A 144,179-nucleotide genomic window follows, 5' to 3' on the forward strand; every position below is an offset into this window, starting at 1 on the left:
AGGCATTATATGAGGTTTGACATGTCAGTGCTGCACACCATTGGAACTGGGAAACATGTTGAATCCCAGTAACATACCATCCCAACAAATCGGGATGTCGGTGGGAGGTGACGGGAACAGGTCCGTGATGCGATCAGGCCGGCCCACTGAGTGCAGGACATATAGAGAACACGGTTTCATTACTTCCTGCAGGGTCTTAGTACCCTGAAAATAGCGTCAGCGGGTCTTATGATGTGCACGTTCCATCATTGTAGGAGACAGTTCCCTGGTGTTCCCAAAAACAGGATACCAGGGACACCCAACAATAACATCAAGTCCTCATAGATAGTAAGCTCATTTGATCAGGGTCTTCTTATTCCCTTCCTATAATCATAAAGTACTGGGGAGTATGTTGAAACTATATCAATGCATAAAAAGAAACACATCTATTACTTTTGCAAAACTCATGAGTGGCCATAGCATCTACAGTGCAAATTAATTGAAACTACGTGTAGAGCACATTAGCAAGAAATTCATTAAAATTTATATTTCGCAGAAATGTTCCATATATATTTATTTTTTTAATATATACACACTAGCATGTACACTCATTTTTATTAGTCTAGTACCACGTACCCTTTAAGAAATGAATAAACTGCTTTCTCCTTTGATAGAGAGACCTTTACTAAAGTGCAGTATACAGTACAATCCATTTAAAATTAGAGAGGAGAGGAGTGGGGGGGAAGAAAAAAAAAGAAAGACAAGTGGATTGCAGGTGGATTGTCCAATGTCATAATATAAAACACTATACAACTGTGTGAAGATTCACGTACACTCCTGTATTTGAGACAGTCCATTTGCATACTGGAAATCACTGCTGTTCTCATAGGCATACATATCCAGCGCCACTTCGCAGCTCTCTCTGACCACAGGCTCGACATCTTTCACATGGGCCTGTAATGTCTTCAGGCAATCCTCCTGTGCAATAGAGCCCAAAGCCTCAGCACACTCATGTCGCACCATCGGGTTCTCCTCAAATCGCTCTAGAGCTGCTGCCAGTCCTGGGATTGCAGCCTCATGCTGCATTTGGCCTAGAACGTAACCAATTTCATGGCGGAAAAGGGAACTGCCACACTGTAAGCCTATTGAATGAAAACGCGAGCAAGTGAATAAATATAAAAATCATGCATAGAAACTCCTTAACCCTACACTCTCGACAATGTGTATATGAGCACTCTATGCTCTGTACAATTTCAATTTGGTGTTTTAACAATATGTCTACAAAAGGCAAGATGTTTATATTATGTTTCTGAATCTGTATTCTCAAATAACCAGGAGAATGTTAATAAATAATAATAATGAAACATAGTTGTTTCCCTAGCACTATAGTGACCTATAAAAATTGTGAACCAAGCCCTGCATAGATCATATATCAGTATTTATCATACTAGTGTTTAACAAAGCAAATTGTTTAGGAAATTAGGATGATTTCAGTCTCTGTATATTCTTACATAAAAAAAAACATAAAAGAGGGGGGATTATTCTTTTTAGGCAGTTTTACAGCATAGTATACATGTAATTATGTATTTGTCACAACTAACTATAAGTACACACACACACACAATTTTGAGCAAATGATGCCAATTTTACCGTCTGCCAGAGCTAGGACAGCTTCTCTTCCTCCAATGTTGCGAAGGGCAAACATGGCACGATAACGTTCAAAAAGGGGACACTTGTCATCCAGTAGGGTGTCCCGCAGGGCTGGGATATTACGCTCCTCAGCAGGAGGAGCAGGATCCACTGAGAGAAAAGGGTTATCATCAGGGGCATCTGGGTTCTGCTGAATCCATTCAATGCGACGAACAGCTAGCTGGCATGTCTCTGCCACCTAAAGAGGGGGGAGACAGCCACGAAATTATGTCATTATACACATACAGTACATAAGAAAGAGAGCTCAAAGATCCATGTTTAGGGCATTCCTTAGTGGAATTACAACTGAAGACAAAAAAAAAAAAAAAACCATATGCCCTGAATTAACCTATATTTGAACATAGAGGATGTACACCCATCAAAAAATAAAATAAAAATATCCAAAACTTAACATTTATTAAAGTTATCAATAAAAGTGCATGAGAGATAAAATATATATATATATATATATATATATATATATATATATATATATATATATATATATATATATATATACACATATATATATATATATACATACATACACACACACACACACACAGTGTTGAAGTAAAGTTTGTAGCCGTATTAGTTCAGTGATGTAGATGTAAAAAACAGATAAAATTCGTATCTTGTAATACTTTTTTTTATTGGACTAACAGAATTTTTTAATGACACGCTTTCGGGAGAACCTCCCTTTCTCAAGTCTGAAGCATTTCTGAGCAAGACGACACATAGAATTCAAAGTTGAGTTGTGATACAAGGGTTAAAGCGACATGAGTGCAGATAAGACACAGGCTTGATAGAAAATAGACACCATTCTTGCAGAGGGTCATAAATATCTTATGTGAAGATCACAGAGTAAGGGAAAAAAAAAAAGAAGAAGCGAGCAGTGCAGAAGATGGTGTTAGAAGGGGGGAGTGTTAATATAAAGAATGCATACATCGTATATGTTCAAATATAGGTTAATTCATGTTAATTATCTTGTCTTCAGTTGTTATACACATGCAGCTTTCATCCACATATTAATAGCAAACACAACTTAAAAAGCAGTTAAGAAATATAAAAACATGTATCCCAAGGAAATATATACATTCCAGTTTTGTGTGTTGCACACAGAGATTACATTTTATGTAATAAATGCAAAGAAAGAACATAAAGAGTTACTCCAAGCATAGCCTGCTGTAGTGGTTATGATGCCAGGAATACCCTAGTATAGTTACCTGGTAATGGGGCAGAAGCGGTTTGCCCCTTACCTAGGTCCACACCGGGCTTCAATGCTCCCTGGAGGTCCAGTGATGCACATTCAGCTTCGGCACAAAGCCATCAAACATTGGCTGAGAGTCTTAGCTGACCGCTCTCAGCCAATGAATGCAATTCTGTGCAAAAAAAAAAGTTGCACAGAACAGACATTTACCAGCTCGGACCTCTGGTTCCAGGCTGGCTCAGGACACCCCAATGATGCTGCCTGATGTAGAGTAACGTGTGTCAGCAGAGGGTTTAAACACTATATGTGCAGCATTTTCAAAGTGAAATACTGCACATGCCGACTCCAGACATGTACTGTAGAATTACTGAACTCTGTGTCCATTAGTGATGCCTGCAATGCAGGGTTTCGAAGTGGTCAGTATTCATGGTGCTAGGAGTAACCCTTTAATCACATTCATAAGAAGGAGCATCACTTATACTGACAACATTGCAGGCATCACTAAAAGACACAGAGTTTAGTTATTCTACAGTACATGCATGAGTCAATAGCATGAAATGCCAGATGGTTGTTAAGGGACAACTGAATTCACCAAACCTTTCAAGCTGTCACAAAATACAACAATAAGTCTTTACCTCGATCACTGGGTCCTGGGAATATTCCTTCAGCAGATCCAGCACCTCAGGGTCTCCAATGGCTCCAAGAGCCTCTCCTAGAGTGAGAGAATGGTCAAATGAAATGAACATATCAATACCTTCCAGCATTTCACATAAACATAGAAAAACTGTTTAATTCTAGGGCTGACAGTCAGGGTATGACCAGGAGCACAAATACAAAAAGAAAAGTCCTGCGCTCACTCCCATCACTCCTGGGCGGCAGAAATGACCACAGTACACATCAGCTAATACATATAGCAAAAACCAAAAGGAAAAAAAGGCAGACCCCCCCCTAGACGGGTCAGAGTAGGGTCTGCCTTGACGTTGGCAGGCGGGCATTCCATCCAGTGGCCATTGGAGTAAGTAAATGACCTCCATTTGTTTAAATATGCATAGGGATTAAGGAGAGAGCGCAGGTAATTTTTTTTTTTTTTTCCTTCAGTTATGACCAGGAGCGGGCTGTTCTGAAGAAGTTTCGGGGCCATTAGCTGCAATTAATGCTACTAAAATGTCATTTAAAATAAGAACAGTGTATCCTATTTACACACAGTGATTTCTAAATACAGTTATTGTAATTTGAAGACTCATTGCTGTGAAGCTCTGTTAGACACACAGGCATACCTACCATATGGAGCTCCTAGAAAAGAGGGATAGAGGGACTAAGAAGAGGGATTTGGGCCTAATATAGGGACTGTGTCTGCTGAATAGGGACACTTGGTAGCTGTATCAGGCTGACCTCACACCCTGACCTGTAGCCAATTCTCCAAACCCCCTGGGGCCGCCATGTTGTGTCCCCATCTCACCTGCTTCATGGCGGACCATGGGCTCCTGGGCCCGGTCCCGCAGGACCTGCTTTAGCACAGGTATGGCCGCGCGGTCCCCCATCTGGCCCAGGCAGTAGGCCAGCTCGTGCTTCAGCAGGGCGGACTCGTCGCCAAAGGCCCGGCCGATCAGCTCCACGGCCTCGGCGCCTCCCAGGCTCCTCAACGTGAAGAGCGCCCGGAACCGCGCGGGGAGAGGGCGGCCGGGGTCCAGCAGGATGCTCCCCACACTCTGCACGCTGCCAGAGTGAGCCGCCATCTTGGGATGTGACGTCACCCAGACCTCACCAACCGATCCCGGAAAGCAGACCTAACGCAACGATCTCAGAGTAGGTGGATTCATGTTGAAAACATGCTGAAATGTCATCCATACAAATGGAAATTTAAAAATAATGGGGAAGCTCTGATTGTAGCTGAGTTAGGGGCTTTATTTTTATCTATTTGTTTTTTTGGGTCAGTTATCTGCTCCTACATATTACAGTTTGGTGAATTTAACTGGGCTAGGGAGGGTTGCAGGGAATTCAAAGTGAATTTTCAAATTTAAGGCCAAAGTAGTTAAACTGGAAAAATTCTCCCAGTCGGCTGCACTTTCTGTTCGGCTACTTTGGCCTTAAATGTGAAATTCGCTTTGAATTCCCTCCAACCCTCACTTCAGCGAATAACCCTCGAATTGTTAGTCCAATATAGCCGAATTAGAAAAATAATCTCCCAAATGTTTAATGAAGTGTGGGGAACGGAAGGGAGGAGTGCACGTTTTATGTTTAAATGACTGATATTGTAAAAATGTCCAACTCTGCTGAAATATATCTCCAAATGCTATGCTGGGTAGTGGCCTCGATGAAAGGGCTGGTCAGCCTGTCAAGGCACATTGCCCAATGACTAAATGCCCGTAGGCGACAGCCACTAGAGGTGGAGTTAACCATGCAATGTAATTAGTGCAGCTTCCCAATAACTGCAATAATTACAGTTGCAGGGTTAAACTGACAGGGACACTGCACCCAGTCCACGTCAATGAGCTGAAGTGGTGTTGGTGCTTATGGTGTCCCTTTAATTGGACATGATGCTTGCAGTCTGTATGTGCAGTGTTTCAGTATGAAAAGCTGCACATACAGAGAAAAAGCACATTGCTGTCAAAGGCGTAATTCCACGTGAGTTCTGGGCTGGCTTGGTGAATTCTGTAACTATAGAGAGCGTGCTGCTAGTGACAGACAGACAACCAATGGCAGCTCCATAGGCATGCGCAGCCTATTGCATTAGGGTGTGCACCCTAAAGCACAAACACACGCCGCGTGTATATGTATGTATATATAAATATACACGCACTGCTGTGTGTGAGGGTGCTGTTAGTGTGATGTGTGAGTGTGTGTGTGAGGGTGCTGGTAGAGTGCTATGTGTGTGCTGTGTGAGGGTGCTGTTTGTGTGTGGGTTCTGTTTGTGTTTTGTGTGTGTGAGGGTGCTGTATGTTTGGAGGGATTGTGGGGGTGGGAGAAGATTAGTAAATATTTCCCCTCCCTTCTTACCTTATGTAGGGAGGGGAGATCCTTGTGGCCATATGCCACCCCTGGTGGTCAAGTGGAGAGTGAACTCTAGCCTGCGGGGCTAGAGTTCACTCTTGCGAGATCGGAGTGTTGCCGCAGCAACGCTCAGATCTCACAAGAGGAACCCGGCGGAGCTGCTGGCTAGAGCTCCCCGGGTCCTCTCCTGCATCCCTCCATGCTGCTGTAGGCCGGTGAAGTAGATCTTTGATCTTCCCACCTGCCCATGGAGGCTTAGAGCAGAGGCGGTGCTCGGCTAGTGCCGGCTCTGCATGAGCCGACAGGAGAGATCCTGATATCTCCCCTGCCGGTCTCAATCCATAGGCGTGCCGCGGGGATTAGGGTGTGTCCAGGCACACCCCGTGCGCACGCCTATGGGCAGCTTAAGTAACCCAATTCCTCCGCTCAGCCCGTCCTCCAGGAAATCCCTTCCCTCCTACAAGCTTCTTGGTGCTTGTGTATGTATGGAGCAAATGAAGGAGTGTGTGAGCTTGCATAAGCTCCTATACCATTTCTGCACATCTCCCAAGTGTCCATATTTAGGATGGATAGTCCCTATTATGGGCCCAAATCACTCTGTCCCTCTTTTCTCAGAGCTCCATATTGTTGGTGTAGCTGAGTGTATAACAGAGCTCCACAGCAATAATACTCACAGTAATGTGTCTTTAAACTACAATAAATATGTTAAGTCACCTAACTGATTACCAGTTGGGGCTTGCACTATCACAACTCCAGCCAGCATTTTCTTGCATCCACATGTCTTAATTTATGCAGTGCAGCACCATGATTTCTACATAATTTGCCTTGCACTCTATGACCCCAGTGCCACAAGCTACAGCTCAATCAGCTTGCCTAGCACAGTTTATTTACTGTCACTAATACTAGCACATTGTCAGTATGTTTACTCAGAATTAATTTAGGTCTTGTCACCAGTCTGACAGGTTATTTATACCCTTTATTTAATTCCCTTAGTGACCAGACCGTTTTTCAATTTTCTTACCGTTAAGGACCAGGGCTGTTTTTACATTTCTGCGGTGTTTGTGTTTAGCTGTAATTTTCCTCTTACTCATTTACTGTACCCACACATATGATATACCGTTTTTACATATAATATACTCACCATTAAACAGTCTTTTTAAAGATATTATTTTCATCATATAATATAATTTACTAGAATTTTTTTTTTAATAAAATATGATGAAAATATTTTAAAAAACACACCTTTTCTAACTTTGACTGTTACGCATCTACAACCGCTAAAAAACACCCGTGCTAAATAGTTTCTAAATTTTGTCCTGAGTTTAGAAATACCCAATGTTAACATGTTCTTGGCTTTTTTTTTTTTTTTTTTTGCAAGTTATAGGGCTAGAAGTACAAGTACATTGCTGTTTCAAAATATATATTTTTAAAATGTATCAATAGTGACATTGTAACACTGTTATCTGTCATAAATCTCTGTATTATACCTTACATGTACATTACTTTTTTTTAAAGTAGACAACGGTACAATGGTATTCAATATGGGGTAGGTCCAGTCTTTTTTAGTAGCCACTTAGTCACAAACACTGGTCAAAGTTAGCATTATATTTGTTTGTGTGTTAAAAATGCAAAAAAAATTATGAACGCTAATTTTGGCCAGTGTTTGTGACTAAGTGGCTACTAAAAAAGACTGAACATATCCTATTTTCAATACCTTGGCTTGTCTTCTTTTGCAAATGGTATGCAATCATGGGGGTAATTCTCATTCCTGGGCTACCATACACTCTCAAAGGCAACATACCGTATATACTCGAGTATAAGCCGAGTTTTTCAGCCCATTTTTTGGGCTGAAAAACCCCAACTCGGCTTATACTCGAGTCAAGGTCTGTATTATGGCAATTTGCATTGCCATAATACAGACCGGGGGAGAGGGGGGCTGGCAGAGCTGTACTTACCTGTTCTGCAGCTCCTGTCAGCTCTCTCCTCCTCCGCGCCGTCCGTTCAGCACCTCGGTCAGCTCCCAGTGTAAGTCTCGCGAGAGCCGCGGCTCTCGCGAGACTTACAGTGTGAGCTGACAGAGGGAGCTGCACGGACGGCGCAGAGGAGGAGAGAGCTGACAGGAGCTGCAGAACAGGTAAGTACAGCTCTGCCAGCCCCCCTCTCCCCCCCACTGAACTGCCACTGGACCACCAGGGAAGGAGAGCCCCCCTCCCTGCCATGTATCAAGCAGGGAGGGGGGACGAAAAATAAATAAAATAAGAAATAATAATAATAAAAAAAAATAATAATAAAAAAAAAAAAAAAAAAAAAAGGGGGTATAAGGACCACTGTGGGAGGGGGGGGGGGTATAAGGGCCACTATGGGAGGGAGGGGGTGGGATAAGGACCACTATGGGAGGGAGGGGGGGTATAAGGACAGCTATGGGAGGGAGGGGGTGGGATAAGGACCACTATTGGAGGGAGGGGGTGGGATAAGGACCACTATGGGAGGGAGGGGGGTATAAGGACCGCTATGGGAGGGAGGGGGGGGATAAGGACCACTATGGGAGGGAGGGGGGGGATAAGGACCACTATGGGAGGGAGGGGGGGGATAAGGACCACTATGGGAGGGAAGGGGGGGATAAGGACCACTATGGGAGGGAGGGGGGGGATAAGGACCACTATGGGAGGGAGGGGGGGGGATAAGGACCACTATACCACTATGGAAGGGAGGGGGGGATAAGGACCACTATCGGAGGGAGGGGGGTGGGATAAGGACCACTATGGGAGGGAGGGGGGGAGAAAAGGAACACTATGGGAGGGAGGGGGGGATAAGGACCACTATGGGAGGAAGGGAGGGGGGGATAAGGACCACTATGGGAGGAAGGGAGGGGGGGATAAGGACCACTATGGGAGGGAGGGGGATAAGGACCACTATGGGAGGGAGGGGGGGGGGATAAGGACCACTAGGGGAGGGAGGGGGGGATAAGGACCACTAGGGGAGGGGAGGGGGAAGTAAGGACCACTAGGGGAGGGGTGAGTCAGGACCACTGGGGGAGGGGGGTGAAGGAACACGGGGGTGGGGAGGTAAGGACCACTGAGGGAGGAGGAGGGGAGGTCAGGACATATGGGGGGGGCAAATATCCTTGCACCGGCCCTGCACACACTGCATTCATACACACACTGCATTCATACACACACACACTGCATTCATACACACACACACTGCACTCATACACACACACACTGCACTCATACACACGCTGCACTCATACACACACGCTGCACTCATACACACACGCTGCACTCATACACACACGCTGCACTCATACGCACACACTGCATTCATTATACACACACTGTAAATAAATATTCAATTAATATATTTTTTTTAGGATCTAATTTTATTTAGAAATTTACCAGTAGCTGCTGCATTTCCCACCCTAGTCTTATACTCGAGTCAATACGTTTTCCCAGTTTTTTGGGGAAAAATTAGGGGCCTCGGCTTATATTCGGGTCGGCTTATACTCGAGTATATACGGTAACCAATCTGGCGAATTTCAATGTGAAAAAAATGAAAAATCAGCCTTATATTTGACCCTGTGACTTTCAAAAACACTATAAAACCTGTACATAGGGGGTACTGTTATACTAGGGAGACTTTGCTGAACACAAATAATAGTGTTTCAAAACAGTAAAACATATCACAACAACGATACCATTTGCTGTGTGTGAAAAATGCAAAAAACGTCACTTTCAATATCATCGATGTGATATGTTTTACTGTGTTGAAACACTTGGCAGACATTTTAATTAAAAAAGTTTTTTTTTTTTAAATGTTAACAGATGCAGGAAGACTGCATATTAGTTTAGGCAGCACTATGGACGCCTATTGCGGCCACATGACCGCCTCTTTCAGAGGGTTCACATGGCCCGCAAGGGCCTAATTTGCTGTCAGGCCTTCCCCCCCAGACCGGGAGCAACACAGATCGCCAGCGGGGGAATGGGGGCAATCGGGTAAGTAATATATTTGCCGATGACGTACTAAGTACGTCCGCGGTCCTTAAGGAGTTTCAAAAAAAATAAAAAGTTCTCTGTCATGCCAATGTTACCATGTTATATTTTGCCTTGCATGCAGTAGTTGTCGTAACTCTGCACACTCATGTGTATTCTCCTGCATATACAAAATAAAGATTGAATTTTTTTTTATTTTTTAAAAAGTCACCTAAAATTTCTCAGAACAGGCCTGTTCATGGCCACACCCCTAAAATTAAAAAGTGTTTCTCTTTGTCCATTTGAAATGTTGGAAGGAATGATTGTAGAAGCCAGAATGAACATGCCTGTATCTTACTCAATGTTTAGGTCACATTGCAAATTGTTTGATTTGTGTTGTATACCAGTTGTACTGCGCTGAGGAATATTAATTTTATAACGCATAATACCTTATTTTTGAACAAGTCACCATCTGTCTGAATGAAAACTCTTCCTCTTTTCTCTCTGTGCTACCTTTTGTAGCTAACCTATATATCGTGAGAAACCACTGGCTCATGAAATTGCAAGCTTGACCATTGGAGGGAGGGCTAAGGTTAATCACAACACACTTGTAGCATGATTTTTATTTTTTATCCTAACCATTCTTGAAAGAGGTTTTTTTCCATGTTACCGAGCATTGAAGGTGGATGCAGTTTGGTTTATTAGACTATAATTTCCCTATTTCTCTTTAAAAAGAGTAAGTGGTTATGGTGTATCAATTTACAAGTCCGTTGAGTATGTTGTGCTATTTTGGGCAGCAGAAAAAAATAAATAAAAAAAAAAAAAACAGTGGTGGTCTATAAAACATTATACATATAATTAACATGGAATTCAGTGTCTACAAAGGTTGCGCAATCAAACATTATAGATGCCTTTGAAAAGGAAGTAATGCATTTTTAATGCACAGTTGTAATAATGAATATAGAATTGTAATTCATTCTTAGTCCAGGAGGTAATCAGATTGCGACATTGAAGTCAAGTATAATCCGCCCGCTTTTTTTCTATTAAACTTGCAATTTAGATGGAGATAGGTCTTTTTTTTTTCAGACTAGATTACTGTTACCTTCATTTTCAAAGTAGCCACAGATGGCATTTCGTAGCCGTTCTGCATGTTTGTCTGCAGAAGTAGTGGAACAGACAGGGGAGGTGGAGATCGGAGAACCTCCAGTTTCAACTCCTTCCAACCAATGTGCATCAAAACTTTGCCCATGAGTCTCACACATGTTGTGAAGCACACAGCATGCCAATGCCAATGTGGGCAGAAAAGTGCAATCTGGAGGAGCCAAAAGGTACTGCCACCTGGCACGTAGACGCAAAAGAGCAATTTCTGCCACACTTCGTGCCCGCTCCAGTCGGAGGTTAAACCTGACCTGGCTCTGTCTGCTACTCTGAGGATATGGCGTGAGCAACCAGTCCTGAAGTGGGTAAGAAGCATCTCCTAATAAGAAGTAATTGCGAGCTTCACTCAAGAACGTGTCCTCTGGTGCTCTCCGAAGCCTTCCCTCTTGTGCCAGCTCCCAAACGACAGAATTTTCCAAGATGGAAGCACTGCTCATGCTCTTGGGAAAGATAGCACAAGCATCCCACAACAGGCCTTGCCCGTCCACCACTGTGTGCAGCACAAGAGAGCCTTCACCGTCCCTCTCTGACTGAGTAGGTAGGGGTATGTGAAGTGTACCTATTGCTCCTACACAGTGTGGAAAACCCCAGCGTGCGTTGAAGATCCGTGCTTTTTCACGCAGTGCACAATGGTCAGGGGGGAGCAGGTACATAGGTTTAAGAACAGTCACCACAGCCTGGCATACCTAGAAAAAAAAATATCAAAAAAATCATTGTATTGCACAAATAGATTACATATAACCATATACTTACTATATTACATTATTATATATTTAGCAACTACTATATACAGTAGTGTTTGTTCACTTAACTGAGATTTTGTAGACTTGACAAGGAAATTAGCAATTTGGCGCCTTTTTTTTTGTTAACCCTCTTCATAAATGGTGTCAAACTAACACGGGGTAATAGTATAGCATTATACCATTAAACAAATAAATATGCAGTTCATATGTAAATCACATACAGACAGTGTACCTACATATCTGGAAAATTACCTGATAACATGTTGGTATATGAGGGGCTGTTTGTAGCTTTTGTCCTTAGTCTAGCTTGACGTAACTGGCAAATAAATACGATCAGGGCTCAATATTTTTATTTGAGACTATCCAATAAAATTCACCATTGGTAAATATGCCATGAACTCTGCAGGCTTGCAGTGGCAAGTAACGATTACCTGTTTACTCACTTATTCTTTACATTTTTATTTTAACTTACATTTTGGTTATTTTTGATTCTTTTAATATATAGATGACCCTTTTATGGCTGTATAATGAGCCTCCAATAGAATTTCTTCATTATTTTTCAAATGCTACTACAACTATTGGCTTTTCCTTGTTCCAATATGGCCACCGCGGTGAGTCACATGGCTCACTTCGCCTTTCTGGTCTGGAACACAAAGATTATCCTCGCAATCCATTCATTCATTTTTACATTTTGATTATGCTGGGGTGATTTTTTGTTTGCTTTTTCTCTAGAATCGGCCTTCGGAGTCTGGTCATCTCATGCACCTTTTCTATCCGCGTCACGTGACCACAAACAGTATCTTCTCGAACTCATTTTAATAATGGTTTGCCATAAGTTTTTTTTTTTGGTTTAGTTTTTTTATTATGTTTATTCTTTGAATCTATAGGTAATTGTTCATATTGATTACATACATTAAAATAGGCTCTTTTCAAATTTGGGCTTCCCCTAAGAAATCCCCAAATAAAAAAAAAAAATTAAAAAAACCCAAGCCAGTTCTCCCCATATCCTACTTGATAAAGCATCTCATATAGGCGAAATGCGTTGCGCATTATATTATTCTCTTTTCACTGTACTTTGAACAATAATTTCTGATTCACTATTATTGAACCTGTTGAGTTTTTTTCGTTTTTTTTTTTATTATTATTATTATTTTATTTTTGTTCTTGGTACATCTTATAAAGTACTATTTCCTGGAACGCCTGATGCTGGGGAAAGTACCATCTAGGCTGACTATACTGAGCAACTTTATTTCTCTAGGAAATATATATGAGTACATTTTTCATTCCAGTGTATACGGTTACAGAGAGCACCATATACTGTCCTTCCTCTTTTACGTACATGTATGCCGCTGAAGAAAGTGCGGAGCAGATATATCCTTAGGTGGGGATTGTACCACTTGAAAATGTGAAGCTTTAAACAAAGGCTCTCTGCTACACTATTTGATTTTATCTTGTAAATTCATATACCATACGTGAAAATCACTGAAATCACCAAACCAAAGATCATATCTACTAGTGGGGGTTATACCGCTACATTTGTCCACTTTAATAAATAAGTCTGTTAATGTGAGGTTTTGTATATTAGATAAAAGGTCTTTCATTACCTCTTTCAAACACTTGTACATGACCTTGCGTCGCATTCCAAACCTTGCATACAGTAGGGAGCTCTGATTGGGGCATGCCAGCATACACAATGCAATGCCCACTTTCTCTTCAGGAGCCAATCCTGGCCGATGAAGGCGACTTCTTAGTTGGTCACACAAGTAAACAAAAGTATCTTTTGACATCCGAAACCGATCAAGCCAATCACAGGTCCCAAAATCCTTCAGAAACGACCAGTGCTGGTGAACGGTGAATGATTCTAGTGGGGGGCGTCTGAACTCTCTTGCTCTCAACAGTAGCAGCTGATAATATAAAAATACAAAACAAGTTATTTGGGGGGGGGGGGAGGGGGGGGGAGTTAGGACAGGCACTAGAAGTGGACTTAACACTACAATGTTACATTGCAGGGTTAAAGGGACACCCCAGGCACAAAAACAACTTAATCTAAATTAAATTGTTATGGTGCCAGAAGGGCCCCCAAAGGCTTTCTTGCCTCAAGGGGTTAAACAGTTAGAGTGGTTTAACCCCAAAGTTGCCTCCAGCGAGGGCCTCACCTTCACTGGGCGGCCCCTGACGTCTGAATTTTAATATTCAGGAAGTACCACCGGTCAGGGGTGTCGCTGATTAGCTTAGAGCGTCAGCTGAACGCTCTCAGCCCATCAGCAGCACCCCTGCCCGGAAGGCACTTGGCGCTTTCTGAATCTGAAAATTCAGAAGCCGGATGCCGCCTGAGAGAAAGATTAAGTAAAACATTAAAGGACCACTATAATGCCAGGAAACCAAACTATAGTGTTAATAGGTCCCCCCACCCTCATGGCCCCCCTCCCGCCGGGCTCTAGGGGTAGGAAGGGGTTAAACACTTACCATTCTCCAGCGCTGGGCTCCCTCAGCGCTGGAGACTCTCCTTCCGACGTCATTGGCTGAATGTGCATGCGCGGCAAGATTCTCAATGCTTTCCTATGGACGCTGGCGTCTTCTCACTGTAAAAATCACAGTGAGAAGCGCGGAAGCGCCTCTAGCGGCTGTCAATGAGACAGCCACTAGAGGCTGGATTAACCCATATGTAAACATAGCAGTTTCATATTACAGCAGGCAGGGTTAACCCTTCATTAAGCTGAAGTGGTCTGGGTGCCTATAGTGGTCCTTTAATTTAGATAAAGTTGTTTTGGTGCATGGAGTGTCCCTTCAGGAGAACAGGGACACTGCTCCTGGACCACTTCATTGAGAATAAATGGTCTGGGTGCCTATGGTGTCCCTTTAACTTTAAAACTATTATCTATTGTGTTAATGCATTAGCTATATAATGAACTGAAAAGGCAGTTCATTTCAGGACAATAAACAGTTTAGTGCGTGAACCCCATATAAACCAACAAGATTTTTCATTAAATTGGGAGTCCGCCAGGGAATGTCATTTATTAGTTGTCGAATTTTTCCAATTCGGATATTCCGACCTAAAATAGGACAATCCCTGGACAACACTTACAATTCTTGGTTTAGTGAATAACTTCAGACATGCCGAAGTGAAAACTGAATAGTAAAACAGCTTTGGGCTGAATTTTGTAACCCTGTTTTCAATTCACTGATTAATTAATAAATCCTGAGATTTAGCACACATTGCTAACCCTATCCCAAGCATAGTGACTGCTTTTAAACCAGACAGTTATTAGAATGGTTTCTTTATTTCTCTGTTGATCATTTACCATTAGAATCTGCTGTTGACTCTTTTGCTGGTACATCCTGAGCCTGCTTTTTCTTCTCCTCCTCCTCCGAGCCTCGGCCTCTCTCCTCGCCCAGGCTTCCTCTAACCCTGTATTCCTTCTCCTCTTCATCAGCAGAGACATCAGCAGTAGCAGCTGGGACTCTGCGTTTATAGGCCTTTGAGATGTATTTGTATTTTCTGCCATACTGCTCAATTCAGGACAGGATCTGTTGAAGTCTCTCCCCCACCCTCCCCTTTTTCATTTGTTCTCCTCCCCTTCCTCCATTGACTCTTGCCTCAATACACAGAGTTTTATTCACTAAACAGTGATTTGTAGTGGATTGAAAAATACATACACAAACACACATGGACACATACACACAGGCTCATAAACACAAACACACATTCACATACACAAACACAGAGAGTCACACATACCCATTCTTATATACATACATTCTTGTGTTTTATTTCACAACCTTCCCCACCCCGTCACTTGGTTTCTATGCCCAACGCTGCACTTTCTATTGTCTTTTTATACCCCACCTCTTTTTTCGAGCAGGGTCCTCGTCCACCTATTGCTCCTGTAACATTTTGTAATTGTCTCATTTATTGCTACACTGTCAGTTTTTACCTTGGCAAGGAGAGCTGAAGTGAAACCTCCTCCGTTGGGTCCCGAGTTTGTTGAAGACCCTTGGGGTGCCGCTCATATTTTGTTTAAATTGAGATGTGTATGTTCCCGTATTCTGCTTGTGTTATTTATAGGTGCCCCAGTTGCTTTGTAGTGTTGCATTTGTGAGTATGTTGGCTATGTGGGTTATATTATGTATGTTCATGAGTAGCTTGTGGTATGGTGTATGATAAATAAATATGGGTTATGCATGACATGCGCATAGTATTCTTTTCGGCATGTGCCTTAAGTTATCTGAACTTACCCCTTACCCAGAAAGACACGGACACTAAATTAAAGTGGGTAAATGTCGGCTTTAAAAATTTATAGATATATATATTTAACACAATGGGTCATTGACAGACCAAACTCTGTACATATGCCATTAAATACATCCAAAACCATTATACCCCTGACAATGACCCATAACATAACATACATAATCAATGACCGTATTAAAATGACATAATACAACACACACAGCCACAACAGGCAACATAATATAACAGTTTTAACATTGTAGCGGTATATGTCACATTGGGTGATATGTCACATTGTGTATTTGTGTATGTTCGTGTATGTGGAATGTCGTGGTGTTGTGTTTGTGGGGACTGTGTATGTGTGTGTGCTGTTTGTATTATTTGTATGAGGAGGAGGAGGCTTCTGCATATCTAGCAGTGTTAGTAGGTTCCCTGTGGTCCAGTGTGGACCGGGCTAGCCAGGTACTGGACAGGAGCCGTAATAGCTGCTGCAGGTTGCTCAACTCCAGTGCAGATTACTGCAAGCACTGCTTGGTTTGCATTAGCAGATATCGGAAGTTCCACTGGGACTCCTGATAGGCCAGAGCCCATTTGTCTCTGGCAGCCTCAAGTGCCGTAGGTTGCTGACCGCTGATATAGGGTGTGAAGGGTAGGGAATCAGTGCAGAAAGAGTCCAGCAGCCCCCTTGCTGTCCGTTACCCAGCCATTCACTAGCGTTTACCAGGCACAGAGCAGGCATAGCCGGATTTTCCATAAGGCCACCAAGGCAACAGCTTTAGGACAGCAGGCAGGAGAGAAGTGGCGTGGCCGGTGGGCCCTCGCCGTCTAGTCCATTTCACTGCAGTGGGACCAAACCGACATGGAGATCGCCGGAGAAAAAGCCCTACTTGATCTCCCTCGCCAACTCTGATACTTCTATTGCTTTAAAGCATTCCTTTGGCAATGCTCTGCTATGTTCCCCTGACCCCACATGGGGTGAAGACACAACATCTCCCACCAGACGACTAGGGATCAAGATCCCCCTGGTTCAAAGCAAGTCTCAGGGAAGGGGGAAGAAATTTCAGCAAAGGTTTTCTTTTTTAATTAAAATACAGCCATTACCCCCCACTATCGACCCTATACCTCACAATCACCCTTATACCCCATTACTGTCACTAACCCCCCACGTGCTCCTCGCCATAAGGTGTCAGGATCTGAAGAAAGAAGATGGTGCTTGCGAGGGAGAGCTTCAGGTAAGTATAACTCGTCTCTGCTTGCCCCTAGGACCACCGCAACCTGAGAGAAAATGTAATCTACAAGGTATTTGAAAAATACGAGTTGCTTTAATTACAATTTGCTCCCAGATCAAATGTCAGAACAGTGATGAGTGAGTGTTTGCTGAGCACTCTGTATTTATGTAGAGCTGATTGACAGCAAATTTCAGCTCTGTGTAGCTGCGTATCTATACCGAATTGACCTTCCCTAAAAATCCTGCTTTCGATAGGTAATGGTGCTAACTGACTGCCATAAAACTATAATTGAAGCCATCAATAAAAGGGACGTGTGTAGCGTAAATGCAAATTAGCATATTTGATATTTCGCACCTTGTCAGCCACCCAATGCAGCATTCACAGAACTCTGCGGACACACTCTTGTACTGGCTCAGATTTCCAACTCCACAAATTGAAAAGAAAATCAGGGTTATTTATTGGGCAGGCTATATTTGCCAAACGGTTCTTATCTGCCGTTACATTCTATGCTTCTATTCGCTAAAGCGAGAATTGTAGGGAATCCAACGTGAATTTCAAATTAAAAACACCCAGACTGGAAACATTCTCCAAGTACGCTATGCTTCCATTTTGACTATTGTGGGCCTTAAATTCATTTTGAATTGCCTACAATTCTCACTTTACTGAATAACCATCAAAAAGTGTAAAACGTCACCAGCTGTAGTAAATGGAGAAATGGGTAAACTAGGAAAGTATTGCTGGGTTGGAGAATTTTATTTCAATTCTCTTTTAAAATTTCCCCATAATTCTCCCTTTAAGTGAATAAACCCAAATATTATTATTTTTTTTGCCAATTTTTAGCTATGCTGCATAGCAGAAAGTCCTGATTTTGGAGCTATGCCCCACCATCCCACATTAGTACTTTGTCATTTGTTGTGTTGTGTATTAAAGAAGTGACACATATATAGTGTTTATGGACTGTGTGTTAGGGAAGCCTGTTGTGGTCACCATGGACCTAGCCTAGCGCATCACTCCTGGCTGTTGCCATGGAGACGAGTTGGTGGACTCGGCTTCCTGTATTGATTCGAAAGAGGTGACGTCGAATGCACCTCCCGTCATGCCATGCGAGGCCCTAGAGTGAAGTGGGAGGAGGGGGATCGGAGAGACACACACAGCATCTCCGCCATATTGGGACTGTGGGAGAGATCCAGGACTGGGGAGACCGGACCAGGCAAGTGGGGACCGAGCCTGGAGCTGGAATTATATACAGCTACACAGCAGCCTGTCAGCTCTACCGGGGGGGGACATCTTCCTCCACCCACTGCCATCCTGTCCCAGGCCCCCCACATAGATCAATACAGACATATCTATATATACTGCCAGCACCCCATTCAGATTCCTCCACCCACTGCCAGCCTGTCCAGGCCCCCCACATAGACATATCTATATATACTGCCACCACCCCGATTCAGATTCCTCCTCCATTGCCTGAGACACCCACAGAGTACACTGTCAGCCTGTCCCAGCCCCCCCCCACCTAGACCAATACAGACATATCTATATATACTGCCATCACCCCCATTCATATTCCTACTCCATTGCCTGAGACATCCACAGGGTACACTGCCAGCCTGTCCCAGCCCCCCCACCTAGACCAATACAGACATATCTATATATACTGCCATCACCCCCATTCATATTCCTACTCCATTGCCTGAGACATCCACAGGGTACACTGCCAGCCTGTCCCAGCCCCCCCACCTAGACCAATACAGACATATCTATATATACTGCCATCACCCCCATTCATATTCCTACTCCATTGCCTGAGACATCCACAGGGTACACTGCCAGCCTGTCCCAGCCCCCCCCCCCCATAGATCAATACAGACATATCTTATATACTGCCATCACCCCCCATTCAGATTCCTGCTCCATTGCCTGAGACATCCACAGGGCACACTGTCAGCCTGAGACATCGACAGGGCACAGTGTCAGCCCTGCTGATTTGTCAGAAGCTCCTGATCAGCCTTTATGTGGATGGAGCCCATTGCCAAATACTGCTGCATCCAAATCAAATGTTAACCACCTCTCCGTCTCCTTGTAAGATCACAAATAGATCTTTGAGCTAAATATGCCCCCTCACAAAACCCAAGGAATCCTGTAGTGAAACCATATACTCTGCCAGAAATGGCAAATAAACCCCCTTATTAAAAACCAAACATGCAATGGCTAGTGTTCAGGTCATTTATGTTATGTGGAAATCTGTCACAGCTCATGTTATCCTGAAGACAGACTAAATAAATTTAGCTGCTAGCTTTGCACTTTATATAATGTATATAATCCTTGACATGTTCTGGTAGAGCTGCCACGGATTGTTGTCATTGTGTAGCGGAGGTTACACACACAACAAATCTCACTCAGGATGTACATACAGTTGTATAGGAGGATTCTGTCTGGAGACTTTGCAAAGAAACACAAGCTTTGAAATATCTGAAAATTGCAGATTTGTGGCTAAAATCATGTATACATCTGTCTGAACAATGTATAAAGATGTTACATAGAAGATTACTAGACACAGAATATTTTGAGACATTAATAATGTTTTTAGGCTGTCAGATGCATACTTAGTTTTACATTTTACAATTGAAAAATAAATCTGGAACATTAATATTGTAACAGTACATTTCTAATGTAGCATATTTGGTATTAAGAATTTGCTCTTTTTTTTTTTTTTTTTCCCCAGTACCAATGTAATAAATAATACTAAAATAATTGTACCATGCATACATTGAAAACAGATATATCTATGGTTGGTAATATCCGTGCTTAAATGCTAGGATTTTGGTCAAAGTGTTATATTGCAAATGGAATGCAGAAGGAACAATAGAGAATAGCTTATGCCTCGATATTATAATTAGTTGCAGATATAGTAGCATATGTGTGGGATAATATTGAGCAGCTGCAGAATCAGGGGAAAAAATGATGGTGCTACGCAGAATGGAGATGATGTGCAGGCTGCATTTTCTCAGCTGATAAACTATTTGATTTTCATGTCTTGCATCTCCTAGCCTGGCATGTCCATTCTTGTGTCGTCTCACCATCTCTCTCTCTCTCTCCCCAGCTCTGCACCATCTGGGTGTATGCCCAGTGAAAGTGTTAATCGTCCTCCCTCTGCCTGCTCCACACACATCTTCCATCCACCATGGACCAGGATTATGAGAGGCGCCTGCTGCGACAAATTAATCTCCAGAATGAGAACACCATGCCTTGCGTAGGTGCAACTTTTGTAATATTGGGTTTAATTACTTTAAATGACTCAAGGAACCACAATGGTATAAATCAGTTTTATCAATTAAAACTTTCAGTGTCCTGTACAAAAATTAAGTTTCCTTTGCATTTAGGGACAGCAAAATCTGCATAGAGATGCTGATACTAACAAAAAAAAGTAGAACATTCTTTGTTGACATGTAGGTTTATAGGTTTATTAAAGGAACACGCTAGCGTTACAAATACAAATTTGCAGCTGTCCATAGAATATATTTGAGTGCCATGCATGCCTTGCTGTGTCTCTTGTCAGCCTCTGTAGTAAAGTTCTGGAGATCGGGAGTCGTTTACCAAACCTTAGTAATGAGGCTTGCTGGTACACACAGCGCTGGGAAACAACCTACATTGAGAGCTCGTTCATTCTATAGGTGCTATGGGGAGCATACTTAATCTTTATGTGTAGCTGTATATGTGTATACAGTTTGCTTACATTGGGAGGTGGGGGTTCTTGGAGTGTTCCTTTAACATTGAGTGACAGAAACTAATATGAAGATATGTTGATGAAGCCTGGCAGGTATAGGAAACCTTCGGCACTCCAGATGTTGTGGACAACATCTCCCATAATGCTCTTACACCCATAAAACTGGCAAAGCATCATGGGAGGTGTAGTCGAAAACATCTGGAGTGCCGAAGGTTGGCTATGCCTGAATAGCGTATTGTTAAATCTAGTCACCTGAAGTTATATTTTTTTCTGGAGGCTGTTCAGTGTTAGTCTATGTTAAAGAAGCAGAATTAAAAAAAAAATTATTCCAGGAATAGGACAGTCTCTGTGCATCAGCTGATTCTCCTCCAATGAAGTCATCAGTTCTCATGATTTTTTTTTTTTTAATCCAATCGATGCTTTTTATAGAGAAACATTGAGAACACATGGATCATGCATGGCAGTTGCCACAAGCATAGTGAAGCATTGAATAAAGTGCTGAGAATCATTAGCTGTGTTTATACTCCATCACATTGTGCGTGATGATGCCAGATGTTAGAAAATCAAAGCTCTTAAAGGCATAATGTAGGCACTTTAACTGCTTGATCTCATTTAAGTAGTTATAGTGTCAAGAGTGCCCTGGTGCCACCCTTCCATTCAGCATTTAATCGATTTTAATGCTAAATGACAATCCTCAGCAGTCCATCCCCTCTGTGCTGTTTGGGCCAATGAGGAGACATTAGCCTGAACAACATCAGTCAACTGTGAGTGGCTGAGAGTGCCAGCTGACTGCTTCTGCCTGTCAGTGCCCATTGCAGGTATGGCAAGAAAGCACTGCTTAATCCCAAAGTTGGCTCTCCAACGCCGTTCCTTGCTGTCCCTATCCACGTCTTGTTTCAGAAAATAGACGTGAGCAAGCACAGACTGCAGCTGGACAGTTGCGCCACTGATTTTCTTAGAGCAGTATGTACATTTTATTTTTATTTTTTAGAATAAGAAGCTACTTATTTATTTAGACCATCAGCTGCCAATCAGCGGCAGTCGGAGCTTCCTCAAACTGATTTTCTGAAACCCAGATATGGACAGGGACAGAGAGAGTCTACTTTGGGGTTTAACCCCTAATGGTAAGGAAGTTCCAGGGACCTCCTGGCCATGTTCCTTTAACACTGAATATAGGGACAGTGAAATGGTTATAGTGCCTACAGTGTCTCTTTAAGGAGGTAGAGGATTTAGTGGCCGACAACCTCAAGAGGTGTGTTATTGGATAAATATAAACACTGCCGTTTTATGTTGTCCATGAAAATGGACCACTTCTACGCAGTACATTAATATGTAGTGGGTTTGGTGCTTACTTTCCCTATAAAAAGGTGTTTGTTTTTTTTGTTTTTTTTTATTCTTTATTTTCTGTTGTGCATGGCATAACAATAGGCTTACTCAGCCACGATAGCAGTCGTAAGCGATAACAGACAATAATCAAAACATGGCATGTGAAGAGACGGCACAATTTTTAAGTTTTGTTGAGAGAAAAACGTAGACAGTAGATTGACATATCAATTAACATGTGAGCTTTCCTGTCTGACATGCACAATTTTAAGGAGTTAGTCTATGTTAAAGACAAGAGTTAAAGACAAGAGTTAACCGTTGCTAGGGTTAAGTTAAGTGGGTACTAGCTAGGGAGGCTATACATATTAAGCTTTGATATAGCAATATCTAGTAGTACGGTTTGCAGTAGCTTAAAAGGAAAAAAATAAAAGCACACTATGTATGCTGGTCAGTGAGACTAATAGTAAGTTTACAGAATAGGTAGACTTAGTGAGTTGTCATTAAAGCTTTGAGAGTAAACATGCAAAAAAAATAAATAATAAAAAGGTGTTTTGACAAGAATAAAAAAAAAATAAGCTAATATTATCTTGTCTTCAATAATGTCCTGATATACACATATACAATATAATACTGGTGCAAGCTTATGTATTTAAACATAGACAGATTTATTAATTAAGAATTTAAATGGGAATGGCAGATTACAGGGCAAAATAGGTAAGTTGGAGATGTTTTTGTTTAGTATTGGTTTTTTTTCTCTCTCTTTCATCTGATATTTTTCCAGTATGGCATTATTGGCCCAAATTTGGAATTTCCTTATAAATGATTCTTTATTACATCTTTTTGTGAATTAACCCTGAAAGAAAACCAGTAGTTAATTATTAGTGGTTGTTACAGGCATGGTTTTATTGGACATGCATTAAAACAGCGTTTTAGTTAGATTTCCCTATTTCTACTACTTTTATTATGTTGAAATGGGTAGCGCAAAAGGCCTTGTTGATTTTGTTCATTAAAGGTTTCTGAATGCCTTCATTGAGTGACTGATAGCAGATCTTTCAGCAGACCTAACAGAAACAGCTGCCCCTTTATTTTAGGAAATTATTTGCGCCCCCTCCCCCCTATTCCCTCCTTTTTTGACATTCTCCCTCCACCAGGACACAACCAAATGCACAGTCACCTCCCCCGGTTATCAATAGGTTAACATTTGAGTTTCCCACCCTCCTTTGTTAATCCAACCTGAGCTTCATCTAGTGCTTTAAATGCTGGGAGTCCACTGGAAAGTCAGCTTGCAGACACACATGGTCATAGTGTGGGAAACTTTGCATTAGCAGAATGAAGAGACGAGCTAGCAGGCCGTTTAGTGTCATCCAGGAGTGCAATATAAGGGTAACTATTTGCGTTTGCCAGCAGATCTAATGGATATTTTTGCATTAAATCCTCTGGTTGTGGTTATTGTATGATGTTTGTTATAGTCTACTTTTAGTTTACTTTGTGATTTTGTAGCCTTTCTAGAACATTATATATATATATAATGTGTATTTTGGAATGATGCCAGTTTTGAGGTGTCTATAAAAGTTAGATATTGGTAGCATCACCTCTGAAGTTGCATCATAAAAATAAAGCCAAACCTATTTTTTTAAACAAAACTGTTACTCCCAAAGTAATGAGAAGTTAAAAAAAAAAAAGTAAATCTTTTAATGTTGGTTTTTCTGTTTTTGAGAACTTTTATAGTGTTCAGGTGAATCAATCACTGTCTGCCATTCTGATTGAAAAGTCTGTGATTGAATGTGGGATTGCTTTAAATGCCTGATTAAGGACACATATGTTGCCTATTATTCAAACTTCTCAGTTTTTGATGGGAACACTTGTGGGGTAGATTTTCTGTAGGGCTAGATTGACCTCTTTGTTTTCCTGCAAAATGCATCTGTTTTATCAATTAAATGTCATGAGAATTGCATATTTGCTGAACACTACATAGAAGTGATTCATATAAGAACAGTTTATATATATATATATATATATATATATATATAATTTTAAAAACACACTTTTTTTTTTTTCCTTGCATTTTTGGTATATACTTTTAGTAGGGTAACTTATGTAAAACCTATATAATGAACCTAACAAGTTAACTATTACTGCATTTTAATATTGGCAGGGTTATTTACCAATGGGAGAATTGTTGTGAATCCATACAGGGTTATTCACTTAAGTATGAATTCAAAGTGAATTTCAAGTTTAAGATCAAAATAGCCAAGCCAGGGAAATTCTCTAAGCCAGCTATGCTTCCACCTTGGCTACTTTGGCCATAAATTTTAAATTGCCTTTGACGTCTCACTTTAGTGAATCTCAAATTTAAGGCCAAAACAGCAAAACCTGTTCTTCCAGTTCGACTATTTTGGTCTTTCATGGGGACATTCACTTCAAACTCCTGACAATTCCTACTTTAGCAAATAACTCTGTGGGTGTTTAGTGTATAATAGGCACGTCTGCTTGTTAGTCATCACTCTGAGTACCATAATCACTGTATTTCCTTATGTTGATTACATATAGTTGCTCTTTACTCCTTTTGCAGGTAGCTGAGATTAGACGAACGCTTACCCCATCAAACTCTCCAATATCTTCTCCAAGTAAACATGGAGATAGATTTATACCATCCAGAGCTGGCGCCAACTGGAGTATCAATTTCCATCGGATAAATGTAAGTAACGCTTAAGGAGAGCTGTTTGGAAGGTTGCTGGGTTTGATTAGCTTTGTGTAATAATCCAAAGTTTCTAAAATGCTCTGTGTGTGTGTGTGTGTATATTTAAGGGACAATAGAAAGGTTTTTGTTTTTTGGCAGAGGGGTTCCCCTCCCCCATGGTTGCACAAAACATTTTTTATTAATATGTATATTGCTCTGTGACGACGTAATCGGAGGGATGGAGTCTAGTACTTCTCTACACACCCTACTGTGATGCAGCACCACAACTTGTCTAGCAGGCTTCCATCAAATGATTAACTCTGCCACCATTCTGATTGCGTTGGAAGTGAATATTCACTGCATGAGCTGTCTGTACCTAGGGTGTACATCAGTGAAACACTGCCCTGAATTGCTCCTTTATCAATGAAGAAATAATCATTTGGACATCATACTCTGGGTGCAAGGTCCCTCAGGTTTTAACCCTTCAGATGCAAACATAGCAGTTTAAGAGAAACTGCTATGTTTACATTTGGGGTTAAGCCAGCCTCTAGTGGCTGTCTTCCGGACAGCCACTAGAGGCGCGTATTAGGCCTCCATCGTGCAGAGCGTCCATAGGAAAGCATTGAGAAATGCTTTTCTATGGACACTTTGAATGCGCGTGGCACTTGCAGCGCATGCGCGTTCAGCTCCGCTGATGTCAATGGGGGAGGAGAGGTCACCAGCACCGAGGGAGCCTGGCGCTGGATTAAGGTAAACTGGTGAAGGGGTTTTAACCCCTTCAGCGCCACGGGAGGGGGAACCGCTTTGTTTCCTGACACTATAGTGATCCTTTAAGATTACATGTCCACGTGGAAATTTAACTGCCAAGTCTGTCCCCTGAAAGATACTGGTAAACTTGTTTTAACAAAAGTGTGTATTTGTTACGTTTTTGTGTCTTCTAAGTGTTTAAATTGAATTTTAAATGGATACTTAAAGGGACACTATAGCTAATCAATATTGGAGTGTTTCTTGTCACATCTCTGAAGCATCAAGGAAACTGTTTTTTATTTGCATTTACTTATAAATAGAACTGCTGTTGAGTCTGTAGTTGCATATCTCATAAAACCTGCTGAGCAGGGATATATGTGATATGATCATCTCTCTTACTGAAATATCTGGGGAGGGTAGAATTGGATACAGATGTCAAATGGACACTATAGGCATCAAAAAAACTTTAGCTTAATGAAGGTGTTTTGGTGTATAGATCATTCCTCTGAAGTTTCACTGCTCAATTCTGTCACTTAGGCGTTAAATCACACGTTCCCTGGCTGTGACTTGACACCGCCTGCATTTTAAAAAAAGGTTTCATTTTCAATCAAATGTAAACTGGCTTTAGGAGTGGTGTGGGTTTTTATTATATGAATGTGGAGCTGCTTATTCCTCATCTTGCCAATCGGCTGCGCCCCTGCCTTGGGGACCTGGAGATCATCGGTTTAATCCTTTTTAAAGGGACACTATAGTCACTAGAACAACTACAGCTTCATGTAGTTGTTCTGGTGTCTATAGCCTGTCCCTGCAAGCCTTTTGCTGTAAACACTGCCTTTTTTCGGAAAAGGCAATGTTTACATTAGTGAGTACTTTCCCCATAGAGATGCATTGTTTCAAGTTTTTTATTCTTTATTTTTGAGAGCATAGGAGATATAGAACATCACAGACGTGCTTTTGGTAAGGGCGTCCTGTCACAGATTAAATAAACCATCAAAGTATGGCATATTCAATAGTACATAATACAGTGGTATGCTTGATACAAGCCATGTTTATAATGTTACGGGCGGGACAGGAATACACGTTTGTATTCCCTGACTCTATAGTGTTCCTTTGAGGTAAGCATGCACCTGAGGGCCTCCTGGCACCATAACAACTTAGTTTAGACACTTTTTATGGGGCCAGGATTGTTTCCTTTAATATAGTGGGATGGAATCCTATGTTTACTACGGTTGGCCTGCTTATTGTAGTAGTGTTCTGAGCACAGCTAAGCCTGGCATTCTCTGGGTTAACAGGATTAAACAGATTTGCAGAGGCTGTGTTTAAAGAAATAAATATACATTTTAGAAGATTTTTGTACAAAGTTGTTTTAACCCTGGCCAACACGCCTTGCTTAAAGGTGACCTGTCACTATGTATACTTTTGCACAATCTAATAGACAAGTTGTGTTTTTGTATATTTTTATTTTGGCATGTCTAGTTGACCAGACCTAGCTAGGGAATACCACTTAAACTCTTCAAGTGTCTATGCATGGGTACATCAACATTTACAGCGCTATGCAAGGTCTTTTGAGTATGTACCTTTTCCTTGTGCAGCATGGGGTAACTATTTCGCCATGAACATGGAATTGACAGAGGCAAGTATTTTTACTTGTTTCCTTTGCCCCACTAAACACTACTGAATTGGGACAAGGAAAAGTCTCTACCAAAGAGCTGACCGTTAACTTTTAATAAGTTGAGTTTTTGCTCATAAAAGTACCTTGGTATGTTTCCATAGGAAATCATTGAAATAAATGAGTCTTTGCTCGGGATGTTGTTTCTGCACATGCTGTCTTTGCTACTCCTGGCATTAGCAGACTAATCGTTGGTGCTGAATGTGCTCAATTTTGTCTTTCTGCATTGTGCAGTGTTAAAATAACTCTTTAAGTGTGCGTCCTCCCCTCTGTGCAGTAGAATATGTAAACTCCCCGCCATAGCCAATCATGATGTTAACTAAGCGTTCTAAAGCACTTCTTCTTTTATGTGTATTGCAGTTAGTTGTTTCTCATACAAAGTCAATATCTGAATGACCACTCACAGGAAGCATTCATGACACAAAGTACAGAAAAAGGGTAACCATGCAGATTGGAAAAGGGTCAGAAAAGATTTGTTTATGGCGCAAAGAATGTTAGAGAAACTGCAGTATTAATCTTCGTAGGGCTAAGAATACTGTCCATATAAAAACACACTGAAAACCCTCCATTAAATCATTTTTGTAACAAATTGAGTTGCAAACTATTTTCATGTAGAGCATCAGAATTATTCATGCCTAACATATTGACTGTAAATTATTTTACCCATTACAATGTGGCTCTACTTTGTAGGTAAGGATTTGTGATTCACTACGATGGGAGTGATTTTTTTTTTTTTTTTTTATCGAACCATGTTTTCAGTGAAGTTGTCTATTACTGGATGTAGTGTCTAGGAACTCATATATGTGACTGCCTGTTAGAGATTGGGATGGTATGTTATGTCATGAAATCTTAGTAGTTCTTTAGTCTTTTTCCAGGTTGATTTATTGTAACCACTTTTGTGCAGCATCCAAGATCAGAATGGTGTTTTATACAATGCACAAATGAAACTCTCTAAACACCCATTTCATTCTCGCTTGCTGAAGTGCTTTGTGTCACAGAAAGTCTGGACTGGGGCAGAAGGGGAGGGCTTTCAAAGGCAGCAGACAAAGTGTGTGTGTGTTGGGGTTTTATTCCCCGTGGGGCAGAAAACTTGTAAGTGAATGCATGGTTACCTTGTGGTTATCCTCTAAATCTTTTAAAGAAAAATCAAATAATGTGCTGTTTTTTTTTTTTTCGTTTCATTAGAGATCACTACTGTAGAGTAGGTCATTTTGCATGGTTAAAAAGGAATTTATTAAAATATACTGGGCACAAGAGGCTCTCTCTTCCCAAAGAAAGGTATTAAGTAAAACGGTAGAATATATAACTAATCTATATGGATTCTGGAGGGGAGGGAGGTCACAGGGAGCACATTTAAGATTGCAAGAGATATTTATGATGAATAAAGTACCATGGCCTGAATTACAGAAACCCTAACAAAACCACACAAGGCAGGTACATGTGTGAAATACAAAAAGGAAAATTTTTTATTTAATTTCTCCCCCATCCTGTAGGAAAATGAAAAGTCTCCTAGTCAGAACCGAAAAGCCAAAGATGCTACTTCAGATAGTGGAAAAGGTATGTGACTCAAATGTGTAAGCTTGTTTACGTTCTAATATTTTGAATCTAAGATTTTACCATTTTGTTACTATTTCATTCAATAAAGCTGTTCAGTGGTGTCAATAGATTAAAACTGCAGAATGCAGTGTGCACTTTCCTCCACATGGGGGCGCAGAGTACCTGGAATTTTGATTGAATTGAAAACCAAGTAAAGTGAACCTTTCATTCACAATATGTACATATAAGTGTAATGGTGTCTGGAAATTGAAAGCGCTACATTTTCATGTGACCACCCTTATCAATATGATTGAGGGAAGCCAGATCTCACGGACGCAGTGCAGCTGTTCCAAACCTCCGTGTTTTTTGTCTTTACATCTGTACCAAGAAGTATAGGACTGCACGTTCTTTCTTATAACTCCTGTGGTTCCCTTGATCTGCATACTGATCACTTTGTGATCCATTTCCTTCTCCCAGATGGATTGGCATATTCTGCACTTCTTAAGAATGAGTTGTTGGGGGCTGGAATAGAAAAGGTGCAAGACCCCCAGACAGAGGATCGTCGTCTTCAGCCTTCCACACCAGAGAAAAAGAGTTTGTTTACGGTAATTCTTTAGTGTTTCCTGTGTTAAAAGGGATAATATGGGGGGGGGGGGGGGGGGAGAATACTGTGTTTTTTTTTTTTTTTTTTTTTTTTTGTTTTTTTTTGGAGAAAGATTAGTTCAGAATATAGGAGGGTTAGGGGCAATAATGTCTGCATTGTAATGAAAGACTGACACCATTATTGCTACCACGGTTATTTTCATGTGTAAGGTCGTGAATTTTTTACCGTGTGTGACACTAGATGACTGAGCAAGATAGGGGTGTTTGGTAATTGTCAAACGTAAAGTTTCTGTTAAGTCTTCACGTAACCATTACATGCTGTGGTACTTTATGGTGTCGTCCCTTTTGTGCGTCTGACAGTTTCTGGGAGTTTTCACCAAAACCATGGTTTACCAAGGCACCCCGGCCACCTGCTCATCTGTCACAAATACAAAAGTTCCACTTCCACACAAGAATGGTCTTTTATCCATGTTTTTAAAGCCATCTCTTGACCTTTCAGCTGACATTGAGAATGCTCAGCAGTAAAGCATTCTCAATAGATGAGAAGACCAGGCTACCTCTACCCATGAAGTGAGGTCACCAGGTTCAAATATACACCAGAACAAAAAGGGATGAGGGGGTGTGGATAATTTTAAATGGTTATACAAGTTAATGAAGTATATTGTTTATATTTTTTTTTCCCCCCACATCGTAGTATTCTCTAAGTTCAAAGCGATCAAGCCCAGATGATGGTAATGAAGTATCTCCATATTCCCTGTCACCAGTGAGTAACAAAAGGTGAATATGGAGTGTGTTTTCAGTATTATTCCAATGCCATGATTACCTGTTTCCGCCACTAACCTGAATCGTCTCTTGCCTTTTTAGTCAGAAACTTCTACGTTCTCCACGAAAACCTACACGCAAAATTTCCAAGATACCTTTTAAAGTTCTGGATGCACCTGAATTGCAAGATGACTTTTACCTTAACTTGGTGGACTGGTCATCCCTTAATGTGTTGAGTGTTGGCCTAGGAACCTGTGTATATTTGTGGAGTGCATGTACTAGCCAGGTGAGTAAGCTTGTTTGGAAGTGCATGCGTAACACTTGTGAGAGAAGTTCTGTGTCTTGTTGCTCTCATGAGCCAGGGATTCCATATCGTACACTCAAAAACTAAATCTATATGTATCTTCTGTTTCTCTAGGTGACCAGGCTCTGTGACCTTTCTGTAGAAGGTGATTCTGTTACCTCGGTGGGGTGGTCTGAGAGGGTAAGTGAGAGCAATGCATAGCTTTAGTATTTTTGCTTAAATGTACAGTCAGGGCCAATGTGCAGTGACCACTAACTTGTACTGAGAAGTGTAGATCCACTTTCACTGTGCAATTTGCATCCAGTGCATCTGTCCAAAAATACATTTTAACAAAACCTTTTAGAGGGGGTAACAAGTCTTGGTTATTGCTAAACGTTGTCTGCTGCTATATAAATTAGTTTTTTGTGTGTGTGTAAGGAACACTAGCGTTTGGAATACAAACTATACTCCAAACATTTTGGTGCCCTGATCACACATGCACCTTGTCTGTGGCTGTTCCAGGATCGATGATCCCAGCCAATCCAATGCCTTCGCATTGGAATGCCAATATGCATGCACAACAAACTGCCATGCTGTGCCAATTAGATGCTCTCTCTGAAACACTTCAATGAAAATATTCCTGTTCCTGGGTGTTTATAGTGTTCCGTTAAAAGGACACACTAGGCACCAAAACAACTGTCTTAATAAAGAAGTTTTGGTGTATAGATCCTGACCTTGCAATCTGTCCTCCATTTATGAGTTAAATTACCCATTTCTTATGCAGCCCTAGCCACACCTGCCCTGGCTGTGACTTGCCCAGTCTGCACAAAGAGAAAATACCGTATTTATCGGCGTATAACACGCACTTTTTTCCCCTGAAAATAGGGGAAAAATTGTGGGTGCGTGTTATACGCCGATATCCCATAATTACTTACCTGTCCTGAAGCGTGGGCCGGCTTCACAACGCGCACCGCGGTACAGGAACTTTAATTTCAGGTTCCGGTTTCCGGCGGGACTGAAAGGAAGTGTGCACAATAGTGTGCACACTTCCTTTCAGTCCCGCCAGAAACCGGAACCTGAAATTAAAGTTCCTGTACCGCGGTGCGCGCTGTGAAGCCGGCCCACGCTTCAGGACAGGTAAGTAATTATAAGAAGGGGAGGAAAGTACACTATGGGAGGGGAAGGGGAGGAAAGTACACTATGGGAGGGGAGGGGGAGGAAAGTAGACTATGGGAGGGGAGGGGGAGGAAAGTAGACTATGGGAGGGGAGGGGGAGGAAAGTAGACTATGGGAGGGGAGGGGGAGGAAAGTAGACTATGGGAGGGGAGGGGGAGGAAAGTAGACTATGGGAGGGGAGGGGGAGGAAAGTAGACTATGGGAGGGGAGGGGGAGGAAAGTAGACTATGGGAGGGGAGGGGGAGGAAAGTAGACTATGGGAGGGGAGGGGGAGGAAAGTAGACTATGGGAGGGGAGGGGGAGGAAAGTAGACTATGGGAGGGGAGGGGGAGGAAAGTAGACTATGGGAGGGGAGGGGGAGGAAAGTAGACTATGGGAGGGGAGGGGGAGGAAAGTAGACTATGGGAGGGGAGGGGGAGGAAAGTAGACTATGGGAGGGGAGGGGGAGGAAAGTAGACTATGGGAGGGGAGGGGGAGGAAAGTAGACTATGGGAGGGGAGGGGGAGGAAAGTAGACTATGGGAGGGGAGGGGGAGGAAAGTAGACTATGGGAGGGGAGGGGGAGGAAAGTAGACTATGGGAGGGGAGGGGGAGGAAAGTAGACTATGGGAGGGGAGGGGGAGGAAAGTAGACTATGGGAGGGGAGGGGGAGGAAAGTAGACTATGGGAGGGGAGGGGGAGGAAAGTAGACTATGGGAGGGGAGGGGGAGGAAAGTAGACTATGGGAGGGGAGGGGGAGGAAAGTAGACTATGGGAGGGGAGGGGGAGGAAAGTAGACTATGGGAGGGGAGGGGGAGGAAAATACTATGGGAGGGGAGGGGGGAATACTATGGGAGGGGGGAAATTTCCCCCCTAAAAATGAGGTGCGTGTTATACGCCGGTGCGTGTTATACGCCGATAAATACGGTAATTTCATTTTCAATCAGACCATTTGCTTTCGAAGTTTGTCTCCTGCTCTGTAAATTGAACTTTAATCGCACACACTGAAAACTTCTACAGTATCTAGAAGGCTCTTAACCGTGCAGGAGATGAGAAATTCTAAATTAAACAGACTGTTTGTTATAAAGGAAGTTTTAACATAAGATGTTTAGGAAGGCTGTGCAAGTGACATGCAGCGAGGTGTGACTAGGGCCGTATAAACCATGATTTAACGTTTAAATGGCAGATAACTGACTGCAGGGGCATGATCTGTACATCAAAACTGCTTCATTAAACTAAAGTTGTTATGGTGCCTATACTGTCCCTTTAATCTAAATTTTACGATTTGGTTTCCAAGTTGTAACTATAGCCAAGTTAGTAATTTTGCAACATTTCACAATTTGGTTTTCAGTTCACTGCAATTTAGTGTCTTTTAATGACGGCAATCATATTCACTTTACATTAATGACTAGCTGCAACACAAATAGCTAAAGAAATAATGCCCACTTAGCATGGCTTTATGGTAAGGTCTCCCAGGTCCCCAAAGCAAATGGTAATATACATACAGTTCAAACATTTTCAAAAACAAAACCTATTATGCTAGAAACACCCCCCCCTCCAGCTAGATATTGAGATGTTCCTAGCTAATTGGGGAAACTAAGACAAAGTAGAATCAGATGGGGTTCCCAGGACTTCAGCACCAATCTGTTTGTATCAGTTATTTAACATTAGAAAAGCTGCACAATCCTCTTGATTGTGTTCAGCAGTTAATGGTTCTGCGAGTTTTCTAGTTCAGTTTAGCCTTCTGGGAAACTGGCTGCTGTGAGTTTGCATAACTGTAGCTGACAAATCACATTTGAGATGGCTGCTTTATCAGTTTCCCTTCTGTCATTAGGTTTGGTAGGTTTCCTGGAAAAACCCACAGGATTTAGTGCATCTCCACCATTCTCCTGTGGGTTGGCCCGAGTTTGTGCTTAATATGCAGTTTCATGACAATAGAACCTAGCTTTGTGTGTGGAATTGGACTGATCCATGGAATAAAGACTCCCTCTCCCTCTCCCTCTCCCTCTCCCTCTCCCTCTCCCTCTCCCTCTCCCTCTCCCTCTCCCTCTCCCTCGAGCAGGCATGGATGTTTCTTAAATACGTTATCCTTCGGCTGGGTCTTAGGGGCCACAGCAACTTGTCTAGTGCTTAACTACTGTCACATCTAATTGGATAAATTCACAGTGTATCTAAACCAGGGGTTTTAGATACTTTGCAAACCTCTACAGCTACCAGTTTGCTATAGAAAGGCTTGTTGGAGAAGTAAACATTGCCCACCGAAGTAGTTCTCTGGAACATTTAAAATGTTAAATGCACATGCCGTGGTGGTCAAAAATCAGACAGATGTCTGTCACGGAGGCTCTAAAGTTCTTGTTGGAAGCACTTTAGGTTTTTACAAACCCTACCATCTCTTTTCCTGCCTAGCCTGTGTATTTGGCTGATATTTGGTCATATTTTGACACCACAGAACACCTGATGTTAAAGTGTCTGTCACCTCAAACTTGCCTTTCTCCTAGATTTTCTCTTCCTCTTTCAGAATCTGTTCTTTTCTTAATTTCTGATCTATTTCTCTTTAAAACATTAGACAAAGGAGGGATATGATGTCTTCTGTTTTCCTCCTTTTGACAATCCTTGTCAAGAGTAGGAACATACATAAGCAGTCCATACTTTCTCTTGTTTTAAAGAGAAATAGATCAGATATTGAAAGTAGAGAGATCTATACACACAGGAGAAAGGTAAGTTTGAGGTGACAAAGCTGCTTTTATTTCACTTTGGTGTGTTTATCTCGATTCTAATGGTACAGTGACCTCCAATTCTCATTGTCTCCAAGAACACCATAGACGCTCAGTTTTTTCATTAAGACACTTTTTTTTTTTTTATGTTCTCAAAGAAATCTCAAAACCCAAACCTTACAATACAATGCTTACATTTTAGCTTTACCCAGTTATATATTTAAAATCATTACTGATTACTGGGAATAAGTGGGATAAAAAGCCATGGCTGGATTAGGATTAATAGATTTTATCCAATATGACAGTTGCAAATATCTAAAGCTATGTCTCCATTCCAAACGAGTATTCCTATAGATAATGCCTGTGATTTGGATACACTTATTTTGTGATATTGCACATTACCAAAGTTTCTTTGAGAGCTGGAAGAATGGAAATGGGGTCTGATAATGCCACCTTTATGTCATCCACAAAACGACCAAAGGTGCTGAATATGGTGGAGATATAGGATATTTGGATTATTACGAAGGCTATCCCAAAGGGCTCCAAAGCTAAATCGTATAATACAGGGGAAAGTGGACAGCCTTATCGGGAGTCATTGGAGATGACAAAGGGATTAAACTTGCTTGGTTTTGTTTTTTGTTTTTTTTTTATTACAGAGGAACATTCGTATAACAATTTAACTATCTAAGAAACCTGGCAGGAATCCAGAGTTACCAAAACTTCTCGAATATACCCACAATGTACTCTATCAAAGCTGGATTACATTATTTATTTTGCGTGTTGGTACAAAATCCACTTGGGTCAGGGTGTTTCGGGATAGTAATATGTGCATGCATGAATTCTTTAGGGATTGAACATTCAGTAATGTTGAAATTAAAGTGATGCCGAATATGGTGAAAGAATAGCTGAAAATGTTTTGTAGTAAAGGCCATACAGGTTGTCTGGCCCTCAAAGTTTATGCGGTTTCAGTGGCGCAAGAGTGTGACCACATTGAGGTCTATGGAGAAGACCGTAGGATCTCCATAGACCGAGCCAGTTCCCTGTAGCCATCACGAGTCAGTTTCCTGTAGCCATCACGATTGACACTTGGACTCCACCATGAGTCGAACGTCAGGTGAAGGAGAAATACAGAGACCACGTTCCTACTTTGTCTCTGTAGATCTCTTACCTGGGTTGGAGTTTAGTGAAATTCAAACCCTGTCAAAATGAGTATTTGACAAAGATAGGCATGCGTTCCCTGATTTTGCTGCCGGCATATTGGGTCCCTGTGTTTGTCTTGTGGGAACGCTGTAATGTGTGTCAGCGCCAAGTCTGGAAGTTGCGGAGCACGTCCGTCATTGACCTCCCAGTTGATAGACGCTTGATCTTTGGGATTTACGATGAGGCATTGTGCAAGATTTTTATAGTGTCCATCAACTTATTTCAACATGAACTGGAAGCTAGAGTTGTTTCTGATGGTTGACTGGCTTTTCTTAGATTTCTGCTTAAAACTGAGAAATCCTGTATTTATCCATCTACACAGGGAAATTTAGTGGCTGTGGGCACGCATAAAGGCTTTGTTCAGATCTGGGATGCGTCAGCTGGGAAGAAGTTGTCTACGCTAGAGGGACACACAGCTCGAGTGGGTAAGGAATTTTTCAAAAATATTTTTAAGTAAAACATCTTCTTGTCAATGATATTCTTGTTTGTTTAAATGTAGTTTTGTTGTCTACCCTGCCCATGTAAAATGCACCCGAGATAAAACCATACAATCCTAACTGTTCTTGGATTTCACTACTATAGGAGCTTTGGCTTGGAATGCTGATCAGCTATCTTCTGGGAGCAGAGACAGGATGATCCTGCAACGAGACATCCGTACCCCACCTATCCAGTCTGAAAGGAGGCTGCAAGGTCACAGGCAAGAAGTGTGTGGGCTGAAGTGGTCCACAGATCATCAACTCTTGGCTTCTGGAGGGAATGACAACAAGGTACAAGCTTGTACCACTAATACATAGTGCTTGATCAGGTCTTTAATTGCTTACCGTTTTGTTTCCGGGATTGATTAATGTACATACGTTTCTTGTAATCTGCTTTAGCTCCTGGTTTGGAATCACTCTAGCCTGAGCCCCGTCCAGCAGTATACAGAACATCTAGCTGCAGTGAAGGCTATAGCATGGTCCCCACATCAACACGGTCTGCTTGCCTCAGGTGGGGGCACTGCTGATCGCTGTATCCGCTTCTGGAACACACTTACTGGCCAGCCCCTGCAGTGTATAGATACTGGCTCACAGGTCTGCAACTTAGCCTGGTCTAAACATGCCAATGAGCTGGTGAGTGTTGGTTCACTACTGAAGAGCATATTCCTTACTAATGAACTAATATCTAGAAATTTAAACCATTTCTGTTTTGTCTCTTTCTCCTTTTAACAGGTAAGCACGCACGGTTACTCTCAGAACCAGATCCTAGTGTGGAAGTATCCATCACTCACACAGGTGGCAAAGCTTACCGGACATTCCTATAGAGTTCTTTATCTGGTAAGTTACTCTCCTAAAATCTCCCTGTCCGTACAGTATTCCTGAAGGGGTAACGGTCTCTTCCCAGGAATTAGAACATTTACTCATGATGTAATTTAAGTCTTTTTAATACAAGGTTAAAAGAATACTGAGCATTTCATGGGGATTCAGTGATGTACATTCCAGAGAAGTGAATTAATTATTATTTTTTTTTTTTTTATTATTATATTTATATAAAAAAAAAAAAATCTGACTCCATTGCAATGATTAAGATTATAACCTAGACTTGGAATTCCCCTTAAAGGAAAACTCCAGTGCCAGGAAAACAGTTTTCCTGGCTCTGGAGGTACCCTCTCCATCCCACCCCCCAAACCTCAGTTGCTGAAGGGGTGATAACCCCTTCAGTCACTTACCTGAGGCAGCGACGATGTCCCTCGTTGCTGTCTCCTCCTCCGCGCCGCTCCTCCTATTGTCTCCGTCGGCCGGTGGACGAGACTGATCCCGCCCACTGGCCGGGGAGAACTAATGCGCAGCAATGCCGCGCATGCGCAGCAATGCCGCACATGCGCATTAGTACTCCCCATAGGAAAGCATTGAAAAAGATTTTCAATGCTTTCCTATGAGGAAATGAGCGACGCTGGAGGTCCTCACACAGCGTGAGGACGTCCAGCGACGCTCTAGCACAGATAATCTGTGCTATGTGTCAGGAAGTGACCTCTAGTGGCTGTCTAGTAGACAGCCACTAGAGGTGGAGTTAACCCTGCAATGTAATTATTGCAGTTTATAAAAAAAACTGCAATAATTACACTTGCATAGTTAAGAGTAGTGGGAGTTGGCACCCAGACCACTCCAATGGGCAGAAGTGGTCTGGGTGCCTGGAGTGTCCCTTTAAGTTAGCTTTTTAAAAGTATGGCAGGTGCATGCCTGCACTAATATAGTTTGTCAAACTGCATTCCTAAATGGCTCCAAGCAAGCAACGTCTTTCCAAGATTGTTTGGTAACGCTGTGTATTAAATCTGCTGCTGGACTTTTAACCCCTTTCCTGTAGAAGGCCGTGTGTGAGATGCTGAAAGTACTTTTGCTGCACATATAAGTGTTTTTAGCTTTAATTTACACTTACTCTAAATGTCAACTTCAAAGCTCAGAGTATTTTATCTAACGAAACCTAGAAAAATTTGGCATTGTGGCAGGCTTTTGCAATGAACCCCATTTTTTTGCAGATTGTATCCTAGCAACCCAATGCTTGCTCTTTTGAGCTTAACCCACTTACTTAAGAAATCCTTCCTCTTAAAGCTCTGCAGTGCAAGGTTAAATAGGGCCATGGAATGAGGCACCTGTGACAGGGAGGGGTGCGAAGCAACAGGAATTGGTCTGGACTCTCAAATATATTTACATATGAAACCAAGACCTGCTCACATTAAGGAAGCTGCAGGGGCAGCACAGAATAAAAAGAATATATAGAGAGGATTTTTCTTTTTATAAATTTTTTGTTTAAAAATCTTAAGCCAAAGTTAAACTTTTCATGCTGTATACTCTGAAAACCAGCCACTGTAATAGACCACGATATCCACATAGGACTAGGCAGCTCTGTACATTCTGTATATGCCAAGAGCAAATCAACGTTAATCTTCTGTTTCTTCCCATAGGCCATGTCTCCTGATGGGGAAGCCATTGTTACAGGAGCTGGTGATGAAACATTACGATTCTGGAATGTTTTTAGTAAAACTCGGTCAACAAAGGTTGGTTGCTTTGTTAAATGGATTTGGTTTTGGGTTGGTGTGTGTTTTTTGTTTTAAGGTTAACTTTAAGTGGTGGGAGAATCCAACATAATGGTGTGCTTTTAGGGGAGATTATCTGTTAAACTGAAATCCTTCGTCTAAGTATCACTACAGTTCAATCAACAAGTGCTGAAAGGATTCCTTTTGGGTATTTAAAAGGGAACGTGTAGTTAGAAATTGACATTCCAATTGTATGTGCGTTAATAGCGATAAAGATACGTTGCATATCAGAGTAATGCACACACGTATATTTCATCTTTTTAAAATGTTACTAATTTTTTTTCCCTTTCTTCTCTTCTCTCTTAGGAATCCGTCTCTGTTCTTAACCTCTTCACGCGAATACGATAACTTCACTTCCTTTTTCCTCCCTGGACTGTTTCCATTCTTGATAACCAGCTTTCTTCCTGTTCTGGAGTCAATACAGGAGGATTAAAGACTTTATAGAAAATGGAGGCATTAAATAATAATTAAAAAATAAATAAATATCCGCATATATATTTTGGGGGGAGAGAGAAGGGACCACTCTTTACCGTGGGCTGTGGGGAGGGTTGGATGGATCGATCATGGCACAACCGCTGGTTATATAGCTGTTTGTAAGTGTGTGTATAAAAATGCTGATGTATATCTTATCTTTTGATATTTCCCCCTAGTGTGATGTTGTGTAGCCCTCTCCAGCTGTCAAAAAAATATCATTCAGTCCTCCTCCTATACAGTGACATTGCTGTCTCTTTTAAGTGGTACTGAGGGTTACTTGTGAAACTTGCATGCAAAAGTGGGCCCGAAGGCTCTTACCACAAAGTACAATTTGCAGTCTTCTAAAAAAAAAAAAAATCAAACCAAAAAACAAACCTTTTACCATTTTCTCCTATGATCTCGGTTGGGGAGGGCAGTAGTGTGTGCAGAGGGGCTTATTTTATGAATGTTTGATTGAAAGTCAGCAATTCCTATGTTGCTTGTTAATATTAGTGCAATTTGTTTCATTTTACAGATATTCTGTATTTTTAATGTTAATTTAATGCTCGATTTCAGATCAGTCTCTAATGATCGGCTCCCTGTGTTTAAATTTGTTTTTTTACATTTGTGCGTTTTTTGGAGGTGGGAAGAGCAAGATGTCCTTCAGTTTGTTCAAGGAAAGCACTTAACCTTTAGTTGATATGTCCACCTCTAATTATACAGCATTGTAACCTCCGCGACGAGGTTTGAGCAGCAGCCAATTGGACAGTTTGTGTGTGCTCTCAAGTTGGTTTTGTATTATTACCCCCAGAATGGGGGGAAAAGGTCCTACTCTTTATTCTTTGTTTTTAAAGAAGAAAAAAAAATCCCATGCTTGGTGTTGAAAATGTGAGTTATTTATTGTTTCAGTTCGTGTGCATGTGACTGTTTGTATAATACCTTCTGTGTGATCTGTGACATTGCATTGAGCACTTTGAAGAGTGAATTTCTTGTCTATCTTTTTCTGCATTCTAAAGATCGATCATAGGATTCAAGAGACAAGATTTGTTTTGTTTTCTATAATTTCTTTTGTAATGTTCCCACTTGGAGCCTGACTTCCTGATCCTACATCAAGTGCTGTGTTTTTTGTTTTTTGAAAAACCAAGTTAGTTTTTTCAGGACCCATCATTTAGAAAACAAAGTATGGAAAAGTATATTTCAATTTCAGCCCTTTTCATGTAGTTATTTATTTTTAGCCATATCTATGGTATTAGCAAAACATCTACCCCATTGCTGTCCAAGGAAGCGTGAGAAGCAACGCTATTTTAACGTTGATTAGTGGTTCTCGTTCTATCACACCCCCCATCATTCTTTGCCCAAAAGCTGTCAGAGGTTACCTCTTTAAATGTCCATGCAACTCTATGGATTTGTGGAGCACAAACTACCCTTAATCCTGCTGTATTTGTGTACAGCATAGGTAGTGGGATGTATATTTCCTGGAAGAATTATTTTTTTTTTAACAATTTCATTATTGTGCCCCTTTTTTGTTTTAGAAATACTAGCATACTGTTGGAAACACAACACATGACTAGCAATAGAAGATAATAGAGCATGTATCTTTTATATAGGTGCTGTAATGAAATAAAGTTCTATACCTTGTATTTTCTACCTTAAATGAACACTATAGGGTCAGGAACACAAACATCAATTTTTTATTTTTTTTTTAGTTAAAACCACCCTAAATATAGTAAAGTCTCGCTTTTATTCAAGCCTGCAGCTGCTCCCTCTGCCCCTGTTTGACTGTGTCTGCTGATATCATCAGAAGTCTGAGAAAATCACGTTTCCTCATAGGATTGACTGAGACTGTCAAGGAGGCAGATTAGGGGCAGAGCCAGCACAAGTCAAGCACAGCCCTGTCCAATCAGCATCTCCTCAGAAAGCCACTGAATCAATGCATCTTTATGAGGAAAGTTCAGTGTCTGCAGGCAGAGGGTGGAAACACTGAATGGCAGTGCTGCACATTTGGCAGCACTGCCCCAGGAAGCACCTCTAGTAGCCATCTGAGGAGTGGCCAGTGGAGGTATCCCTAGGCTGTAATGTATACACTGCATTTTCTCTGAAAAATTCTACTCAGAACAAATGCAATAAGCTGTAGTTGTTCTGGTGACTATAGTGTCCCTTTTAAATTGCCATATTTCACAGGCTGGAATATTTGCTAAGTATTAAAACTGCACTCTATTGCAATATGAACAATACAACTTTATAAAAAAAAAAAATACAAATAGAATGTAAAATGTCTGTATTTGCTTAAAGGGACTCTCCAGTGCCAGGAAAACAATCCGTTTTCCTGGCACTGCATGTCCCCCTCTCCCTCCCATCCCCAGTTGCTGAAGGGGTGAAAACCCTTTCAGTTACTAATCAAAAGCAGCAACGATGTCCTCCCCTTCATCACGTCAGCCAGTGGGGGAGACTGATCACGTGCATTAGACCTCTCCATAGGAAAGCATTGAAAATGCTTTCCTATGGGGATTTTAGCGACGCTGGAGGTCCTCACACAGCGTGAGGACGTCCAGCGACGCTCTAGCACAGAAAACCTGTGCTAGAATCCCGGAAGTGCCCTCTAGTAGACCTCCACTAGAGGAGGAGTTAACCCTGCAATGTAATTATTGCAGTTTATGAAAGCGAATAATTACAGGTGCAGGGTTATAGGTAGTGGGAGTTGGCACCCAGACCACTCAAATGGGCAGAAGTGGTCTGGGTGCCTGGAGTGTCCCTCTAAATTCTGGAATAACTGCTTAATCATCTTTGTACATTCAAGGTACTTGCACAGGGTTAATGATGTATTTTGTTGATCTCTCTCTTGCACCAAGTAACATGTACCTTCATCTACCTTTACGGGGGTGGTAGTGATTTACATTTTTAATATACTCTCGTTCCCACTGGGTCTTCATACACAATGTCCCCATCTTGCAAATATACTCACCGGAAGTCTTAAGTGCCCTTCATAGGGTGTGTGCATCATAACACGTATATGTTTGGTACATTGTTCAGGTGTTGCGGGGAGGGGGTGTATTGCCTTTGCTGTTGGGTACCAATGCGTCAGTGCGGGAAGGAAGGAAGAACTTAGCCAATGACAAAGTTGACAGGTGCCATAGAACTTTGCTAAAGCTCTACGCCAGGGGTGCCCAAAACATAGTTGTAGAACTGCACCTCCCATAATGCTTTCGGAATGCTTTAAAATGACACAGTGTTCTCATGAGGGGCTTCCTGGATATGGTCCTGCAATGTTCCACATCTCGCTCTGCATGAAGACGCTGAACAGTCTCTGTAGAGATGCAATAAGTCTAAATGACAGCGGATTATGCAGCAAGACTGCAGGGGCAAGAACTATACCAGGGGTGCCCAGAAAGTAGATCACCAGATGAACTACAACTTGTCATGGAATCTGTAGTTTTTAAATACCTGGGGCTCTACCTTTTTGTCACCCCTGCTCTACGCTTTGTCAACCTGTGATCTTTACATTAAAAAAAGAATGCCAAAGATGCGATGCTGTCCTGCGAGCTGTTATCATACACAACCCCGATTTGCTAGAATTAAAAATTAACAGGTTTCTGCTTAAAAAGAAAAAATCTTAAAGGATCACTGTAGGGTCAGGAACACAAACATGTATTCCTGACCCTATAGTGTTAACACCACCATCTAGCCACCCTGGGCCCCTCATGCCTCCATAAATATAGTAAAAATCTTACTGTATTCAAACCTGAAGCTGTAACTCTGCATGCTGTTAGACTCAGAAAAAACAAGCAGTCTGCTGACATGTGGTAGCCTGATCCAATCACAGTGCTTCCCCATAGGATTGGCTGAGACTGACAAGGAGGCAGATCAGGGGCAGAGCCAGCATGATTCAAACACAGCTCTGGCCAATCAGCATTTCCTCATAGAGATCAATTGAATCAATGAGTCTCTATGAGGAAAGTTCAGTGTCTGCATGCAGAGGGAGGAGATACTGAATCACAGGATGCTGTGCACAGTGCTGCCCTGTGCTCTGCTGACAGCAGATCTGAGTGGATGGAGGCATATTATGCCTCCATCAACTCCGAAGTCCCTCTGGTTCACTCTGAGTGACTGCAACTGGAGGTGTTCCTAGCTTTCAATGTAAACACTGTATTATCTCAGAGAATACAGTGTTTACATGAGAAAGGCTGCAGGGAGCTAAAGTTCTCACCTGAACAACCTCATTTAGCTGAAGTTGTTCAGGTGACTATAGTGTCCCTTTAACTAGTTTTGTTCCTGGAGGCTTTTATGCTGGTAAACAAGACAATGTCTTATTTTACGTAATTGCACAAGCATGAAATGTAACCTACAGTAAGACCTATTGTATTTATTGGAGAAGTATGCCTATATTGACCAAGCAACCGTATTAAAAATTGTAAGGACATTTGTAAACACATCACCTGTCCACAACACAGCTTGTGTGCTTCAACATTTAAAGGCATCTCAAACATCTAAAGGTTTTCTGTAACCCCTCCACAGCGCTTGGCAACAGCCACTGGTGGATCAGGTGATGGGGGGGCAACAGGCAATTGCCTCCCCCCGAGACTCTCCCCTGCCTGCTAATGCAGGGCTGACACTGTCCAAGCACCAGCCCTGCAATGTGCTTTCAAGAACCGGAGGGGAGTACTGTACTGGCAGCGGATAGAGGACACGGGGGCTCAGCCTGCAGCTCCTCCGGGTCCTTTTCTCGCGAGCAAGCAGCGTTGTTGCGGTTGCCACGGCAACGCTCCAGACGCGAGAGTGAACTCTAGCCCTGGAGCTGCAGGCTAGAGTTCACTCTCACCACTGGGACCACCAGGGATCAAGAAATGTCCTCCCTCAGTAAAATTATTTATTTTTATTAAGTAAAAAATAAAATAAACACATTATAAAAAAGCCTCCCTACGTTCCTCTCCACACATTCATACACTGCCCCCCTACACAAATACCCCCACACACACATTGCCCTCCATACACACACATTGCCCGACACATACTGTCCCCCCACACACACTGCCCTCCATACACACACTGCCCCCCCATATACACACTAACACACACACACATACACTGCCCACCATGCACACACTGCCTCTTATACACACATTGCCCCACACACACATACACAGCCCCCATACACACATTGCCCCACACACACACAAACTGCCCCCCATACACACATTGACCCACACACCCTACACATTCACACACTACACCTCACACAAACATTGAACCTTTCACACACACTGCACCACTCACACACACCACTGCTCCTATGCCCTACTACTGTCCCATATCCCAGCAGACCCGAGGTAAGTTGTCAAACTGTTCTTAAACGGTTTGACTACTTACTCTGGGAGGGGGTCCCGGCACCATAACCACTACACAGAGCAGTAGTGGTTATTGTGCATGGGTTATTTCTTTAAATAATCTACAAGTGCCCCTCCCGAGATAAAGCTCTGGATCCGCCACTGGCCACTGCGTTGCTGCCTTTCCCACTTGTCAATAAACTGCACCAGGGTTCAACTTTTCCAATAGCCATTGGCAAGTGAAATGTTACCACTACCAAGAAGAAATGTATGCCTGGAGTGTATTCTATGGCTTGCATTGGTGAATAACTTTCTCGGCGTGGCTAGTAGAATAAGACTTCAAATTTAAGCCCTCTCGATACTACAGCTCAAAGATTCCCCCAAAAAACCTGAAGAACAGACTGCATGCATGTTTTCTGGGGGTACATCTACTATGGGTGATCAGAATGTATATATGTACAGACCTATTCACTAAATTTAGAAGTTGAAGTGAATTTGAAATTTGAGGCCAAAGTAAACTAGAAGCATAGCTGACTGGTACTGACTATTTTTACTGTGAATTTGAAATTCACTTTGAATAACACTGCTAATATTTGAAATAAAAATTGTCTGTCTGTCTATTCCATGCTCTGTTAACGTGGCTAAAAGAACTGCAGTTTGTTACTATCTGAGTGCACATAATCATTAAATGTCCCCTCCCCTGCTCCTCTTACCTCCCTTTGACAGATCAGCTGTTGCTATGACACACAGTATAGACAAAACAATCAAACAATCGCTTTATCTTACACGCTGCTAGACATTGGTCTGCATTTGCCCCCTTCCCAAAGTTTACAGCCTTCAGCATGGAGCACCCTGAGGTCATTGAGTATATTCCACGACGGACATTGGAGGCAGAGTTCCCCTCTACCAACAACAGGTGCGCAAGGAGTGAGATGTATATTAATAACGGTGTTTGCATGTACCTCTATTTGATAATATATAGTTATTGGTCAAATTACTGTAAGAAATATTTTAAACGAAATGCAATTAATACCGCAGGGGACATTATTATCTAGATTTATTATTATTTATTTTACCAAACTAGTAAATCGACACCAGCGACAGGTCCAGACTGATATTATATCAAATTGGACATTGGCCCTTTAAGGGTTAATTGTATAACAATGTAGTTCATTGATGTCTCCTCTTTCAAATACAAAAATAGAGTTCTATTTCTCTGGATACTAGTTCAGACATTAGTGTGCAACTATGCAATGCATGAGAAGCAGCACAACCCAAATACATTGACCTGTGTAAATGTGAATTCCAGGCTGACAATGCTTCAAAATAAACTAATGTAAACATAACTGCTAGAGATTGCTGTAAAAATCCAATCCCAATGAATCTTTCTTCACTGATCATTATTCAGACTAGGAAGTAGTGGATACCTGTCTAGTCTTACTGTGGATTTAGGTAAGAGCGTACCTCCCAAGTGTCTCTATTTACTAGGGACAGTCCCTCTTTTAGGCCCAAATCCCCCTGTCCCTCTTTTCTAGGAGCTTTATATTGTTTGTGTGTCTTGAGTGTATAACAGAGCTCCACAGCAATAATACTCCCAGTAACGTGTCTTTATACAGCAATAAATGTGTTTGGAAATCAGTCTGTGTCAAAAGGTACATTGTTCCTGTTCTAAATTACATTTTAGTTGGAAAAATCTTTATTAGTAACTCACCTACAATTTCCTAGAACAACCTCGCCCCTAGTCACACCCTTAAAATTAAAGTGTCCCTATTTGTCCAATTGAAACGTTGGGCGGTGTAAGAAATAATGCTGATCATATCCAGTAAATACCGGCCATACAGCATGTTTTGTGATGAGATAAGCAGACTTAAAGGGACACTCCAATGCAAACGAAATGACTGTTTAGTAGATATGCCCAAATAAAAACATGCATATATTTAATCATGTGTTTTTTCAATGGGGGTATATCTAAACACAGGTTGCAAAGCCTGCAGTTCTCGTGTCTGATGCCTATTCAAACCCCTAATCACAGACTTCCCAATGCAGCTCAGTTAGAAGTCTTTGCAAGGCAGGTTCTCTGGGCAATTGCTGCCTCTTGAGTTTAGCTCAACAGAGCTAACCAAACCAGGCAGTAACAGGATGTGTAACCAGCTTAATTTATAAAAGTGTCAATTTCTACTAAAAATCTGCACTTTTTGCAAAATGAAAAAAATAGGACACACTCTTCACACATAAAGCTTTTTAGCAAGCTAAAGTTGTTTAGGGATCTGGAGTGTCCCTTTAAGACTAGGGGTTTAATATGTGAGTAAGGGTTAGAAAGCAGGTTAGGATATGATATGGGTTGAATGGAAGGTTAGTGTCCAGCTTCTCTTAAGAAGATGGGTTATGTCTATATCAGAGTATAAATTTAATAAATATGTGCTTTCTTTCTTTTTTTTTTTTTAATGCATAATCTAATGGGGGAACACTGGTCAAGGAGCTAATGCTTTTTGTAATTATACTGTATTCTATGTGGAGTGATTGTAGCAGCACCTTTTTCTCCAATAGTTAACACCAGGTTTGCACTTTTTGAGACTTCCTGGACACCGTGGTAACAGGGACGCAGGGCGGCCGACAGCTCGCATTGAATTGGGTGTTTTTCCACTCTATCTTTACTTTATTCTTGTCTGTCTGTTACTCCTCAAATCAGTGAGCACTGCAGCCACATGTCCTGTCTGGTTACTATCCAGAGCTCCCACCAAGTTCTACCTCTGCCTCGAAGTGGAATTTGGTGGGAGCTCTGGAGAGGGGTCTGCATGTAGCAATGTTTCCTCAGTAGCCCAAGCAGCACAGAGGGCAAGGGCTGCTGGTGATGTTTAGCACTAAAAACTTTAAAAAACGGTTTAATGCAGAATTAAAAGATGGCATCAGGGAACTCCAGACACTATAACCACTTCAATAAGATGAAGCAGTTACAGTGCCTACAATTGCCATTTAATCGGAATATGGTCCCCATCCCCTCTCAAACTGTTTGATTAAGGGGACACTATGGTCACCAAAACAACTTTGACTTAATAAAGCAGTTTTTATGTATAGATCATGCTCCTGTAGTGCTCAATTCTCATTTAAGAGTTAAATCACTTTGTTTATGCAGCCCTAGGCACACCTCCCTGCGTGTGACTTGCACATCCTTCCTAAACACTTCCTGTAAAGAGTCATCTAATGTTTACATTTCCTTTATTGCAAATTCTGTTTAATTTAGAATGTATTATCTCCTGCTCTGTTAATAACTTGCCAGACCCTGCAGGAGTCTCCTATATGTAATTAAAGTTCAATTTACAGAGCAAGAGATAAAACCATCTAAAGTATGTTACATGTGATTGAAAATTAAACCATTTTGTTTTCATGCAGGCTGTGTCAGTCACAGCTAGAGGAGGTGTGGTAAGTGCCAGGGCCGTCTTTAACGAGAGGAAAACAGGGCAGCTGCCCCGGGCCCAGTTACTTCTGGGGGGCCCGAGGCAGCTGCCCCAGGCCCCCTGCCCACAAACAGGATACTAACAAGCCCACCAGGATCCTGAGAAATGTCCCAGTGGGCAGCCACACCTGAAGTAATCAGGGTCCCAGCCCTTTACTAGTGCTCTGGACAGGGCCCCTATCATTCTGTTTGTTCCCGCGGTCTGCTGGGAGGAAGTGAAGTGAAGTCACATCACTTCCTCCCAAGTAACAGAGAGCCTCGTGGGAAGGAGGAGGTATACACAGGAAGAGAAGGTGGAGAGGGCCGTGTATCTGACTTTTGAGTGTGAGGCACACACAGAGGAGGAAGAAGTGGAGAGGGACTGAGGAAGCCTAATGGTCTTGGCCATCCAGCTCCCACTGGACCCCAGGGAAGCCACTCTTCTGTACCCAAAAGGTAAGGAGACGGGAGGGTGGATCTAATATGTAAATTGATTCTTATATATCTTGTGTACCTGGGTCTGTGTCAGCGTGTATACCTGGCTGTGTGTGTGTCTGGCTTGTATGTCAGTCTGTATATCTGGCTGTGTGTGTATCTGACTGAGTTTGTGTCAGTGTGTGTATCTGACTGAGTTTGTGTCAGTGTGTGTATCTGGCTGTGTGTGTGTCAGTGTGTGTATCTGGCTGTGTATGTCAGTCTGTATATCTGTCTGTGTGTGTGTATCTGTCTGAGTTTGTGTCAGTGTGTGTATCTGGCTGTGTGTGTGTGTGTGTGTCTGGCTGTATGTGTTTGTGTGTGTTTGGCTTGCATGTCAGTCTGTATATCTGGCTGTGTGTGTATCTGACTGAGTTTGTGTCAGTGTGTGTACAGTATATGACTTTATGTGTATCTGGCTGTGTTTGTGTTTGTGTCAGTGTGTGTATCTGGCTGTGTATGTCAGTCTGTATATCTGTCAGCGTGTGTATCTGGCTGAGTTTGTGTCAGTGTGTGTATCTGGCTGAGTTTGTGTCAGTGTGTACCTGGCTGTGTATGTCTGGCTGTATGTGTTTGTGTGTGTCTGGCTTGCATGTCAGTCTGTATATCTGGCTGTGTGTGTATCTGACTGAGTTTGTGTCAGTGTGTGTACAGTATATGACTTTATGTGTATCTGGCTGTGTTTGTGTTTGTATCAGTGTGTGTATCTGGCTGTGTATGTCAGTCTTTATATCTGTCAGCGTGTGTATCTGGCTGAGTTTGTGTCAGTGTGTGTATCTGGCTGAGTTTGTGTCAGTGTGTACCTGGCTGTGTATGTCTGTCTGTATGTGTTTGTGTGTGTCTGGCTTGCATGTCAGTCTGTATATCTGGCTGTGTGTGTATCTGACTGAGTTTGTGTCAGTGTGTGTACAGTATATGACTTTATGTGTATCTGGCTGTGTGTGTCAGTCTGTATATATGTCTGTGGGTGTATCTGGCTGAGTTTGTGTCAGCGTGTGTTTATGACTTTATGTGTATCTAGCTGTGTGTGTGTGTGTGTGTATGTATCTGGCTGTATGTGTGTCAATGTGTATGTGTAGCTGCATGTCTGTGTATCTGTACGTGTGTGTGAGTGTATTTGTGTCAGTGTGTATCTATGCATGTGGCGATACGTACATCACCGCATTATAATGCCAACACTGCACATAAATATACCACTGCACACAAATACATCACTGTATGAGTAACTGTGTTCCTGTGTGTATCTCAGTGTTTGCCTAAGTGGGCATCTGTGTGTATGTGGCAATGCATACATCTCAACATTCTAGCACTGCACACAGATACACCCCTGTGTGTATCTGAATTGTATGTATCTGTGTCAGTGTGTATTTCTGTGTGTGGATGTGCTAGTGTTTGTATGCGTGTATCTGAGTGTGTATATGCCAGTGTGTTTGTGTCGGTGTGTATCTGTGTGTCAAGGTGTGTGCATGCATCATAGTGATTATGTGTGTATATCTGCGTGTTAATGTGTATGTATATCTGTGTTAGTATGTATGTGCATACATCCCAGCAATCAAACACAACATGCAAACACACCCCTGCAAACACAAACATTTCATACAAAGACAACCCTGAATTTGAACTCCAAAATCATATAATAATACTACACAGAAATGTACATCTGCATTTAAAACACAACACTACATCCAAACACATCCCTGCATGCAAATACAAACATTGCATACAAACAGACCCCTTTAGTAAAACACTAACATTATGGGGTTCAGGGGGGCCCAAAGCAATTGTTTGGGTCAAATCAATATTAAAGACAGCCCTGGTTAGTGCAGCATAAACTGGGAAAAAAAAAAAAAAAAGTCACAACTCCTAAATGACAGTGAGACTTTAAAGGCATGATCTATACACCAAAACTGCTTCATTAAGCTAAAGTTCTTTTAGTGTTAATATAATTTATACGTGTCTACATAATCTGACGATGCTTGTTTTATTAGGTAAGAGAGAAAAGATCTGCGTGAGAGAATATTTTATATAATATAATGTCTGGCTTTCTGCTAACTGTAGAGATTGCAGGAAGTACACGTACCCCCATAGTAGCCTTATGATTTTTTAATTTTGTTTTCCATCTGGTTGCAGTAGAGATCTTCCATTTCTTCATGGCTACTCTTGCCCCACCTTGCATCAAGCAGTCCGGACTCATTCTGGACCAATGGGCGTGGATGTTAAAACACAAACATTGTACGCAGGAAAGAACCGGGAGATTTATGACAAGTGGAAACAGGGACACAGTCAGAGAGAACGGGAGGCTCTACCCCATGGTAAGTAAATATTATTTCAAAATAATATTTCAAATGGCCAACAAAGAGAAATGTTTGCTCTAGCTGGAATGCAGATAGGAGGGGCTTTAGTGAAGGTACTAGGTCAATAGTGGGCCAATAGGAGGCGTGTAAATGGTGCCACGGTGTGTTGTCCTGCACCCAAAATGGAACTAGTCAACATTTACGCCAGGCTGACTAATAGCGGCACTTCCTGCCGTACTGAGGATTCTCCATACACATTGCAAATACGTCTAGTGACGTGCTCAAGCTGAGTTTATTGGGGACTTGTTTCTGGTGTCGCCAGAATCAGGACACCAAAAATGAAACCCAGGACAGGAGTCCCAAATTGGCCAAATCCAGGCCTATCGGGGGGAGAAGGAGGTAGGCCTAGCTAATATGTACATAGTTCACAGCTGGTGAATAAGTATCAATTTTATTAAAGATGGGATTTATTCTTGGTATTTCATAGCATTAACTGTGAAACAAGTGGTTAGAAGGACGGGGGAGGGGTTTCCACAAAACTCAAAATTTAGAATTATTCCAAATTAGCTATTGTTGCCTATGTTTGGCAATTCTGATTTTATTTAGCTACAAATTGGAGTTTAGTGGATAAACTGCAAAGATTTTTATGACCAAAGCGTCTGGCCGGATTTTTGTGATCATACAGAATTATATTCTGCAGTACTTGAGGTGTAGCTACCCAGTTGATGTTTTTCATAGAAGAATGTCAAGTCAGACAAGATTATGCATATGGTTTAAGGCCAAAGGCCTGTATTTGTAGGGAGGAGTTTGTCCTATAAAAACCCTATCCCCCCTTTGACCTGGGCCGTTCCGTTTCAGGACCACAAGTGTAAAATGTCAGGAATTCAGACTCAATTTCAAATTTTTAAGCTGAAATAACTGCATTTTAACCTAAAATTTGAAATTCACTTTAAATTTACTCTACGTTATGAACAACTCCTAGCTTTGTGAATGTCCCTGGCAGAATATCCAAACAGGGTACTTTAAATCTCTGCTCAGTTTTTTATTTTTTCCCCTTAAAATTAAAGCTGCTCTGTCACCTTCTGAGGTTTTTGCATATTCTCCAAAGGCGACATCGTGACATCGCCGGGACCCGGGGGTGCCGCAGAGAGTAGACATGCTGACCTCTGCGGACGCCACCATCTTCTTTCAGCTCCCGATGCTTCATCTCCAGGAGTCCACATCAGTGCAGTAATCTCACGCTTGCGCAAGAGTACAGCACTAATTTCTATGGAGGATCTATGGGTATTGTTTTGTGATTAGCAAAATAATGTATTTATCCCCCAGCCATTGCTAGCGATAAAACTTGACAGAGGTAGCTTGCCTTTTGTCAAGATTTGTCAAGCAGAGAAAAATACATAAGGGAAAGCAGTCCCTACATTGCCTTATGTATGTTAATAGAAAATTATCAAAAAAGAAGAAAGGAAAAACAGATTAGGAGTAATTAAGAGAAAAGGAACAGATTGAAGGTTAGTTTAGCATTCAGACAGCGCTGCTTTAATGTAAACATAGTCTCTTTATGTTATATTTGTTATGCGCACAATGAGCTAATATTTTCAAATATCAAACATTTAACATTCAAATACAGTGGAACCTCGGAACTCGAATGTTCCTGTTCACAAACAATTTGGTATTCGAACTAAAATTTAGAGTATAAAATGTCTCGATACCCAAACATCAAAGAGCTGCTCACTGGGGCCATGTGACCCCTCCAGCCAGCTCTCTCATGGAGTTAAGATGTGGCTGAAAAGTAAGTTTGGAAGTTTCTCTCGCCCAGCTGTTACAGGATAAGTGTGTGCTACTGACCTTGTCCTAGCATGGACTCTCCTCCGATGGTTCCTCCAAAATATACTCTGGAACAAGTATAACACGCCAATGGAACAGCCAAACACAGTAAAATAATCCAGGAATCTCCCACCTCATCCCCAGCAACTGGAGGCCACACTGCTCTGGGGGTATAACTGGTTTAATGGAGCCACACACAGCCTTTTAGCTGAATCCCCATGCAAGGGGTTGCCTGAAACATATTTCAGGTGCATTCCCCACTGGACCTAAGAGTAGATTGAGACAAAATGCACAACATAATTATATTAACTCTTAGGTCCAGGACATATACAGTAATAACACCCCAAAACACACAGTTAACAACAAGGTACCCCCTCAAGTACTATATGCCCGGATAGCCTACATCTGAGCACCCAGCATATCCAAAAAGCGCTCAGATCCTACAAACGCAGCCAAAACGCAACCCGGGTATAGTTTAGACCGACCGCACACAAGGCGCCTGCCCAAAAGGGTTCCATAAAATCAGACTGTGCAGTCGGTCTCTTTCGGGAGTACAAAACATACTAAAACTAACAAATGAACTGTTAGCATAAGCTCATCTAATGTATCTTGTTCGGGAGTATGCTCCTCCCGAACGCCACTTTGTTTGTATGGATTCCGACGAACATAAATGGAGGTGGAAGTCCCAGCGGTGTTTGTGCCGCCGAGTGTCCGATTTTAGTTCCATACACTTGACGACCAAACACCGCTGTCTCTGCTCATGGTTAAAGATGGCCTCCGCCACGTGTTCGCACATACGAAGAGCGGCCACCCAGCTGACTGCTTAGAATGTTAGTGTTATTGCGGTTTATGGAGGTGTTAATCGTTTGTTTATGTGACTCTTACAGCCAGCTCTCAACATCTACGGGAAACAGTCTGGTATGACCCTTGCCTTACAGCTCAATATCTACAAAGTTCTCCACGTTGGGGAACTTTCCAGTGGAGAGAGAGACCTATTCCTGGCAAAGAATTTGGTATGTAGTATGTAGAATGTCGTATGCATGGTTTTACCATTGTGATCATGAGACAAGGAAAAGGTATAACACAGCACACTAGTGCAAAAATAACAGGGTAAAAATGGGCCCAAATAAGGTAAAGGAATGCCAGTGGGTACCATGAGACCATTGACCACGCTTACTGTAAACCCTTATTTCTTTCAGTTTTGAACAGACACAAGTTTGGAGTCCAGAAGTAAGAGCAAAGATCACAGAATAAGTCGTAAAGCACATCAGCCAGAGGAACGCAAGTTAGAAGGACAATATCATTGACTCATGTAGTTGGCACCACCTGCTCTAATTATGTGTATTCCATGCATGTGTACAGAAAGATAATCGTCTTGTGAAAAAATTCAAATGCAAAGTGCATTCTTTGCAGAATAAAAACGTGCATTTCCTTCTGAAATGTTCATTCTTCCTTGAAGCACATATACCTTGTCCTGTTGTGTATGATCATGCCTCCTCATTCAATCGCTACAACATTTTAAAAATAGCTTATTTATTTATTTATTTTTTTGACAATATTTTTATTGTCATGAATCACGGGTACAATTCACATTTTGTAGAATACAAGTTAGAAAATTACGTACTTTGCGTCTTGCATGCCAATCATAAAAAGAGAAACAACAAAATAAACACAATGTAAGTAAATATGCTCTTCTCATAGTGTTTTGGATGGTTAAGCTTGTGAGTTGCTTTTACTGTGAAGGATGGTTGTTTTAAGATTCTTCTATCTAATGTGTTATATATGTTTGTTTTTGTTTTTTTTGTAAAGCACTTTTATTTGACAATGTTTCACCAAGTCTATATGAAATAAAAAGGATAGTAGCTTTTATTCCTTTATGGAGGCAAAACATATTTATACAAGCATTCTTTTCCTAGCACACATCGATCTATATTACAGATTTTTCCATCACTGAAAACCCAGGACCACTATACTCGTTTTCCTGGCACTATAGTGCCCTGAGGGTGCCTCCAGGAGTTCATGGTCCTGGAGTGTCCCGGTGTAGCTGGAGCACCTGATATCGGGAGGTTCTGGGTCCTGGTGAGATGCTCTGGGACTTGAGAGACTGAGGCCTACACGGGAGGGGAATGGGGCGGCCCAAACAAAATGGCCGACAGCGACGCAACTAACTCGCGGGCTGGGGGTGAGCCCATTGGGGTGCCATGTAACAGAACATATACATCACACAGCCAGAGCCATGATCAACCCTGTAACACAAATGCGGGCAAGAAGGGAAGAAGGCAGCCTACATTTTAACAGTCCACTAATGCTGCAGCGGCAATCCTCAGAAGAAGGCTCAGTGCCTGCCCCAACCGAGCACGCCTAATCAGCACTTCCTATAACCGAATCCACGGACAAACACTGAGGGAGTAACCAGAGAGGTCATCCTCACACATCAACCTCGGCATACCGCTACCCGCACCTAGACACTGTGGCCTGTAAAGCATCGCACTCACCTCACGACCGGGTGCTGTGGCCGCGGCGATCCACAGACGCTCTGACCGATAACGGGTCTGCGGGACTCAGTGGGACTCTCTGGTGCCCTGAGGGAGATATCCCCTAGCCTGGACACAGGATGCCTCTCCCGATGCCAGAACCAACGGCCACCCCAGCTTCTCACGATGGAAGGCATCTGCACACCGCGGAACTCACCACCGACATCCTCATCAGCTGATTCCCTGGCGGTGCTTACCGATACACGGACATCTTTGCTGTTATTGTCACATCTAATGTTACAGTAAATATCTGTTTTATGGTCTTAATGATTGCGGAAGACGACCCAATAAGCCACAATCTGCCTGGTGGCACCTTATTTAAATATTCATCTTAGATAAGCTAGCATTGCATAAAAGCGCCTGTGCATACATCTGTCTTTTATATAATATATATATAACCACGCACGCAGTTTCAGGTTCCAAGCAAACCACTTCACGTTTGCAACACGATTCAACATGGTTATAAGCATAATGTTTAGCATGTGTTGGAGGTTACCGTGACACTATGTTTAAAATTGACTAGCATAATATAAAGTACTAACACTAGCAAGCCTCTAGCCCCTTCAGCATACTAACATCTGGTTATAAAACCTCTAAGGTAGTCAGTGTGTATACCCGAATATGAAAACGCTTATGAAAATGAGCTTCCCCCACTGATATACCTGCAGAGTCTGTCAACCAATTTACAAATGTGCAGTAATACATGTTTTGCTATTGATACTCGTATTAACCAATCTTCTGACTCACTCAGCAATACTCTAACTAAAAAAAAAAGTGCAGCTTTACTGTTACGTCACAGATTGTCAGTTTTAAAAAAAGTCTGTAAACGCTATTGTGGCATTGCAGATATGTTTGTACCTCCTTTTTGTACAATGAAAATAAAGATTTTTTTAAAAAAAAAAATGAAATAAAGCCAAAGCTTTAAATGTTTTTTTCAAAAATACAATACGTAAAAATACAGAATATATCTCTCTAAATAAAGTCTCTTAGATGACGTCTCTTAAATAAAGTTCACAATACATGTAGCAATAACTGAGTGCTGGTGCAGCAGCAAAGCAACTTAGGTGAACTTATTGCTATAACAGACTTTTCTGTCTAACTATCTAACCCCTGATCAATTAGGCTTTCATCCAAATCACTTAACTACAACTGTCCTCTTAAAAGTTTGCAATGACGGGGGGCGGAGCCTGACCGTCGAACTAAGCAGAAGCAGGGGACACGAGCTCCTGCTTGACAAGCAGGAAAAAAGGCACTATCGAGGGCTAAACTGCCCAAGGACCCACCAGGGTGCATCACCCACGTCGGGGGTGCACCCATGAACAAATCGAGACCTTTTTGAAGCCCGTGGGAGCTAGGAAAGCGGGATACCAAGCGCGGCCTACAGAAGCCGGAGCCGGGGAGAGGCGGCCGCTCTCTCAGACACCGGACCCCATAAGCGCCTAAGCAGGTCTCCAAACCCCCCCTTTGGACTGGTGGGGGATATCCCAGTCCCCTCTGGACAGACAGACCTGGCAAACTGATCAGTCCTCTGGCTAAGGTACCCGAAATCGGCAGAAACACGAGGCAGGCGGAGCGCGTCCAAGATGGCCGCTCGTCGCAGTCCACAGAGGGGAGCCATGAGCAACCATACTCAGCCTTCCTCCCTAGAGGTCCTCGACAGGCTCTGCACAGCCTTCTACGAGCTGCAGTGCAGCAGGGGTATGCCAAACCTTACAGCGGCACGGGCGGTGACCATGTGGATCCGGCCGAAGACCCGCCGAAGCCATTATAGTGCCCCACTGCAGGCATTCCAAGTGGGCACCCATACAAACAAGCACCGACAAGCACACAAGGCGGCTGTGATGAAGCCGCGAAAGACGCAGCCGACATACCTAAAGCCACAGAGCAACTCGAGTCACCAAACCTCCCTGAGCAGCACCAGAACACAGCGGGCGGGACTCCGGCAGGACACTAAGAACAGACCTCAGCCAGATCGCTCCCCAGCATATTATCACTCACAAGAGCAGCGGGGACTGTCTTCAAGCTCCACAATGCCACAAATCCTGTCTCTACCTGGGCATTTGAACCCGATGACTGTCCAGCTGCATCAACGCTCAGTGGAACCACTGAGAGGCATAGGCTGAATGGGGGCCTGGATCCTCTACCGGCTGAGTGCTACACAATGCCTGATTTATGTCCCTTTATAACTACTGTATATCACATTTTCTATGCTAACACTATGCTTCTTCTAGTCACCTCTAGTTAGATTAATTAACCTGTAGGACTTACTAACTGATTATTCAAATCTGGCGAGAAATGCTAACACGATGTTCACGTATGTGTTTAACCCCCTCTACTACCGCTCCAACATAGCAGGAGACACCCAGAGGTGATGCACCTTTAATTAATAGACCAGTGCACCCTGAGACTCTAACTACCCCATCTCCAGCTACCGTTATAAGTTAATTTTATAAGATGCAATGACCTAGTCTGCCATACCACTGACCCATGTTACATGCTTGCATAATCTGCCTTTTACTATCGTAGGGTCACTAGCCTGTAATTTTTCTAAGTTTTCTAAGTCTTACAATACCAGCTACAATTCAGCCTGTTTCTTTCAACTTAAAACAGCGGAGTACACATTACATATCCCAATTTTAAATTCCATGCTTTTACTTTACCATAGGTTAACACTATAAGCAATTATAATGCACCTGTGGTTTCATTTAATAGAGCTTTGTAACCAACGTATATGAACCTGTCTTAATTCAAGAAGCGCTAGCTACTGTTGCATTGTTTTATTACATTGCTTTATACATACTGAATTTAGGACATATGACTAAACTTAATGATGCCCACCAGGTTTTATTTTCTAGTTTTAATATAATACTTATTGTTTCTATATTACCTTTCACTCACTCTCAAAGTAGAGGCATTAATGGCAGTTTTATGACTGGTGAGGCAAAGTTGAATAGCCTGTAATTGCTATATATAAATGCTAGAACCAACATATGTTTATGCATGTCATGTCTACAGAGAATTAATGCTACTATACGAACGACATTGCAGCGAGGATACTACATATTATAAACTACTGTCACTAAACGACGACTTAATCCACTATGACAAGTGTAGTTACCCAGCCTGTACTTAGCGTGTATTGTTAATTGAAAAAATTTGTGCGTTTAAGCTAAATGCTGTATAGCAGTCGATGAAAATGTGTTTTTTACAAGTGTTTGTAAATGTTGCTGTGGCATTATCGATGTGCGATTGTTCTTTCAAGCACAACAAAAATAAAGAATTAAAAAAAAAAAAAGTTTGCAATGATATCCAAACTGGCATGGAACACTAGACCTAACTGGAGCTATTTTCCTTGATTTTGCCAAGGCTTTTGACACAGTGGACCACGACATTCTATTGCCAAATCATGAAAACTCTGGTATTGGTGATCATCCGCTAACTTGGTTTCAGTCATATGTATTGGATTGATCACAATATGTGTCCATTTCTGACCGTGCCTGCCTCCCTCTCCCGGTCACATGTGGTGTACACACAACATAAGATTGACACACACATGCTTACATTCAAACACACAAGAACTGACCACAAATAAAATCCTGCAAGGATGGTCAAATTGTATATTCTGTGTTACATGTACGATAGATGGGAATCCACATTTTGACCAACCTTGCGCAGGTAAGGGTGCAAAAACAATTCTTACACCAGGGCCCTCTCTACATTAGTTTTGCCACTGCTGGGAGGTTTAACACTTAATACTGCAAGTAATGAGCGGTGCTCCTTGAAAAACGTCTGGCTGCAAGGAGACGCTGGACATAATGTACAAAAAGTGTCTGTTCGGAAACCTGCCGGTTCCTCTGGTTTCTATAGTGATTCTATGGCGACACTAGCAGTTCGACCACTTTTCAGGGCAATAGACTTTTTATACATTACCCTGCTGTCTCTGCCTTTCTGTTGATCACTGCAGTGATATGCAAAAATTGCTACAGATATATGCCCACAAATTGCTCAAAACCTTACAGGTATATGTTGTACTCACTGTGCTTTCCCAAATACTATTTGGGAACACACACAATTTACAAGTCTGCATTTTACCAGAATCCTTCATATATATGTGTCAGTGTACATGTGCCAGTGTCACCATGAGCTAGCTACATTGAGGATAAAAAAAAAAATTAAAAAAAAAAAAATGAATGAGAATTATACAGAAAGTGCTCTAAATCGCAATTCTGTTGGCTTGTTTTGCATTTTCATCCAAGCCTTTTTTTTTTTTTAATTCTTTATTTTTGGTATGCAGGTATGTACAATAATGCCTGTGTCGCCACAACAGCATTAGCAGGCTCAAGTTACATAAACATATGGTAACAGTATTGTGGCACGATAAGTATGCATACATTTTTAGTATAAAAGGTTAAACAGTAATGATATACTAAGTCATGGTAAAGCAAACAGCACGTTGAGTTTTTAAGTATATCAAGTTAAGTACACGTTAATAAAACTGTATGGCTGAGCTATACATGCTTATTTGAATGAGTAAGATACAGTTTTTAAGTTTCAGGCTTATGTGACAGAGTATCAGGTGCAGATTTCTCCACACTGCTTAATATTGGCCACCAGAGGGCAGCAAGTCACCGAGCTAGCTAGTTTAAGCTTTCATGTTAACCTAGGCGATTTTAGCTGCTATCTATGCCAGTTATTAAATAGTACAACAAAATAGCACGTAATTAAAAGTCAAAGCTAAACAATTATGCAGTGTATGTTGAACATTATGCGCTTATTTAAGGTAAACGAAACTGCTAGCATTAATCAACAGCCAAAGGGTAGCCTAAGTATCAATTACAAGCATGTATATTTTCAAAGTGAAAGAATAAGAATGAAATTAAAATCATAAGCAAAAGCAACACCACCGGCGGTAGACCTGTCCATATGTATGTCCCTGGCCCCCGAGTGCTGCGGTGCAACGTGGGGGGGGCACTGGGTGACCGGCACGTCCGAGGCTGGGCTCAGCCATCTTCTTTAGGCGATGAGGTATGGAGGTCAGCACGTGAGTTTCCTGATGTGGGCGAGCCGCTCGTTAGGTGATGGCATGTGCGAGTAGGGAGGGCAGCCGATGGGCTCTGTCGCTTTGTTGGCAGCCTAGATTGCCTTTGATGCCGCTAATGAGTCGTTCCAGTCGACATTGTTTCCCAGGCCCAGCCTCCGGGGTACCAGGTAAGTGGCGGTGTTGTGGGCTCCGGTCGCCGACGCTGTCCTCCATCTCCTGCCCCAGCTTATTCTCCGTGTAGTCGGAAGGCATGGTCCCATGCGGGCTTATACAGTGAGGGTGATGACGCTTTCGCCTGAAGGCATGCGAGGTTGTATTGTATCGCGGCGCCGCCATTTTAGAGGCCTGGCCCGTGGTGCGCTCCTTCAGGTAGGTCCGATGCTGGGCTATAGATGGTGAGGTTCCCCTCCGGTGGGGACCGGGATGACCCCCCCGGTCCATGGGGGGGGAAGCAAGGCCTGTGAGGTGCGTCCCTAGGCTGTTGCATGGCGGCCAGGTTCACAAGCAGGACGGCGGCCGTCCGTCCCGCTCTCCACCCTCATAGGCCGCAGACCCCGAAGTCCCATAGTGCCCGCTGGGGGCTCTGGCACTCCCGATCTCAGGGTCCGCGGTGGCTCCAGCTTCTGCCCGGGTGCTTGATTCAACTGCAGGTCACTCAGTTTACGTTTTCGTGTGTTTTTTTAACCATATTGGACCAAGTTTATCAGGAGCCTCCGTGGCCTGCGACCGGTCAGCATGGCGGTCAGGCCCCGCCCCCCATCCAAGCCTTTTTTAATGAATGAAACTATTGCAGGAATACACATCTCATTAACCCCTCCAGACATAGGGTAGACAACATGGGATGCACATTTGTATGCCTGTGTCCTAGCCTTCAAAGGCCTAGATCCCATTTTTTTCCCTAGGGCCCAGATTGCTTTCAGTCCATCCCTATTATATAATGGGTTGGTTTTTTGTTTGTGTGTTTGTTTTTTTTAACTGATCCATGCTTTTAGCAGAGGTCAGAAATCAGACTGTTTTTGCAAGCATCCGTGGCCTCTGTTTTGTTATTTATTTAGAGTTTTAAATACCAACTTCAGATTTATATCATTTTTATTTTTTTTGTAAGTTGCCATGAGTAGACCTCCATAAATAGTCTCCCTGATCCCTCCCGTTTCCAGTAAGAGGCATGCCTGGTCCTTTACTTAGAGTGTGAATTTCCTGCAGACGTCAGTGCTCGCAGAGGATTTTAAAGATCTATGTCTAGCCAGCAGCTTAAACAGGGGAGTCTGTGTGGACACAGTATTCTCTTTGTACGATTTGTGGGAGATTAATATGTTATGTCTGTCTGCGTATGCATATACCCGTTTGTACCAGTGTTCGTGTTTGTGCCTGACTGTGTCTGCATGTGCACCTGTCCATGAGTTCCTATGTGCATACCTCCGAACTCCGGCATCTTGACAAACAGGACGCCGGTGGAGGGAGGTAAAGCAGCAGTAGGGAACCAAGGCAGGATGGCAGGATAGTACCTCAATATTGGGATGGTTGGGAGACATGTATGTGTTTGTGCGTATCCGCCCATCTGTGTCTATGTGTGCGCATGTATAAAGTAACTGAGGGACACAGCCTGAATGAAAACAAAATCGTTTAGTTTTCAATCAGATATTCATTTGCTTTAGACATTTCTGTCTCCTGCTCAGTAAATTGAACTGTAATCACACAGAAAGCTTCTACGGGGTCTAGCAAGCTATTAACAGAGCAGGAGATCAGAAATCCTAAATTAAACAGAATTTGCAATACAGGAAAATAAAATATCTAGATTACTTTACAGGAAGTGTTTAGGAAGGCTGTGCAAGTCACATGCAGGAAGGTGTGGCTTGGGCTGTATAAACAAAGTGATTTAACTCCTAAATGGCAGAGAATTGATCAGTGAGACGGCAGGGACTTGATCTATACAATAAAAAAAAAAATCTTAATTAAGCTAAAGTTTTTGGGTGCTTAAAGTGTCCTTTTAAATCTCACCCTAGTGTCGAACACGAGAAAACAGATCTATACCCACATATCCCTCTAGCCTCACTCTCTAGTATAGTCGCATGATGGTGCTGCAATTGCTAAGAAGACCTTTTGTACAATTACCTTTTTTTTTTCATATAATTTGAGTTTTTTTTGCCTCTGGTCAACATAAAAATTTTACGTATTTAACCTGATTTTGTAGTGTCATGTCTATACTAGAAACATCAATATAAAGCTATTCATGCTAAAATGCATTTCTTTGTTTGTAATTTAACGTGATTGAACCAAGATGATCCTAACACAGTAAATATCCATCCATGGTCATACATGGTGTATGACTGCTTTTGAATCATATCTTTTGTTTTTCTAAAATCATGACGTTATTCGTCTAGTTTAGATAAAATGATTCTTTAGTGAATGTTGAACTTCAAAAAGGTTTCTGGAATGCCAACTGCCAAATGTCATTCCTTTCCTCGCCGTTAAGAATATTACAAGATCCGATCTCAGCAAACGCATTTCAAGACAACAGGGCGGTTTATGCAACTCAAACACAAATATAAAAATATCCAGAAAAATCCAGTTTTATAGAAAATAATACACCACAACATACATAAATAATCTGTGTAAAAATCTGTTTCTTACATATATGTATAAATCAATTTCTATTAAAAAGCACAATAAACCTTTGATTGCCTGCATATCAGTCCCGATAAATACTAAATGAGAAATTTGCTGGATCAAAAAAAGAGATGCATTTCTGTGGCTGAGTGAAGTGTTTGAAGTCTTTGAGGTATGAAACGGGCAAACAGGCTCGTTTGTCATTTTCTCTCTCATTTTCAGACCAGCTGGAATATCCCTTATTCAATGTCATTTTTTTCGGCCCATTCTTTTCATAAAGGTCTCTTTGTTCATTCTCATACCCCATCTTTATCGCCACATATTGAAAGTTAAGGAAACTTGTTTTTTTTTTAAAGCAGCATTATTACTGACAACACTCTCAATGACAACGATCTCCCAATAATGTCAATTTACTAGCGGTCAAAACTGTAGAGAACTGTCTATTTAGCAAAGTTCCGATTATCTTCTTTACTGGAGGCCGAATGTCTTCCAACAGATCATTTGAACGAAATTACTCCTGCCGTCTTTCCATCACATTCAGGATCCTGCTTTGGATTCTCTTTATTTTCGATCCTGAGAGTAAATCTATTCCATGGACAGTAAGCTTCGGGAGGCAAACTGGCTCTTGGTACTCTGCATCACATCGCTTTTAACTCCACATGAGCTGGTCCTCGATTCAGAAACCCCCGTTCTGATTATTTTGGCGCCATAGAATATAAAGTGCAAAGTTTTTCGGAGTCTCTTGAATTCAGCAAAGCATTTTTTTTGTCCTGATGGAGTATTCCTGTAAACTGGAGAACTAAAGGGGCCACTGTAGTTCTCCTCTCGATGTGGTAAGTCACCATTTTTTTCCCCCACTACTTATTTCCATATAAGTGTGACAAGCTACGGTTTCTGCGTTTGCTTCAAGTGTCCTGAGACCTGTGGATTGGAGAATAGTTTAAACAAAAATACAATGTAATAAAGAAATATATAATGTATCCAAATAACGCGTACACTAGTCTATATATGAAAAGTGCCCACCCTGTCATTATCTACAAGTACTGGGCTGCATTCTCTGAGGGTTTGTTTCCCTCTGCATACATCTAGGACAACCTTTGACGCTGTGGAATTTTCACTATGTGGAAAAACAGGAATGTTAAGTGAGCCACCTGACTCATGATCACGGTGTATATTCCAGTTAGCCTATAACCAAAAGGGATGTGACTCACTGAATAGTTACAAATAAAAATAAAAATAAAAGTTAAGTGAATATTAATAAAATTTATACAAAATCACTAAAATCGTGAATTTATATCCAGCCAGTGAATAGGCACATATTTTTGTAATTACAGACACAAAATGGGAACAGTAAAATAAATAAAAAATTTAAATGTGGAACAGAGCAATAAGCTGTGGTAGCTTTCTGACTGCCTTTTGTATTATTTATTATTGCCATTTATATAGCGCCAACAGATTCCGTAGCGCTTTACAATATTATGAGAGGGGATTTAACTATAAATAGGGCAATTACAAATAAACTTACAGGAACAATAGGTTGAAGAGGACCCTGCTCAAACGAGCTTACATTCTAGTTAGTGTAGTTAAAGTAAACATATAAGGTACCACATTTAGCGGTACCACATATGGGGGTGGTGGAGTGCGTAGACATCTAAATTTAATATATATACACAAATATATTACAGTGTCCCTGAAATTGTGTCTTTTTATTTCTCCATTACCAGTTTGATGTCAAGTACCTTGGGTATGTTGGCAAATATTACACACACACACACACACACACACAAACTTGCACTACAGTAAATAGCCACTCAGCCACATACACTCTCACACTACCTCTGTTCTTGTCCTTTTGGCCAGGCTCCCATGATGCTCAGCTGATTTTCCAGCTCCAGAATCCGTAATCCTATATAACCTGATGAGACCAGCAGTACGACGACCCTAATAGGGGAGAATGTTGACAAATTAAGGCCTATTTCAGGGTGAGAACAGAAAAATAGGAAAGACGTGTTTTAGGTTTTTAAAAGGGAAGAAGTGTTAATTGTGATGGTATAGGAACAATCCTTGGAGTAGAACAGTCCCATGGACATAACTTGTTCCTCCGCTCTTTACTCTAAAGTGAGCGTTAGTCTATTATTTCTGTAACCCGCATTCTTCTTATAAGTCATTTCTAAGTTTCCATAGTGGATTGACCACCTTACACAAAATATTACCTAGCCTTGCCCTTTCTATGACATCATACACCCCCGGTGATGGAAACAAAATGAGAAGTGACTTACAGCAGCATGTAAATAATAAGCAGAAAGTTGACAGTGCCTGGTTCCGTCCACCGTCTGCGATTAGATGAGTCTAGAGTTGGCTTCTCCTTACAAATGTCTCCTGAGAGCAAAAAGTACATCAACATTCCTGTATGCATATTTGCTACGCTTAAGCGTATCTAGTGTATATGTCCTGTGCCTAAATTCCATTCTAGAATATTACAATGTTCAAAAATTCTATGCTTACTTTTAAATAGAATAAATGTCATATCGACATACTTATTGTTGATGAGGTGCCATGAACTCTATTGGGGGCATAGAGGGGCAGCACATAAATCTGGACCACCCAATGAGATTTTTTTTTTTTTTAATTTAAATTTTTGTATTTTATTTATTTTTTAAATTGGACCGCATAGCTCAAACATATACACAAAAAAATAGAAAACGGACTGAATTCTACCCAAGCCTAAGAAATCATTGATGCATGTGCTACAAAGGAAACACAACACATGGCATCGTTATCAAATATGTGGTAAAGGACAGGTGTGTTCACTGACCATCGTTCCAGTGATTCAGGGCTACCCCATCCACCTCGCTAGATGGAGTCCTTATCCGACTCTGTACCTGGAAAGGGACCGCTGTAAAAACAGAATATCTGTAAGTTAACATCCATGTCTACGATGTTCTAACAATGAATGAATCGGTATCCTCAAAACGATGACAACCGCCATTTTGTGTGTTTTAACATGTGAAACTGACAAAATGTATCTGTGGGATGCAGTTCTATAGAATTTTTTTTTTTAAAAAGTCAATAAAATAAAACAAATGGGCCTCAGATTGTTTTGTTTTTCGTTTGATTAAAAATATATGATAAATCATCAGCTGCATTTATTTGCGGCAATGTACTTTTAGAATAATACAATTCATGCTGAAATGTTTTTGCAGTGTATAAAAAAGAATTTCAAATTTAAAAAATAAAAATAAAAACCCACAATGGTTTTCTTTCAGTGGTTATAGTTTGAGCATATGTCTACTACTCACCAATGCCATTATTAGGGAATTCTGTGCTGTCCAAATCCGGATGTTGCTGCTCCAGATCAGAATGGCTGGAATTCTGTAAGAAAAAGCAAAGTAAACATGTTCAGTTAAGGGTAAGTTCAATGGGTCGGAACAATTCACAAACGCATTACAACAAGGCAAACAGAGTTTTATTACAAATTCTTACCAAGACCTTTTTGCTTTGTTCAGGGCTCGGCTCTGTAGAGAACAGTGGCGTGTTTTGAGCACTTACATCCTAGTGAAGGGAATAGAATAGTGGCAAGTTCGAATATAAAACAAGGGAGACGTTTCGTAATTTCATAGATTTACAAAATAAGTGAAATGAAACCGCTAAACTTATACTAGCTGACACCGTTCGAAAGGGAAAACCAACAAACTAAAATTATACCATGCATAAGCATTCTCGAACGATTGCTCAGGAAGCAAATCGTATTATTACATTCGTAGCCTTCGCAAACGTGAGTCTGGTTAATTATTGTTAGAGGTTAAAAAATTATGTAAAACATTTACTGTATTTTGAGTCATTCATATTTAAAACTAATAATATTTCACCCTTTTTTTTTATAGGAGCATAAAACAGAAATAGATTATGTATTATCTTAAAATATATTACAAAACAGAATTAACCGAGCGTGTTGAATATATATATATATATATATATATATATATATATATATATATATATATATATATATATATATATATATATATATATATATATATACACATATATATATATTCAACACGCTCGGTTAATTTTTATATTTTATTTTTATTGTTTTAACAAATAAAAGTTGGAGAAGGCTCTGCAGTTTTATTTTACATGGATATAGGCGATGATAAACGGTGACAATATACCAAAAAAATGTGCTTATTAAGGTTAGGACAAAAACATTTGTAGATAGTATTGATTTGATCTATGTAATGATACACTATGGAAGAACAAATTGCTGTATCTAAGCTGATGTCTAAGTGAGGTGGTAGGCAAAAAAAAAAAAAAAAATGGCTTACCTTAAGGTTGGGGCACACGGAGCGCACTACCTGGTAGCAAATTTCTCTGTTCCGTAGCGACCCAAAGAGATACTGAAATAATAAATGTCAAATTAACAAAAAAAGAGTTAATAAATGAGCTCTTGAGGTGTTTGCAATGGTTATTTGAATATAACAACAGATAAGTGGGATATTAAAACTCCAGGTTTGTGCGTTCGGTTTCAAACAAATTCTGTTTCGTCCAAATTTTTGAGCGATCAGTGGGTTGTATGAATTCTGTAACACCAGTTACAGAAGTTCTATATTACCGAATCACGAAACAAATGCAACAAGGCATGAAAGAGCGGTTTTGTTTGATACGTGATTCGGAGTTCTGACTGTGGCGCCAAATAGTATATAATAATACATATATATATATATATATATATATATATATATATATATATATATATATATATATATATATATATATATATATATATATATATATATATATATATATATATATATATATAAATATATATACACACACACACACACACATTATATATACTATGGATATATTTTGAGGTATACGGATTGCTCCGTCCTCATGCCATTTAGGTTTTTCCTGAAATGATTGCATGGTTGAAATTTGTCTGGACCAAAACGTCCAATGAAGCAATTTCGGATCACTCAACCCTTTTTCAGACAAATCGATTTGGCCAAACCAAATTTTGTGTGCGTGCAGAAATCTAATAAACTCCATTTCACTGCTGTGCTAATGCATACCAAATGCTATGCTGTGAAAAATCCATCTAAATAATTCCGTTTTGTGTGATGGTATGAACACTTGAAAGACCAGCCCCAACCCTCTATTCAAACTCACCTTGTCTCCCTCAGTGGTTTTCACACTCAAGGCATTGGGCACTAGTAGAGCTGTATTTGCTTTCTTAACAAGAATCACAGAGATCACAGGTATCAAGACCTACAGGAGACAATATGATAACTTAGAAAGGGTAATGGACATATAGTAGCGAAAAAGCTGGATCATGCCTCAGATAACCACCCAAGAGAAACCCACTGAAACAGAATGGGGAAATCGATCTTTGGTCCCAACCCCAAGGATTCACCTTGATCTCTTTGCGTAGCATGCTGCAGTAGAACCCCAAGTAGTTGGAAGAGATGTAAAGCCGGCCCTGGTATAAGACTTCCCTCTGAAGGGCACAGGTAAAACCTAAAATGTAAGGGAAGATCAAGATCACCATGTGAAAGTGAGATTTGCGCAATAAAAGGTTTCAGCCTGAATACGAATGGTGGCAATGTGCATGGCGGGGAAATAAAAAGTCACAAAAATTTAATGGCAACAGTATCAAAATTGTACTTTTTTTATTTAAAAAACAAAATGGAAATTAACCCCATCAGGACAGTCGTGATGATATAATATGCACAACTTTAAGCCCGAGGGGGTTAACTTCTGCAAGGCAGTAAAAGTCTACAAACAAACTGGTTGGATGCGCTTTAGGAAGGAGAATAGAAGTGATTAAACATTTTATTCAAACAAACCTTGTTTGCACAGGTAAAAATCTATTTACTAACCTTATGACAGTGCAAATCACAAATGGGTTACTTACTGTCTTTTAGTTCCTCATCCTCCGATACATCCCGAAACAACTTGTGGAAAGCGAGATTGTGCTTTGGTAACTGTAGAAGGGACAATGGGAGAGTTATTTTAGTAGCTTTCTTTAAGCAGGATTGCACAACTTATGAATAATTCTCACTGGTTAATTGATTTCTTAAAAAAAAATTGAGAAATATTTTTGGTGAAACCAAGTAAAAGAGTAGGATTAACTTTGGCCTCTGATCACATATTCACATGTCCTTACATTGGTAGTGATCGATCGACGACGTTCTGTTGAGATATCTTGATCAGTCGTTTTCGAGGATGGTGGTTGGTCATATGTTTTTGACCTGTAACCAAATTATAGAACATCTCTGTTAAGGATATAAACAGACGTACTAGTCCTTCCATGACTTCTGGTCTTAATAAAACCTAGAATAACTGTAATACTATTCATCATGCTGCAAGACGCCTGTTCGCTGAAATATTAACCCAACCTATTATAGAAATCGTAAATACTTTTTCAAGTGGTTTTACCCAAAAACTCTGAATGTGTGTCTTTTTCCCCAAATTGTCATCTTCAAACAGATTAATCAAGTAAATTTCTTAAAGGAACACTATAGTGCCAGGAAAACAAACTTGTTTTCCTGGCACTATTGTGCCGTGAGGGTGCCCCCACCCTCAGGGTCCCACTCTCGCCGGGCTGAAGTTGGAGGAAGGGGTTAAAAACTTGCCTTTCTCCAGCGCCGGGCTCCTTCAGCGCTGGGGATTCTCCTCCTCCTTCGGTCGTCATCGGTTGAATGCGCGGCAAGAGCCGCACGGCCGGGCAGTCAGTCCATAGGAAAGCATTCTCAATGCTTTCCTATGGATGCTGGCGTCTTCTCACTGTGAAAAATCACAGTGAGAAGCGCGGAAGCGCCTCTAGCGGCTGTCAATGAGACAGCCACTAGAGGCTGGATTAACCCATATGTAAACATAGCAGTTTCTCTGAAACTGCTATGTTTACAGCAGGCAGGGTTGACCCTAGAGGGACCTGGCACCCAGACCACTTCATTGTGCTGAAGTGGTCTGGGTGCCTATAGTGGTCCTTTAAATTTGATAAACATAAAAAAAATGTTGTTTTTTTTAAATGCAATATTTAGCAGGTGAACAAAACTAACTGTATTACGGTCACTAAACCAAGCATCCATACAGCATGTACTGACCATTAGTATTATATAAAAACATACAATGGGGGAGATTTGTCAAAGGGTACTTTTCTAACAAGTGATTCAAAGTACTAACAAGTGGGGTGATCACCACGGAAACCTGTGAACCAGCAGGCACATTCTATTGGGGACTCCTCCTGTTTTACAATTTTTTTTTCTTCAGAAACTAATACTTTGATAAACCTCCTCTATGTCCAGAAAACAGAACAACACAATAGTTTTTTTGTTTTATTTTTTTAAACGGCTAATAATTATTCTTACACAACATGTCAACTTCTGGAACTTCCACTTGGCTTTTACCACTTTTAATGATGGGGTAGAGTCTTCAAAACAATATACCCTGAGCAGACCTTTCTTTACCAGCCTTTGTTATTTTTAAATAACAGAGTGAAAATGTTGAGTTTGTTCCTTGTCGGTGGAAAATACAACATGTAACCGGAGAACGTTTCTAGCAAGTGTTGGAGGAAAAACGAGTTCTGTGATAAAGTACTAATTGTGCAATTAAATGGAGACTGATGGATTTTACGTTGTGTCATATTACTATAACAAGGTAATAAGAGTATTATATTGGCAATTTTGTGTAATTTACCCTCTTATTTACTAAGCACCAGTCTGTAATTCGTTCAGAATTTTGTCTCCTATCACACGTGTGAGTTACTTGATTATGCAAAAAAAAAAAATCTACATGCAATAGTTTCCCTTTAATGGCATGCTAACTAGAGTTGGCTATGGATTTTCTATTCTTTCTAATTCAAATGTTTTTTGCTTTATTTCAGTTTAATCAAATGTGAGAATGTCAAGGCACAGCCAGGCAGACGTCGTGCAAGCAGGCCTGTGAGGCCTACAGGCCCAATGTAGAATAGCAAGATGTTAGCGATAGTACCCAGATCCAGTTGCATTTATTGGGGTGAAGGAGAAAAGGATTTGTGACAAAATAAAATAACAATTCCACCTTAATTCATACATCAAAACAGAAAAGTACAATAGTCTATAGACTTCACTGACCTTGATAATTTGTACATTTAAATATGGCTTTCACTACTGGTAGATGCACACTTTCTGGCTCATACTTGCCTTGTTGTGCATACCCTCTCTACATTTTAACCCATGTCTTACAAGTTTCTGTTTGCAAACTTCACTAATAAAAGTTATTTTAAAAAAAAAAAAAAAAGCACAAATGCATTAAACTTTATTTTGCAATCCATCTCTTCATTTATCCCTAATGCACAAGGCTATCACGTGGTGTTAAAATTTTAAACCAGCTGTTCTTAGCCCTAGAGCCGGTTTAGCTTCCTGACATTAGCAACCGAAGACCACAGCAAGCTTTTAAGAATGTATAATTTGCCTAACCAGTGACTACAGCAACACAGTCATTAGACATGTCCATTGTCCTTTTCTCCTGGCTGTTTTGATAGGGGGAAACATTCTGCTGGTCATGACTGATTCCAATGGATGCTTTTTCCTCATTTACAAGTATTGGACCAAAGGTTTTAACTCTCATGTCTTAATGTATTATTTATATAGCGCCATCAGATTCTGTAGCGCTGTACAATGGGACCCACACATTCTTCTTGCTTATAGCTTCTTCCCAAAGGATACTTCTATGTGCAGAATGGATGAGAACTCAACTAATGGAGGCATGTGAGTCTATGTATGCCTCCCACATTGATGCAAAACATGTTGAAACTGACTGGACAGTAAAGGTTTTCTTACTTAAAGGGACGCAAAAGTGTCTGCTTTTACAAGGTACAGATACATCGACTCAGACTTACAATCCAAAATGGTGGTAGTAAGTTCAAACATACTCCACTAGTGGTACTGTTCTGGGTGTTGGACGCTGAAGATGGTCGATGCAAAAGCTCTCTATACTCTCTTAGTTTTATCTTACAGAACAATGCATTCAGCAAGTCAGATACTGGATTAGGCAAACCATGGAATGTTTCATATTCCTTCCATAATACCATCTTAAGAGGAGATGTTTCAACCCTTGCACAACACAATCTGGCAGGCTGGCCAGGACCTCTAGGAGCTCAAAACTAAGTAATACGTGAAAATGGTGCTTTAACTAAATAAAGAGGTGCTTGCCTGTGAAGTTTGAAAATAGATTTTAACATTCTAAATATGTCACTTGCGGGGGGGGCGGAGCCTAACTGCCGAAGCAAACGGACGCACAACTCTGGAGCTCCGGGCCAAAACCAGAGATAATAAGCCTAAACACTGAAAATATTACCCCCACTAACCGTGGACCACACGCAAGAACCCCTACAGCTCCATGGGACGAAAAAAAAAAAATCAAAAGCCGGGCAAACCTGCCCCAGGGCTCACAATTGGGGAGATGTGGCGGCAAGCATGTGGCCCGAGTGAATCCAATATGGCGGCGCTCCACGGAGGCTGCTCGGATTTTTCGGAAGACTACTCAGAGGGAGCCGATGAGGACTAGCCCCGAGCACCGGACCCAAAGCCGAAGACGAAACCGAACAAACCGAAGAATACCCCTGATGCCGATCTGGTAACCACTGGAGTGCTTAAAACCCTGTTAGCGGATTTACAAAAAAACATCCTTGCGGATGTCACCGCTCTAAGGGGAGAGCTGCAGGGCCTGACAGGCCGTATTACGGCACTTGAAAACGTCTCGCATGAACACCAGCACACTATCGCCACGCTGCAGAAGGACATGCGCGACCTGACCCACAAAAACAGGCAGCTTGAACGGCGCTTAGATGCCGAGGAGGACGCGAGGAGGAGGTGCAACATAAAGGTTAGAGGGATACTGGAGGGGCTGCCGGAGGCAGAGCTGCAGGCGCCTGCTGGCAACCATACTGCCCCCAGGCCAACCTAAACCTGTTACACTTGCAGATCTTTTCAGGATCCCGAATCCCCAGACACGGCCACAAGGGACACTATACTCACCTTCAAAAATGGGTCAGACAAAGCAGCGGTCCTCACCGCCCTCAGGGGAAAACTCCCCATACAATTCGAAAACGCAAAGTTAACCTTCTACAATGACTTGTCTAGCGGGACTTTGGCATGGCGCACTCCGGACACTCACAGCCACACTCCAGCGATACAACGTACAATACCGCTGGCGGTCCTCCCATACACTCCTCGTGCAGCAGGGCGAGACAACTCACCAGATCCAGGGTCTGCGAGACGCAGCAGCCCTTTTGCAGACCTTGGGACTCGCTCACACAAGCGGAACCCCGAGCCCCCACCAACCCGACCTACAACTGGGACCCGGAGAAGAGCGCTCCATTTATACCACGGAACACCACGCCAGTTACCTACGCCTCAGTCACGACTTAGACGGAGCTTCCACTCCGACCCCAGCCGCACCACAATCTACTCGCACCTCACTATCGCACCTGCCCTCTTTGGGGAACTTGCTCCCCCCGGGAACCCGACCAATGCTACTTCTCGGACCGAGATAACGCCTTTCCCAAGTGACTGGGCGACACCCGGGACATTTGCATCATGGACGCACGTAAGCCGCTACTTTTGCTGGTGACTGCACTGAGACTACGAGCCGGCACAACCTATGTTCAGCTGGAAGCGCTACGGCCTGGAAGGAGTACGGACCGTCCACATGCCAGAACCCCGCACCCTCAGATGAGGGAATCCCAGGGATCACGCGGTCATACCAAGCCGGAGCATTGGCGGGCAGTGCCACTTGCCTCCGAGTGCGGTACCCGTAAATGCATCCCAGGACTCGAGCCGCCCAACAAATGGCTACAAGGTGCCAAGATACCGTTAAATTGATGTTATATTATGTTTTGTTTTTGTTCAGTTACAACCTCATACCGTTACCAGCCTACACAATTGTTAACATTAGATACACAGACAGGGCAAAGTACCCAGGAATAGTCAACATCCAGCCAGATTACGATACGCCCACGACGGGCGACCATACCTCCAACTATGTAGACGCACCATGCGGACCACACCAGAACGCCTCACAAGCTAGGCACACCTGTACACGGGATCCACCCTGACACACATACGACACACTAGAATGGAAGTCAAAGGGGGCCCGAGGGTCAGCTACACCACCATCACCAACCCAGACACACTCCACTTACAGGCTCGGTAGTCTGCTCAGAAATAGCCTCTCAGGCGCGCCCCAACCCAAAGACGACAATTTAGGCCTTAACACGTAAGATATGCCTTGTTCTTTCTGTATAAGCCCATATCCTAACGACGAATAGACTGAGTAAAGCAGAAGCACACCGTAATTAGCCCTACAATCTACCATGCATACCAATATGCTCGGGGGGCATGTAGGTCGCTTTATATCTAATCACAGACACAATTAGAACTGGTAGTCAATTGACGCGCTGCCTCCTATATCCACGATGCATTTAAGTTCAAATGTATACACAAATTGACCCCCAAAAGTACATACGCAGCGGTATAGCCTATAGGTCTTTCCTGTTCAACTGAGAGTTGGATGACAAGTCACAGCCTGAACTAATTACCCCAAAACCCATGTCGTAACATACTTGTGCTAGACTACCATTAAAACTATGTTTTGAACAAATTTGTTGATTGCTAAGCTGCAGTGAAATGCTGTACTAATATAAACAGCTGAACCTGTAATTATACCCCAGATACATAAAGCATGTAACTTTCAACAGTACCCAACCGACCAATCATTCTGCGATACACACTCCTAGGCTACAGAATGCAACTCACCAACACACATACGTCAGTAATGAGTACTGTTATCCGGAGGATTTTATTTTATTAGTACTTATGTTATGTTACCATATTCAATTCCCAACGTGAACCTAAACTATTGTTCTAGAGATTATATCATCATTATTATAAAAAAGTGCTTGTCTATCAAATGCCATACCATGTAAAACCAATGTTCACCTATTCTACCGGATGTCGCTGTTGTGGCACACACCGGCTACCTGTTCATTCTGTGCACAACCAAAATAAAGAATAATAAAAAAAAAAAAAATAATAATAAGTCACTTTGCTTGCATAAGCAGAGCTAAAAAAAAAAAAATTATATGTCTTCTAAAAATCTCATATGTTCAGATGTTCATATCTGCAGTAATTTGCAAGAGCCAGTGAGGCTATAAGTACATGTCCATATAAGTGAACGCAGCCTTCTGGCCATTCAAGTGCCTGAGCAGTGTATGCACTTATCATAAACAATGGTATAGTTCAGATCAGTCTGGCAAAAGAAGTTGCAAAATCAGGGAATTTAAAGGAGAGTTTTTACATATCCAATTATTTTCACAAGATCAGGCAAAGATATTTTTTTTAAAAATCCACTATAACCTTGAGAGTTTTTCTAAGTGTGACTGCCTACAGAGAATGCAAATGTTCTAATATTTCACTGTCGTAGGATTAAAATGTATTAATTTTTATACATTATTGATCTTAACCTGTTTTACAGCGAAAACTAGACAAGAGAAAAATGCCTACGAATGCAGATTTCTCCGCTTGTTAGCTGGAGAACAGCACCCAATACTAGCTCAGAGTCACGGTGGACGAGAAAATGCTGTCTAACACGTAGTGCAAAGAGGTTTGGTCAAAATACCAAGCAGACCATTTATAATACGTAGGGTCTCTTGTTACTGGATCCCATATCTCTCCGCTTTTCTCAATATCTAATAAACTGCTCCATCTCTTCTTTTACCTGAACAAGGTCGCAGATCTTTCCACCGCATCTCCTTGCAGAGGTTCCTCCAAACTGAAGGACTTTAGATCCCCAAGACGCTTCTTGTTTTTCTTTGATTTGGTAGATGTCACAGCAGACTCTGGAGAAATGCTATGGAGGATAACAGGCGAAAATTAATATTTCTCCAAAGCGATAATGACATTAAAGCAAACACACGTCAAAGAAAATAACTAATTTAGCACTTTTTTTTATTTTTTTTTAATTCTTTATTTTTGAAAGTGCATTGATTACATACATTAGAAATGTCAAAAATAGTACAGTAGTAGATAAATGGTGACATATTGATAACAGGTTCAAGATATGTTGCACTTTTTTTTTTGTATGGAAATTCAAGAGTAAACAGACAGGCTTAACAAATTAAAGGAAACTGATAGGCTATACATGCTGCCTACAACATTTTAGTTTAAGATTATGCTACTAAGTCTGGTCATATAATGCAAATGGTCAATATAGCATTTTTATATTTTTGTTGCTAAACTTTAGGTGAGAATACAAGCTATGGATCATAAGATCCGGTTGGTAACATACTAAGTTATGATAGACAGACATCTAGTGACACATGAGTATATAGCAAGCTAACAGTTTAAGGAAACACAAGAGTCAAGAAACGAGAAAAGCGTTAGGCCAGTGCATCAGGCTAATAGTGGTTAGTGCTGAGCTCGACTGTGAAACAAATGCGCATATAACAGATAAGTGATAAATGATAAGTGAGAGTCCCAACATGTAGATTTGTGAAACTTATGTGCCAGTCCTCCAACCTGCCTGTGCCTCGTGGTTGAGGGTCAGTGCATCGCTGGTGGAGCGGTTTCAGCCAATTCCCTGCTTGCAAGGGAGTGCAATGGCCGGAGAAAGCGCCTGACTGGGATCCGTTTCGGGCGTCGTTTTGTGTGGCGGTTCGGTCTCTTGGGCATGAGCTCTCAGGGGCGCAGTGGGCGGTCGGTGGGGTTCCGCTTTGAGTCTCTTGTATGTTTTCCCCGTCCGGGGAGTGTTGTCCTTCTCGAGGGTTACAGGGCTGCGAAGGGGTAGGCTCTGCTGGGGGGCAGGACGACTCACCGCTGGTCTAGGTCTGTGGTTGAAATGTTTGCGTCGGGTCGTCCGCTTCCACCTTCCCGCCCTCTTAGCTTCACCAGAGCTCCGGTCGGGAGCCTCAAGTCTCAGTACATCCTCTCTTTGGGTCACTGCTGGTGTAGTCTCCTAGTTGGTGCTCCCCCGGTGATATATTTTTGCCCAAAAGGCGGCAAATAGGCGATCCAGCCTTTCTTCAAGGGGCGGCAGTGGGTTACGCACGGTGACATCCATGGCAGTCAGTGCTGTGTCGGCAGTGTGGGACAGGCACTGTTGTCGCTTTGCTCCTTGTTGAAGGCTTCGGTTACCGGGATATCCCTCACCGGCAGGGGGGGGAGGGAGAGAGTGTTCCGGGGAGACCTCCAGATTAGTGGGCTGCAGTCAGCGTAGGGATCGGCCGCCTCCCCTGCTGTGGCTGAGTAGGCCTCAGGTAGGCCTCAGGTCAATCCCCGGATAGGAGCCGCCGGTCGCGGTCAGGAGACTATGTTTTAAATCCCGCAGTCTAGGGCTACCTACTCTGTGTCGGTTAAGCGTCGTTTTGTAGGCTTTTGCCCCAATTCTGGCTGGATTTGAGCGGTTTTGCACGGAGCTCTTCTCCTGTGCGACCGCTCAGCTTGGCTGCTTGGCTCCGCCCCCTAATTTAGCACTTTTAAGATTCATGTTTAATTTCTCGTATCCCAGAGCTTGGTCTAAAAAAAAAAATTATTGCTAGTCCTATTCTTGGGATTATAGTGAAAGCCCATCGCTGATCTAGGTTTCCGAGATACACAGCAAAGACAACACTATGTGTATTTGCACCCAGCACAGAGAGTGAATACAACTGAAAGATCATATGACGCTAGAGAAGTGATAAAGAACCTAATTTTTCTTGCACGTGGAACAATATCACCCAAATGTCCTGCTTACTGAAAAGTATTAAAAAAAAAAAAAAAAAAAAAAACACAGACATGCACACCGCGCGTGTTTTTATTTACTTTTTAAATTCTTTATTTCTTTTATTCTATGTTTAGGGATCATCATTGCGAGCAAAAATGCAGGTACAGTAAAAAAAAAATGAGGGTGTATGCCAAACAGACATTACCTGTCTTAGGCACCCTAGGTGGTAAAGTAAGTGATGATACTTCTACATTTACATTCTTTCGAATGGGTCGCAGTACAGATACATTAGAGGATCACCCAATTTGTAGACAACCAAACACTCAAACAATATTCATCCTAATGTTTTTTTATACAGAATAGCTTATTCTAGCCATTATTACTGTCACATAAAGTCACATCTTCATGACACAAAAAAGTCTAGTATTATAAATGCCAGAATTTTAATTTTTGCCATTTTTTCTTGTTCAACCTTGATTTCTTTGTTTCAGACAGATCTTTGACGGCATTATTACACGTCTAAATCATCAGAATAGAAGTAACAAAACATCAGAGGCTACAACTCGATATAACCTCTGGGAAGCCAAATCAGTACATCGCTACATCAGTACAAGAAGCAAGAAATAAAACACATAAGTAAAACTAAATAAATAGTCCTGTGTGTCTTGAGCAGTAATTAAGAGACTAACTAAGAAGCATGTGTGAATAGGTTATATAGCACTAAGAGATGTGTAAAGTTATCACCCTCAAAACAGGAACAAAAGGTCATAAAACAAAATGCTACACCAACTGTATATATCTAAGAGCAGATATGCATCTTGACTCTTGTTTCTTAACCCCTTAAGGACACATGACATGTCTGACACGTCATGATTCCCTTTTATTCCAGAAGTTTGGTCCTTAAGGGGTTAAACACCATCAAAACACGAACGCCACACTGAATCCTATAGCAAGTTACTGAAACCTATTAGTGGGCTGACACCTATAGATTTTAAATGCAGGCTTTCTAATGCTTACTGACGGCTTCGGTTGTCAGATACTGTCCGTGGTTGCTACATTAACAACCCCGGCAAATGTGAGATCTTTTTTGTTTTCCAAGTAGATGGTCACCAACGCGTTTAACTCCTTAGTGATACAGTCAGGATTTATTCACCAAAGTGACACTTGTTGGGAATTCAAAATTAATTTGAAATTCTAGGCCTATAGAGCCAACATTGGGTGAAAGGCATGAGGAACATGTTTTCAGTCTGGCTATTTTTTTGGTCTAAAATGCAAGAATTCTAGACAAGTCACACTTGGAGAATAAACTGTAGGATCACAGATGAATTTTATTCACCAAGTAGTGGACTTCACTAGTGCTTTAAACTCTGTAAGATTTCTATTCTCAGTCCCCTGAAAATTGGCTAAATTCAGTTTTGTCTCTCAAAAGTCCTTGCTTATCCTGGCATGAATAAAAGACAACATCTAAACACGCTGGTTTACATAAACCAACTGGGATTTTCTGTCCAAGCCACCAAGAAGGATCTCAAACCACATTGTAATCACCAAACTTGTAACTCCTCCAATGGACAACACAGACATATGGATAGGATACCCAACGTATTCATCATCATTATTCTACTTATGATGACGATGCAGTCTCATGCACAAAAGGCGGTGAGGGAGGAGAACCACACAACCGAGGACCCCACACCAAATACTTACATCTAGAGGATCCCATAATTGATTTATGCTGCTAAATTTTCCACTTTGCAATTGATGTCTTTTAAGAAGGTTAGGAAAATGCCTTTAGATGGACCATATAAGGTCGCAGCACCAAATTACAATCTTATTAAAAATTTAACCTGTATGTTGTCAAACAACACATAGTTTCAAGTCTAAAATGTTCAAACTCCTTCTCTTCAGCATCTACTTGGACCAGACGTTCTATCAAGACTGTCTTTGTCCAAGGATACTACACAACGCCACACGCAAAACATCGACAGATGTTTTTTGATAAAGGAAGGTGTATTACATATGCTTGGTGGTGATGATGCTGGTCGGTTCATAAGACTCTTTGGTCTATGTTTAGAACCTTCACCAACCAACTGTGGGAAGTACACACCACACCAACAGAAGCGACATATGCCAATGTATTTAACTACAGTAACAACTTTAGCCCAAGACTAAAGTTGGCAAAGCTCTTCAAATCTAAATATATCCAAAACCTGGTCCTCGCAGTTGTGTTGCCTGAATACTGACTATTGTTACTTTCATCTGTTGCCTAAACCTTCTGTTTCAGAACTTCAAAAATGTGTTTCTTGCGACCTTTTCCCACAGCCTCCCCTCTGTAAATTTTCTCTCCTGTTTTCCCATGTTACTAAATTTAGTCCTTGCTCACACATGTTACTAATGTGTTCCAAGGCAAACGTGCCGAAATGCCCTTTACCTGTTAACTGTGTTTTTTTTTTTACTCTCCTGGAGTCAAACGGCCCGTCAACGTTACTGATACGGAATCAGTTCTTTCTTTATACCTGATCAATCGGCCGTCTTAGGTTACTTTGTGGCCTGCGGTCTAGTGTGTGTCAAGTATCTACGAACTATTGGTTTGCATTGCATACTGTTCTGTCATTATTCCAAAATATGGATTTTGTTGGTTTTATTAAAAAAAAAAAAAGAAAAAAAAAAAATAGAGCAGCATTTTTTTTTTGCCCATCTCATACATGTTATTTAAAAATTATTGCATAACCCTCCTTTAGGGTAAACCCTTAGGAGAAAAAGCCCTTGATAACGTTTAACTATGAATCTGATTTGAAGTGTTTGGTAAACTGAAAGAAACACTTCAAATATCATAACTGTTATGGAGCTAGAAGTGCCCCCCCCCCACCCTCCTGTAAGTAGTGAAACCGTTTAACCCCTTAAGGACACATGAAGTGTGTGACATGTCATGATTCCCTTTTATTCCAGAAGTTTGGTTCTTAACGGGTTAAGAACTACTGACATTGGAGAGCAAGACTGCTTGTGTTATGGCTCTGGTAGTGGTTATGGTGCTTAGAATTGTTGCTTTAAAGCAGGGGTCCTCAAACTCTGCCCCCCCGCCCCCCATATTTTGCTGAACTACAACTCCCATGATTCTTTGAATTACATAGACAGCCAGATAATTATGGGAGTTGTAGTTCAGCAACATCTGGGGGGCCGGAGTTTGAGGACCCCTGCTTTAAAGGGAGCAGGACTGAAAATTAAGCACTAACAGAACTTTAATATGTGAATATCTGGGGTACAAAAAAACAAAAACACCCCTCCTTTACTATAATACAAATTGATGCACAGTAAACAAGACCATAGAAGTAGGTGATATACATCTCAACTTCTATACTGCATTGTGTGTAAATTCACCAATGCCCTAATACTAGGCGATACTGACATCATAGCATCATGATACATGGACATGTTCCAGCCTGCCTGAGATTATTAGGGGTTACACTCCAAGGCAGCAGCTGCTACTATTTAAACATATACTGCGAGGGGGACAGCGGAGAGAGACCGTGCAGTTCTGCCGGTCTCTCAGCATTATATCACTGGCAGAGAGGTTGAATTAAAAGAAGATTCTGGACACAGCAGTTGCTGACTAGAAGTATAACTCCCACAAACCTCAGGCAGACCAAGACACGTTTTCTCGGTACTGTCCGAAGAGTAAATGAAATGCAACGCCTTAAAACAAACAACAACACAATTTAAAGATATGTGTATATACCACTTGAGGTTGCATTATGGGGGAATAATACCATTTGTTGGGGACGTTTGATCTGATAATATATTATGATGTCTCCATAAATTGTTCAATGTATTATTTTCCCATAACAGACTGTTAAAATATAAAACACACACATACATACAAGTAATTAAATGCCATATACTTTACATAGACCATTTAAGTACATGTAGACATATTCAGTTCAAATACACTATGCATGTAACTGTTTAAAATGTTTAACGTATGCCCAGCATTGTATCTGACTACCAAGTGTAACTCATCAGGCGGGGGCACCTAATCTCATACATGTTCCAGCCTGCTTGAGAGTACTAGGGGTTACACACCAAGCCAGTAGCTGCTACCATTTAACATATACTGAGATGCTAAGCTGAATCACGTGTTTAATAAATAATTTTACTTTTACTGCTTCTATTCAGACATTATCAGAGTTTACTTAGATCTACAGCAAATTCTGGAGCTCCCCCCAATTTTATTATATCCCATTTTCACACACAGGGGATGCATATATGGGGGTTATATTATTCACATAGCTTTAGATCTATGTTGAAACACCTATGCAGGTTACTCACCCACATGTTGCACGCAAATCAGGAAAGATTGAGGATACATGCACTCTCTCATGTTTGGCAACATGACACAATAGCCAAAACTCTAAAAAAGTGTTACAGTTTCCTAATGTGTTTCTCAGGCAAAGTAACACTCTCTCTAAGAGAAGAAAAGTTGTCTCTTAACTAGGCAGATCTCCCAAACTTCACACACACCGATTTCAATGGCCCCTGTTTAAAGTATTTAAAGTCTGAGTCAGCCCCCATCCCATAGGCAGCAGTCACTCTACCTTAGAGACAACGTGGCAGTCTCCCGGCCAGCTCTTCCGATCAGCTTCATAATGTCTCTTTAGAGTCCCCAAAACACGAGTTTGAGCAGCACACTATGCTACCAAACTTTCACCAACACTAGCCCCCTGTCATGTTCCAACACAGGATGTCTTCAACTAGCCCTGATGACAAAATGTTCCACCCACTCACCATACACCGGTGGCTACGCCTACACACACCATAGTGACGGAGATTGCGACCCACCCCGTTCCATTACTATAAGATTTTCATTGGTGCGACTGCTAGTCGCCACCGCCCTCTGTGTGTGGCGAGCTGCGAGCTGTCTGCACAGGATGGAATGTCAGCTGACTTCTCATAGAATGTTGGTGTAAAAGTGAAAGAGATTGGTGTGTAACTGTGCCTTGAAGGCTGTCTGATACATTCCTAGCAGTGTTTAACATCATGTCACCATATATATTTTTAGGCTCAGATAGACAAAAATCTCTTGTAGGTATGTAGGTGTGTTTCTATTATTTTATTATTTCTATTCAGCTTGTTGGCAGGAGAACACTATTTGCTATAGGTCATCCGGCTTTGTCTTAATGACAATTATTTATTACGAAATATGTGGCGTCAATTAAACCACTCCCTGGTTCTTTGGGAAAAAAAAGTTATGAAAGTGGGAAAAAATTATTGGTACTATTTTGCCTTTGGCATTAGAAGTAATTGACTAATCAATTAGTGAGCTGTAAGTAACAGGGTTAATTCCTGAGCAGCGAATTTTAACTAATTAAGGCCTCGATTTAATATATTTCGATAAGCTTTTCAAATAAAGTAATATTTTTGAATAAACTATTCAAATGGTGTAATATTTTAAAATCTATCTATCTATCTATATATGTATAAAAATCTAATATTATTTTTTCATATTTTTTTATATATACAATATAATTTTTGTATTTTAATATTTTGAGGGGAACAATAAAAATATTTTTAAAGTATATGCAAAAAAAAGTCATCTGAAAAGCTGATCCACAAATATTAAATTGAGGCCTAAATCTAATTGGCAAAAGTTAGGCTAAAAGGGGTCATTACAGCTGAGTTGGAGCAATTTTCCAAATGAGCTGTTTTTGACTCAATTTCACTATTCTGATTTAACCTGCCAAAATGTGGAATTTAGTGAATGGAAAAAAAAAATTGCTCCTATGGTGTAATATGTTTGCCACTATGCCCTACACGAGAGTTATGAGACATAGGTTCATATTTTACACAAATAAACGTATACATTTGAGAGTGAAAGTTTTCATCTCGCTATAGGGACCTTGTAGGGAGAGTTTGACGTACTTGCACTTGGCGGAGGGAACCCCCTTCTTTTTAGTGACACTTAGACCCCTGTAGACACCCGTATTATAGACACATGCTGTTTGTTCTATGTTTCCATAGTAGTGTTGCAACACCTATAGAATACATACATTTGTGTGTCTTTATGTTGTCAATTTTTTTGTACATACATTTTCTTACTTGGACATACAATTGTACGCACTTGACTTCTTGTTCTGGGATATAATTAGGGTGTTTATTAGACTTTTATAGGGTATATTATTTACCTTATTAATCTTTTCTATACACCTGGAACATTCTTGCCCTTGTAGACACTCAACGTCTAGTGTGTGTTGCGTTAATATCAGGGCTTGTAGGCACACAGTTATTAGTGTGTGCTGCTGAGGTAATGTTAGGGTTGGTATAGCCGTTAGCATAGCCAGAGGCAGTATTAGGATTTGTAGGTACACAGCCCTTGGTGTTTATTGAGGTTGTAACGAGACTGGAGGCAAACTCCTTAGTGTGTGTTGAGGTAGTACTGGGATCTGCAGGCACGCAGCCCCTAGAGCAGCGGTGCCCAAAAGGTAGATCCCCAAAATGTTTTAGAACTACAGCTTCCATTATGCTTTGTCATTCCAAAGGCATGCTAAAGGTTTGCAATGCACCATGGATGGTGTAGTTCTACAACATCTGGAGAATCTACTTTTTGGGCACCTCTGCCTTAGCGGGTTTCCACCTTGCCCCCTAATGTACCTAGCGGGGATTGCAAACTTAGATTCCACCTTAAGGTATCCCTCTGTGTCTATACATTACCTTAATATTGTGATGTACACATTCAATTTGAGAAGGACCTAACTCTCACCTTAGCCTCTTTCTTCAGACATTCTGGGGCATATACGTTAGAATTCCAGACTAGTACCCTCCCCTCTTAGTTGTCCAAGACACTTTTGTCCACACGCTTTATGGCATTTGGATAGGGACTTGTTAGAGTCTTTGAGGATGCGTATATCCTAGCTCATTGAATTTTAAATATTGGTTCATGTTTTTTCACTTTCCTATGTTGTTTATCGTTGAGTCCTATTACTTATTAAATATATATTTTTTTTAATTCACGTTTTTTTTGCTGCCTTTCTTCTGCCCCATTGCCAGCAACTTTTGCTCACTTTGGGTATTCGTTCTTCTGTGTTCTATTACCGGTGGAGTGAGTTTGATTCTGAATCGATTTGTTCCTGTTGTAATTAACAGGCCTTCTATTCGGAGGAATCGCTTCAAACTCATTTTTGCACAGGTCTACAAATTTGTATTTTCCCTGCATGTTTTTTTCTTCACACTGAGACGTATTTGCTAATAACGTGCTAAAATAATTTTTTTTTCATATTTTTCATTTTTTTTTTTAATTTTAGCAATAGTAGTCATATATTAATAGTTTGCAAAATGCTTGTAAATCTCACAACTGCGTACATATATTAATATAATAATATAGCAATACATTTTACCACACTATTTCGTGCAAGTGATATTTTGCCTGTTCATTTTATGTCCACTATTACAGTAGCCCCATTGTATTTGCTATAATATTTTCGGTGGTCAAACAGCCAACACTGCAAATTAGGTCCAAAATTCATTATTGTGTCTAACACACCATTCATATTTTTTTTTCTCCAATGAGGTTGGTTAGTACATGCCCCCCTTTAGCATGTTTACTAAATTAGATCATCTGTGGGTTGAGATATCTTAGATAACGTATTTAATAGGAAATCAGCATTGTTTCAATTTGTATGGGTGATCCACAGATAAACACTTAAACCACTTAAAGGAGAGCATTTAGTGAAGTAACAGAATGGATAACAGGAGCAGCTCTTACTAGTCTGTTCTGGTCTGTCCTCCCTGTCTGTCTAAATAGCTTAAGAGAGAATACAGAAGCCGTTGGAAGGGAGGGGTTCAACATGAGAAGATTAAAACTGTTTTTATCTGTCCCGATCTCGGAGGACAAGTAGGCATTGAAATGCCATGCCAACCGTAATCCATTTACACTTCAGAAACAGGGGAAAGCAGATAGCTAATTAGCAGACGACTTTAGTTGGAAATACATAGATAATCATATGTGTTATATGTGTACAGAGCGATCGTGACCAAATGTTTCCAATGTAGCTATTGTACGGTAAACCTTATTAGTTAAGATTGAAATCTACACGTAATTAAGTCATCTGTATTCATGGAGGAACTTAGTGTCATAACGTGTTAGCTTAGCGACCGTAACGATCTTCAGATTGTGCGTCCGTTAAAATAGAAGCATTAACAGTTAAATTTGGAGTACGCTTGGACGCTTACGGCTATAAATTCTCTCTTTCTTGTGAATTTGAGTACAAATCCAGAATTTCATTACCTATGCACAAACCGGTATTAATGTTTCTTAGAAAGAGCTCAAGGCTTTAAATGATTGTTGAAGGTACAGAGATCACTTTTACAGAAGTAAAAAGTATATGTAAAAACCATTGATAACGTACATATTTTTACTTTATTAAGAATGTAATTTAAAGCAGAAAGGGTGTTTTTATTAGTTCATCTGTTATCTTTGAAGTATTAGGTCACCCCCGCCCCTCCAGGACTTAAACCCCACTTGTACTCTGATTGTATACGAACCAATCAGAATACTGTTCTGATTTCATTTCTCTCTATATCTTTAAAAGGACAGCTTAATGTAGTTGTTCTGGTGAGTATAGTCAGTCCATGCAGGCTTTTTTCTATAAAAAAATGCCTTTTCAAATAAATTGTTCCCCTAAGGATACCTCTAGTGGCAGTCTAGTGGCTTCCACGCTCTGCATGGATGCACTGAACTTTCCTCATAGAGATACATTGATTCAATGCTGATTGGCCAGGGCAGTGTTTGGATCTGCCTCCGACCCACCCACTTGGCTGAGATCATCTGAATTAATGATCTCAGCCAATCCAATGCTTTTTAATGCTCAATTCTCACTGATGGGAAAGCAATGGATTGGCTGAGATAATCAATTCTTATGATCTCAGCAAAGGATGCTTATCTGGGGCGGAACTAGTACTGGCAGACCCGCGCGCAGCGGAATAAAGGTGTGTTTTTACTGTATTTAAGATGGGCATGGGGGTTCCAGTCACCTAAATATTGTTTTTTACACTATAGGGTCAGGAATACACGTTTGTACGTATGACCCTATAGTGGTCCTTTAACTAAAGCTTAGTTGCTTTCTATACAGACATGCACTAATGCACATAATGAGACACATACTCTCACATGCACACACTACTAGCACCTACATAATTGCACACATATGCATAAAAACACACTAATACACATTTATAGACACACATACTTACATTAGCACACATCTGTAAGCACACTTACTGATGCACTCACACATATGTAAACACACACTACCTCACTTCTGTGAACCCAACAAGCACACATTTAAAGGGATACCATAAGTGCCAGGAATACAAAGCTGCATTCCTGGCACTATAGCTCCCTCTGCCTCCCCCATACCTCGCGCGCCCTCCAGTCAGTGACTAAAGGGTTAACCCTTTATTTACTTACCTTACCCCAGCCCCGATGTCCAGCAGGCACTAATGCGCATGTGTGGCAAATGGCACGCACGAATCAGACCTCCCCATTGGAAATCATTGAATCAATACTTTCCTATAGGGGAAATAGCTGCCGCTGGATGTCCTCATGCAGAGCGTGAGGATGTCCAGCGTCAGTTAATGGATAGAGGTCAGTTTTTGTCCAGAAAGTGCCTCCAATGGCTGTCTGAGAGACAGCCACTAGAGGCAGACTTAGTGCTGCAATGTAAACAGTACAGTTTCTCTGGAACTGCAATGTTTTACATTGCAGCACTAAGTGCAATAGGGACACTGCACCCAGACCACTTCAATGAGCTAAGGGCGCTTGGATCAGGTAAGTAAATAAATAAAGGTTTTTTTAACCTTTTATTCACTGCGGCGGGGGGGGGGGGGGGGGGGCGGGGAACGGAAGGGAGGGGGAAGGCAGAGAAAGCTATAGTTCCAGGAATACAGCTTTGCAATCCTGGCACTATAGTATCCCGTTAATAAAATTTTTGTGTAGTGTGTAGTGACAGTACCACAAAGAGTTCCAATGAGCTGTAAATAATATGCGCGCTGTATAAGGAAACAGATACAATATAAACACTTCAGGCTAAGGTCCCCTTTATTTACACCGGTTGACAGAAAGATGAAGGGGTTCACAAAGGTATAAAAAAATGCGGAAGAGCGTGATGGTGGTGTTAAAAACAAGCCACAAAAACAATAAATGAAGAAAAATATGTGAGTTCTGATTTGAATAGAGAAAATGTTGAGACAGAGCCGGGTAATTGTTTATAAGTGAAAGGTGACAGGAGTCTGAAGCGCACCTACTTACTAAGGCTGAGGCAGTTTATCTTGCAAATAACATTAAAAAAAATAATTGGAAAATACTTTTTTAAAAGACTTCGTTATTGAGTCTACTGCAAATCCACAAACCAGCAGTGTCTGAAACCACTGAACCAATCTCGGGCCTCCAATTTTTTTAAAATGGAAATACTGTGCATTTTCAACAAACACTTAAAGGGATACTGTAGTGCCAGGAATACAAAGCTGTATTCCTGGCACTATAGCTCTCTCTGCCTCCTCCCTCCCTCGCGACCCCCCGCCCGGGTTAAAAACCCTTTATTTACTTACCTTTTCCCAGCGCCCATGCCCTTGGCGCTAGACTGATGCTCCGACGGCCCGTGACGAGCAGGTGCTAATGCATATGCGTGGCGAATGCAGCCTGCACATTAGACCTCCCTATAGGAAAGCATTGAATCAATGCTTTCCTATGGAAAAAAATCTGACACCGGATATCCTCATGCAGAGCGTGAGGACATCCAGCGTCAGATACCGTACCAAAGGTCTATTTTGATTCAGGAAGCCCTCTAGTGGCAGTTTCTGGACTTTGCAGCACCTAGTGCACCAAGTGCAAAAGGGACAGTCCACCCAGACCACTTAAATGAGCTGAAGTGGTCTGGGTGCCTACAGTGTCCCTTTAAGCCAGAAGGAGAGTGTGGCATATATCATTCATGATGTGTGTGTGTGTGTGTGTCTGTGTCATGGTATGTGTGTGTGTCTGTCTGTCTGTGTCAAGGTGTATGTGTCATGGTCTGTCTGTGTCATGGTGTGTGTCTGTGTCATGGTGTGTGTCTGTGTCATGGTGTGTGTCTGTCAAGACGTGTGTGTGTCTGTCAAGAAATGTGTGTGTCTGTCATGGTATGTATGTATCTGTCATGGTATGTGTGTGTCTGTCAAGGTGTGTGTGTGTGTCTGTCATGTGACTGTGTGTCTGTCATGGAGTATGTGTGTCTGTCATGGTATATGTGTGTGTCTCTGTCTGTCATGGTGTATGTGTGTGTCTGTGTGTGTTTAAAAATAGTGTAGCCCACGGAGCAACGCAGGGGGGGAGTGGGCCTTGACAGGGCCAGAAAGTTGGCAGGTGAACTGGAGTTCAGGGGGTGGGCCTAGCTAGTGTGGGGAGGAGAGGGTTAGTTTAAATAGCGGCCATTTTAGGTTGAGGCCATCTTAATCTGAGCTGCCCTTACCTGTGAATTGTTACAGGTCAGAGTAGCTCTTCTTCTTTGTCTTTTACTGCAGGTCATGGCGTCCGCCGAAGAAATCATGGCTGGAGTCCGATCGTTGGTGCAGGAGAGAGGCTTCGGATGGTTACAGGAGCAGCTGGGGGTTCCGAGCACGTCTGCTCCCCCCGTCGGTGCGGCGGAGAAGAGGCCTGTCAGGCGGGCGAGACCGCCCCAGCGGCTCAGTCCGGGTGCGGTGCCGGCGGCGCGGAGGAAGAAGAGCCCTGCGGTCAGGGAGCGTGAGGTGGCTGGTGGGTCTGGAAGCCGGGGAGGCTCGGAACGGCGGCCGGTGCTGCATGGTCGTCTCGTTGCCGGTCAGGTGCGACGGAAGGCCGGGAAGGGGCCTCTAGCCCAGAGCGCCCTCTGCCGTCGGGCGGAAGAAAGGACACCCCTGGATGTTGCTGGTACCCAGGGCAAGGAGGCTGAGCAGAGGATCGGAAGAGGATCGGACAGCGGGCTCACATGGAGGTGGTGGGGTCCAGGCGGGCAGCTCGACAAGCAAGTCAGCCCTGTCAGGGGTTAGGTCCTCAGCAGTGGATTCCGGGGAGGAAGGGAGCCAGAGGAGTGGGAGTGTGCCCCAGCCCAGCGGCAGGTCAGAGGTGCAGAGGGACTACAGCCAGGAGCGGAGTGTTGGAAGGGGAGTACGGGAGATGGTGACCGGGAAGGACAGCGCGAGGCGGGATAGTCGGAGCCAGAGGAGGGGCCATGCAGACGGGGACCCCCGGGGGTGTGATGCGCGGGAGGCCTTCTCAGGTCGCTCCCAGGTTCAACGGCGCAGGGCAAGACCCATGAAGAGGGCAGATAGAGCCACGCCAAGCAGCGGGAGGGATGGATATGGCAGTTCAGGACGATCTTCGGAGCCGGGCAGGTCCAAGGACAGGAGTAATTCGAGGAGTAGGGATAGGAGGAGGAGGTCCACCACTAGGGACGGATGGAGGAGGTACCGGCGCAGCGAGTCAGGGTCGAAAGACAGTGTTGTTTCCAGGCGGAGTGGGACTAGGAGCGACCGTGGGTCCCAGGCCAAGCGGGGGACGGGGTCTGGTCGTGACGGGACAGGAGACAGATGTGACGGACGGGTGAGGCTCAATATGAACAGACTACCCAGGTCACCTTCTCATTACAGGTCACGAAGTGTGTCGCCTACAAGATTGGATCGCAGCAGGGCGGGCAGGAAACGGCGTCCCCTGGACGCTTCGGAGCCAGTCGAGGCGGCCGAAAGGACGGTACCCCCGCGGCCATCCGAGGTCCGGGGAGTGGGTGGTGAGTTGACATCTACACCTCATTCTGGGAGTTTGTTAGGATGCTTACAATCACTTTTGGGGTCATGGTCGGGGGAGGCTGGGTCCCCCGGGCACTTCGGGAAGGTGTGGGCAGCGGATAGCGACTTGGGTGTGGGAGGGGGTCCCGTGGCGACGACGGCGGGGGGCGCGAGAGGGGGCGCCGCGGATGCGGATACTGGGAAGGTCGACTGTGCGGGTGCTCTGGAGGACCGCGGTGATATTTCGGAGGCAGCTAGACAGAATGTACACGTGTCCTTCGCAGGACCGTTGGGCTGTCATTTGAAGGCTGAAGTTAAGGAGAGGATAGGAAAAGGGGAATTTGTCGAAATATTTTCTCTTCTTCCCTTAGAGGAGTTTTTAGATTTAAAGGAGGAGGACAAGAAGGACGCAAAAAAGGAGGAAGAGGAGAAACGGCGTAAGTATCGAAAAATACCTAAGACATTCGGTAACTGGCTGCGTGCCTTCTGTATACTGGCAAGCGTGATCGGGGAAAAGAACCCGGAACGGTGCTCACAGCTTTTTTGCTATCTGGACGGCATTGGGGATGCATACAGGACCTACGGGGGACTCGCTTGGTGGAGGTATGATGAGCAGTTTAGGCAGCGCCTAGCGGCGAATCCGGCCATGCGGTGGGACCAGATGGACCTGCCTTTGTGGATGCGGTTGATGATGGCCCAAAAGAGTGCCCCCTTTCTCGGGACAGCCGGCGCGGGCCCTAGTGGTGGCGCGTCGGCGGGACAGAAGAAGGGGTTGTGCTGGCTCTTCAACGAGGGGCAGTGCAAGTGGGGAGCGTCCTGTAGATTCAAACATGAGTGCTCCGGCTGTGGCGGCAATCATGGCCTCTCCAGATGCTTCAAGAAAGGGAAAGCTGGCACTGGAGGGGGGGGGGGTTTCTGCGGCGGGGGGCATCTCCGGTGAAGGTAGACGCGATGTTGCCGTGGCTAAGGCAATACGCTAACCGGGAAGTCGCCAGTTTTTTGTGGGACGGGTTCACGAACGGTTTTGTGATTCCGTTCCAGGACAGGGGTCCGGGTGTGCTTTGCGGGAATCTCAAATCGGTGCTGGATCATCCGGGGGTGGTTAGGGAGAAGTTGCAGAAGGAGGTGAGTTTGGGGAGGATGGCAGGCCCGTTCGCGGCTTCGCCCATGCCGGGTTTGAGAGTGTCACCGCTAGGAGTGGTCCCTAAGAAGGATGTGGGTAAGTTTCGTTTGATACATCACTTATCGTACCCGGCTGGGGCGTCGGTGAATGATGATATCGACGCGACATTGTGCTCTGTCTCCTATAAATCATTTGACAATGCTGTTGAGTTGGTGCGGAGGGCGGGCCGCGGGGCATTGATGGCTAAGGTGGATGTGGAGGCGGCGTTTAGATTGCTTCCCATTCACCCGGATTGTCATCATTTACTTGGTTGCTACTTCGACGGGGAGTTTTTTGTGGATCTCTGTTTGCCTATGGGTTGCGCTATATCTTGCGCATACTTTGAAAAGTTCAGCACGTTCCTGGAGTGGGTGGTCCGGAAGGAGTCGGCCGGGGGTGCGGTGGTACACTACCTGGACGACTTCTTGTGTGTCGGCCCGGCAGGGACGGGGCGTTGTGGGCAGATACTGAAAGTGTTCCAGTGGGTAGCACATAAGTTTGGGGTGCCGTTGGCGGCAGATAAAACGGTGGGACCGGTAACGTGCCTCAGTTTCCTAGGGCTGGAAATTGACTCGGTGCGTGGGGAGTGCAGGTTGCCGCTTGACAAACTGCACGCCCTGCGCGGGAATCGGTGGATGCGGTGGCAAAGGCGAGGAAGGTGACGTTGAGGGGTTTGCAGTCGTTGATAGGGAGCCTTAACTTCGCTTGTCGGGTGATTCCCATGGGGAGAGTTTTTTGCCGGCTGCTGGCTCACGCAACGAGCGGGGTGAAGCGGCCGTCGCACTACGTGAGAGTTTCAGCTGAGATGAGGGCTGACTTAAAGGTGTGGGCGCGCTTTCTGCGGGATTTTAATGGTCGGGTGTTTTTTTTTTTTTTTTTTTTTTTTTCCGGGTTCCGGTGGGGTCCTCGGAGGATGTGAGACTGTTCACGGACGCTTCGGGTAGTGTAGGGTTTGGGGCCCTTTTCGCGGGTCGGTGGTGCGCGGAGGAGTGGCCGGTGGCTTGGAGGTCGAGCCCGCTGATTAGGAATCTGGCATTTCTGGAGTTCTTTCCGGTGGTGGTGGCGGTGGCGCTGTGGGGTGGGGACCTTGCTAACAAGAAAGTAGTATTTTATTCGGATAATATGGCAGTGGTGCAGGCCATTAATGGCTTGTCTGCGTCCTCGTTGCCGGTTGTTCGATTGCTAAGACAGTTGGTGTTGTTATGCATGTCATTTAACATTGTGTTCAGGGCTAAGCATATTCCGGGTTTGGAAAACGTTGTGGCTGACGCGTTGTCTCGTTTTCAGTGGGATCGTTTTCGGGAGGCGGCACCGGAGGCGCAGGACTCGGGACACGCTTGCCCGGAGGAGATGTGGCAGCTTGCGACATCCTGCTTGGGGAGTACATAAAACATTCGCTGGCCCCGGGCACATGGTCTTCTTACGCTAAGGTTTGGCGGGTTTGGGATGAGACGGTGCTTCTGTTAGGCTCGGATGTCTCCGCATCTAGCCGGTTGGATGTATTGTTATGGATTCTGTGCCGTTTGTTTGCTGAGCATTCCTCCCCCTCCATGGTGGATAGGCACCTCGCGGCCCTGGCGTTTCTCTTTAAATTCAATGGTTGGGTGGATGTGACAAAACATTTCCTGGTAAGACAGGCGGTGCGGGGCTTTCGGAAAGGTAAGAAGGTTCGGGATGAGAGGAGGCCGGTTTCATTTCAGGTTCTACAAGGTTTGGTGGAGCGGTTACCGGACATATGTTTTTCGGGGCACGAGGTGGCTCTGTTTTCAACGGCGTTTGTATGGGCCTTTTTTGGGGCTTTTAGGATTGGGGAATTGGTCAGTGCAAGCAAGGCGGGTAATGGGGGACTGAGATTGGAGGACGTAGCGGTGTGTTCGGACAGGGTGCGGATACGGTTGGCCCATTCCAAGACGGATGTCTTTGGGAAAGGTTGTGCGGTTACACTGGGTGCGTTGCCGGGATCGGGTGTGTGCCCAGTGGCCTGCGGGGCCAGGTTCATGGAGTTAAGGCCGGAAGTCAAGGGTTGCTTCTTAGTGCATGCGGATGGTTCAGCGCTGTCGCGCTTCCAATTTACTAAGATTTTTCGGTTGGGGTTAAAGGGGATGGGGTTAGATCCCTTACAATTCGGAACGCACTCCTTCCGCATTGGGGCGGCCACGGAAGCCGCACGGCTGGGTTTGGGGAACGAGCGGATCAAGCGTATCGGTCGTTGGGAATCAAGGCGGTTTCGATCGTATGTACGCCCAGACAGGTTGGTGTGAACATAACAATGTGGGGGTGCAGCTGGGCTGCAGGGGTGATACTTACTGTTGTTTTTTGTCTCTCCTAGGTTGGACGGCATGGATAATTGGTCATTCTTACGTCTATTGGGCTCAGAAGAGAGCTGCAGTTCGAAAGAATGGGATACAGCTGGGCTTTCCTTTGGAGCAAGTGGAGATATACTGGTTTGGGTATCGGGGCTTCGACTGGCGGAGCGTCAGTGGGGAACTTTTTCGCAAGGTGACGGGTCGGGCATTGCCAGACGTGGTGGTGATCCACGGTGGGGGTAATGACCTGGGTCTGGTGCCGCTGCGCGGCTTGGTAAGGCAAATGAAGCGAGATGTGGATCGGCTGCGGGACCTGGTCCCTGGCGTGACAGTGGTGTGGTCGGAGATGGTGCCTCGGTGCAGGTGGAGACACGCCAGGGACACGGCCGCGGTAGCACGATCCAGGGGTAAGATCAATAAGATCATGGCTAGTTTTGTTCGGAGAGTGGGGGGCGTAGTGGTACGGCACAGGGAACTGGAGGAGATGTTACCTGGTTACTTTAGGTCGGACGGTGTGCACCTTTCTGATGTAGGTTGCGACTTATTCAACTTAGGCTTGCAAGAGGGGATTGCGCAGGCCCTATTTATGTGTGGTGGGGGTCGCACATGAGCTTAAGGGGTCAAGTCATGTGCTGTGGCGGAAATAGGGCTTGGGTAAACTGGCTATTTGGGGGTTATGAATGTGTTATGCCAAGTTCTAGGCTGGAGTAGGACGGAAGTTAAAGTGTTTGGTAGGTTCTAGCCCGGAGGTGGCGACGAACCTAGGGGTGTAGGGGTGTCTGGGTACACCCCTGCAGGTAAACAAATGTTGGGGGCCTCTTTGGTAGGCCAGGTATTATTCGTTATGTATCAATTGTTATGTTTGTATTGTTTTGGTAGGGTCATTGTCGGGGGTATTTGGGATCGAGAGGAACGGAGTTATTACTGTTGACAATGACCCTAAATTGTTAATTGAAATAATTTTATAATTAATAAAGCTGTGGACGTTGTACTCCAACAGAATAAGCGGTGTCTGTGTTTTATTTATAATTTTGCACATGCCGAATAACGTCTGTGCACATGTCATGTAGCCCACGGAGCAACGCAGGGGGGGAGTGGGCCTTGACAGGGCCAGAAAGTTGGCAGGTGAACTGGAGTTCAGGGGGTGGGCCTAGCTAGTGTGGGGAGGAGAGGGTTAGTTTAAATAGCGGCCATTTTAGGTTGAGGCCATCTTAATCTGAGCTGCCCTTACCTGTGAATTGTCCCTCCCACCCTCCCTTTGTGTTATGCTTTGGGGTAGTTCCCGTTTGGTCACAGCGGCGGGAAATAGGGCTTGGGTAAACTGGCTATTTGGGGGTTATGAATGTGTTATGCCAAGTTCTAGGCTGGAGTAGGACGGAAGTTAAAGTGTTTGGTAGGTTCTAGCCCGGAGGTGGCGACGAACCTAGGGGTGTAGGGGTGTCTGGGTACACCCCTGCAGGTAAACAAATGTTGGGGGCCTCTTTGGTAGGCCAGGTATTATTCGTTATGTATCAATTGTTATGTTTGTATTGTTTTGGTAGGGTCATTGTCGGGGGTATTTGGGATCGAGAGGAACGGAGTTATTACTGTTGACAATGACCCTAAATTGTTAATTTAAATAATTTTATAATTAATAAAGCTGTGGACGTTGTACTCCAACAGAATAAGCGGTGTCTGTGTTTTATTTATAATTTTGCACATGCCGAATAACGTCTGTGCACATGTCATGTATTTACTCACCTTTTTTTTTCCCCATGCCGTGCTGGGGGTTGACATAGATTTTTTTCCAGGGCTGCTTTGTATCCCCAGTCTGGCCCTAGCGCTACCCCAAGTGCCCTATGGACAAGCCTCCACTGCTTGCAAGAAAAAACTATTTAAACACTAAAGCCTTGTGAATCATGTGTCATTGTAAGTAGAATTCCTATAAACTCATGTTGCCTTTCACCTCATCATATACCTGACAATAATATCTCCCGTTCTCCTCCTTTCTCGGATCTTATCACGTTTTCAGCAACATGTAGTTACTTTTACAGTTTGACAACACACTGTCATGCTGTTCAAAGTTCCTAAAACTCATGTGACCCTATATCTTTCAGCGGATCAATGTATATTGTGTCTGTGTATGAATCATATAAGAGATGCTAACATGATTTTTTTACATTTTATTACACTGTTCAATCTGTTTACCTTTAAACTGGACCTGTCATTCACAGATAGAAACATAGAATGTGACGGCAGATAAGAACCATTCGGCCCATCTAGTCTGCCCAGTTTTCTAAATACTTTCATTAGTCCCTGGCCTTATCTTATAGTTAGGATAGCCTTATGCCTATCCCACGCATGCTTAAACTCCTTTACTGTGTTAACCTCTACCACTTCAGCTGGAAGGCTATTCCATGCATCCACTACCCTCTCAGTAAAGTAATACTTCCTGATATTATTTTTAAACCTTTGTCCCTCTAATTTAAGACTATGTCCTCTGGTTGTGGTAGTTTTTCTTCTTTTAAATATAGTCTCCTCCTTTACTGTGTTGATAGACTCTTCCAGTTCTATGAAGGGTGCGTGTGAAATTGCAAATCGAAGAAAATGTATGTATTAAAATGTTACTATTTTTTTTTTGCAAGGTTATTTACTAATGTGAGAGTTATTATTATCATTATTATTATTACTGTTTTTTATATAGCACCAGCATATTCCGTGGCGCTTTACAATATTATCAAAGGGGGAGAAATAAACATATTAAACAATTTACAGGAACAATAGGCTGAAGAGGGCCCTACTCAAACGAGCTTGCAGTCTATAGGAGGTGGGGCGTAAAACCCAACAGGACAGGAGGTAGCAATCAAACAAGGTGGGAGTTAAGCAGACCTGGAGGAGAGAGTAAAGTGCTGTCCTTTAGGAGAGAGCAAGAGACAGGTGTGTAAGGTAGAGATTACTCTGGAAGGCCATTAGCTTTCCTAAAGAGATGGATTTTGAGGCACTTTTTAAACGATTTAAGACTAGGAGAGAGTCTGATGGCGGTAGGCAGGCTATTCCAAAGGAAAGGAGCCGCCCGTGAGAAGTCCTGCAAGCGTGAGTTGGCCGTACGGGTGCGAGCAGCAGACAAGAGAAGGTCATGGGCAGAGCGGAGCGGAGAGACAGAGAAAGGGCACACCTGCGGATCTGTGAAGAAATATAGGAGGGGCTAGAATTGGTCAGTGCTTTATAGGTGTGGATTAGCAGGGCTGCCATCAGAAATTTTGGGGCCCCTGACAAAGCACAAGGTCTGGGCCCTCCCTCCCGGGCCCGCCCACGCCCTACCTAGTTCGCTGACAATGATGCAGGACTGAATGTGGTGTGTATGGTGGAAGAAAATTAGAATGTGTGTAATGGATGTAGTGTTTGTGTGTATTAGATACTGTTTGTGCAGTGAATGCAGAGTGTGTGTTTGTGTAGCGGATGCAGTGTGTATAGTGAACATAGAGTGTGTTTGAGTAGTGGATGTAGTGTGTGTTTGTGTAGTGGATGTAGTGTTTGTATGTACTATATGAAATGTGTTTAGTGGATGCAGTGTCTGTAGTGGATGTAGTGTGTGTATTAGACGCAGTGTCTGTGTATAGTGAATGCAGAGTGTTTCAATTTATGGTGGATGTAGTGTGTGTACAGAGTGTGTGTTAGTGTGTAATAAATGCAGAGTGTGTGTTAGGGTGTAATAAATGCAGAGTGTGTGTTAGGGTGTAATAAATGCAGAGTGTGTGTTAGGGTGTAATAAATGCAGAGTGTGTGTTAGGGTGTAATAAATGCAGAGTGTGTGTTAGGGTGTAATAAATGCAGAGTGTGTGTTAGGGTGTAATAAATGCAGAGTGTGTGTTAGGGTGTAATAAATGCAGAGTGTGTGTTAGGGTGTAATAAATGCAGAGTGTGTGTTAGGGTGTAATAAATGCAGAGTGTGTGTTAGGGTGTAATAAATGCAGAGTGTGTGTTAGGGTGTAATAAATGCAGAGTGGGTGTTAGGGTGTAATAAATGCAGAGTGGGTGTTAGGGTGTAGTGAATGCAGAGTGTGTCAGTGTAATGAATGCAGAGTGTGTCAGTGTAATGAATGCAGAGTGTGTCAGTGTAATGAATGCAGAGTGTGTCAGTGTAATGAATGTAGTGTGTGTTAATGTGTAGCGGATGCAGAGTGTGTGTTAATGTGTAGTGGATGCAGAGTGTGTGTTAGTGTAGTGAATGCAGAGTGTTAATGTGTAGTGAATGCAGAGAGTGTGTTAGTGTGTAGCGGATGCAGAGTGTGTGTTAGTGTAGTGAATGCAGAGTGTGTGTCAGTATAGTGGATGCAGTGAGTGTGTTAGTGTGTAGTGTATGCAGAGTGCATGTTGTATTAGTGAATGCAGTGTGTGTATTGTATTAGTGTATGCAGTGTGTGTATTGTATTAGTGTATGCAGTGTGTGTGTTAGTGTATGCAGTGTGTGTGTTAGTGTATGCAGTGTGTGTGTTGTATTCGTGTATGCAGTGTGTGTTGTGTCAGTGTTTGCAGAGTGTGTGTTGTGTCAGTGTTTGCAGAGTGTGTGTTGTGTCAGTGTTTGCAGAGTGTGTTGTGTCAGTGTATGCAGAGTGTGTTGTGTCAGTGTATGCAGAGTGTGTTGTGTCAGTGTATGCAGAGTGTGTTGTGTCAGTGTATGCAGTGTGTGTTGTGTTAGTGTATGCAGTGTGTGTGTGCAGGGCCGTCTTTAATAACGACTGGACCCGCTTGCTTGGGCCCCCTGGGCCCTGCCGCCGTCGCCCCTCACTCCCTGGTATGCAATCACGGCATCCATCCCAATGCAGTGGCGGCATTAAATAGAATGAATTTTATTGGGACACCCAATTGCAAGATTGGACTAAAGGTAGAACCCCATCTGTCGTGCAACTCCAACAATGCTTTGACAGCTGGGGCTCTACCAATTTCCCATGCTTGCAGGGTTGTATTTAGCACTGTTTTGTGTGTTTGAATGTAAGCATGTGTTTGTATGAAGTATGTTTGTGTTAATGTGTTTGTATGTGGTACTGGAGTTTGAATGAAAGTGTGCATTTATGTGTAGTGTTTGTTTTTGAATGTAGGAGTGTGCTTGTATGTAGTGTTGAAGTTTGAATGGAGGGGTGTATTTGTATATAAAGCTGCGGCTCAGATGCACAGGTACATACTCTGACACACAAGCAGATACACAGATACATACACTGACTACATACAGATAAGCAGGCACATACACTGACAGACATACTGACACACAGGTACATATATTGACACACACAGACACATACACTGGTAGACGTACTGACAGACACACACAGGCTTATATACAGACATACTGACACACACACTGATCAACATACTGACACACATACACTGACAGAAATACTGACACCCACACACAGGCACATACACTGACCGAGATACTGACACACACACACACACACACACTGACACCCATATACACTGAGAAATACTGACACACATCCAGGCACATATACTGACACACACAGACACATACAGAGACTGACACATGCATGCACATGCACTGACAGACATACTGACACACACACAGACATACTGACACACAGACAGACCTACTGACACACAGACAGACCTACTGACACACACAGATATATTGACACACAGACACACAGACAAACAGACATACTGACACACAGACACACAGACAAACAGACATACTGACACACAGACAACAGACATATACAGACACACAGACAGATATATTGACACACAGACAAACAGACATACTGACACACAGACATACTGACACACATGTAAAATGTACATTTTTAAACCCACCCTCCAGTTTCCTACCTTTTGCTGGAGGGTGGATTCTATGGGGTCCAGTGTGGTGCCTGAGGATGATGGGAGTGAGGATCCCCCATCCTCACTCCCTCCCAGCCGGCTGCCGGAAAGCAAGGGGCCCGGTCGTGGGGGGAAAGAGCGCCCGACCGGGCCCCTGCTGATACAAGCCCTCCGGGTGGCCCTAAGTGCATGGGCCACCCGGTGGGACTCAGAGGACGGGGGAAAATTTTTTACATCATTTTTTTTTTTTTTTTAAATCTAATTACATGTTTCTCCCCCCTCCCTGCTTACCTTGTCCAGGGAGGGGGGAGATTCCATGATCCCTGGTGGTCTGGTGGGGGGGCCCCCGGCTCCCTGTTACCGCAGAGGGGGCCCAGGCAGCACACAGCTTCTCTTCTCTCCTCTGTTCCAATAACTCTCGCGAGACCCGCGGAGCGTTGCCATGGCAACCGGGTCTCGCGAGAGTTATTACAAGAGAGAAGAAGCTGTGTGCTGCCTGGGCCCCCTCTGCGGTAACAGGGAGCCGGGGGCCCGCGGCTGCACACATAGATAGCGATATTCGCTATCTATGTGTGCAGGGAGGGAAAGTGGGGCCCAGGACGGCCAGAGCAGTCCGGGCCCCCCAGGGCCGCCGGGCCCGTGACAACCGTCATGGTTGTCACCCCCTGATGGCGGCCCTGTGGATTAGTACCTTGAATTGTGTCCTATAGGATACAGAAAGCCAATGTAAGGACTGACAGAGGGATGAGGAGCGAAGGAGAGGAAAATCAAAAAAGTTCAAAGTGAAATTCCGTTTTAAGGCCAGACTAGCTAGAAATGTAAAGTTCTTGAAGTGGGGAAAACCACGGAAACAGCAATAACATTCGACTGGTGCTTATTTAAATTTATATCATTATTCAGATTATATCAGCACAGTGACTTTTAAACTTAGAATTTTAAAATTAAACATGAAGCCACTACCTTGCCAAAAGTATGAGAAGTTCACCACTTGTAATCACAGAATTGTGATAGAATTGTGATATCTTAGCCACACTCATTGCTGACAGGTGTTTAAAAGTACACAGCAATGCAACCTCCATAGACAAATATTGGCAGCATTATCACTTGCACTACTGGGCTAAATGTTGCTCTGTCATAAGATGCCACATCATAGTCTGGCAAGATACTGATGTCACCTGGGAAATATCCAATTGGGCCAGTTCAGGCCTGGAGAACCCTGATATTTTCTTTTACCACCACCGGCCCATGTATAAACCCATACAGTGCTGGTAGGGCAACACTCCCAACATTTCAAACGGACAAAGAGGGACACTTTCAATTTAAAAAATGTGTGTAAATAACAACGGATGCAACTAAAATACAATTTAGAACAAGAACAATGTATCATATTTACACAGACTGATTATTAAACACATTTATTTATTTTATTGTAGTTTAAAGACACATTACAGGGAGTATTATTGCTGTGGAGCTCTGTTATACACTCAGACACACACAATATAAAGCTCCTAGAAAAGAGGGACTTACTGTGCCAACAGAGAGACCATCTGCTATTCTATTCTGCACAGGAATGGTGTGAAGTTACTGCCCACAACTCTGTCAGGATTATAGTTGATCCAGCACACAGAATAGTATCACACCTATGACTAAGGATAATGTCTAATCGAACCATAGAATGATCGGACTTAACGTACCGCAGAATAGTCAAAATACTTGCCGAGGTCAGCGACACAGAATGAGACAAAACGTTAAGGAAACCCAGAAGTCAAGGATACCAGAAATCAGGGAAGTCAAAATGAAGCCAAAGTCAAATACCAGAAAAACGCAATCAGGAACACACTCTCAGATAACCAGCTAGTGGAAACCACGACAGGGCACTGACAAAAAAGGTAAATTTGGGTTTAAATAACCCTCCTTAGGCTGTAATTGGCTGTCTCTGACCTCTGACCCCAAAACGTGACATGACGCCGCACGCACGTCAGCGCCATCTTTGATGTGGCCGAAGGTAAGTTTCTTATAAAAGTCTGATCCGTAGTGGCCGGCGTTCCTAAGAACGTTGCACCAGCTTGGGACCGGAACGGAGGAAGACCGGGTAGCTGCCCGCCGAGCCCAACGTAAGTTTGAAACATCTCTGACTGCATGGCTGCTATGTTTGAGTGCAGCCTCGCCGGCAGAGATGTCGGGGGCCGTGACAAACTCTTGGCATGGGAAGTAAATTGCACACCAGCCCCCCCTTGCCAGCCCTCTCGCTGGTCAAAATAAACTCAAAGAATGGAACAGCAGAAAAATAATATGTGGTTTATTCACTATGCCAAGAATTGCAAACATTAGGCCATAACAGAAATTTAGAAAAAGAGAGTGTGTGGAAGTGTATGTATCAAATACACACACCACCCACCCCATATCATATACTTTATGCAGATTATGTTTTTAAACCCAATACTGCACATTGAGTGGTATAACAGAATGACACACATTTTGGCATTGCCTGCTGGTTCTCCAATCAGTCCACCCTCCTTGATCTCCCTTTCCCTCCCATGAGGGGGAGTGATGTCAGACAAGGAGAACGGGGCTGCAGGGAGAACTTGGACTCTGCTATAGAATGGAGATAAGTATTACCTTTTCTTTCTTTTCTTTTTTCAAGTGTGGGGAGTTGGGGGGGGCACCTCAGTTAGGGTTACTCTAACCAAAACCAGTGTTGACTTTTCATTGGAGTCCCCCTTTAAAAGACTGTACAGCAAACGTGAGTAGCACTCTTCAAATATCTGCCTGATTAAGAAGTCATAATCTTTATTACAGTTTTTTTTATTTAAAGCAAACTACATATACAACATATATCTCAAATGTCCCTGTTTAGGAGGGACATTCCCTATGTTGAGCCAAATCTCTCTGTTTCTCTCTTCTTTCTTAAAGGTACACTATAGGCACCCAGACTAATGCATCTCATTGAAGTGGTCTGGGCGCAGTGTCCCTGTCCCTTTTAACCCTGCAATCGAAAACATTGCAATTACAGAGAAAGACTACCAAACAGCCACTAGAGGCGCATTGTGTCTTTATATGGAGTTTAACTCAGTGAACAAATGCTGGATGTCCTCACGCTGTGCATGATGATGATCAGCGTCTTCAAATCCCCCATAAGAAAATATTGATTCAATGCATTCCTTAAGGGAAGGCCTAATGCATGAGCTGCACTCACGTGCATGCGCATTAGGTTTCTCCGAGCGCTGGTGTTAGAGGAGGTGGTGATGGAGCCAGCGTCAAGGGACTTTGAAATGCTGGGAGGTATGATACACGCAGAATTAAATTCTGTGTCCTCTAACAATAAAGGAACTCTAGCCTTAACCCTGTTCTAAAATAATCATCTTGTATAAAGGATAAATAATTCGTAAATAATTCACCTTTAACTGAGATCTAATACAATTAGAAGTGTTGGGAGCCAAGCCAAATATGGCCTGGTAATTACAGATAAGGGGTTTATTAACATTCTTTTTCAACAATGTTTTTTTTTACTTCTACATAGAGCAGTGGACTTAATACTTTGACAAAGAAGGGTTTATAGTACATGTCAAGGTGAATTTCATAAGTAATCCAGATAAGTTTCTCCACTTCCTCATCCCATAAGTCACTTTAATCACCAGCATGCAGTCATATCTGTGGGGTCAAGCATCTGTCTCTGTAATAGAAGGCTTAGAAAATGCCTGTCTCAATAGCCTGCTGGTAATAGGTGATCTTTTATACAAGAGAATGATTAATAACATCTATATTAACATGTGGATGTGGTGCTCACAAAACCTGTCTTAGATGGGACCAGAAAAGGATTCACTTACTGGATAGTTTATACATGATGTAACATCCACTTACTGTTGGTTAGCACATGAATGTTGCTGCCAATGAGTAGAATTAATATGTTATGCAAGAGGTAATGCCAGACGAACTGCACTAATTAATTCATTAATTTACCTCTTACAGCATATAAATCCTGCACATTACTGCCCAGAATGTAGAGTGATGTATCAGGCAAGAATGTTATTAAAAAATAACAAAGTGTTAGAGACTTCTATCAGGCTCTGAACATTGTGAGTTCACAACGATTTAAGTTGCATTATGGGTAAAGGAATACGGCAAACACCATAACCACTACATCACACTGTAGTGCTTATGTTGCAAGGAGTACCCTGGAATCTCAAATGTAAATAGTCAGACTGTTTACTAAAGGCTTGAGTTCAGTCAGATGGGCGCCACTTCCTGCCTCTCCTCTTGCGCTAAGGCAAACCAGAAGCACCGACAAAGAATTTCTGGGCTGCAGGGAGTGGCGCCGAGTGGAGCCTAGGAAGGAAGTTAAACTGTTGGCAAATGGTTTGACCACTCACATTGGCGGTTGCCAGAGCATTTCTCGCACTGTAGTGCTTATGGTTCTTTAATCTTACAATGGAAAGATCTACCAATGTTTAAAAGTAGCTACAAGTTTGGATTAGCTAGCATCCCTTGTACTGTAAACTCAAGTCAACATTCTTGTCTTGTCCTGCCCCCCAGGCTGAGTTGGGAGGCAACGCTCATGTGCTGCCAGTTTTGTACGGGAACAGTCTGCAGGTCTGACGACCTTTGAACACACAGAATACAGTCACCTGTGATTCTTTCCTGTGACTGTTACATAAACATGATGTACAAATACTCAGTATGGCCTGTGTTAACCCCTATAAGTATTAAATCCAATCATAATTCCATAAAAATATTGGCCAAAACTAGTCGATAATTTTCGACTGGGTTAGCCGAAAGAATGTAATTGGGGACATTGTATGAAGAACATCTTGTTACCTGAATACTTATAAAATATGGCCATTATTGTCACGAGTCAAATTGTAGTCTTACTTCAGCATATCTACTTAGAATGTTTAAAAGAATTAGGAACTTTATGGAACATCAGTGCCGACGCAAGTGTTTTTTTTTTTTTATCCACACATTATTTTCCCTGTCCCACTTACATATCTATTTTTAAAATGTTTTCAAGGTCTCTCAGGCAAAGAAAATAATACGATAACAATAGTAATCTGCTGAAGGCCTTTGGGCTGAATGCAAACTTCAAGTAATTTTTTGTGTGTTCATTCTATAAGTAATTCTATGAGGCCATTCACATTCTTCTGAATGGTAAGGAGCCTGCCGCATACAAAAAAGGATAATCCTGCCCCAGAATAACAGTTCTCTTCTGCATCCTATTTCTCTCTTATGTGCGTATTGTTTGTTCAAGAACGTGACTCTGTGGCACTGTTTGTGTTGCAGTAAGCAATCGCCAGCTGTCCCTGTAGCAGGGCCGCCATCAGGGGGTTTGGCAGCTTTGGCAGTTCAGGACCCCACAATTACTCTCTGATGTACATATATATATAGCGATGATCGCTATATATTTGTGCAGCCGCGGCCCCCCCCCCTCCTCCCCCCGGCTCCTTGTATTTGCAGAGGGGGCCCAGCGGACTGCAGGAGCACTTTACAGATCTTTCTCTCTAACTCCTGCGAGACGTGCGACCGTTAGAGCGTTGCCACGGGTTACCATGGCAACGCTCCGCGCGGCGCGCACACCACATCTCGTGGGAGTTAGAGAGCGGAAGAGTTGTAAAGTGCTCCTGCAGTCCGCTGGGCTTTGTCAGGGGCCCCAAAATTTCTGGTGGCGGCCCTGCCCTGTAGTAAAATCTTACTAAAATTGAGTTTAATTTGGTAACTGAAAAAAGATGATTTTTAAGTAAAACAGGTATATAAAACATATTGGAAATCTTAGTGTTTTGTTCTGTTCTTCGACGAAAAGTAAAACAGTACGAAACTGCCCACTCTCAAAGATCATAATAACAGTCAATATGGTACAAGAGGGGTAAAATAAAAACACTCACATAGTAGATATAATCAACATAAAAGTAGGAGGAAAACAGAAAAGACCATAACATTTTTTTTCTAAATTGGGTGTAAAAAGAAGAACAAATAGAGATAAACTTGATCAAAATCAGAAAAAATGCTCAAAAACAAACAAATGGACTGAACGCAGTGTGGAGAAGGGAGGTGGAAAAAAACAGCACATTTGACGACAGAAAATAAGTTTTTTTTAAAAAAAGAAGTAAATATTAACAGGGAGAATTACATAAGTAATCTGGAAGAAGAAAGACTGAAAGAGACAGGAAAATATAATAAAAAAATAAAATAAATTTTTTTATTTTTTAAGAATTTTTATTTTTTAAGTTTGACGCTTTTTTTTTTTTGGTGTGCCATTAAAGATTTTGTAAATAACATCCGTAATATTTAACATATACAGTCAATCAATAGTGTATTTCGGACAGAATCGAGTTCTTGACAATTTTTCTGTGCCTCAATATCATTAACACTTTAACCCCTTAAGGACCAAACTTCTGGAATAAAAGGGAATCATGACGTGTCAGACACGTCATGTGTCCTTAAGGGGTTAAGGCACATGGCATATTAGACAATGCTTATTTACTTAACAGTGAATCGTTGGGAATTCAAAGTGAATCCAATTTTTTTAGCCCAAAAACAGTAAAACTGGGAATATTGAAACTGCCATCGAGAACGTTCTAATTTTGACTAATATATCCAATAGTTTTTAATTTATAATGAATTCACTCGGAATTTTTAACAATTGCCATTTTAGTAAATAACTCTACGTATGTAGAGAGAAAAGCAGGAAGCACAGTTGGGCCCTTTACGTTTTTGTAATATATCCATTTAACAGAGCTGTAAACCAATTCAGAATCTTGCGACTAGGTCTTACGTGAATATTTGACTACAATGAGCGGTTGTTAAATACACACAGCCAATAAGGAACCTGCGTATTTATAATGCTTGTTTAAAGAAATTAAGAATCACTCACTCGACTGTTCCAGGAAGAGAGGGTTTGTCTGGAGGTTGCCCAGCGAGGTCCATGAAGATTTTTTTGGTCCGATTCCTTCTGTTTTATATTATTATATTGTTTTCTGTTTCTTCGCCTCTAAATCTGCGATCTCTTAGCCTTCTCTTCCTCCTATGTGTTTGGACTTACTCACTCTCTCTCTGCCTCACTGTGTTCCACAGTTTCTAGTAACAGTGAAATACAGGCCAAAGTCCGATGTTCGTAGCTCACTCCCCTGGCTCCCGCTGTACTATTCCTACAATAACTACAGAGCGCAGCAAATCTGGAGAGAGAAAAAAAAACCATCAGCACACTTTTATCTATGATAAGGATACGATTTTGTTCTTTGTTCAAAATCCTTCACTTTTACTTGATTTCAAACTTGGAGGCAGATGCTCTCTCAAAGAGGAGCTGCCAAAAAAGTGCAAGGTTTGTTTATAAAAGGTAACATATCATTAAAGGTACACTCACCACTAAGCACTTTAGCTTGCTGAAAAGCTTAAAGGGATGCTCCTCTTCCCAATAAAACAGATAAAAAAAATTTTTTTTTAATTGTTGCTAAGTATAGGTACCCCTTATGAAAACACAAATGCATTTAATTATGCATTTTTCCATCAAAGGGTTTTCCTAAAAATAGCTTGCAAAAGATCCAGATCTTTTGTTTAAGGCCGTTGCAAACCCTCCCCTTCTAAACCCGCCCAGACAAACGTGTGCTCCTGACCCTATAGTGTTAAAAACCACGTATTTGGCCCCCTTATCCCTTTAAAAAAAAGTAGAAAACGGGGGGGCGGAGCCTGACCGCAGATCGGATCAGACGCGTCTCGTCTGAGCTCCTGCACCAGAACCAGAATATCGGTGCTAACAGCGAACCGTAGCAGCTACAGCTACAGCCCTAATCTTCAAATACTCACCAGCTGACGGTGAACAAGGGGGTACCCCCCAGTTTCCATACGGCTTCAAAGTAACCTGATTGAGGTCTGTGGCCTAGGAAGCCTTGAGCTGGGGTGAGACGTCCGCTCCCCCAGTTCTCTGAACAGCGCTCTGCTCGGCTCCCCCCCCCTCCATGACCGGCGGGGGTCATCCCGGTCCCCATGGCAGACCGCTGAGATGCACAGCTGTGCTCTGACCCCCACCCTGCGGAGAATCACAGCCCGGACGATGCACCCCAAGATGGCTGCCGACCGACTGCCTCGTGCACAGAGTGGTGCGGACGCTGGGCAACACTGCAGAGCTGAGGCAAACAACAGCTCCTGGAACAAGCTCCCTGTACACCGGGCGGTAATTAAAGCATCAACCACCAAAATAAGTGGTCGGAAAGGAGGCGGGAGATGAGCGGGACCCCCTAGGGTGCTCTTCCCACTAGAACTCTGCAACCCCACATGACGGGCCCATCTGGGCCGAAGACCACCGGGGATGTACTCACAGAGCACCGGCCACCACCGCTGAAGATCCGACGCCACAGGCGGCGATTGAACACCAGAATCCACAGCCGGCCCCTGCGGGGGAAGACCTCAGCCTCCCACGTGAGTGTCCGGGTACAAGGCCAAAAGGTGCAGGTCTTAAAGGCAGCCAGGGGCTATGGGGAGGAACTGCCTGAAAACTGCCTCCGGTCCTCACACCACCCCCTGAGCCTGATACCGAGCCGGGGCATAGGTTGAGCCAGGACTTTAAGGCACACGAGCACAGACAGCCAAAGAAACAGGTCGCAAACTGGACTACCTACCTACAGGTGTCAGGCTTGCCTGTGCTCCAACCCTGAGCATGGCTATGCTCAAAGAGAACTTTGACACCAGTATCGTATGTTCGCCGAAGATGAGCATTGTACTAGCGGCTTACCAACAAGTAACCTGTCTGTTGCCAGAGTACCCATGACACAATGCAGACGCACACATAAGACACACACCGAGCATAAATACAAACCAGCCCAGCGGATCACACGCACCCACCGCACTCACTGCCAAGCCTGTACAGGGGACATCAGGCCAGACCCAAGCCACACACCAGCGTAGGGAGGGGAGGCGGAGGCCGTGGCTCCTAGGGCCTGCCCATTTGCTGTGCGATTTATGTGCACACCTGATACGCATACACACGAAGCTAGCCTGAGATAGAACACAGCATGTACCAGCCTAATCACACACCCGAGTACACCCAGCATGATGTATTACATACCGACACACCAGGTACCTAGCTTGATTATTGATTGTCGTGCGCAACCACAGCTCAGTGGCTGACTCGCTTGGGAGATTCCCACGCTTAAAGATTCTGTTGCCTGCTTAGCAAATACTAGCCATATAATTCAAGCCTGATTACCATGCATTAAAAGTTTGTTCACTTTATTGTTTCTCAACATGGAATCTATGTATCATACCGCAAGCTAAAGATTACCTAACTGTGTCATTTGCATGTTTAGCCTAGCATGTTTACTGCAAACTACCGATGTTGCATAAATATAACAAAAGGTGTAGCGCTACATACAATTTGAAATATGTTCAAACTCTTTATTTGTCACTCCCGAACAAAATTCACTGAGTCAATGGTATAAGAATCTTATTCTGAAAGAGAGATTAAATGCTCATAGTGCAAAACTGCAAGTAAAAATTAATACAATTATAACTCTATATAAGGAACCACTCACATATTACTGAGCTTACAGCCAAGCTCAGGGATATACGCTCTCAGGTCCGTAAAGGCGTCCTTTCCCCTTCTTGTATCCGAAAGATGTATCTCACGCTGTGGCTAGAGCTCAAGCAGAAATATATATGGTGCAATATAGTCTGGAATCCGTATTGGTATAAAAAATATATGTAATATACTCACAAGTGTGGAACCACTCTTATAGGCTCTTTAACAGCGCGTTGTGTAGTTAAGGACCACACACCTATATAGCAGGAACCAATAGCCCAATATAAAAAAATCCAAATGTCTGGGGACTTCAATACTATCACCTTTATGCCCTTTCTTGAATATAATTCTTATTTAATTGTTTTTGGAGTATAAGTGTTTTTATATATTCTAATTGGCCATTTAAATTCAAAATACCTCAAAATACCTTAATAAAAATTTGGAGCATTTAATCTCTCTTTCAGAATAAGATTCTTATACCATTGACTCAGTGAATTTTGTTCGGGAGTGACAACTAAAGAGTTTGAACATATTTCAAATTGTATGTAGCGCTACACCTTTTGTTATATTTATGATTTTGTGTATGAGGAAAGATTACACATGGTGATACAGCAGCTATTATAAAGTTTATCGCAGCATATTTTGTGGAAATTAAGCTTGTATAGAGCGCCAGTATATTCTTATTTTTATTTGTACCGATGTTGCATAACCTGTGATTTTCATGTAGAAAACTTACTTTTTTCCCCAGTGCTGCGTCCATATCTATGGCTGAGATCATCCCATGGCAAAGCCTTGGATTGGCTGAGATTGTCAATTCTGATGATCTCAGCCAAAGAGTTGAGGTGGAGTTTGAGCCAAACACTGCGAAACCAATCAGCATCTCCTCATAGAGACGCATAGAATCAATAAATCTCTGAACGTGGAGATGCTGAATGTGCGGCACTGACCACGTAAGCACCTCTAGTGGCTGTCTGAGTGACTGAAAAGGCAGTGTTTACATGAAAATGCCTGCAGAGACTGCCTATACTCACTAGAACAACTACATTAAGCTGTAGTTTTTCTGGTGACTATAGTGTCCCCTTAATTTATAAAAGTGCCAATTCCTATTGAAATCTGCACTCTTTGTAAAATAAAAAACATTCTAAAGTGCTTTAGGCCTTTTTTTCATTTCACAAAAAGTGTAGATTTCAATAGAAATTGGCACATTAATCTTGTTACACTCCCCCACCCCCGGCTGTCAATCAAACAATAGGTCCTGTTACTTCCTGGTTTGGTTAGCTCAATGGAGATAAACTCAAGAGGCAGCAATTGCCCAGAGCAACGCCTTTGAATACTTCTCATTGAGTTGTTTTGGAAAGTCTGTAATTGGACAGCCACAGAATGTCTGGTCTTCAGACAAGATATCTGCAGCTTTTGCAAGTCATTTCTAAATATGTTTTTAGATAGACATGTGGGGTATGTCTACTAAGCAGTGATGTATTATTATAACTTTTTGTTTTTTAATCTGGGCTGTTATGTGTCACTTTAAAGCCATGCATATGGTTAGGCAGCACCAGAAAAGGGATTGGAATCGCATAAAAGAAATTTGGATATATTCCAAAAGATTTAACAAGTATGAGAGAGTGTTTTTTTTCTGTAGAAAAAGGGCAGTGAGGCCAAGATGTTATAAGAGGAAGTTGAAATTTTTTATTTTTTTTTTGTCAATCTCTTTTATATTCAGGTATACGAGAAACAGACACATGAAACATAATATGTATCTGCAATTTACATGTGCAACATAATACGCATTGACATTCAATAATAGCCAACAATAAATGTTTGAACTGTCAGAGAAGTCAAACCTCAGTTTTTCTCTTTTGTAAGAAAAGAATGAGGAAACATAAATTACTCAATGATTAACAAAGAAAAGAAAAGAATCAAAATATAGTGTGGACACGATGCTCTGCCTATTCCTAAGTGCGATAAAAATAACAGTGGGAAGTAAGACGCTTCAATGTTCTAATGGAATCTGGAGTTTGACATATAAAAACAGATAATACTAAAAGAAGAATGATTGGAGTTGCATTGGGACAATTGGAACACATTAAGATGACCGATTATGATGCTTCATCATCATAATCTCAAGTGGGATTTGGTAACCCTAACCAAGGGGGTGGCATGGGGAGGAAGATGGGTTACTACCATGCATGGCGGCTAGGGCTTAACAAAAGGTTCAGCTACAAAACCAAAGGCGGAACTAGTGATATATAGAAGAAGAGAGGTAAGTAGAAAAATAAAACAGAAGAAAAACGAAAAGAGCAATCAATGTGAATCAAGAATATAACAGTGTTTTGCGTGTGAATGTACAGTCTCTTGTTCGTTCTCTGCTCAGATCCTGCGCGGTCCCTTAAAACCTCTACGTACAAAGGGGACTATTCTGGCTGGGTCCCAGGAGCGATGTGAAGTATGGACATTAGCCGTCAATAACAATGTGGAGAGGCCTAATGATGTGATGGTGCTAATAAGGATTTATTTATGCAATAGGCCCCATCTAAAATGATCTTCTTGGCCTGGCTCAGAGCGAGAATTGATGTCAATAGGTAATGTAAGTATTGCAGCAGTTCTTCTATGGTGATGGCATCAGGGATCCCTCTGGGGTTAAGGTTGTGGCTCCTACTGTGGTCATCCGGCAAAGCCACTTGCATTGTGATGGTGTTCTGGGCCGACTGTAGCTGTTGCATGTTCTCCGTCATTGCAGACATACAAATGTCCAAAACATCTTCCTCAGTGGCTTTGATGGTGGTTTTAACACTATAGCGTCAGGAATACATTTGTGTTTCTGACCCTGTAGTGTTTCTTTAAAGGCTAAAAGAGCCCTGAAGTTCATGTGTTGTGGCACACATTGTGGTTACCTATGGCACAATGGTTGAAAACCCTGGCCAATCAGCATCTCCTCACAGAGATGAATTAAATCAATGAATCTCTATGAGGAAAGTTCAGTGTCTGCATGCAGAGGGTGGAGATACTGAATGGCAGTGCTGCTCAATGTGCAGCACTGCACAGAGGAAGCACCTCTAACAGCCATCTGAGGGGTGGCCAGTGGAGTTATCACTAGGCTGTTATGTAAATGGTGCATTTTCTATGAAAAGACAGTGTTTACTGCAAAAAGCCTAAAGGAAATGATTCTACTCACCAGAACAAATGCAATAAGCTGTAGTTGCTCTAGTGACTATAGTGTCCCTTTGAACAGAATTTGCAATAAAAGAAGTGTAAACATTAGATTACTCTTTACAGGAAGTGTTTATGGAAGGCTGTGCAAGTCACATGCAGGGAGGGGCAGCCAGGGCTGCATAGACAAAGTGATTTAATTCCTAAATGGCAGAGATTTGAGCAGTGAGACTGCAGGGGCATGATATACACACCAAAACTGCTTCATTAAGTTAAAGTTGTATTGGTGACTATAGTGTCTCTTTAAGAAAGAAAAACAATTTAAAGCATTCATTCTTTACCAGCATCACTCTTGTAATAGCTAATTATTGAGTGAAATCTAGTGGTCTGCAACGATCATAACTATACAATTGTATTGCCATTTGACTGTGGAATGATTAGTTAACAAAACACTGGTTCAACAGTGGTGTGTGAACGAGGTCATGATCCACTAGGATGAAGCAATTATAAAACATAGTCAAGGACGCTACTCAGCAATTTAGAGGCTGTAAAATGAGAAACCATTAACAGGTTCTATTGAAGTTGATGCGAAGAGTACACAATTTGAACTTCTAACTCCACGTTACTGAGAGACACTTAGCAAGGTAGTACTGTATTTAAAAACCAGCAACCACATTCCTTATGTGATACTGAGTCCTACCTTGTGTCTTCATTAACACACATATTGGCCAGAATTGGAGAACACTGGAATCTTGATGTGAGTGATACACAAACCTTACCCAGATTTAAAGGGACACTCAGCTTAATGAAGAGGTTCTGGAGCACAGAGTCTAATGCCACAGTTAGTGGTTTTCATTTGGACAGCCACCACAGGGGCTTCCTGGATGTGGTCCTGCAATGATCTGCAACTCCTTGCTCTACATGGAGATGCCGAACGTTCCCTGTAGAGATGCCTTGAGTCTAGATGGCAGAGGATTGAGCAATGAGATTGCTGGGCCATGATAAAACTGCTTCATTAAGCTAAAGTTGTTTTGGGGACTATAGTATCCCTTTAAAATTGTTTCTTTAAGAAGTAGCAGCACCGATTACTCTATTTGTTCTTGCACTCTTGTGGTTTAAAAAAAAAAATATATTTTGTCTTTAAGGGACAGAGAGGCCATGATCATTGCAATAGGACATTCTCACTGGATCCAGTAGGCTGGAAGACATGCACATTTGACATCATAAGCTGCCGTCCCAGCCATAAGATTTACCAGCAATTAACTCTAAAATTTAATTTAGGCAACCAAAACCAACATATTCACTAGTATTCCTGTGTATATGTTGTCAAGCCTCCCGTTAACACCTCTAATTGCTATTTGAACAATACAGATGTTCGAATGAACAGTCCTTTGGCTTATTAAAGCAAGGTCAACTTTCCTTGCCTTTATTAGAAGAATCAGACATACTGAGACCAGTTCTGCTAGAGCAGATGTGGTCACAGAAATTCTTCTGTCCTCTGCGTTGAAAACAAAATGTTAAGACATAATGATCCTTTTATTCTGCTGTGACCCACCTTCCATTTGCCAAGTAGATTCCTACACACTATTGAGAAGCAGCGTGACGACAAGGGTGGCTCTGGAAGTTGTGTCATTGGCCAAAATATTCTATAAGCTATCCAAAGTTTACCAGGCCTCCTCGGGGTCTCATGTACGTTGCTTTGAGGTAAATAGTGTTGGTCTCAGCACACTTTCCAAATATTTGTCCAGGTTCAAAACGTGATAGGCATATCACACTTTTCAAACATTGTTTGTACGACCCATTATGAACCAACATTCGTATCACTTTGTGTGTTGACCTGGTTAACACCATGGTTAATTCATTGTGGGGGGAATGGTGCAGAATTCACACTAAACTAACAAGCAACTGTTTTAGACATGCCAATTCAATCTTTCAAAATGGCTTTACCGAACTTTGGTGTCCCTGCTTTGAGACAAAAAAGGAGAAACATTGACAATTACTCATGAAAACAGCTTTTCTTTGTATTAATTGAATCATGAAAAGAATTGTTCACCCCAAGTGTCAACCCAATAGGATTTCAAACAGTAAAAGTGTTACCACTTAGACATATCTGTCTTATGAATATATTATTACAGCATGAAACTAATGTTTTTCACTACAACCAAAATTGGATTTACTGACTATGTACGCATCACCTACTTCGCTTTCTCTGTGTCAACCTCTTTTACTCTACGGGGATAACTTAAATTACTGTCAAGGAGAGATAGTAATACATTTTTTTTTTAAATGCTTTATTTTTATTGTGCTTAGGTCAACAATACATGCTTGTCTAGCCACAACAGCCTCCGCAAGCTTAGTTTAAACAATTAATAGTGGTAGCGTGGCATTACGAGAAACTTTGCAAATGTTTTATAACATAGGAAAGTCTATTGTGTGTTTGGTAGCTTATAAGTGAATAATAGCATTCCTGCACGCGTGTCTAGGACAGTAAGACAAATAGCAGTACAACCTACGTAGCAGGTTAAGCATAACAGACAAGCTAGGTAGGGTGGTACAAGAAGTGCCCTGAGTTACTGAGCCATATTCAGATTAAGACATAGGTTAATATATTCAGCTTTGTGGAGGGGGGTGGAGGGGGGGTTACCCCTGTGGGGGCCAAGGAGCAACCAGTACTCTGTGTGTAGGCCACTGGTAAATAGTCATGGGAGTTGGAGTCAGAGTCCGACCCAGCTTGTAGTGCTGGCAGGGTATTGTCTTGTGAGACCAGTAAGTCTGTGGAGTTCCTGTCGCCTATCAACTGGGTGCTTTAGCCGATTCCTGCAGTGGGGGGGGGCATGTCTACGCCTAAGTGTGGCAGTATAAGGCAGTAGGGAGGGGTATTGTCAACAGTCACAGTGGGCCTTCGTTTGTACCATGCCCTCTCACCCTCTCCATCCTGGGTCGAGTTGGGGTCCCGTGCTTTTTTCTGCCGGCTTGTCGGTGTAGGGTGGTAGTCCCGTGGTCTCTGGTGGCGGTTTATCCTCCGCTTGTACCTTCTATGGGTTGGTGCTTGGGGCCACTTGATCCTCCACTTGGGAGTAAGGCGCTGCACCAGAGCTCCGCCTGTCAGTTGTGACTTGGGAGCGGGTATGGTCGGCTGCTGCCTCCTTGCCTCTATTCTCCTCCAAAACTGCTGGCAGATGTCGTCGAATTTTTCCAGAAATCTAGTCTCCCATTCCGAGGCGAGTACCCCTGCATCATGCTGAGTGACTGGGTGGTTGGCTGCCATCTTGGGCCACGTGGGTGCTGCTTCAACCAGGCAAGTCTGTGTGGTGAGTATAGATTTGTCTCCGCTTGGACCGGGGTAACCCCCACCGGTCCGGGGGGGGGGGGGGGGGGGGGGAATGGGTGCTCCTTCCAGGAGTCGTCGTTGATTGCAGCTGTGGGAGAGTGGCCGCCTCTCCCGTGCTGGCCAGGCTTGTAGGCCGCAGAGGCCGCGTGGTATGGGTCAGCTAGAAGTTTGTCTTGTTTGGTATGTGTAGTTAGCTTATGCCGTCCCCTGGTTCCCGGTAGCCGTCTTTGAGCTTGTAGGAGCTTTTTTCGGTCTGTTCTGCTCCGAGGTCAGGCCCCACCCATAGTAATACATTTTCTTGGTATTTGGGTACCACACACCTTAATACTACAGGAGAATGTTGTTAATTAATGAGGATAAAGAACTTAAATATGCAACCAAGCATAATAGATCACATCATTTGAAGCAGGCAGGTGTCTGCACTGCCACTGTCCTTGACGACTCTCAGGCTGGTGGTGAGGAAGCAACTGGGATCTCCATTGCCCTTGAGCTTGGCATGTTATTTGACAATTCTATATCTTGTTCTTTGTATATTCAGCCCGGCCACTCTAAGGTCCGGTAATAAGTACTGCTATCTACTGATTTTCCTCTACTTATGTTACCTTGTTCTGCGTGATGGTTTACCTATCCTGGCACATATATATATGTGTGTGTGTATATCAGTGTGTGTTTTTATGAAATGTGGCTATGTGCATGTAATTTCACTAACAAGAGGGCGTTTGGGCTAGAAAAAAAATAGTTTTTCATATTTCTACCCCGAGTGCCAGGTAACCTAAGTACATCTCTGCTTGGAGTGTTCCTTTAAAGGGTTACAACAACCAAAAAAAAACAACATTTTAATTAAGCACCGTTTTTGGCCACACCCCATTCTTAAAATGATAAGTTTTAGCTTTCATTATTTTTTTTTTTATCTCCATTTCAGCGCCGAGAAATGGACTCATCCTTCTCTATAGCCATATCTCCTCCTCACTGCAGGGGGAGGAATATCAGGGAGAAGGGGCTGAGAAGAAGACTTGGGCAGTACATGGGGGGATGTGCCGCCATTGGCTGTCTATCGCTAGCATACTGTGCCGTCACAGAATATCCCTGGAACTGACATTATTCAGCCTGGAAGTATTTTTCTGGGCTGGTTAATGACACCCTAATGATGAGACTTTCTGGTAATGCCTGAAGCAATCTCTTGTGAGAATTAAAAACATCCGGAGTAGGCCAAAGTCAAACGGCAAATTGTGACCAATGTACACTATCTTATTATTATCAATGCTGGTGACATTTTGATTCACCACAAATGAAAAAGTCTGTCCCAGACTTTACAATCCTTAACACTTGTACTGCTGATACTGCACTCAGGTCATTCAGCCAATCGGTATTGAGCCTAAACAGCGCCCTTAACATGTGCACTCGTAAGTGGGGATTACCAGTGTGATGGCAAGTCAGCTTGGCGTACATTCAAACCTGGCTGGCACGCCCATTTTTCTAGGGGTAGGGACCCCAAAAAAGTGTCCTAAACCTGCCATTATTTAGAGAGAACCCATTATTTTCAACTCTTGCGCTATTTTTTTTTTCTGCAACTAATTTAATTTTTCTATAAAAACATATTTGTTAAATGGGGATAAATAAGCATGACAGTAAGTGATGAATTGCCTTTTAAGTTGAAACTCATGGCATTACCCTATCAATGAAATTCAGAAGTATATTTGTTTGGTTAATATTGGGATAACCACAGATTAAAAATTATCTGAGGCTCTTATAAGAAAAGTCATTTTGCTGGGCAGTAATACATTCTTTCATTAGTGTCTTAATGAGGAAGAAAAACAGGAAAAACTTATTTTTTTTACGTCATGAGACATTTTACCATTTTGTGGAATTAAAAGATATAGAAACATAGAAACATAGAAACATAGAATGTGACGGCAGATAAGAACCATTCGGCCCATCTAGTCTGCCCAGTTTTCTAAATACTTTCATTAGTCCCTGGCCTTATCTTATAGTTAGGATAGCCTTATGCCTATCCCACGCATGCTTAAACTCCTTTACTGTGTTAACCTCTACCACTTCAGCTGGAAGGCTATTCCATGCATCCACTACCCTCTCAGTAAAGTAATACTTCCTGATATTATTTTTAAACCTTTGTCCCTCTAATTTAAGACTATGTCCTCTTGTTGTGGTAGTTTTTCTTCTTTTAAATATAGTCTCCTCCTTTACTGTGTTGATTCCCTTTATGTATTTAAATGTTTCTATCATATCCCCCCTGTCTCGTCTTTCCTCCATGCTATACATGTTAAGATCCTTTAACCTTTCCTGGTAAGTTTTATCCTGCAATCCATGAACCAGTTTAGTAGCCCTTCTTTGAACTCTCTCTAAGGTATCAATATCCTTCTGAAGATAGGGTCTCCAGTACTGTGTACAGTACTCCAAGTGAGGTCTCACCAGTGTTCTGTACAATGGCATGAGCACTTCCCTCTTTCTACTGCTAATACCTCTCCCTATACAACCAAGCATTCTGCTAGCATTTCCTGCTGCTCTATTACATTGTCTGCCTACCTTTAAGTCATCAGAAATAATCACCCCTAAATCCCTTTCCTCAGATGTTGAGGTTAGGACTCTATCAAATATTCTGTACTCTGCCCTTGGGTTTTTACGTCCAAGATGCATTATCTTGCACTTATCCACATTAAATGTCAGTTGCCACAACTCTGACCATTTTTCTAGTTTACCTAAATCATTTTCCATTTGGCTTATCCCTCCTGGAACATCAACCCTGTTACATATCTTAGTATCATCCGCAAAAAGACACACCTTACCATCAAGACCTTCTGCAATATCACTAATAAAAATATTAAAGAGAATGGGTCCAAGTACAGATCCCTGAGGTACCCCACTGGTGACAAGCCCAAGCTTCGAATATACTCCATTGACTACAACCCTCTGTTGCCTGTCACTCAGCCACTGCCTTACCCATTCAACAATATTGGAATCCAAACTCAAAGATTGTAGTTTGTTGATAAGCCTTCTATGTGCAACAGTGTCAAAAGCCTTACTGAAATCGAGGTAAGCAATGTCTACTGCACCACCCTGATCTATAATTTTAGTTACCCAATCAAAAAAATCAATAAGATTAGTTTGGCATGATCTCCCTGAAGTAAACCCATGTTGTCTCTGATCTTGAAATCCATGTGTTTTTAGATGTTCAACAATCCTATCCTTTAACATGGTTTCCATCACTTTCCAAATATAGTGTCCAAGTGTGTATAAGTAATTTGGTCAGTCTCCATAGACTCATTATTTGAGGATTACTTCCTGTCTCAGGAAGCGGCTGATGTAACTATTTGTTTTATGGTTAATATTGTATTACTCTTATTATTTAATAATGAGTCTTCCTATTACTATTTAATAATTAGTCTGCCATACTATATATTCGTGAATGTTCCGGGCCCCTTTTAAAGGGGAAGCCATCACTTAAAGGAACACTATAGTCACCTAAATTACTTTAGCTAAATAAAGCAGTTTTAGTGTATAGATCATTCCCCTGCAATTTCACTGCTCAATTCACTGTCATTTATGAGTTAACTCACTCTGTTTCTGTTTATGCAGCCCTAGTCACACCTCCCCTGGCTATGATTGACAGAGCCTGCATGAAAAAAAAAACTGTTTTCCCTTTCAAACAGATGTCATTTACCTTACATAATTGTATCTCAATCTCTAAATTGAACTTTAATCACATACAGGAGGCTCTTGCAGGTTCTAGCAAGCTATTAACATAGCAGGGGATAAGAAAATCTTAATTAAACAGAACTTGCAATAAAGAAAGCCTAAATAGGGCTCTCTTTACAGGAAGTGTTTATGGAAGGCTGTGCAAGTCACATGCAGGGAGGTGTGACTAGGGTTCATAAACAAAGGGATTTAACTCCTAAATGGCAGAGGATTGAGCAATGAGGCTGCAGGGGCATGTTCTATACACCAAAACTGCTTCATTAAGCTAAAGTTGTTCAGGTGACTATAGTGTCCCTTTAATATTACACCATTGGATAAAACATTGAAAATCGGTAACATGTGTTAACCATTTTAAGTATTGCAAAAAAATTGCTAAAAGTTTTTTTTAATTGTATATTAAATAATTAGCAATTCACAATCCAGTTCACAGCCAGGGAACATATTGCAATGCAGGAGTCTTGACATGTGCACAGTCGTTATTCGGCATGTGCTAACTCCTTAAATAAATAACGCTCAGACACCAATTTCTGTTGGAGTATAAAGTCCACAGCTTTATTAATTATAAATATATATATATATATATATATATATATATATATATATATATATATATATATATATATATAATTTAACAATTTAGGGTCATTGTCACAAGTACTAATTACTTCCGACCTTCATGCCCAATACCCCTGACAATGACCCTGCCAAATAACAATAATGAACATTCCAATAATTCATAACGTTTTACACATGGCCTACCAAAGAGGCCCCAAAACCATATGTTTAACCGTAGGTCTGTACCCAGACACACCTACACCCCCAGGTTCGTACCCACCAACGAGCTACCAAACACTTTTTCCTTCCGGCCTATTCCAGCCTAGACCTTGGCCTACCCCCTTTCTATTCCACCTAAATCCTATTTAACCCACGCCATATTCCCGCCGTTGTGACCAAACGGAACTACTTCAAACCAAAAGGGAGGGTGGGAGGGACAAGTAACAAGTAAGTGAGATTTATGATTAAGATGGCCACATTACTAAAATGGCTGTTATTTAAACCCCTACTCTCCTCCCCCCAAACTATATATCAATTTTAACCACACCTCTTGACCTTAACTTCACCTGCCCACTCTCTGGCCCTGTCAAGGCCCACTCCCCCACTGCGTTGCGCCATGGGCTTCATTATGGCGACTGACGCATAGCCCCCAAAATTGGTGCCCTCTAAAGCGGGATGCCTAGGTAAATGGGGGAGAGCCGGTGACTTGAACAGCTTCTCTGGTGCCACCCAAAGGGAGTGTCAATGCATGGCAGGCTGACTGTCAATCAAGCAAGACAAAAAGTAGGACACCAGGGAACAAATTAAGGGCACCCTAAAATAGTGAATGTCAGCGAAATCGGAACAGTTGTGACCTTTTTTACACAGAATTTAAAACAGTGGTGTACATTTAATTTATTGTTTAGGATTCACAAACTCACGATAAGTAATCATAATTTAACATTTTTTGGGAAGTGACACTTCCCTTCGAAAGTGACGTTCTTGGTACCGCAATGCAAAATTACATATAATAAAAAATTTGGAAACAAATCCAAACCATTTGAGCATTATCCCCACAACTTGCTCCTTAAAGGTTAGCTACAACCTGTTTATTAAAATTGAATTGATACATTACAAATGCCATATGGGTCATAATTAATAGGTCCCTCCCAACCCTGTAAAAAAAAGCTTTTAAACCTACCTTAATCAAGCGCCGGGTAAAGCTCCTGGCACTGCTCTTCCAGGCCCCATCATGGCGTCACCTGGCACGTGCACGGTCCAATCACAGGCTTCTTAGCTGCAATCTGTGCTGGGGAGGGGGGAGTGTAGAGAAGGTGGAGGAAGGAAATCCTAATGTAAAAAAAACAAAAACGCAGACAGACGACAATGCACTGCGCTGACGTCTGTCGTCAGCGCGACAGATGTAAAATATGCACAGAATTGGCATTAAGCAGCCCTGAACAGTGTGCAACTAGCCCCCGGCACACAATTAACAAGAACTCTGAAACCAGAAACAGTGCACATTCAGATGCCTACCACCACGACCACTTTAATTCACTGAAGTTGTCATGGTGGTTGGAGTAACCCTTTAATGGTTTATATTAAAATAAAAACAAAATTACATATGTTACCTGACCCGTTAATCTTGACACTGTTCATTATTTGTTTTTATATATATTTATAATGCATTCCTTTTAAGGGAAAGAAAAAGATAGTCAACCCGCCCTACAACTTGATTTAGCAGACTGATTATGAATTTGTTCTTGTGTTGCCTGGGTTTTATTATCTCTTATCCAGTTACCTTTTTGAAAAAGCAAAACTCTAAAAACAACCCTGTTTGAAGAACAAATGTTATTGTTGATAGAACAAGCTATGAAACTTTGCCAAGTCATTCTAACACTACAAGAACGCTTGTGCAATTTCTCACATCTACAATAGAACGTTAAAAAAAAATATCATAGTAACTGCTAAATACAGTTATATTACATTTCACAACAGCTTCTTCTTTTTTTACACAACAGATATACTATGTTGAATGCCAGTTGTTCTGCCAGTCTCGCTGCAGATATTGCAACACAGCATGGCAGTTATAAGGATGTGTTCTGTGTAATGTTTGCTATAAGACATCATTCTTGGTGACGAGGGTGCATGGGGTTTATCAATGTCAATGACTGCATCAGTGTCCGCAAACATCAGAGGCGAGCCAGATTTTAGGTTTAGTTCATTTAATTCACACTTACTTGTTGTTGTCCCACCCTCTCTGGTTTGTTAGGTGTTCGGAGGGGTTCCTCTTTTCTCCCGTTTGGTCACATAACGGGGGATGGATAGAAAAGTTAAGGGGGTGGGGGGGGGGGTAGGTCAGCTTGATATGTGGGATAATTTCAGTTCAGAAAGAAATGTTAGGTGTTTGAAGTGTATTGGTAGGTTTGAGCTAGTCGGTGGCTCTGAACCTCGGGGTGTTAGGGTATCTCAGTATACCCCTACAATTGTGGTACAGTGGAAATGGATGCCCTTGGGGACACTGTGTTATGTGTTCTATGTTATTTATATTGTGTTATATCGTTGTATTGCTTGAATGTTTAATTATGGTTGGGTGTTACGCTACTAGGGGTGATTTGGATTGGAACTCAACTGCAGCTTGTAATCTCCCTAATTACAATAGTGAAGAAATGGAGAATCCTTAAGTATCAATACTGTAGCTTTAATAAAAGAGAGAATCACAGTAACTTGATTCAACCGAAGTTTTAATAAGTGTTAAACTTAAATGAATTGCATTTAGGCAATAATCCAATAAGAAGAAGTGCAAGTAATCAACAACACAAAGTTCATTATTAAGTATTTCTTCAGAGATGCATTAAGTAACATTAGTTCATGAGAATAATCTTCAATAGGAACAATAATCAAGTAGCTAAGGATATTTGCAAAGCAAGAACAGTTCATAGTGAATAAGCACAGTGGTGTATCTTGGTTTTGTGCTGCCCTAGGCAGGACAAAACTCAGACCCCCCCCCCTCGCCACCCCCACCCAACCCTTCCCCCCTGCCCCGCCTTCTAAATACACACACATTCACTGACAGATACGCATACACCAGCTAACAGACAAACACAGTCAGACACACACAGTCGGACACAAACACAGTCAGACACACACAGTCGGACACACACACTAACAAACACACACAGTGAGACACACACACTAACAGACACACACAGTGAGACACACACACTAACAAACACACACAGTCGGACACACACACACTAACAGACACACACAGTGAGACACACACACTAACAAACACACACAGTCGGACACACACACACTAACAGACACACACACTAACAGACACACACACTAACAGACACACTGTCGGACACACACAGTCAGACACACACACACACACTAACAGACACACACACACTAACACACACAGTCACAGACACACACTAACAGACACACACACACACTAACAGACACACACACACAGACAGACACACACACACTAACAGACACACACACACTATCAGACACACACACTAACAGACACACACACACACACTCACATTAACACATTTTTTTTTTTACTCCCCCCCCCCAGCCTCCTTACCTTTGGGAATGCTGGGGGTGGGGGGGTTCTCCCATTCCCTGGTGGTCCAGTGGCTGCAGGGCGGCACTGGCGGGCAGGCTGGGCGGCCGGTGAGGGAGCTCTTCCCCTGAGCTCTCTGCTCAGCTCCCTCGCGCGCCGCCCGCAGAGTGAGGCTGGGAGGCGGAGCCGGAATATGACGTCATATTCCGGCTCCCAGCCTCACTCTGCGGGCGGCGCGCGAGGGAGCTGAGCAGAGAGCTCAGGGGAAGAGCTCCCTCGCCGGCCGCCCAGCAACCAGCAACCAGCCCAGCATGTCTGTTAGCCGCAAGGCTAACAAGACATTTGCCTTGGGCATTTGGGGGCGGCGTTTTTTGCCGCCCCCTGGAAAATGCCGCCCAAGGCAAATGCCTTGTTTGCCTCGCGGCTAATACGCCCCTGAATAAGCATGATGGGAGTTGTCCTTCATGAGATTAGTAACTTGAAGCACTGAATGTAATTGCAAAGCAAGAAACAGCTCATAGTGAATAAGCATGATGGGAGTTGTCCTTCATGAGATTAGTAAATTAAAGCACTGAATGTAATTGCAAAGCAAGAAACAGTTCATAGTGAATAAGCATGATGGGAGTTCTCCTTCATGAGATTAGTAACTTGTAGCAATGAATATTTGAGTAAGCAAGCATTAGCTCATTAATAAATGATATTGCAGACAAATAGCTGAAAGATATACTTAAGGTTAATATGGGTAGTCCTCCAATAGTTCAGAGATAGGGTCCACTTGTAAAGTAGCAAAGTATCCTTTCTCCAGTAATCCTTGACTGCTGTCTAGATGTAACCACCAACCCGTTGCCCCCGTTTCCAATGACACACAAGAGACCGAATAAAGTTGGGTAAGGGCAACGGCCACAGCTTTATTTATCTTTACATGCCAGCAACAAAACCATACTGTCGGCTGTTGGGGTGATTGTCCAGCAGACAGATCTATCCCCACAAACCATGCAGCCTGCCTCCACCATCAGCTCCCAGCAGGCTGCGACTCCCCAAGCCTCCTCGGCAACTTCTTCACTTCTGCCTGCACTGGCCAGGACTCCCGCGTGCTGTGACAAAAACAAGAAAAGAGAAAACCAACAACAAGCACCAGAAACAAAAACCCAAATTCCTTCAGTAGCAAAGTATCCGTTCTCCAGTAATCCTTGACTGCTGTCTAGATGTAACCACCAACCCGTTGCCCCCATTTCCAATGACACACAAGAGACCGAATAAAGTTGGGTAAGGGCAACGGCCACAGCTTTATTTATCTTTACATGCCAGCAACAAAACCATACTGTCGGCTGTTGGGGTGATTGTCCAGCAGACAGATCTATCCCCACAAACCATGCAGCCTGCCTCCACCATCAGCTCCCAGCAGGCTGCGACTCCCCAAGCCTCCTCGGCAACTTCTTCACTTCTGCCTGCACTGGCCAGGACTCCCGCGTGCTGTGACAAAAACAAGAAAAGAGAAAACCAACAACAAGCACCAGAAACAAAAACCCAAATTCCTTCAGTACCCACATGTCCTAGGGGCGGGAGGGCGGGAAAGTCAGGATCCCTGCACTTTCAAGAGCTGACGGGTAAGTCCCCTTCCCTAACTGTCTTTATAACTGTCTTACCCTTTGGCCACTTTGTATCCATCTACACCCCTCCCCTCTGCTTCTCCTTCAAGACTCCTTAGCCTAGCATCAGTCATGTCCCCCGTTCCTTGTCAGTCCAGGGAGGTGTCTTGACTGCTGTCTAGATGTAACCACCAACCCGTTGCCTCCGTTCCCAATGACACACAAGAGACCGAATAAAGTTGGGTATGGGCAACGGCCACAGCTTTATTTATCTTTACATGCCAGCAACAAAACCATACTGATGGCTGTTGTGGTGATTGCCCAACAGACAGATCTATCCCCACAAACCATGAGTCCAATGCAGCCTGCCTCCACTATCAGCTCCCAGCAGTCTGCGACTCCCCAAGCCTCCTCGGCAACTTCTTCACTTCTGCCTGCGCTGGCCAGGACTCCCGCCACTGCGATGACGACTTTCCTTCACGCCTCCTGTCGTCATCGTGCCCCCCGCTGACAGCGCAGCCTCAATCTCACTCTGTAAACGCGTATTAAGGATAGCCAACCCGATGGCATTTAAGTGTACCCCATCCTTCCTCATCAAATCACGGTTATCGCCCTCCAACTCCACATCTTGGACGACTACACCCCCCATCTGCCGTACGAATTTTCCTACGGCGATGTTAAGCTTGCGCCGGCTCTTCTCCAAACCGCGTGCATGCGGCAGTGCGCGCCAGCACGGCCTGGAAACCACCTCCAACCAAACCAAGGTCATGTCCGGAAATATCGCCATGCATCTCGCCAAGTCGTGCCGAATCGCATGGAGAAGGTCCACTGTCCTGGATTTCCCTAAGTCATTGCCTCCCGCATGGACTACCGCCACCACCGGCCCTGAGACAAACTTACGCAGCGCCACGAATTCTGGGTATACTTGATGCCATAAAAGACCCCTAATGCCCTTCCACCGGACTCGGGCCAAGTCGAATGGGAACCCCAAATTCCGTCCATAGGCTTGGTCTTCTGCTCGCCAAGCAGCCCAGTACACGTAGGAATGCCCTATAATCCACACGTACCGGGACCGACCACCTACAACGAGAAGAGGGTTACAGCATATGAGGACGGACATATGACTTAAAACACCCTGACTCCCACCTACCAATTCGCCAGATACCCGCAGCCGAGTAGCCCATTAAACTCGCCTGGGTGGCAGCCCCAATCCGAAAGGAATGGGTGGAAAAACCTCGACCATCCCCAATTCGAAAGGAATGGGCGGAAAAACCTCGACCATCCATCCCATGCTGCGAGTAAGCGCTCTCCGCAACATGGCCGAGAACTGATACCGTGTCAGAGGCGACCCATCCGAGTGAGCTAACAACGGGCCCCCCCGCTCCTGGACGCACTTTCATGAATTCGTGAAAGGCCCCAACCGGACATACTTCGTCCCCTGTAGTCCCTAAACGGACCCAGGCACCCCGGGCCACTTGGTCCGTCTTAGACTGCCGCACAAGAATGTCAAAGGCGGACGGAGACCACCGCACATCCGACAATGCCAACGGCGAGGCCTTCCTTTTACTAGGAGCGACCAGCTCGCCGATGCGAAAAGCTCCAAAAAATACAAAACGAAAAGGCCAAACGAAATAACTTGGAGTCATACTCTGAACCACAGACCGCCGGCAACACTGCGAGAATCCGTCTCAACATCTCAACCAAAATCGGGCGCCGACGATCGGGCACCGCTGCAGACGCCACCCCTTTATCACTCTCTGAATCCCAAATTCCTTGGTGATATCACGCCAACCCATGAAACGGAACAGAAAGGACAATGCAGCCAGCGCCTCTATGCTGCCGCACAAGACCTACCTCGCTTGAACATGTCCTCCAACAGCACTAGAGTCGCCTCCAGGCGCCCTGGTTCCGCATAGACCTCCCTGTCCCGTGTTGACGACAGCCACTGTTTCCACACTGCCCGATATGCCTTCCAGGAAGCCTCCGCCAAGGAATCCGACACCAAGCCCATCAGGCCTCGAAATCGAGCTTCCATAAGGAGTCCGGACACGTCAGACCGATCCGCCGTGCCCCCCCGGCGCTGTCTCGCAAAACCGCTCCCACTGCAATCGAGACAAGGCGTCAGCCACCACATTTTGCACACCTGGGACATGACGCGCCCGCACCCAAATGTTAAACTGCAGACTAAGAAGCACCAGTCGCCGAAGCAGCGCCAAAACTGGTGGAGACGAGGAGGACGACCGTGCAATCACATGAACAACACTCATGTTGTCCGTGTGAAAGACCACCGTGTGATTCCGAAGATCCTCGCCCCACAGTTCCAGTGCGACCACTATCGGAAAAAGCTCCAAAAAGGTCAAATTCCGTCCAAACGGGGAAGACCGCCACTCCTCCGGCCACTCCCCCGCGCACCACTGGCCCTTAATATACGCCCCAAAACCAACAGACCTCGAGGCGTCCGTAAAGAGCTCCAACGCCGAATTAGAAGTGGCCTCCCTCAACCAACGGCGTAGGAAGGAGCTCCACACTGCCAGATCCGCCTGAAGGCGCCTCGTGATCCGAATGTAATGGAAGGGTTCCCTCACTCCCACCGTGGACAAGGACAATCTGCGACAAAACGTCCGGCCCATCGGTAAGACCCGACACGCGAAAACCAAGTGGCCCAGAAGGCCCTGCATTTGACGCAACTGAACCTTCTTAGAGCCCTTGACCAAGTCAACCAGACTTGCCACGGTCGCATCTTTTCCACGGTCACTGGGGTCCTCGCCGCGAGAAACGTCGTCCCTACCAGAGCCCTTGGCGGCGGATGGTCTACCTTTCCTGAAACAGCGAAGGGTCGGGTGGGCTCCCCCGCAGTGGGCACACTCGTGCCGGAATCTACAGGAACTAAACCACTTACAATGGCTCTCGTTGAAGAGCCAGCAGACTCCCTTTCTCTGACCCGCCAACGTACCCGTAGGCACGCCGGCAGCCCCTGGAAAGGGGGAGGGTCATCAGTAGCAGCCACAGGCTGCCATCTTGCACCCCAAAAGCCATGCCTGGACACGCCGCCATCTTCTGGCGGAATTGCTGGTCGTATTTGAACCAGCATTGCCCCCCATAAACCTTGTAAGCACCCTAAATTAAATCCAGATAGCCGAATAGCGAACACAATAGCTGGGAAGCGACGCACTAGGACACTAGCAAAGATATTAAATCCCTGCAGCCAATTCCCAAACGTGCGCGGAATAGCCTTACCCTTCTCACCTTCCAATTGTTCACCACGCCGCGGTCTGTCCACTGACTCCTTGTCTGAGCCCCTTGCCCACTACCCCTCGCTTGACCCTCCACTAAAAGCCTCAGCAGACGCAGCACCTCACTATCCTGTCCTGATCCCCCTGCAGAACCCCAGGCGCCAGCGCATGCCAACTCACCGAATGGGGGCAGGCGCAGAGGTCGTCCTCCAGCTCCGTCCCTCTCCTCTGAATCCTCCTCAGCGTCCGAATCACCCTGGAGCCTCCCAGCTCCCAGTGGGGCTGCAGCCGACACGGCCTCCCGACCACCGGCATCCTGGCAGGGAATAGGGGCTGCCGCCCGATCCACGGCACCCTGTGAACTGGCCGGTCCAGTGTACTCCAGCAGCCTTGGGGCTGCCGGATCTTCCCGCCGCTCCGCCATCTTGGAAATGGCCGCTGGGCACAGCCGCAACCCTCACCTGCGACCGGACCACTCGAGGGGACCTCAGAAGGCTCGGTTCACATCCCCAGCCACCGCAGAACGTCTTCTTCGCCTCCTTTCTCGACCTCCTCTCACCGGGCTGGGAGACAGTCGCGACGGCGGCCTAGAACACCTGGCCCGCCCCCCTCCATCCACTGGCCTTGCCTCTTCACCTGGGACACCATCCATTCCAGCCAACACCGCTGCCAACGAGCCTGCACCATGTGCAGCCCGGTAAGCCTGCAACAGGGCCACCAAAGACTCCTGGGAAACGTCCATCTCTCTCAGAAACTCAGGAAAAACAGGTAAAATAATTCTGATGATTAATGTGTATATATATATATATATATATATATATATTTTTTTTTTTGTAGGGGGTCAGCCAGTGGGACAAAGGAAAGTCAGGATCCCTGCACTTTCAAGAGCTGACTGGTAAGTCCCCTCCCCTAACTGTCCTTATAACTGTCTTACCCTTTGGTCACTTTGTATCCATCTACACCCCTCCCCTCTGCTTCTCCTTCAAGACTCCTTAGACTCCATCAGTCATGTCCCCCCTTCCTTGTCAGTCCAGGGAGGTGTCTTTATGGCATGCAGCAATCCTTGCATTTGCTCAAAGGCTGGAACGGCTTGTCTGAGCTTGTGGAGAGGTAAGTCTGGTGGAACTAGCTCCCAGTAGCTGAGCCTGTGGAGCCCGCGGTCTCGCGGAGGCAGCTCACACGTTAGCTCACACAATTAATCACCAAGCACCCTCTCTCTGGCCCAGTCTCCCATAAATACCGTCAGAGCTGTGTCAGAGGGGGGCGGGGTCCAGCTCCTCACCGCTGAGTGCCGAACCCGGAAGTGTTACTCCATGACATTGGGTCATTGTCTAAGGTATAGTTTTATAAAGGCTGTTTGGAGAGGTTTATATGTCAATGTTTAAGTGATGTTGACAATGACCTTTTGTCCTTGCTAACGTTGAAATAATTAAAACTGAAATAAGCTTTTACCCAAATAAAGTGGTGTACATGTCTTTTTGAGATGATTGCGTAGGTTATTGAATATGCCGATAGGACCACTACGCGCATGTCAAGAGGGTAATAAGGTACTGGACGTGAGCGATATTGTTGTGGAGGAGAGGGAATTAACCAGTTGTGGGATTTATCCGGTTCTCACTGGTCCACGCAAACCTGTTACTAAAATCTAACAATTTCGCCGAACCAGTGATTAACCTGGCCAACTGCTTGCTTGCCCTGTATGCTGCCGGGTGCAGGTCCCCTCCATGTAGTCTGCCACTGCCTCCGGTCTGCCGGTCCGCTGGGTGCAGAGCTGCAGTCCATGGAGTAGAGATCTCACAATCTCCGGCCAGTCAGAGCGTTGCCATGGTAACCCACGGCAATGCTCTGACTGGCCGGAGATCACGAGATCTCTATTCCATGATCTGCAGCTCTGCACCCGACGAAGCTGCAGACTGGAGGCAGTGACAGACTGGATACGTAGCCCACTGGATCACCAGGGAGGAGGAGACCATTGGACCACCAAGGAGGAGGAGACCACCAGGGAGGAGGAGACCACTGGACAACCAGGGAATGGATTACACAGTCTTGGTCCCAGGAAGCACAACGTGGAGTTGGAAACATATGAAAAGTTGGAACTGGTTACTAAAATTCTTGAATCCCACTACTAGAATTAACTGATGGTGTGGAGGAGAGGGAATTATAGATGACACAGTGTTTAGACTCAGGAGTACACATTGTTAGTTGTGAGATAAAAATAAGTGGAGTTAATTCTTTCTCGGTAATTGAGGTAAATATATGTTTAGGTAGTGCAGCAAGGTTGTCTTTAAAGGGCCACTCTAGAACCCTAAAGCATGTTAGCTTGCTGACAGTCTTTATGAGTGAAGAGTGTGTCCATGTTTTTGTTTTTACAAAATGTGCAGATTTCAATAGAAATTTACACTTTTATAAATTAACCTTGTTACACCCCCCTGGCTGTCAGTCAGACACCATGTCCGGTTACTTCCTGGTTTGGTTTGCTCAGTAGAGCTAAACTCAAGAGGCTGCAATTGCCCAGAGCACTTGCCTTGCAAAGAATTATTAGGCAACTTCCTTTCCTTTGGCAAAATGGGTCAAAAGAAGGACTTGACAGGCTCAGAAAAGTCAAAAATAGTGAGATATCTTGCAGAGGCATGCAGCACTCTTAAAATTGCAAAGCTTCTGAAGCGTGATCATCGAACAATCAAGCGTTTCATTCAAAATAGTCAACAGGGTCGCAAGAAGCGTGTGGAGAAACCAAGGTGCAAAATAACTGCCCATGAACTGAGAAAAGTCAAGCGTGCAGCTGCCAAGATGCCACTTGCCACCAGTTTGGCCATATTTCAGAGCTGCAACATCACTGGAGTGCCCAAAAGCACAAGGTGTGCAATACTCAGAGACATGGCCAAGGTAAGAAAGGCTGAAAGACGACCACCACTGAACAAGACACACAAGCTGAAACATCAAGACTGGGCCAAGAAATCTCAAGACTGATTTTTCTAAGGTTTTATGGACTGATGAAATGAGAGTGAGTCTTGATGGGCCAGATGGATGGGCCTGTGGCTGGATTGGTAAAGGGCAGAGAGCTCCTGTCCGACTCAGACGCCAGCAAGGTGGAGGTGGAGTACTGGTTTGGGCTGGTATCATCAAAGATGAGCCTGTGGGGCCTTTTCGGGTTGAGGATGGAGTCAAGCTCAACTCCCAGTCCTACTGCCAGTTTCTGGAAGACACCTTCTTCAAGCAGTGGTACAGGAAGAAGTCTGCATCCTTCAAGAAAAACATGATTTTCATGCAGGACAATGCTCCATCACACGCGTCCAAGTACTCCACAGCGTGGCTGGCAAGAAAGGGTATAAAAGAAGAAAATCTAATGACATGGCCTCCTTGTTCACCTGATCTGAACCCCATTGAGAACCTGTGGTCCATCATCAAATGTGAGATTTACAAGGAGGGAAAACAGTACACCTCTCTGAACAGTGTCTGGGAGGCTGTGGTTGCTGCTGCACGCAATGTTGATGGTGAACAGATCAAAACACTGACAGAATCCATGGATGGCAGGTTTTTGAGTGTCCTTGCAAAGAAAGGTGGCTATATTGGTCACTGATTTGTTTTTGTTATGTTTTGAATGTCAGAAATGTATATTTGTGAATGTTGAGATGTTATATTGGTTTCACTGGTAAAAATAAATAATTGAAATGGGTATATATTTGTTTTTTGTTAAGTTGCCTAATAATTATGCACAGTAATACTCACCTGCACACACAGATATCCCCCTAAAATAGCTATAACTAAAAACAAACTAAAAACTACTTCCAAAAATATTCAGCTTTGATATTAATGAGTTTTTTGGGTTCATTGAGAACATGGTTGTTGTTCAATAATAAAATTAATCCTCAAAAATACAACTTGCCTAATAATTCTGCACTCCCTGTATGTCTATCTGTATGCATGTCATTATGTGTGTATGAATGTCAGTGTATGTATGTCTACATGTCATTATGAATGTGTGTATGTCTGTTTGTATGAATGTATGTAGGAATGTATGTCTGTATGTCATTATGAATATGTGTATGTATGGATGTCAGTGTCTGTATGTATGTCTGTATGCATGTATGTATGCATGTATGTCTATCTGTATGCATGTCATTATGTGTGTATGAATGTCAGTGTATGTATGTCTGCATGTCAGTATGAATGTGTGTTTGTCAGTATGAATGTCTGTCTGTATGTCATTATGAATGTGTCTGTGTCTGTATGTCCTTATGCATGTGTGTCTGTATGTATGTTAGTATGTGTCTGTCACTATGTACGCCTTTGTGTGTGTATATGTGTGTATGTCTCAGTATGTGTGTGTCAGTATGTATGCCTATATGCGTATCAGTATGTGTGTCTGTTAGTATGTATCAGTGTGTGTGTGTGTGTGTGTGTGTATCTGTGTCCTTTTGTATCAGTGAATGTGATTGTGTCTGTGTGTGTATTCCTGTGGGCGGGATTTGGAGGCGGTCTCTGTGGGCGGTTTTGGAGGCGGGCCCCCAGGGGCCCAGACCCTGAGCTCAGTTAGGGGCCCAAAAATTTCTTCTTGCTAATTGCCTATAATCTCCACCTGTTGTCTATCCCATTTGCACAACAGCATGTGAAGTTGATTGTCACTCAGTGTTCCTTCCTAAGTTTTTCACAGAAGTGTGATTGACTTGGAGTTACATTGTGTTGTTTACGTGTTCCCTTTATTTTTTTGAGCAGTGTATATATATATATATATATATATATATATATATATCAAAATAAATAAAATAAAAAAAATATATAGATATAGACAGGGCCGCCACCAGAAATTTTTGGGCCCCTAACTGAGCTCAGGGTCTGGGCCCCTGGGGGCCCGCCTCCAAAACCGCCCACAGAGACCGCCTACAAATCCCGCCCACAGGAATACACACACAGACACAATCACATTCACTGATACAAAAGGACACAGATACACACACACACACACACACTGATACATACTAACAGACACACATACTGATACGCATATAGGCATACATACTGACACACACATACTGAGACATACACACATATACACACACAAAGGCGTACATAGTGACAGACACATACTAACATACATACAGACACACATGCATAAGGACATACAGACACAGACACATTCATAATGACATACAGACAGACATTCATACTGACATACACACATTCATACTGACATGCAGACATACATACACATAAGATTATCTCTCAATGTATAAGGCATGACATTTTGGTATAGTAACTGGAGACGTGATGTTAAAGTGGCTGAGGCAGAATTTGAAATAAACAAAATTTTTCTTGCATCAACACTCACATGACACGTTGGTGGAGGAGTTCTAATGGAGTTCTAATTGTGTGGGCAATCGATGATGCAGATGCTCTCCTTTATTCATTTTAATGCAAGATTGCAAAAGTACAAAACAAGCAATCAGAATTATGAAGTGTTTTTTTGTGTGTTTGTTTTTAAACAGAGATATAATAATATAATTATGACAAGCTGACAACTCAGGAATGGCATTGGAAAGATGGTTGCAGAACACTATTACCAGGAGATCACTTAAAAGGTTACTCCAAGTACCATGAACACTTCACTGTTTTGAAGTAGTCATGGTGACTACTGTGAAACACTGAACATACGGACTTTAAATCCTTGTCTGCCGGGTGGTGTAACTCCACCTCCAGCAGCATTGTGCGTTGTCAACCACCACCCTGGAACTAAAGTTCTGGGCTGACTAAAGTCAATCCTGACTTTTTCCCCAAAGTGTGCCATTTATTGGCTGAGAGTGGTCAGACAACGCTCTGCAGAAGCTGGAAGCAGGTCAACAAACGATTCCAGGAGATTCAGAGACTGACGGAGACCCAGGGCACTTCTGGCATTATAACCACTACAGTGGCTGTAGTGTTCATGGTACTTTGAATCACCCTTTATTTCACAGTGTTTCTGAATGAAGCAAATTGTAACCACAGGTGCATCGCTGTACAGGCATTCAGTAGAAACTGGAGAGCTTAACCACAAATATAATAAACTCCTGCCGTCTGCCGTACAAACGTTTATATACAATAGTCTCATAGAAAGCTTTGAAAGTCAGGATTAGCTGATTGGTGTCATGTTCTTCTGTCTAGATGAAAGCACGGAATAGAATTGTGATGGGTAAACTAAGTGAGCTTTAACAGGTAACATCTGTAAAGTTAATTTACAGTGAGCAGTCACAACCTTAAAACCACCTGCCTAACATTGTGTAGGCTCCCCTCGGGCTGCCAAAACAGCTCTGATGCGTCAAGACATGGACTCCACAAGACCCCAAGGTCCTGTGATATCTGGCACCAAGACATTAGCAGCAGATCCTGCAAGTTGCGAGGTGTGGGCTCCTTGGATCGGACTGGTTGTTCCAGCACATCTCACAGATTACCATACAGAATAGCATTCAGTAGGAGATATAGTATGCTCAATACAGATTTTAAAAGAGAGCCTGCAGAGCCAGATTTTTTCATAAGACGGCTTTGATGGGCCCATGTCTGGGCCTGGAGCTCCAGCTGTAGCTGTGAGGGGGCCTTCCCTTGAGGGAACATTGTGATCTCTACCTCTATCAGGTGCACAACACTTCCCCACCACACACTCAGACATTATACACACACACTATTGAAACACCACACACTATTGAAACACCACACACACAGCACTCAACCAACACACACACACACAGGCTCACCCTGTCTCCTCCACACATCACTCAGTCTACCCCAGCAGAGACACAGCACTCACTATAAAAAAGCTCCAATCTGACATTCTGCCCAGGGCCTTGGGCAACACTAACCAGAACTAAAGGACTGTAATACTCCCGATTAATGATATAGAAGGGTGTCTTTACTTGTACAAAATTTAGAATCTTACTCACCGCTGTAAAGATAAATCCCTTCACAAAATTAACACAATTCACGCATTCTTTTGCAATATATGTACACGTTTGGCACGGTCTACATTTTCGTAGGAACCCTCTGCCAGCAGTCTCACCATTGCACAATAAAAATCCTGCCCTCTCATATGCCTGGGTGCCCCAGCCCTGTTGGTACATTACTGGCATCGGGATTCTCATTTTCCCTAGAGGTCCATGGTCGTGTTCTTTTCTTTAGTCTCAGGAAGAGCTGTAACTCAGCCAAAGTCTTTCTGGAAAAGATAGCAGAGCTTGGACATGGAAAGTTCTCCGCCCTGGACTGCCGGCCACTTACAGGTAACGGAGGACACGTAGGATACCCACAGGCTCCGGTGGAGAACACTAGGGAGCCCTGTCCATGTGTAATGAATATATCAATGTATATGAACATGCATCTAATTCCCTGGCCATTTTTATGGACACCTATGCAAGCACATTAAGAGAGCCTAAAGTAGTTCTACGTGCATGAAACAAGCTAAATAATAGAGGTCCTACAAGAAACTCACATCAATAACATTTGGACAATATTTTATGGATTTAACCTGCTAATTTATGAAATGTCATTTTCCATACAGGTGTCTTTTTTTTCCCCTAGTCACATCTCCTGCAAACAACGCATAGGGAAAACATGATACCAGAGGATGATACAGTAGTGGGAGCAGTCAAAGGTCTTCTAACTATAACGGCCTTTAGTAGTGAATCAGTCAAGAGGCAGAGTAAACAGATGTTCTGCAAGAAGGTAATGGTGTAAAAGAGATGGATTGGAGCATAGGAGAGGCAGAACTCCCTGTGATAGTTTTATTTTACTTTTGGGTACATGTACGCTTACATGTGGGACCCCAGAAGTATCTAGAGCAGGAGTGCCCAAAAGGTAAATCCCCAGATGTTTTAAACTACAACTTCCATGACGCTTTGTCTTTATAAAGACATGCAAAGTATCGTGGGAGTTGTAGTTCTGCAACATCTGGGGATCTACCTTTTGAGCACACATAGTCTAGGTAAGTGGACACTAAATCGCAGTCTGTAAAACACAACCTTGCCAAAAGTGGATTTTATGACCAGTTGCATTTGGTCCATCATTAACATGGTCTCAAAAGCGACACCTGGATTGCAAGGTGTTTACTGCACGCAAAGCCACAATCACTGCTTTGGTAATTACAAGCCACAATTCTTTCTTAACTTTGTTATAAAAATGAAGGGGTTTGAATACTTTCTGAATGCACTGCAGGTAAACTAGTCTAGACAGGTTTCGCAAAACAACAGATGCAACAGCATAACGCTTGTATCAATAACTGCAATGACAAGAAAAACCCTTTATAACTCAACCTTTAAGAAACATTCAGACTACAGCCTGACCCCACACTTTCCCAGAATAAACTGTTAAATAGTTTATAAATTATTTTACAACTTATATGGGTTCTCTGGGCGCCTCTGACAAATCGTGATTTTCCTGTACGGGAAGCAGAATGTCTCCCCTAAGTGAAACATGGACCGATATAGGTGTGCACACGCGGTGTGTTTAGCCAATGAGAGCGGCCCTGCACTGCTCTGCTTAGCTTAATGGAACCAATTTGATTCTCATGTGAATGCCCAGACAAGCCGTCAAACCATTTTTAAACAAAGTGATAAATTAAAAACAAAGGGGGGATTCAGCACTTGTATATTACTGGTATGGTCCAAAGGCAGCTTAATCACAAAGTCCAGGGTCTCTCTTGTCCGGCAGAGAAAAAGAAGCAGCAGAAGGGTGGTGTAGCATGTAATATGTCGTTGAAGATATGTGGACTGATAAAAAGAGAAATTAATAGTGTACTATGTAAAATACAATTGATAAAATAATCCACTTACTGTCGTGCTCACTCACCTCTTGGACGCCATTCCTGCTCCCAGAATCCACTCCAGCAGTTCCCACGCTCCGCCCCCTTTTATGACGCAGCACGCTCGCGCCAACATCATGACGCTAACACTTATGACGTCATACCGCCGATGACTTCATGACCCACCAAAATTTCAGAATTTGAACATTTTGGGGGCGTGGCTTTCAATTTAAAGAGCCAACCTAAAAAAGGCTGGTTCACACATAGGACTTTGCCTTGTTGTGGTTCTTGTTTGGTTCCCAATAGCGCTTCTTTCCTGATTGTTCCCTCTTGGTATCTTGACCTCGGCTATCTGACTACTCTCCATTCTCCGGTTCTTGACTAAGCTCTCGTACCTCGACTACTCTATTTTATGGTTCCCTGACTCAGCTAGTATACTCGTTTTCGTGATTTCTATATTCCTTAAACCAGGCTTGGTCTTGACCATTCTCTTTCTGTCAAACGTAAAGCTTGGCCACTCTAAGGTCCGGTATACGTTTTTCTTTTACACTCTGCATGTTGGGTCTCCTAGGAGTCCTGACACTTACACTCTTTTGTGCTTAGGCGGAATGATCGCTGCCTAGGGATATAATGTCCACAGGTCTGCGAGTGGTCCTCCTCTATATAAATTTCCTCATCAACATGTGGGAAAAGGGGAAATAAATAATATGGTACAGTATGTCAGAGCAGAATAGCAGGAAATAAAACAGGGTAAGAAATGTGCACTCACATATTTTCGAGCTAAAACGTTGGCTCCCCAAATGTAGCATGGAGTGGTATGATCCCCAATATAGGATATAAGTGGTGATGGTGTCTCTTCGTATGCAGACATAGAAGAGAATGGGCCATTGAGGAAGCAGTGTGATATCTGAAATGCAGCTTTACACTATTGTGGTTTTCTTCTCTTCTATGTCTGTATACAGAGAGACACCATTCCCACTTATATCCCAACATTTTGGCTCCAAAATATGTGAGTGCACATTTCTTACCCTGTTTTATTTTCTGTTACTAGGGTCTGACATACTGCACCATATTATTTAACATTCTCCTCCTCCCCCACACATGTTTATGAGGCGATCGATATAGAGTAGGACCCCTCGCAGACATGTGGACCACATTACATCCCTAGGTTGAGATCATTCCACCTAAGTGCTAAAGTCAAAGCTGCACGTAAGCACACAAAAAGTGTGAGTGGATTATTTTTATCATTCCCCCCCCCCAATTGTATTTTACATATTACACGATTAGTTTCTCTTTTTATCATTCCACATATCTTGAAAGTGATATATTACTCTAGGAAGGCACCAGTACACTCCTAATACCATAATCACTACAGTGGGCTGTAATGATGCTGAAAATGACATAAACTTTGACCTCGTATATATCTTATAATTATCTAATTATGTTTGCAACCAGACCGGGTAGTTGTATTTATCTCTTATAATGCGTGCAATTTAAGTGTTAATCTCTGTATGTTCAGAATTCACAGCCTTGACTATCATGGTAATCCTGAAGTCATATGACAATATAGAGTGCTCGAAGGCCAAGGCTGTTCGTTGTCAGGTGAAAACTTCTTCTTACATTCTTAGAAACCGATGTCTTTATAGTGAACCACCACTGGTTTTCCACAAATGTTTTATTTTTTTATTTTAAAAAGACAGTTGTCTTAAGGCAAGATCATAATTGGGTCACAAATACTTACGAATGGGAATCAAGCCATTTCAGAATGGAGAGACACGGAAATAGCTCAAAATAATAGATTGATCAGTCTAGAAATAAGCTTTTTATATGCCTTTAATTTTTTTTAATGATCAAATAATACAATGTTTTCAAATAGAAGGAGGACTTAAACTTTCCTTTTTTTTTTAATTAAAAAGTTTAAAGAAAAAAACAAACAAACAAAAAAAATAATGTCACTTCTTTTCTTCCAATGTTAAACTAATTTACAGTGATTTAAACACTTAAGAAGACACTCTGGCCCGTCTTCCTCTCCACTGCTGCTTGCAAATAATGGTTCTGAAGCATTAATCACTATGACTCTCAGCCCATCACCATTACTTGAGCAAATGTTCCCACATTTGTGAGCAGCAGAAAAAGCAGAAGATGGACTGGCGCCTCGGGGACTCCAGTGTAAAAACCACTCCAGAATAGTTTGACACTTGAAGTCAAGAAAGAGTCATGTGACTCTGGATAAAGAGAAACAAAAGTGATTTAACTCCTCAATGGAAGAGAATTGAGCAGTGAGACTGCAGGAGCATAATTTATACACAGAAACTGCTTCATTAAGCTAAAGTGATTTTCGTGACTATAGTGTCCCTTTAAGGTTAATATAGCCAAGTTGGATAAATCCTGTAATCAGTGAAGTTTGCTTTAATTTTGCAATTCACTAACTGCCCCTATCCAACAGCGATGAAGTAATTTTGCCAAGAAAAATGGTCGAAAACTACAAAACTGGTTGAAACCTTCATCAAAATGACGCACAGTTGTTATTGTAGACAATGGTGCTTTCTAAAAAGGAAAGCTTTTGTAGTTTGTGAATAGTTCCACCAATAACAAATGTTGGTTAGACATGGCTTTACAGATGTAAGGCTGTGTTTAAAACCATTGGAATGTTGCACAACTAGTGTGACTGGCAATTCCAGTTACATAGTTCCAGTTACATAGCTGAAAAGAGACTTGCGTCCATCAAGTTCAGCCTTCCTCACATTTTTTTTTTTTTTTTTTGCTGTTGATCCAAAAGAAGGCAAAAAAAAACAGTTAATGGCATTGCTTTTCTGCGGACAGTAATAAATGTCTAGTGCAGAAGCAATTAACAAACACTTAAAGGAATACAAACATATTAAAAACACTATCTAGCTCCCCTGGCTCCCCTAAATATAGTAAAATCTTACCCTCATTCCAGTGTGCTGCTGGCTCTGCTTCCTTGGCTGACATCAGCAGTGATGATCTCAGCCAATGACAATGCTGTCCCATAGGAGAGGATTGGATTGGCATTGATAATAAGTTCTGATGATCTCAGCCAAGGAGGCAGATAAGGCCCTGGCCAATCAACATCTCCTCATAGATATGTATTGAATCAATGCATCTCTATGAGGAAAGTTCAGTGTCTCCATGCAGAGGGAGGAGACACTGAATGTCAGTCACACTGTGCAGCACTGCCCCAGGAAGCACCTCTAGCAGATATCCGAGGAGTGGCCAGTGGAGGTATCCCTAGGCTGTAATGTAAACACTGCATTTTCTCTGAAAAGACAGTGTTAATGCAAAATGCATGATGGGAATGATTCTACGCACCAGAATAAATACAATTAGCTGTAGTTGTTCTGGTGACAATAGTGTCCCTTTAATCTGGGCATAACAGAGAGAAATTCAGTGTCCAGCATGCTACTGCATTTCTGTGAACTGGAATTAGCACATGGTGGCACAGGGTATTTTCATGACTGGTAATTAAACTTTGCCACTCAATGCAGTTGAACCTGGTTAATAATCATCTGATTCACTATTTTCCAATCAGTCCACAGCACTTTGTTTCTCCACGAAACACAATGAAGACTCAGAGACATTCACTTGGGGTTTATTCAGTAAACTGAACTGCAGTAAATTGAAAATCAAAAAAAAAAAAGAAAAGGGAAAATTTAGGTTAAAAATTGCCAAGCTGTGACTAAAGCGTAATGAGAATTTTTCTCAAATAAATAAAATAAATAAAGCCGTTTATTCAATAAATCCAATTTTGGACAATGTTGGCAATAAACTTTCCCCAACTGTTACATCCTCGCCTGACAGCCATCACCTAAATTTGCACTGAACGCAGAACCTTCACAGGGGAACCCAGCAAAAAATATTTTTCTTCACTGGAAGTTAGGCAGCTTAAAGGGATCCTATAGTGCCAGGAAAACAAAGTAGTTTTCATGGTACTATAGGGTTAATAAGGCCCCCCCCTCCCTCGGGTCCCACCTCCCGCATGGCTGAAGGGGTTAAAACCTCTTCAGCCACTTACCGGTGTCTTACTACACTCCTGGCTGCACGCGCATTAGACCTCCCCATAGGAAAGCAGTAATGCTTTTCTATGGGGAAAATCTGACACTGGAGGTCCATGAGGACGTCCAGCATCAGATAACGGACCAAAAGTCAGTTTGGATTCCAGAAGCCCTCTAGTTAGACAGCCACATAGTGCAGACTGAGAGCTGCAATGTAAACATTGCATGTCTCTGGAACTGCAATGTTTAACATTGCAGCGCTAAGTGCAAAAGGGACACAGCACACTTCAATGAGCTGAAGTGGTCTGGGCGCCTACAGTGGCCCTTTAAATATGCAGATAGCACACGTAAACAGCATGAGAATACAATTGACACCCATATCTACAACTTCTATTATCTTATCTGCAACATGATATTAAAGCTATATTTAACATTCTATATTATAATTTCTGATGTGCCAAATTAATTTTCTAGTAGTTCTTTAAGGGCCCTGTAAATTTGGAAAGACAAACATACATAGGTGTATAAATATGCAAAAACTGGAAAAAAAAAAATTATGATTCTCACTAAACACGTTATAGTGTATTTTCTAGATCTGAGAATTTTCAAAGTAGAAATGGCTAGACAGTGGCGGCTCTAGACTTTGTGAGGCCTTAGGCGAAACTCAAACATGAGGCCCCCACTAACATCTAAAGTTAAAAATAGGGTTTGCATTGTGTGTATAAGGTGCTGTTGCAGAGGGTGGTAGGGTGGCTGTGGCAGAGGGTGGTAGCGTGGCTGGGGCAGAGGGTGGTAGCGTGGCTGGGGCAGAGGGTGGTAGCGTGGCTGGGGCAGAGGGTGGTAGTAGGACAGTGACAGGGTAGTGGGGTGGTAGGAGGGCAGAGGGTGGTAGGGTGGCTGGGGCAGAGGCTGGTAGGGTTTCTGGGGCAGAGGGTGGTAGGGTGGCTGGGGCAGAGGGTGGTAGGGTGGCTGGGGCAGAGGGTGGTTGGAGGACATTGACAGGGTAGTGGGGTGGTAGGAGGGCAGAGGGTGGTAGGGTGGCTGGGGCAAAGGGTGGTAGGGTTTCTGGGGCAGAGGGTGGTAGGGTGGCTGGGGCGATAGGGTGGCTGGGGCAGAGGGTGGTAGGAGGACAGTGACAGGGTAGTAGGGTGGTAGGAGGGCAGAGGGTGGTACGGTTTCTGGGGCAGTAGGGTGGCTGGGGCAGGAGGGTGGTGGCTGGGGCAGGAGGGTGGTGGGGTGGCTGGGGCAGGAGGGTGGTGGGGTGGCTGGGGCAGAGGGTGGTGGGGTGGCTGTGGCTGGTGGGGTGACTGGGGCAGAGGGTGGTGGGGTGGCTGGGGCAGAGGGTGGTGGGGTGGCTGGGGCAGAGGGTGGTGGGGTGGCTGTGGGTGGTGGGGTGGCTGGGGCAGAGGGGTGGCTGTGGGTGGTGGGAGCAGAGGGTGGTGGAGGGTGGTAGGGTGGCTGGGGCGATAGGGTGGCTGGGGCAGAGGGTGGTAGGGTGGCTGGGGCAGAGAGTGGTAGGAGGACAGTGACAGGGTAGTGGGGTGGTAGGAGGGCAGAGGGTGGTACGGTTTCTGGGGCAGTAGGGTGGCTGGGGCAGGAGGGTGGTGGGGTGGCTGGGGCAGAGGGGTGGCTGTGGGTGGTGGGAGCAGAGGGTGGTGGAGGGTGGTAGGGTGGCTGGGGCGATAGGGTGGCTGGGGCAGAGGGTGGTAGGGTGGCTGGGGCAGAGAGTGGTAGGAGGACAGTGACAGGGTAGTGGGGTGGTAGGAGGGCAGAGGGTGGTACGGTTTCTGGGGCAGTAGGGTGGCTGGGGCAGGAGGGTGGTGGGGTGGCTGGGGCAGAGGTGGGGTGGCTGTGGGTGGCTGGGGCAGAGGTGGCTGGGGCGGGTGGTGGCTGGGGCAGAGGGTGGTGGGTGGCTGGGGCAGAGGGTGGTGGGGTGGCTGTGGGTGGTGGGGTGGCTGGGGCAGAGGGTGTTGGGGTGGCTGGGGCAGAGGGTGGTGGGGTGGCTGGGGCAGAGGGTGGTGGGTGGCTGGTGGGGTGGCTGGGGCAGAGGGTGGTGGGGTGGCTGTGGGTGGTGGGGTGGCTGGGGCAGAGGGTGGTGGGGTGGCTGTAGCTGGTGGGGTGGCTGGGGCAGAGGGTGGTGGAGTGGCTGTGGGTGGTGGGGTGGCTGGTGGGGTGGCTGGGGCAGAGGGTGGTGGGGTGACTGGGGCAGAGGGTGGTGGGGTGACTGGGGCAGAGGGTGGTGGGGTGACTGGGGCGGCTGGGGCAGAGGGTGGTGGGGTGGCTGTGGCTGGTGGGGTGGCTGGGGTAGAGGCTGGTGGGGTGGCTGTGGTGGCTGGGGCAGAGGGTGGTGGGGTGGCTGTGGGTGGTGTGGTGGGTGGGGCAGAGGGTGGTGGGGTGGCTGGGGCAGTGTGGTGGCTGGGGCAGAGGGTGGTGGGGTGGCTGGGGGTGGTGTGGTGGCTGGGGCAGAGGGTGGTGGGGTGGCATAAATACCTTATGTTTCCCTGGTGGTCCGGTGGGCGGCCAGGCTGTTTCCCTGGTGGTCCAGTGGGCTCCCTTTACAGTCTGCAGCTCCGCCGGGTGCAGAGCTGCAGACCACGTGGTGAGTTTAGTCTCGCGATCTCAGTCAGTCAGAGCGTTGCCGTGGTAACCCGCGGCAACGCTCTGATTGGGTGAGATCGCGAGACCCACTCAGTCTGCAGCTCTGCACTCGGTGGAGCTGCAGACAGGCTGGCTCTCTCCCGGGCAGGCATAGGAGGGGCCTCGCACCCGGCGGCATTAAGAGCAAGCCGCCGGGCCCCCTCCTGTGTCGGGTCCTCGGTCTCTGACCGAGGACCCGACCTGTCACACTTCCCTAAGGCGATTTAGGCGGCCGCGAGGCCCCCATCAGCGCGAGGCCTTAGGCGGCCGCCTAAATCGCCTAATTAGAGAGCCGCCTCTGTGGCTAGATGTTGGAGTGGCTTTAGAAATCAGAGCCAGTTATCGCCATTATAAAGAAAAGGCTTTGGAGCTCACGGTATGCTAGCCACCAATCAATAGCTTAATAGATAGCAGTGCTCAGCCAAACAGATCAATATGTTAAAGGGACACTCACACTCCAAGCCAAGAGTGCCCTAGCACCCCCCCCCCCCCCCCTTTGAAAGTAGTCAAATAGTTTTTGAACAGTTTGCTTTTTTTTTTTTTTTTAAACCTGGATTTCTGGGCACCACTGCACACATCCACAACGTTAGCCCTTGGCTCTCCTGAGCCATCAGCAGCCGATGCTCTTGAGCCAATAAACTAAGCCCTGCAATGCAGAACTTGGCT

At 43.2% G+C, this 144,179-nt stretch overlaps 5 protein-coding genes across 7 annotated transcripts; 2 read left to right on the plus strand and 3 right to left on the minus strand.

Moving 5' to 3' along the window:
- Positions 1-682: 682 nt before the first annotated feature.
- DOHH (deoxyhypusine hydroxylase) lies at positions 683-4,665 on the minus strand. Its single transcript, XM_063455923.1, has 4 exons — positions 4,338-4,665; positions 3,514-3,590; positions 1,630-1,867; positions 683-1,121 (listed from the first exon to the last, which is right to left on the minus strand). The coding sequence occupies exons 1-4, from the start codon at positions 4,612-4,614 to the stop codon at positions 805-807; spliced, it is 909 nt and encodes a 302-aa protein (XP_063311993.1). The 5' UTR covers positions 4,615-4,665; the 3' UTR covers positions 683-804.
- Positions 4,615-40,009, plus strand: FZR1 (fizzy and cell division cycle 20 related 1). Of its 2 annotated transcripts, none has more exons than XM_063455919.1 (14): positions 4,615-4,684; positions 20,305-20,454; positions 24,824-24,949; positions 28,841-28,904; positions 29,361-29,488; positions 30,181-30,263; positions 30,351-30,534; positions 30,667-30,732; positions 35,922-36,024; positions 36,182-36,366; positions 36,475-36,708; positions 36,808-36,912; positions 38,538-38,630; positions 38,976-40,009. In XM_063455919.1, the coding sequence occupies exons 2-14, from the start codon at positions 20,386-20,388 to the stop codon at positions 39,015-39,017; spliced, it is 1,482 nt and encodes a 493-aa protein (XP_063311989.1). In that variant the 5' UTR covers positions 4,615-4,684; positions 20,305-20,385; the 3' UTR covers positions 39,018-40,009. The 2 variants fall into 2 exon arrangements, with proteins under 2 accessions (XP_063311989.1, XP_063311988.1); XM_063455918.1 differs by lacking the exon at positions 4,615-4,684 and adding an exon at positions 17,210-17,271.
- On the minus strand, positions 10,153-15,282 carry LOC134610344 (uncharacterized). Its single transcript, XM_063453295.1, has 3 exons — positions 15,044-15,282; positions 13,346-13,645; positions 10,153-11,684 (listed from the first exon to the last, which is right to left on the minus strand). The coding sequence occupies exons 1-3, from the start codon at positions 15,245-15,247 to the stop codon at positions 10,923-10,925; spliced, it is 1,266 nt and encodes a 421-aa protein (XP_063309365.1). The 5' UTR covers positions 15,248-15,282; the 3' UTR covers positions 10,153-10,922.
- A 5,205-nt stretch (positions 40,010-45,214) lies between the features above and the next one.
- Positions 45,215-53,931, plus strand: TEKTIP1 (tektin bundle interacting protein 1). Its single transcript, XM_063453296.1, has 4 exons — positions 45,215-45,359; positions 50,481-50,662; positions 53,356-53,481; positions 53,668-53,931. The coding sequence occupies exons 1-4, from the start codon at positions 45,286-45,288 to the stop codon at positions 53,700-53,702; spliced, it is 417 nt and encodes a 138-aa protein (XP_063309366.1). The 5' UTR covers positions 45,215-45,285; the 3' UTR covers positions 53,703-53,931.
- A 9,321-nt stretch (positions 53,932-63,252) lies between these two features.
- On the minus strand, positions 63,253-106,517 carry LOC134611731 (GRAM domain-containing protein 2B-like). 2 transcript variants are annotated; one of them, XM_063455921.1, is made up of 13 exons: positions 106,332-106,517; positions 75,416-75,547; positions 68,823-68,907; positions 68,571-68,640; positions 68,070-68,173; positions 67,826-67,924; positions 66,979-67,050; positions 66,134-66,202; positions 65,950-66,022; positions 65,466-65,546; positions 64,930-65,029; positions 64,487-64,591; positions 63,253-63,571 (listed from the first exon to the last, which is right to left on the minus strand). In XM_063455921.1, exons 1-13 carry the CDS (start codon positions 106,382-106,384, stop codon positions 63,556-63,558), a joined length of 1,059 nt encoding a protein of 352 aa, XP_063311991.1. In that variant the 5' UTR covers positions 106,385-106,517; the 3' UTR covers positions 63,253-63,555. The 2 variants fall into 2 exon arrangements, with proteins under 2 accessions (XP_063311991.1, XP_063311992.1); XM_063455922.1 differs by lacking the exon at positions 106,332-106,517 and adding an exon at positions 81,988-82,151 and having other exon boundaries at positions 63,254-63,571.
- Between the last annotated feature and the right edge of the window lie 37,662 nt (positions 106,518-144,179).

Source organism: Pelobates fuscus, chromosome 5, assembly GCF_036172605.1.
Source record: "Pelobates fuscus isolate aPelFus1 chromosome 5, aPelFus1.pri, whole genome shotgun sequence".
NCBI classification, from domain to species: domain Eukaryota; kingdom Metazoa; phylum Chordata; class Amphibia; order Anura; family Pelobatidae; genus Pelobates; species Pelobates fuscus.

What these genes read in the sequence shown, in the direction of transcription:
- DOHH (XM_063455923.1), bottom strand. Translation starts at nt 4,614, where the DNA reads ATGGCGGCTCACTCTGGCAGCGTGCAGAGTGTGGGGAGCATCCTGCTG. An exon ending in CATGGTCCGCCATGAAGCAG is followed by an intron (nt 3,591 to 4,337) that starts GTGAGATGGGGA and finishes CTCTCACTCTAG; the next exon opens with GAGAGGCTCTTGGAGCCATT. An exon ending in TGTCCTAGCTCTGGCAGACG is followed by an intron (nt 1,122 to 1,629) that starts GTAAAATTGGCA and finishes TTCATTCAATAG; the next exon opens with GCTTACAGTGTGGCAGTTCC.
- LOC134610344 (XM_063453295.1), bottom strand. Translation starts at nt 15,247, where the DNA reads ATGGCAGAAAATACAAATACATCTCAAAGGCCTATAAACGCAGAGTCC. An exon ending in GTCAACAGCAGATTCTAATG is followed by an intron (nt 13,646 to 15,043) that starts GTAAATGATCAA and finishes TTATATTATCAG; the next exon opens with CTGCTACTGTTGAGAGCAAG. An exon ending in TGTACAAGTGTTTGAAAGAG is followed by an intron (nt 11,685 to 13,345) that starts GTAATGAAAGAC and finishes TTTTTTTTCTAG; the next exon opens with GTATGCCAGGCTGTGGTGAC.
- FZR1 (XM_063455919.1), top strand. Translation starts at nt 20,386, where the DNA reads ATGGACCAGGATTATGAGAGGCGCCTGCTGCGACAAATTAATCTCCAG. An exon ending in GGAGTGCATGTACTAGCCAG is followed by an intron (nt 30,535 to 30,666) that starts GTGAGTAAGCTT and finishes CTGTTTCTCTAG; the next exon opens with GTGACCAGGCTCTGTGACCT. An exon ending in CCTATAGAGTTCTTTATCTG is followed by an intron (nt 36,913 to 38,537) that starts GTAAGTTACTCT and finishes TTCTTCCCATAG; the next exon opens with GCCATGTCTCCTGATGGGGA.
- TEKTIP1 (XM_063453296.1), top strand. Translation starts at nt 45,286, where the DNA reads ATGGAGCACCCTGAGGTCATTGAGTATATTCCACGACGGACATTGGAG. An exon ending in TTCCCCTCTACCAACAACAG is followed by an intron (nt 45,360 to 50,480) that starts GTGCGCAAGGAG and finishes ATCTGGTTGCAG; the next exon opens with TAGAGATCTTCCATTTCTTC. An exon ending in ACGGGAGGCTCTACCCCATG is followed by an intron (nt 50,663 to 53,355) that starts GTAAGTAAATAT and finishes TGACTCTTACAG; the next exon opens with CCAGCTCTCAACATCTACGG.
- LOC134611731 (XM_063455921.1), bottom strand. Translation starts at nt 106,384, where the DNA reads ATGGACCTCGCTGGGCAACCTCCAGACAAACCCTCTCTTCCTGGAACA. An exon ending in TGCTACGCAAAGAGATCAAG is followed by an intron (nt 67,925 to 68,069) that starts GTGAATCCTTGG and finishes TGTCTCCTGTAG; the next exon opens with GTCTTGATACCTGTGATCTC. An exon ending in AACAAAGCAAAAAGGTCTTG is followed by an intron (nt 66,023 to 66,133) that starts GTAAGAATTTGT and finishes TTTTTCTTACAG; the next exon opens with AATTCCAGCCATTCTGATCT.